A 106,125-nucleotide genomic window follows, 5' to 3' on the forward strand; every position below is an offset into this window, starting at 1 on the left:
TGAAGGAAGTATAGTTCCAAGTCAGAATGGTGTGTGGCTTGGAGGAGACCTTGCAAGTGTTGGTGCTCCCATGCATCTGCTGCCCTTGTCTTTCTAGGTGGTAGAGGTCATTGGTTTGGAGAGCCATGGTGAGTTGCTGCAATGCATTTTGTACAGCATATGGTACACACTTCTGCCACTGTACGTTGGTGGTGGAGGGAGTGAATGTTTAAGGTGGTGGCTGGGGTGCCATTGTCCAATGAGAGCTATAGATTGGTGTAGTAACAATTCCCTTGCACACTTGCCCTTTGATTTATCTCAATCATTTATGTCACTTTTGAACTCTAGCCTTTTAGACCTGTTATTATGCTTGAAAGTCTAGGCTGTTTGGTCTTCACGGTTATTATAGCACAGCGGATGGTAAACGCCAAGCTGCTCAAACCCCAGAGGAAAACTTGAAACAGCTGTCATAACTGTTTTGTAATTTGTATTTTATATTGAGTTGCGTGCCCTCAATTCAGAAGTAATAAGACCACCATGACTTTAGAGGATTTAGAAAACTAAATTCAACATTTATTAACAAAAGAAAAGATTTTAAGCACATGCATAGGTCTACAAATGACTACTATAATAATTCCTAAAACCCTAATTAATCAGGCTCCCAATTACACCTCCATTAAGGCAATAGTAAAAACAAATAGATTTAAACAGACCCAGGCAAAGCAATGCGATACCCTGGTCAATGATATTCAAAGTGAGTTTTCACAGCTTTGGTTCCTTCAGACAGCGACTTGGTGCACAGAGGCTGGAGGCTTTACGCACTTGTATTCGATCTTAGAATACCTTTCCCCCTTACACGTAACCTCATTTCCTTTATACATGTTTCTCCCATTTTATGCAAATTCCATTGTTCCCATATGTTTTTGAAACTACTTTTCTCATTATGAATCTTTTCATAGTGCTAATTTTATCAGTAACTTTTGGGAAAAATAAAGACACCATTTGGCTTAGCTTCTTCTGGCTAGGTGTAACATCTTACCATCTCTTTGAAATTCAAACTACTCTGGTTTAAATAAAAATGCAAATTTTCCTCACACCTCACATTCTAAAGCTTCAGCCATGTTTATGTATTTAGCATTTCAAACTTAACTTTTTGATACATCAAAGCCCCTGGACCAGCTGACTCCAATTCAATTAAATCCCACACACACACACACGCACACTCTATCCAAACCCCATTATTAACCCACTTTTACAATAAATCACAATAATATTATGAAAGTTATATTTTCATGACACCAGCCTTCTTACAGGTAAATAAACTGTCATAATTTTAAAAGACGGCTTCATTTTCTTAACCCAGCTTACATTACCTCCTATACCTATCTATATACTCACAATATTACATTACCAGATGCATGCATTAACATGGCAATATAAATGCAAATCATTCGTATCAACAGAAATCATTCCGATCCAGTGTCCAGGTTTTTAAATGTCCAATCTTCCCTTTGAGCGTCAAACTCTTGACAGTGCACCTGATATTAGGTTTTCTTGTCCACCCACATGTATAATCTATAGATTAAATGGTTGCAGTAATAAACTCCATCTGAATAGCCTTGCACTTCGGTCTCGAAATTTGTCCAGAAACTTTAAAGGATTGTGGTCTGTATAAACAATTTTTTCTGATGAATTGTTTGCAACGTAAATCACAAAATGCTGCAATGCTAACACCAGACCGAGAGTCTCCTTTTTATTCGTTGAATATCTTCTCTGCTGTACATTCAACTTACATGAAAAATACCCAATTGGTTTCTCAGTTCCTTTTCTTCTTCTTGTAACAGTGTGACCCCAATGCCTATATCGTTTGCATCAACGGCCAACTTAAATTGCTTGGCATAATTGGGTCCTGCCAAAACTGGTGTCGTAGTCGATACAGTTTTTAAACTGTCAAATGCCTTCTGACACTCCAGTGTCCATTGAAACTTCTTGTGCTTTTTTAATAGTTCAGTCAATGGAGCAGCCACAATGCTAAAATTTGGTACAAATTTCCAGTAAAACCCGCTCATGCCCAGAAATCTCTCAAATTCTTGTTTTGATGTAGGCATGGAGAAATCCACGATAGCCTTGAATTTCACATCTCTCAGAGCCACCTTACCATGCTCAATGGGATGGCCTAGATATGTAACTTGCACTTTTCTAAATTCAATTTTAGCCAAGCTCATCACTGAATTAACTTCTTGTAGTCGACTAAATAATTCTTCCAGATTTGTAAATGCTCCTTTCATGTTTGACTGAAAACTATCAAGTCCTCAATATATACAGCACGATTGCTCAGCCCTGCAATTACTTTGTCAGCCTTTGAAATGTTGCAGGTGCATTGTCCATACAAAATAGCATGATGTTAAATGGATATGGTCTGTTTGGTGTCACAAAAGCCGATATCTCCTTTGCTCTCTCTGATAACGGTACATGCCAATATCCTCTTAGCAAAGCAATCTTGGCGATAAATTTTTATTGTCCCACTTTCTCAATGCAATCTTCCAACCATGGTATAGGATATGAATCCACTTTTGTCACTGCATTCACCTTTCGATAATCCACACATAGTCTCGGTGTTCCATCCAGTTTTAGTACCATCACAATAGGCGAACTCCAGTTACTGCAACTAGACTCAATGATGTCATTTTGAAACATGAATTAAATTTCTTTCCGTACTTGTGATAACTTTGCCAGATTTAATCTATAAGGATGTTGCCTTATTGAAGATGAAACTGCTACAAACATATCATGTATGGCTAAATTTGTCCTCCCCAGCCTATTCCCACAAATAGCTGTGCGTCACTGCAATAGCTTCCCCAAATCACTTTGACACTCGTCTGGAAGGTAACTCTATTATATTTAATTTTTCAAGCACCCTCTCATTACCCAATTTGATTAGAGGAAAATCAATTTCAGAATCCTTCATTTCTACCTCTTTCTCCTTATCTACCACCACCAATACCTCCTTTTGGTCCTCTTCCCTGTCAAAGTACATTTTAAGTATATTTACATGACACGCCCTCTGCTTCTTTCTTCTATCTGGAGTATTTATTAAATAATTTGCTTCACTCAGTTTCTTTTCAACCCTGTAAGGTCCACTAAACCTTGCCTTTAACAAGTCACCCAGTACTGATAACAGAACTAGTACTATTTCCCAGCAACAAAACTACAAGCTGTAACTTTCATGTCTGCCTTCACTTTCATTGCTTGCTGTAATATCTTTAAATGTTCCCTCGCTCACTCACATGCTCTGTCCAATCATTCTCTGAAGTTTGATACATAATCCAAAAGAGTAGTTTCCGAATTTTGACCCAGCAATTTCTCATGAATCAATTTCAGTGGTCTCCTTACCTCATGACTATAGACTAATTCAAAAGGACTAAATCCAGTCGATGCATTAGGAGCATCCCTAGTAGTAAATAACAAGAATGGAATTCCCCATCCCAATCCTGTGGATAGTCCTGACTATATGCCCTCATCATAGCTTTTAAAGTTTTATGCCATCTTTCCAAAGCCCCTTGTGATTCAGGATGATAAGTTGTTGACTTAAACTGTTTTATCCCCAAACTCTTCATTACTTCTTTAAACAGCTGTGATAAGAAATTTGAACCCTGATCTGATTGTATTTCTTTTGGTAAACCATATCTTGTAAAAAATTTAGTCAACTCTTCCACAATTCTCTTTGTTGTAATATTTCTCAAAGGTATTGCTTCAGGAAACATTGTAGACACATCCATTATTGTCAGTAAGTACTGATTTCCACTTTTAGTCTTAGGGAGGGGTCTGCACAATCAATCAAGACTCTAGTAAAATGTTCTTCAAATGCTGGAATTGGAACTAAAGGTGCTGGATTAATCACTGCTTATGGTTTACCTATCACCTGACATGTGTGACGTGTCCTACAGGATTTGCCTACATCCCTGCAATCCAGGCCAATAAAAGTGTTTTTGTATTTTCACCTGTGCCTTTCTACTTCCTAAATGTCCCCCCATTGGAATTTCATGAGCTACTCTCAGGATCTCATTTATATATCCAAATGGTATAACAATCTGATGTACTTGACTCCAGTTTTCATCTGCTGAAACATGATACGGCCACCACTTTCTCATTAAAACATTACCCTTAAGGTAATAACATCTGGAATACATTCTGCCTCTGTTTCTGTGTAAGATGTTTGATTTGTGTCTTATTTGTGTATCCTTTTTCTGTAACTCTACCAATTGCCTTGAGCTAAACACGTCAGCTGCATTATCCTCCATTCTTTATTCCTAAACAATCTTATCAAAAACAGTGCCAGGTAATTGGACTTCTACACCTTCTCCCTGCCTTTTAATTTCTTGTTCTTCCTGTTTCAACCTGTGAGCCAGTGATCTTGTTATCACACAATCTGGAAACAATCCAGGATGCTCCTCCTGCACACTTCTGTTGGAAACACTTCTATAGGCTGTTCAACGACCATAAGCATCCACCACATCTGTGATCCAGCTACATCATTACCCAAACTAAATTGAACCCCTGCAATGGGCAAGTTTTCCACTACTCCAACAATCACCTCACCTGTTTTCCACTTTTTAAATTTGCCTTCAATGACGGAATAGATTTAGCATCTCCATGAACCCTACTTATTATCACTCGTTCCTGCAATACTCCTTCAACAACATATATCACTATCCTACAACATTAAGGATTGACTAGCCCGTGTCTCTTAAAATTTGAATATCTCAACCCACTCCACCCTGTACACATGGAAAGACCACATACAAAATAATTAAACATTGCTGCAACCTGTCCTCAGAACTCCCTTGGCTAAATTGCAAACACGTTACCACATCTTTACCTATCACTGATTCTTCCTGTTTTACCTGTACACAAACCACTGTTTTTTCCTGTGCCTGAACCTCAGAACCCATAGTACTTTTACTTCCACAACAATCCTAATAATCCAAAAATTTTCCCTGTAATTTCCAACACACTGACTTTGTGTGCCCAACTTTATTACAATGAAAACACCTCAGTTTTCGAGTGTCACTTCTACCCTCATCACCTTCCTTTTTAGTCTGAGAAAAAAACTTTCTGGGAATTTCCATCTACTCCTCCTCTTCCCTGATTCTCCACCTTCCTTTCACCTTTCCACTTTCTATCCTTCTCTAATTTAAAAGGGTGACAAAAGAAAGGTTTAGCTCTATGAACTAACTCAGTCATCAGCTATTTCTGCTGCTTGTCTAACAATTTCAAACCTCTGTTCCTCCACATGACTTCTCACTACGGGAGGAATTGAATTTTTAAATTCTTCCAAAATAAGTACTTCTCTAAGAGCTGCATATATACGTCTCTATCTTTAATGCCCGTATCCTTCGGTCAGAATTACTTCGTTTTACTCTCTCAAACTCGTTATATTGAAAACAGCCCAGGCTGTTTTCTCATATTCCTAAATTTCTGCCTGGAAGCCTCAGGAACCAATTCACATGCACTCAAAATAGCCTTTTTTACGACATCATCATTCACTGACATTTCTCCTGACAATGAAGCATAAACCTCATGCTCTACCCACGAACCCACATTGTGGATATTTCATCTGTTTAGCTGTCTTCTCAAATGAAGTTAAAAGTGTTTCAATATCTCTTTCTTCAAACTTTGGAAGAGCTTGTAAAATTTTAACCATCTCCCCACTGGGTTCTGATCTGGAAATAAGTCCTTCCTCACCTTCTGGTGTCTCTTTTTTAAACTGCCAGCATTTCAAGCTGGAATTCTCTGTCTCTCTCTCTCTTTCTCTTTTCTTCTTTTCTCTCATCACCATTTCTAATTCCCTTTCCTGTTTTCTTTCTCTCTCCTGACCTTCTGCCTGTTCCCTTTGAAATTTTCGTTCCCTTTCCTTTTCCTCCAATTCAATCTTTTTCAGTTGCAACTGAGTTTGAGCCCATTCCAACGACTCACCCCTTGGAGAACTTGGTCTCTCAGGTATTCCTTCCAATTCAAATGCTGTGCTATACCTTCAATTATGTCTGATTTCCTTACCCCTGCAGGAAATCCTAATGGTAACTTGTCTGCCAATTCCATTAACTTAGCTTCAGTTACCTTTTGTAAACCAACCAAAGCTATAACTTCAACTCCCAGGCAAGTCTCAGCAACTGCCAAAGCCATATTGCCGTCTCACCACTTAAAAAAAAAGAGCTCACACCAACTCCTGAATTCAAAGTGTTTCTCATATCCGTAAACTTAAGGTTCACCAACTCCAAACCAATCAAGGAATTTCAAATATATCCCATAAAGAACCCCCAGTTTTGTTATGGCACAGTGGATGGTAAATGGCGAGCTGGAGAAACTTAAAACAGCGGCCACGACTGTTTTGCAATTTGTATTTTATTTTGAATTGCATGCCTTAACTTCAGAAGTAATAAGACTACCATGACTTCAGAGGATTTAGAAAACTAAATTAACTATTTATTAACAAAAGAAAAGCTTTAAAGCACATACATAGATCAACAAATTACTACTATAATAACTCCTAAAGCCCCCAATTAATCTAGCTCCCAGTTACACCTCTATTAAGGCAACAGCAAAAATAAATAGATTTAAATGGACCCAGGCAAAGCAACAAGATGCCCGGGTCAATGATATTCAAAGTGAGTTTTCTCAGCTTTGGTTCCTTTAAACAGCAACTTGATGCACAGAGGCTAGAGGCTTTACACACTTGTGTTCGATCTTAGAATGCCTTTCCCCCTTACACATAACCTCATCTCCTTTATATATCTTTCCCCCATTTAATGCAAATTCCGTTGTTCCCATATGTTTTTACAACTTTACTTTTCTCATAATATAAATCTTTTCATAGTACTAATTTTATCAGTAACCTTTGGTAAAAATAAAGACACTTTTTGCCTTCGCTTCTTAGACCAGAAGAACGTAAGACATAGGAGCAGAAGTTAGGCCATTTTGCCCATCGAGTCTGCTCCGCCATTCAATCATGGCTGATAAGTTTCTCAACCCCATTCTCCCGCCTTCTCCCTGTAACCTTTGATCCCCTTACCAATCAAGAACCTATCTATCTCCATCTTAAATACACTCAATGACCTGGCCTCCACAGCCTTCTGTGGCAATGAATTCCATAGATTCACCACTCTCTGGCTAAAGAAGTTTCTCCTCATCTCTGTTCTAAAAGGTCTTCCCTTTACTCTGAGGCTGTGCCCTTGGGTCCTAGTCTCTCCCACTAATGGAAACATCTTCCCCACGTCCACTCTATCCAGGCCTTTCAGTATTCTGTAAGTTTCAATCAGATCCCCCCTCATCCTTCTAAACTCCATCAAGTATAGACCCAGAGTCCTCAAACGTTCTTCATATGTTAACCTTAAGAGAATCCAGGACTAGGACTCCCAAGTCTCTTTGCACTCCAGATTTCTGAATTCTCTCCCCATTTAGAAAATAGTCTATGCCTCTATTCTTCCTACCAAAGTGCATGACATCACACTTCTTCTAGCTAGGTGTAATATCTTACTATCTCTTTGAAATTCAAACTACTCTGGGTTATCTAAAAATGCAAATTTTCCTCACATTCTAAAACTACAGCCATGTTTACATATTTAGCATTTCAAACTTAACTTCTTTTTGATACATCAAAGCCCCCAGACCAGCTGACTCCAATTCAATTAAATCCCATATACATGCACATACACACAGTCACTATGCAAACCCTACTATTAACCCACTTTTACAATAAATCACAATAATATGAAAATTATTATATTTTCATGACATGGTTTTTACTGTATCTGATCTGCCAATGGTTACAAATTTTAATGCAGACTACTGGGCCTGAGTCTCTCTCTGCAGTTATCATCACGTGACTTCCTGCCTCCAATCCCCCTGTCCCCACACTGCTGCCATTGGCCAATCCTTCAGGCAGCACTGTCTTCCTACAACCAACTAGAAAGGGAACAGGCTCTTACCCAATTGGATTAATCTTGGCTCCCTCGGCTGGGTCCCTGAGGTTGTTAAATGTCTCAAACATTAAGAATTGAAAGGAAGGTTGCAGGAGCCTTTGTTCTAGCAGATGAATAGGCTCTGGTTGGCCAGCCAGGGTTTTGAAATGCAGATAGCCTTTGTATAGCTCTCTTTTTGGACTGCACAGACCAAATTCGATGTGTTGTTAGAGGCTTTGCAGAGATAATGAAGTGCAAGTTTCTCTGATACTGCCAGGTATCAGGGGTCACTCACAGACATAACTTCACCCATTTTAAGGCCTTTGTCCAGTTTTAATTTTTTTAGAGATAGCAATGAGCATATACCTATATATTTTGTAAAAAAAAATATACAGGGTGAAATCTTAGCTCCCCCACATTTAGCACCTTTAACATAGCAAAACATCTCAAGGTGCTTCACAGGAGCAATTATCGAACAAAATTTGACATCAAGCCATACAAGGAAATATTAGGATAAGTGACTAAAAGCTTGATCAAGAGCAAGAAGAAGATTGTAGCATAACCCCAAGAAATGTTTTATTGTGTTGGAATGTGATGTAGGTCAGTAGTACACTAATCCGCTGTCTTTTTTCTCTCCAATTCCCCACTGTGTCCATTGCATCTCCTCCAAAGTGCCTTCAGCTGTTTTGGTGGGTGAAAAGTGCCATATAAAGGCAAGTTGTTATATCATGAAGGCACATTCCTGGTGCTATCACAGAGAGATGTAAACTCTGAGCACTCGCAGAATCATAGATGTTCCAGCACAGAAATGGGCCATTCAGCCTGTCAAGTCTATGCTACGCTTATAACCACTTGAGCCAATAAATTTAATCTAATCCACTCTCTTTCTCACTCCTCAATTGCCTTAAATATTCATGTTTAATCAAAACAACTAATTAGGAACTTGGAACAGGAATTGATCATTTAGCCCTGCTAGTTTGTTCCGCAATTCAGTGTGAAATTGTAAAATTGGCAGACCTGTGACCCTATTCCATATACTCACCTTGCCTCGTATCGCTTAATACCTTGAATAACAGAAACCTATCAATCTCTGATCAAAATTCACAATTGATGTAGCATCAATTACCATTTGTAGAAGAGAATTTCCAACTGCTACTCACCCATTGTGTATCAAAGTGTTTCCTAAACTCATTCCTGAAAGGTCTGGCTCTATTCTTTAGACGATGCTCCCTAGTCCTAGACTCACCAACCAACGGAAATAGTTTCCTCTTTGCCTGGCACAGGATAAGGGCTCTAGAAATATATGGTGACAATTAATTTGAAGTAGCGGGACTTGGTCATTGATACTTGTGAAACCTTGGCTACCTACAGCCAGCAATAGTGTGCTGATGTGAGAGAAGAAGTAAAAGCCTATACCTGAGTGAAGGTAAATTGTGAGAGATGGAAAGATTGGCAGTGCCAGAGGGATCAACAGCAGATACCCCTCCCCCATCCCCTTACATGATTCCATGAAGTTTGTGGTAGACAATATCTATCACATGGTGCCCTGCCATCACCACACGCATCCACCATGAACCTCTGCTCCTTTATTGTTGGCAGAGTCACCTCAAGTATGGGGATACCTTAATAAAAAGGAAAGAGAAAGAGTTGCATTTATAAAGCATCCTTCATGAACTCAGGACATGCCAAAGTGCTTTACAGCAAAATGGAGCATTTTTGAAAAGCAATTACTGTTGTAATGTATGAAATGTATTAAACCAATTTATGCACAACAGGCTCCCACCAACAGCAAAAAAGACCAGATCATCTGTTTCAGGTATTGGTTGAGAAGTAAATGTTGGCCAGGAGACTGGGAGAACATCTCTACTTTTCTTTGAAATAGAGCAATGGGATCTTTCTTGGCCATCTGAGAGGGCAGACAGGACCTCAGTTTAACATCTCTTCCAAATGATGCCAATTCTGACAGTGCAGCACTTTCTCTCAGTACTTCACTGAATTGCCAGTCTGCAATAGTCTCTCAAGATTCTGAACAAGGGCTCCCTTTGGATTCAACCTCAGCTGAGCCAAGCTGACACTTCAAGGGTGTCATTTATGCAGATTCTCTCACATCATGAGAATCACGCAGTGGAATTACACTACATTGCATAGGATATATGGTGCAGCAACAGGCCAGATTGGCTCAACCAGTCCATGGAAATGCTTCATCTCCACTCAAACCTTCTTCCATCCTTTTGCATCTAAATCTATCATAACGCTCAATTTCCTTTTCCCTCAAATGCTTGTCCAGCTTCTCCTTAAATGCATCTATATTATTTGCATGAGTTCCACATTCTCACCACTCTTTGGGTTAAGATGCTTCTACTGAATTTCTTACGGGAATTAGAAACACGGCTTTGATCCAGAGAGAGATCTGTACTTGTATTGCTGGAAATAGTAGTCTGACAGATGCTAATACTGTTTACTGTTTTGCCCTTACTCAGGTGTCCATAATTTTATATGCAGATTCCAAATGTATTGTGTTGACAGGGTAGTGAACCAGTTATCCCAGGGACAGACTAAAGAAAGAAAGGAAACACTTTAGCAGGTTTAGGCACATTTCAGATAGACTTCCAAATATCCAGCCCAGGTCCGTGCATTCCTTTGCCAACTTGATAACTGGACCAGATGTCCAGGCCCTAAAATCTCTCCCTGAGCTACTAGAACGTGCATTTGAAATTCCTTTTTCCATTATTTTAGAAGAGGCATTATAATCTGTAGCTGTATGATGTGGGAGCTGGCAGATCCCATTGCGAGCCGCAGCGACCACATCTGCAGCAAGTGTTGGTTGCTGGAGGAACTCCGGCTCAGAATTGATGAGCTGGAGTCCGAGCTCCGGATGCTGCGGCACATCTGGGAGGGGAAGAGTTACTTGGACGCTTTGTTTCAGGAGGCGGTCACACCCGGTAGATTAAGTACCTCAAGTTCGGTCAGTGGTCAGGGTCAGCAGGGTGTGACTACAAGTGAGGCAGGTAGAGGGATCCTGTGTTCAGGAACAGAGGAGCCTCACCTCTTGACCTTGTCCAACAGGTACGAGGTACTTGCTCCCTGTGTGGATGAGGAACAGGGCTGTAGGGAGGATGAGCCAGCTGACCACGGCACTGTGGCACAGGAGGCCATTCAAGAGGGGGGAGCAAAAAGACAAGTGGTAGTTGTAGGGGATTCTATAATTAGGGGAATTGATAACATCCTTTGTAAGCAGGATCGAGAGTCCCGCATGGTATGTTGCCTGCCCTGGTGTCAGGGTGAGGGACATCTCTGACCGGCTTGAAAGGATATTGGAGAGGGAGGGGGAGGATCCAGTTGTTGTGGTCCACATCGGGACAAATAACACAGGTAAGACTAGGAAAGAGGACCTGTTTGGGGATTATCAGGAACTAGGAACTAAATTAAAGAACAGGTCCTCAAGGGTTATAATCTCCGGATTACTACCCGAGCCACTTGCAAATTGGCATAGGGACGTGAGAATAAGGGAAGTAAACATGTGGCTAAAGGAGTAGTGCGGGAAAGAGGGGTTCCATTTCGTGGGGCACTGGCATCAGTATTGGAACAGGAGGGATCTGTACCGTTGGGACAGTCTCCACCTGAACTGATCTGGGACCAATGTTCTAGCGAAAAGGGTAAATAGGATGGTCAACGGGACTTTAAACTAGAAAGTGGGGGGGAAGGGAAGGGTAAATCTCCAAGAAGTATGACTAATGGGAAACAAAGCAGCAGGTTAGCGTGTGGGGGGGGGGGTGGATTCAACTTCATGGAAAATTATGAAAAAACTGAAAAGAAAGGAGAGCCCAGGAGAAGCTATTAAAGTCTCCAGAACACAAAATAGGACAGAGTGTTTGGAAAGGGCTAGGAATCTAACTTCAAGCACATCAGATAAAGGGACGACAATGAGAAAGGGGACGGGAAATACAGAACTGAAGGTGTATCTGAATGCACGCAGTATACAAAATAAGGTAAATGAGCTTGTGGCTCAGATTGAAATTGGCAGGTATGATGTGGTGGGCATCATGGAGACATGGCTGCAAGGGGATCAGGACTGGGAGCTAAATATCCAAGGATATACATCCTATCGAAAAGATAGGCAGGTTGGCAGAGGGGGTGGGGTTGCTTTGTTAGTAAGAAATGAAATTAGATCGATAGCAAGAAATGACGTAGGGTCAGATGATGTAGAATCTGTGTGGGTAGAGTTGAGGAACCACAAAGGTAAAAAAACCATAATGGGAGTTATGTACAGGCCTCCGAACAGTAGTCAGGATGTGGGGCACAAGATACACCAGGAGATAGAAAAGGCGTGTAAGAAAGGCAAGGTTACAGTGATCATGGGGGATTTCAATATGCAGGTAGACTTGGGAAAATCAGGTTGGTAGTGGATCCCAAGAAAAGGAATTTGTGGAATGTCTACGAGATGGCTTTTTGGAGCAGCTTGTGGTGGAGGCCACTAGGGAACAGGCAATTCTAGATTTAGTGATGTGTAATGAGGCAGATTTGATAAGGGAGCTTAAGGTGAAGGAACCCTTAGGAGGAAGTGACCATAATATGATAGAATTTACCCTGCAATTTGAGAAGAAAAAGCTGGAATCAGATGTAACAGTATTACAGTTGAATAAAGGCAACTACAGAGGCATGAGGGAGGAGCTGACCAGAATTGACTGGGAGATGAGCCTAGCAGGAAAGACAGTGGAACAGCAATGGCAGGAGTTTCTGGGAGTAATTTGGGAGACACAGCAAAAATTCATCCCTAGTAAGAAGAAGCATACTAAAAGGAGGACGAGGCAACCATGGCTGACAAGGGAAGCCAGGGACAACATAAAAGCTAAAGAGAAAGCATACAATGCGGCGAAGAGCAGTGGGAAACCAGGGGATTGGGAACCCTACAAAGACCAACAGAGGACAACTAAAAAAGAAATAAGGAGGGAGAAGATTAAATATGAGGATAAACTAGCCAGTAATATAAAAGAAGATTGCAAGAGTTTTTTTTTAGATATATAAAGGGTAAGAGAGAGGCAAAAGTGGACATTGGGCCGCTGGAAAATGACGCTGGAGAAGTAGTAGTGGGGAACAAAGAAATGGCGGAGGAACTGAATAGGTACATTGCGTCAGTCTTCACGGTGGAAGACACAAGTAACATCCCCAAAGTTCAAGAGAGTCGGGGGGCAGAGGTGAGTATGGTGGCCATTACCAAGGAGGAGGTGCTAGGAAAACTGAAAGGTCTGAAGGTGGATAAATCACCTGGACCAGATGGATTACACCCCAGAGTTCTGAATGAGATAGCTGAAGAGATAGTGGAGGCATTAGTGGTGATCTTTCAGGAATCACTGGAGTCAGGGAGGGTCCCAGAGGACTGGAAAATCGCGAATGTAACCCCCCTGTTTAAGAAGGGAGTGAGGCAAAAGACGGGAAATTACAGGCCGATTAGCCTGACCTCGGTCTTGGTAAGATTTTAGAGTCCGTTATTAAGGATGAGATTTCAGAATACTTGGAAGTGCATGGTAAAATGGGGCAAAGTCAGCATGGTTTCATCAAGGGGAGGTCATGCCTGACAAATCTGTTAGAATTCTTTGAGGAGGTAACGAGTAGGTTAGACAAAGGAGAGCCAATGGATGTTATCTACTTGGACTGCCAGAAGGCCTTTGACAAGGTGCCGCTCAGGAGGCTGCTCAGGAAGATGGTGTTAGAGGCAAGGTACTAGCATGGATAGAAGATTGGCTGTCTGGCAGGAGGCAGAGAGTGGGGATAAGGAGGTCCTTCTCAGAATGGCAGCCGGTGACTAGTGGAGTTCCGCAGGGGTCAGTGTTGGGACCACAACTTTTCACTTTATACATTAATGATCTAGATGAAGGAACTGAGGGCATCCTGGCTAAGTTTGCAGATTATACAAAGATAGGTGGAGGGTCAGGTAGTATTGAGGAGGTGGGGAGGCTGCAGGAGGATTTGGACAGGTTAGGAGAATGGGCAAAGAAGTGGCAGATGGAATACAACGTGGGGAAGTATGAGGTATTGCACTTTGGTAGGAAGAATAGAGGCATGGACTATTTTCTAAATGGGGAGAGAATTCAGAAATCTGGAATGCAAAGGGACTTGGGAGTCCTAGTCCAGGATTCTCTTAAGGTTAACTTGCAGGTTGAGTCGGTAGTTAGGAAAACAAATGTAATGATGGCATTTATTTTGAGAGGACTAGAATATAAAAGCAGGGATGTGCTGCTGAGGCTTATAAGGCTCTGGTCAGACCACATTTAGAATATTGTGAGCAATTTTGGGCCCTGTATCTCAGGAAGGATGTTCTGGCCCTGGAGAGGGTCCAGAGGAGGTTCACGAGAACAATCCCAGGAATGAAAGGCTACACATATGAGGAACGTTTGAGGATCCTGGGTCTATACTTGATGGAGTTTAGAAGGATGAGGGGGGATCTGATTGAAACTTACAGAATACTGAAAGGCCTGGATAGAGTGGATGTGGGGAAGATGTTTCCATTAGTGGGAGAGACTAGGACCCAAGGGCACAGCCTCAGAGTAAAGGGAAGACCTTTTAGAACAGAGATGAGGAGAAACTTCTTTAGCCAGAGAGTGGTGAATCTATGGAATTCATTGCCACTGAAGGCTGTGAAGGCCAAGTCATTGAGTGTATTTAAGACCGAGATAAGATAGGTTCTTGATTGGTAAGGGGATCAAAGGTTACGGGGAGAAGGTGGGAGAATGAGGTTGAGAAACTTATCAGCCATGATTGAATGGCGGAGCAGACTCGATGGGCCAAATGGCCTAATTTCTGCTCCTATGTCTTAACTGATCAATGCTTGCACTGAGGTAGCAGAAGAATGTGTTAAGCATTCACATGCTACTATCCCACCTTGTAATATCAGGAATGTGGAGAATAAACATATTCCCTGAACAAGCTGTTAATAACTAAATATATTTAGCAGGGCAATCAGCATATGAAAGAGAAGATTAGGTCACCGCATTGACGTGACCTTGCAGGACAATGGGTTGGCTTCGGGATTTATTTCTGATGTATTTAGAGGTGCTGTTGAGTTGGAACTGCTCTGCTGACTTCATTCTGAGGATCCGTTTAACTCTTTGCTTATCCAAGGTATCAAGGAATGAACAGGACACAGCTAATGCTGAACTAACACCTACTTATTGCGATAGTTATACTTAAGTCCAGGATGAGACAGTTCTCAATTTAATCCCCATCGAGGATAAATTGGTTGCTAAATTTAAACAGTAATTATGTCCAGTAAGCACTGTTCAGATATTACAGCCTTGGTTGATTGGGTTCAATGTAATATATCAGATTTGGGGGTTATATTGTGTTGTTCTTTTCAGCTTCAACAAAATAACAGGTTGCAATGATGTTCTCCATGCTATAGATTTTATAAATTAATGTTGAAGAAACGACTTTGATAGATAGGAACCTATATGGGAAATTGCTCACAACTTTATCCATACTACCAGTTCTTAAAATAAAGTGACAAATGTATAACAAATAGATAATTCATTTATAGATTGTTGATGAAAAAAATGCTATTTGTACTGAAGGCTTGCACACCTACAATCTTACCTGCCACACTTCAGTAGGTAGATGACGATCAATCTGCCAGGGTTCACCAAGAACATCCTCTGTGCTGGAGCAGTGACAGATGAGGTCGCCCCACTATTGTTCCCTTAACTTCAGTTAACATGGAGATAGCATGGAAGATGTTATGCCTGACTGGATTTGGCAATTTGTTCTCTGATTAGAGAAATTGAAACAACTGTATTTCAAATATTATCCTGAGTGGAACAAGATGGAAGTTGCAAAAGGCCTCTTTAAGGGAAGGGTTTATTGACATCACAACTTAACAGTATACTTGTGAAAATGTTGGAGATAAAATAAGTCATCTAAACACCCATCCCTCTCTTAAAGTTGTGCAATTTATGGATTGTAAACCTAGGTTTTGCTCCCACAATTAGCCTGTGGATAAAGGCCATAATTAGCTGCAAACCGCAGATGAGAATGCTCCAGCTTCAGTTCCCAGGCCTGTTGAGGAGCAACAAAAAGCTGTGAGAGGGATATATGGAAAGGGGCAACAGTTAGGCTTTCTGATCCCGAGTACTATCCAGTGATGAATGCTGAAAACTGAATGTGAGAATGGGTTGGCAGTGGCTTTGATGCCCTCCATCATGGTCAGATGTCTTGACAGCATTCATTTTTTTTTACACTCATAAATACAGCATGATCTATTGGGTGAGAAGTTAGTAGGTACTTTGTACTTTAGAACTGAGCTGTCAATGGGAATTGGCAAGCTCAAGAGGGGGGAAACAAAAGAAAACTAGATTTGAAAATGCATTTCTTTCTAGTAAATGAAGTAAAACACATTATACAATATGTCCATACGTCCTTAAAATAACTTGTACTTTAGTATGGGGAGATGGTGGTGTAGTGGTACTGTCACTGCTCTAGTCATTCAGAGGCCTAGGCTAATACTCTGGGGCTATGGGTTCAAATCCCACCATGGCAGTTGGTGGAAATTAAATTTAAATTCAATTAATAAAGCTAGTATCAGTGATGGTGACCACCATTGTCAATTGTCATAAAAACCCATCTGGTTCATTAATGAAGGAAATCTGCCATCCTTACAAAGAAAAGTACAGCACAGGAACAGGCCCTTCGGCCCTCCAAGCCTGCGTCGATCATATTACCTGTCAAACTAAAACATTTTGCACTTCTGGGGTCCGTATCCCTCTATTCCCATCCTATTCATGTATTTGTCAAGCTGCCTCTTAAACACCACTATCGTACCTGCTTCTACCACCTCCTCTGGCAGCGAATTCCAGACACTCACTACCCTCTGCGTAAAAAACTTGCCCCGCACATCTCCTCCATAGTTTTCACCTCTCACCTAAATCTATGTCCCCTAGTAATTGACTCTTCCACCCAGGAAAAAAGCTTCTATCTACTCTGTCCATGCCACTCAATTTTGTAAACTTCTATCAAGTCGCCCCTCAATCTCCATCGCTCTAGTGAGAACAATCCAAGTTTCTCCAACCTCTCCTCATAGCTAATAACCTCCAGACCAGGCAGCATCCTGGTAAACATCCTCTGCACCCTCTGCAATGCTTCCATATCCTTCTGGTAATATGGCGACCAGAATTGCATGCAATATTCCAAGTGTGGCCTAACCAAGGTTCTATACAGCTGCAGCATGACTTCCCAGCTTTTATACTCAATACCCCTGCCGATGAAGGCAAGCATGCCATATGCCTTCCTGACTACCTTATCCACCTGCGTTGCCACTTTCAGTGACCTGTGGACCTGTATACCCAGATCCCTCTGCCCGTCGATGCACTTAAGGGTTCTGCCATTTACTGTAGAACTCCTACCTGTGTTAGACCTTCCAAAATGCATTACCTCGCATTTGTCTGGATTAAATTCCATCTGCCATTTCTCCGCCCAAGTCTCCAACCGATCTATATCCCGTTGTATCCTTTGACAATCCTCTTCACTATCTGCAACTCCTCCAACCTTAGTGTCGTCTGCAAACTTACTAATTAGCCCAGTTACATTTTCCTCCAAATCATTTACGTAAACTACAAACAGCAACGGTCCCAGCACTGATCCCTGCGGTACACCACTAGTCACAGCTCTCCATTCAGAAAAGCACCCATCCACTGCTACCCTCTGTCTTCTATGACCAAGCCAATTCTGTATCCATCTTGCCAGCTCACCTCTGATCCCGTTCGACTTTACCTTCTGTACCAGTCCGCCATGAGGGACCTTGTCAAAGGCCTTACTGAAATCCATGTAGATAACATCCACATTACCTCATGGGGTCTGGCCGAAATGTGACTCCAGACCCAAAGCAATTTGGTTGACTCTGAAATGGTCTAGAAAGCCACTTAGTTCCAGGGCAATTAGTTCTAGCCTTTCCAGTGACACCCACGCCCCATGAAAGGATTTTTTAAAAGTTTCATATGCATCATGTCTGCAGAGTTTTTAAATTTCATGTTTTAATAAATAGCTACAGAATAAATTATAAATGTTTTGATGCTTGTAGTTATCCAAAATAATCATAAAAGGCATCAGTGTCTGGGTCATCTCTTTTGCTACGGCCAGCATTCCTTAAGAACAATGATGGTGCTTTCTTTCGTTGCTTCCTTAGCTTGGGAATCATTGGTTTTATGCCATACTCTGAAAAGACAAGCAAAGGGTCTTTAATCATTGTTTCATACATTAAGGTGTTGCATCAATTTTCTATGACCGTGTTGAGATAGATTCCTGGGATTATCCACACGGATTGTTGACATTCCCACATCAGGACACCTCATAGGTCAATACATATTCAGCTGGACTGTTCTAAGTCTGCCACCAAATGGTCAGCAAGCAATGGATTTCCTCAAAGTGCTTTCAAAGACATCTTGCATCAAGGCTAGAGAAGAATTCCTGACACAAAATAATAAAGATTTTTCAGCCAGACGATGTTTTGGGAAGGGAATTGTTGAAAACTGTAACATTGTGCAAAATGATCTTGTCTTATTTGGTTAAAGGTGTTAAGGAAGACAGAAGCAAAATTCCCCCACCCCATGGGAATGTCATACTGCATGAAGACACAAGCCACTTCAAGCCATGTCAAAAAAAGGAATTAAACTATACCATCCATATTTCATAAAATAAAAGCATGAGAAAGTGAAAGTCTTCTCATTAAGCTTGCAGTAACTGCAGGAGTGGATGGTTTAAGCACATGAGAAATATATATGGCTTACACATTCCTGTTTTTAAAACTTATTACTAACTCAGATGTACTGTTCAATGATTGATGTACATTCTCCTTCACCTGCAAATTTCTCTGCTCCCCCGGATAAATTCCCTGCTCAGGGCTCTTCTACATCCCAGCTCATGTCCTTCAACCTTCCATCTCAACTCTACTGTGCATCTCCCTTGATCTTTTCTCCAATATCCTGGCACAGGCTTCAGCTTTCTTGGCCCTGCTCTTTGGTACCCATCCTCCTTTTATTTCTTTCCCTATCCTTCCTGATCCTTGTACCTAGGAATGCTAAGCATCCAATCTTCCCTTAATTGAGCCAGGTCTAAGTTATTGCCGCTACACTATAATCATAGCTACTTTTAAAAGACCTTTTCAAAAATCTATCTTTTCATCTATACATTCAGTCAGACCTATAACCTGATTACTGATCCAGGTGTATTTCTCCTCTTATGGTGTGCACTTTATCGAAAGTGCTAGGTGTTGCAAGAATACAGTGCCATAGGTGTGAAATAGTGTTCCGGAGCATGGATCTCTGGCTGATTTGCCCCTCATCTGAGATGATCTAGCTAACTAACTAACTTGCAAACTTCCTGATCTGTTTGAATTACTGCCTTACCTAGCTGAGCTGCTGATGAAGCAATTGCCTCGGTGTTCTGTTAGTGATTAATAAATAGCTACATTTGTTTGGAATCTTTTAGTACTTTAGATGGTACAGCATCATCTGATGATGCAACTGAACCAGTCACAAATACCTGTTCTGATAGGGGAATGCACTATTTCAAAGAGGTGGAGGGGAGTTCCAACCGGTGTCCTGGCCAATATTTATTCCTCAACCAATTTCTCTAAAAACAGATTATTCGAGATTATCTCATTGCTGTTCCTGGGAGCTTGCTATGTGCTAATTGGTGCCACATTTCCTACATTACAAAGGTGACTATACTTCAAAAGTAGTTCATTGGCTGTAAATGCTTTGTGACATCCTGAGGTCATGAAAGGCATTACTAAAATGCAAGGAAGCAAAAGGTGACTTTACCATCTAAATATCCAAAGTGTTCTCTTGGATGACTCAAGTCCATTTCATTCCCAGTGCTTTCTTTCTTCACTCTGATAGTGAAATGGAGAAATAAACAGCACATAAATTAGGCTAGCTGTACACCATTCCATTTAACTTTAATCTTTGGCAAATAGACATTAGATATAAATGACTCTGACGAACACTGATGGCATACCGTTTCAGTGTGAGCATTGCACCCAAATCAAAAAGAATTGCCAGAAGTAAGAGGCAGCTGAGACACAGTCTCATTAAACAATTGTGCCTTTTACTATTGTGAGTGCTCATTATTCCTTTAAAGGGAGAATAGAATCAATACATATATAAGAATTAACTAACAAGGGCATCAAATCACAGCATTTCACGCACAATATATCAGCATAAATAAAATACAGCCCTGCCTAGGAGAGCGACATTCAAACTTCAAATGGAACCATTTGAAAAGATTGTCACCAAAACATAATTGTATCTGCAGTTATGATGTCACTCTTTGTGATGCAAGAACATTTGTTATTTTTACAAAGGATTGATTGTTAAGGGTTTTGTTTTTAATTGTGCCGTGTTAAAATACACACCCATTGATGCATTGGCGTTTAGAAACAAAATGAGATAAATACCATCTTTGTGTTTCTGTGGTCAAGTGAGGACTTGTATTCAAAAGCAACCCTTTAACTCCTATTGTACAGTAGTTATGAATTCCCATTTGTGATGTTGCAGCAATCTTACTTCAGAAAATAATTCCTATCATTTCCAGAAGGAAAATAAGATGAGCTCCAAATAAGTGATTAACCCATTAGAGTATAATGTATTTTATTTTTACCAGCCGAAGACAATATAATTACATTTGCAGAATACTGATAAATAACAGAGGATCTTCACAAAGCCATGGCGTTTTACTATATTACCATTTTCACATGATTTGCACCTTCCTCAGCAATACTGTTCAGCCACGGAGGCAGAGTTCTGGAACCTGCCTGACAATGATTGGATCAAATTATACATTGCAGACGAGCTATTGAACGTGTCTTGTCCACCAAGAGGACCAATCAGAAATCAGATCCAACTCACTTATGTTGCAAATAGGCATAGCCCTAAGGCAAAATGAGATGCTAATGGGACAAGTAAAGAAACAGAAGATGGGTCTAGAGGAGGTGAATGGCAGAATTATCACCAACCGGTTTCATCCAAAAATATGGAAGTAGAAATTATGAATTGAAATTGTTACACTCAATGTTAAGTCTGGAAAGCTGTAAAGTGCCTAATCAAAAGATGAACTGCTGTTCCTCGAGCTTGTGTTGAGCTTCATTGGAGCAGTGTAGGAGGTCAGTGTGTGAGTGAGACAGAGAATTAAAATGACAGGTTACTGGAAGCTTGGGTCACGACTGAACGAAGATGTTCTGCAAAGTGGTCACTCAATCTCCATTTGGTCGCCCCCAGTGTCGAGGAGACCACATTGTGAGCAGCAAATACAGCATATCAAATTGAAAGAAGTGCAAGTAAATCGCTGCTTCACCTGCAAGGCGTGTTTGAGACCTTGAACATTGTGAAAGGCAGAGGTAAAGGGGAAGGCGCCATGGGAAAGGGAATGAGTTGTGGAGTGATTGATGAGTGAAGCAGAATGTTTCAGACGGATCAGTTCAAAGAAAAAAACAAAATGAATGAAATAAAAGTATCAGCTTGGCTCAGTGCTGGCTTCTGAGTCAGAATGGTTTGTCTTCATATACCACTCCAGAGACTTGAGGTCATTCATTAAAATTGTACCAGGAATGAGAGACATAGAGGAAATGCCAAGACTGGAGCTTTTTCACGTGAACAAACTTCAAGTTTTCAAAATTATGAAATGCTCTGAGATGATAGAGAAAAGAAAGACACTTACATAGTGCCTTCCACAGCCGGGACGTCTCAAAGGACTTTGCAGCCAGTGAAGTACTTATGAAGTGTAGCCACTGTTGTAGGAAACACAGCAAACAGTTTATGCAAGCTTGCACAAACAGCAATGAAATAATTACCAACTATTACATTTTTTGAGCTCCGAAGAAGAGTCATATGGACTTGAAACCCTCTCCCCACAGATGTTGTCAGAGCTGCTGAGTTTTTCCAGCATCTTCTGTTTTTATTTCAGATTTCTAGCATCTGCAGTATTTTGCTTTTATCTTAATACATTTTTTGTTATGTTTGTGGAAGGGTAAATAGTGGTCAGGACACTAGTGTTCTTTAAAATAGTGCCTGAGAGATCATTTACATCCACCCAAAAGGAGAGACGGGGGCCTTAGTTTTATGTTATATCCAAAAGATGGCACCTCCGATTGTTGGGCTCTCCCTCGGGGCAACTGAAGATTTTTTTTATTCATTCATGGGATGTGGGCATCGCTGGCTAGGCCAGCATTTATTGCCCATCCATAATTGCCTTTGTTCAGAGGGCATTTAAGAGTCAACCACATTGCTGTGGGTCTGGAGTCACATGTAGGCCAGACCAGGTAAGGATGGCAGTTTTCCTTCCCTAAAGGACATTAGTGAACCAGATGGGTTTTTACAACAATCGACAATGGTTTCATGGTCATTATTAAACTTTTAATTCCAGATTTTTGTTGAATTCAAATTCTACCAACTGCCATGGTGGAATTCGAACCTGTGTCCCCAGCGCATTACCCTGGGTTAAAAGCAAAATACTACGGATGCTGGAAATCTGAAACAAAAACAGAAAATGCTGGAAAAACTCAGCAGGTCTAACAGCATCTGTGGAGAGAAAAAAAACAGAGTTAATGCTTCGAGTCCGTATGGCTCTTCTTCAGAGCTCTGAAGAAGTCATGCAGAGTCGAAACATTAACTCTGGTTTTCTCTCCGCAGATGCTGTTAGATCTGCTGAGTTTTTCCAGCATTTTCTGTTTTTGTTTTGCATTACCCTGGGTCTCTGGATTACTAGTCCAGCAACAATATCACTACTCCATCGCCTCCCCCTACAAAACTGATTTTTATTGGGTGAGGGTATTGGGATATATGGAGCAAAAGGTGAGTTAATGAAGCTGAGGTACCCATATCTGATCGAATGGCAGAATAGGCTAGAGAGGCTGAATAGCCTTCTGTTCTTATGGTCATCATTTTCCAGGAATGAGGCCACATCCCTGTATCACTTTATATCAGTGCAACCCATTCCACCCCTTTCACCACAGGCAGACATTGCTGAATCCCTATCTGGCGTAGGCTTCTAAGTGGCCAATTTTCTATTATAATAATAACTAACTTCCTTTCTTGAGCCTCCCCTCTTCAAACTATTTGTTACCCTGTCTACAATTATTGCTGGCCCACTGACAACTAAATCAGTAAGTTTGTGTGCCTGGCATTTGGCCAGCCCAAAGAATTGTCCTCCTTCCATTAAGGCCTTTCTCATTGATTGAATCAAAGACATGTTAATATCTGCCTGAAATGTCATTGGTCCATTCCATTATCAATCATAGATGATCTCTGAACCCCTGAAATTCTATTGGTGCATTTTACAGTCAATCATTGATTAATGCTACCTAACCTTGAAATACTGTAGGCCCAATCTACTGCCAATCATTGATTAATGCTTGTACCTTTCCTCCATCACAATGTCAGAAGTGGGTATGTGTGCTGATGATTGCACAGTACCATTCACAATTCCTCATGTAATGAAGCAGTTTGTGCCCAGATGCAGCAAGACCTGAACAACATTAAGGCTTGGGCTGATCAGTGGCAATTAACATTTGTGCCATACCAGTGCCAGGCAATGACCATCTCCAACAAGAGAATCCTGAAAATCCCTACCTAACAGCACTGTGGGAATACCTACAGTGCAACCTTCTCAAGGGCAATTAGGGATGACCAATAAATGCTGGCTTTGCCAGCAATGCCCACCCCCCATGAACAAATTAAAGAATAATCCTGAAATGCCATTGGATCAATCTACTGTCAATCATTGACTAACACTTCCACCTTCTGAGATACTATTGGTCTATTCTACTGCCAATCAATAATTAATACTCCCACCTCCAGAAGTACTAATAATCCATTTTACTGCCAATCATAGATCAATGTTAGGCCAGTTAGTCTTAATCTCAGTCATTGGGGAATTGTTGGAATGCATTATTAAGGAGGAAATAGCAGGACATTGAAAAAAACAATACAATCAGGCAGAGTAAACATGGTTTTGTGAACAGGAATTTTGTTTGACAATTTTTTTAGAGCTCTTTGAGAATGTAACATGTTGGGGGATAAATGGGAACCAGCAGATGGAGTGTATTTACATTTCCAGAAGGCAGATGATAAGATTACTACAAAAGGTAAGAACTCATGGGGCAGAATTTTCTGCCTGGCGGGCGGGCCCAACCCAATCTCCTGCGGGCGGTGAGCCGACCCCCGCCAGACTAGCGGGCACTGCCGCCATTTCAAGTGGGCGAGCCAATTAAGGCCCGCCCAGCGTGACGTCCGCTGGAAAGCGCAATGCGCTTCCTGTGCGGGCAGGGGGAGATACCCCGAATGTGAGAGTGCGCTCTTTCGCGTATGCGCACGAAAGAGCGCACATATCCCTGAGACTAACTGCTGCCTCAGGGAGATCGCTGACAGCTGAATAAGCTTTAAAAATAGAAAAATAATAAAATCCTTAATATGTCCCCTCATGTGACAATGTCACACAAGATGGGACATGTTAATAAATTTCACTGAAACTTTAATAAACTTTTTTAAACCCTACATGAAACCTCATCCCGCCAGTGGATGAGGTTTCATGTTTTTTCAGAAGCCCGCTGGGGCTCCTGGCCTGCCCACCAACCTTAAGGTTGGATGGGCAGGGCCGTTGTTTTAATTATCCTGTCAATGGCCTCAATTGGCCATTGACAGCTCGGCGGGCGGACAGCTGATCTCGCTGTGCCCCCGCCTTCCTGAAAATTTAAATGGGGCAATATGATGTTGGCGGTTCCCCCAACATCATCACGCGTCATTTTGCCGTTGGCGATCGGGCCCCACCCCCTGCTCACCGACGGCAAGATCCAGCCCATGATGTTGAGGGTGATATATTAGCATAGATAGAGGTTTGGCTAACTAACAGGAAACAGAAAGTTGGAATAAGTAGGTCATTTTTGAGGTTGGCAAACTGTAACTAGTGTAGTGCACAGGTATCAGTGCTGGAGCCTCAACTATTTACAATCTATGTTAATGACTTGGATGAAGGGGCCGACTATTTTATAGCCAAATTTGCTGATGATACAAAGATAGGTAGGAAAATAAGTTGTGAGGAGGATACAAAGAGTCTACAATGGGATATAGATAGGTTAAGTGACTGAGCAAAAATTTGACAGATGGAGCATAATGTGGGAAAATGTGAGGTTGTCCGTTTTGACAGGAAGAATAGAAATATGGAATATTATTTAAGTGGAGAGAGATTGCAGAATACTGCAACAGTGAGGAATTTCAAATGGAATGTTGGCCTTTATTGGAAGGGGATGGAGCATAAAAGTACACAAGTCTTGCTGCAACTGTAGAGGACATTGGTGAGGCTGCACCTGGAGTACTGTGTACAGCTTTGGTCTCCTTATGTAAGGAGATGTACTTCCATTGGAAGCAGTTCAGAGAAAGTTCACTAGGCTGATTCTAGGACGAAGCAATGGTCTTGTGAGGAACGGTTGACCAGGTTGGGCCTATCTCAGGGGGCTTGACAGAGGATGTCAAGAATGTTTCCTTCATGGGGAAACCTAGAACTAGAGGGTGCACTTTAAAAATAAGGGGTCTCCCATCTAAGATGGGAATGAAGAGGAATTTCTTCTCAGAGTTAGTCTTTGGAATTCTCTTCCAAAGAAAGCAGTGGAGGCTGGGTTATTGATTATATTCAAGGCTCAGTTAGACAGCATTTTGATCAAGAGAGTCCAGGATTATGGGGAACAGGCAGGAAAATGGGGTTAAGGTAACAATCAGATCAGCCATAATCTTATTGAACGGAGGAGCAGATTTGAGGGGCTGAATGACCTACTCCTGCTCCTATTTCATATGATTTTATGATCTTATGTTCACATTCCTCATTTCGTGCACCATGTCTAAGTCCTCGATCATTGGTGATTAAAAGAAAAAGATTTGTATTTCTATAGTACCTGACCTCACAATTTCCCAAAGTACTTTATGGTCAATAAAGTACATTCAACGAACTACATTTTGAAGAGCAGTTACTGTTGTAATGGAGGAAATGGGGCAGCCAATTTTCACATAGAAAGCCCCCAAAAGAGCAATATAATAATGACCTGATAATCTGTTCTTATGATGTTGAGGGATAAATATTGGCCAGGACACCAGAGATAACTGTTCTGATGAAAGGTCATCGGTCTGAAACGTTAACTCTGTCTCTCTCCACAGATGTTGCCTGACCCACTGAGTTTTTCCAGCATTTTTGTTCTTATTTCAGATTTCCAGCGTCTGCAGTATTTTGCATTTGCATAACTTTTCTGCTCTTATTCAAGGTTGTTGCCACAGGATCTTTCACATGCACTCAATAGAATTGTAGAATCGTTATAGCACAGAAGAAGCCCATTCGACCCATCATGTCTGTCCTGGCTCTCCTAAGGAGCCATTCATGTACTGCCGCTCCCTTGCCCTCTCCCCGCACATTTCTCCTTTTCACAAATTTAGAAAATTTGTGGACAGATAGAGCCTCAGTTGAATGCCTCACCCAAGAGACAGCACCTCCTACAGCGCAGCACTCCCTCGGTGCTGCACTAGAGGCTGTTGCGCTCGGGTCACTGAAGTGGGACTTCAGTCCACAACCTTCTGACTCAGAGGAGTGAGCCTTACCCACTGGGCTATGACTGACAGACGAAAGAGCCGGGGCGAGTATTGTCCACAATGTGAAAAGACAAATTAAACTCCAAGAACCTCTCTTTCCTTAATAAAAAGAAAAATAAAAGCTGGAAAAACTCAGAAGGTCTGGCAGCATCTGTGGAGAGAAAAACAGAGTTAACGTTTCGACTCCGTCTTTGCTTGTATTTCAGATTTCCATCATCCACAATATTGCCCTTTCGCCTCTCTTTCCTTACCCAATACCCATGGCTACCCATGGACCAGCCTCCTCCGGCTAAACCCCGCCCACCAACTCACCAATTGGATGAGGCGAAGCCCGATTACCCATCAATCCGAAGCACTATTGGTCCCTTTTACGGTTAATTATTCATTAATAGCGCGCCCGCCCACTTTTACGTCATTTTCACGCGAGCTTCAGTTTTATTGGTTGATCTCACTGTCAATCCATCACGCCCTTTACAACTATTGGTTTTCCCACCTGTCAGTCATTAGTTAATGACACCGCCCTACGAGCTGCGTGCGTGGCGTCTGGGAGTCATCCGCCCACCAGCCCGAAATAATGATTGACAGATAGATTTACCAATCACCGTTTAAGGAGCCCAGCCTTATTGGAAAACTTCTAGTCCTTTGCGCTGTCAATCATGAGATTACGTTCCCACCCACCCCCAGAGGGCAGGGGTTGACCGGTTTTGGTGGGGCCAGTGCGCAGGCGCTGCGGCGCGTGTGTGGCCCAACGGTCGCCGGGTCTGTGGAAAATGCGGAAGCTGAAGGGGGAGATACGGCCGCCGAAGCAGGTGAGCGGGGCGGAGCGGGACTGATGGAGAGCCAGAGGCCGCAATTGGCCGACAATAGCGCCAAGAAACCGGGCGGGGACGCTCACAATAGCGGAAAACAGGGCCGGAGAGCTCCGAAATCGGCAGGCAGAAAGGTGAAGTTTGTTCCGTTCCCACAGGACCCCCATGAAAGCGGGACGGGAGAAGAGGAAAACGCGGGGCCGGTGAGATCGGAATGACCGCAAGGGCTCAGGCCGCTATCAGCAGCGGAAACCAGGAGCACCTCCCGGGGCCAGTCTGACAGCCTCCGCACTGGAGCCAGTCTGACAGCCTCCGCACCGGGGCCAATATGACAGCTCCGCACGGGGGCCACTGTGGACAGCTCCGCACCGGGGCCACTGTGGACAGCTCCGCACGGGGGCCACTGTGGACAGCTCCGCACCGGGGCCACTGTGGACAGCTCCGCACGGGGGCCACTGTGGACAGCTCCACACCGGGGCCACTGTGGACAGCTCCGCACCGGGGCCACTGTGGACAGCTCCGCACGGGGGCCACTGTGGACAGCTCCGCACGGGGGCCACTGTGGACAGCTCCGCACCGGGGCCACTGTGGACAGCTCCGCACCGGGGCCACTGTGGACAGCTCCGCACGGGGGCCACTGTGGACAGCTCCGCACGGGGGCCACTGTGGACAGCTCCGCACGGGGGCCACTGTGGACAGCTCCGCACCGGGGCCACTGTGGACAGCTCCGCACGGGGGCCACTGTGGACAGCTCCGCACCGGGGCCACTGTGGACAGCCTCCCCGCCCGGGACCGCCTCGGCCAGCCCCGGGACCGCCCCGGCCAGCCCCAGGACCGTCCCGGCCAGCCCCGGCACCTGCATCTGCCCCGGCGCCCGGGACCGCCCCAGCCAGCCCACTAACTGTGCCTCCCTCCCTGCCTGCTCCCTCAATGGCACAGTTGGTTTTTAAGAGGTTATTTTTACTCAGTGTTTTTCATTTCCTGTTTTAATGCGCAGTGGTGAACTGCAATGTTATTTGCTACTAGTCCAATTTCCACATTTAATCTTAAAATTGATTATTTTACTGCACTGTAATTACCACTCCTTCCTTGTTGCGATGGTTCAATCACAATGTAACAAGTTGACATGAGAAGTTTCCAGTTTCTGAATTGTAAAACAAACTGATGATTGGCAGTGTCACTTTTCTCATTGCTGTTATCCCGGTAACTATTGACACAGCACTGGACTCCTGCATCACTCTATTCACAGCAAGGACAAGTTGTATTTATATAGCACCTTCAATGTAATAGAACATCCAAAGACACTTCACTGGCACCAGGCCAAAGTAGGGCAGGTAACTAAAAGCTTGGTCAAAGAGGTAGGTCTTCAGATGTGTGCTTAAGAAGAAGAGTGAGCTCGCAGGGAGCTCGTAGGGACGGAATGCCAGAGCTTGGGGCCTTGGTGGCTGAAGGCATATCCTCTAATAGTGGAGTGAAGGAAATGGAAAAGAGGCCAGTTTTGGAGGACAGCAAAATTCTTGGAGCATTGTAGGGCTGAAAAAGGTTACAGAGATGAAGAGGGCTTGGTCATGGAGGTTTTTTTAACACTAGAATGAGAATTCTGAAATCAGTGTTCGTAGACCTTGGGTTGGTCAGTGATGACAAAGCATACGCGTGACCAGGATTATATAAGCTGGGATATTCGGGGATAGATCGTGGGGAAGTGGGGGAACTCCAGAGACAACTCGGGGTTAGAAGAGAAGCCATTATAGGAGAATCTCTGACTATGACTGGATAGGCAAAAGTGGAACCAGGCAAGGCTAATCCCACTCAGCTAGACAACAAGCAGACATTGTTGGAGGCTGGTGTGTTTTGTCAGAGAGGCTGAGAAGGATGAGGAGTGATGGTGTGCCACAGTTAGAGGATGATATTTATTACTTCAATTATGGCCATGTTAGTGCAGTTCTGGGATGGAAACCTAATCAGAGAGGTTCAGATGGGTTGCTGTGGATAAGATGGGCATGAATTTGGGTGGTGCCAGCATATTCAAGGATTTTGGAGAGAAAAAGGTTGTGGAATAGGTTGACAGGAAGTTTGCACAGATGTAAGGATTTTTTCACATGCTCCTACATTTATTTAGGCTTTTAATAAAGTTTTTAAGCCATGCATATCCCTGGTGATGAATGAATCATAAGAACTTTTCTGAATGACTAGGAGGGAAAAAGAAAATGCATTCTTACTGAAGTGAAAGCATGAATGTAAAGAAATAATACATTTTTAATAAAAGCAAAATGCTGCAAATGCTGGAGATCTGAAATAAAAACAAGATGTTGCCAGACCTGCTGAGTTTTTCCAGCACCTCTTTTTATATATTTGTTTTCATTTGACTGCATACTCTAAATGATATGGAAAAATGTTTAGAGTAGTGTTGGTGGACGTTTTAGTGTTGATTACAAAGTTGCACTGACTGTCCCTGTTCTTGGCTGTTTTTAAAAGTTTATGGGAAAATTGAAGCACTGTCCCTGTTTAAATTTCTAAAATTATTTTAACCGGATTTGTCTTAAAACGCTTTTTCTTAACTATTTAAATTATTGCAGTAATCCATTTACTGGTGGCATCGCTTCTAAATCAACCCAAGTATTCAGGAATTGCTGGTAAGTTGAATTTGAAATTGACCTGAAAATTGACAAATGTGACAAGAACTGGGAATAGCATGCTGCATCTTTTTGTGGGTTAACACCCAATCCAACCAAATATTTTGTGCTACCTTTTGGCTATGAAGAATAGCATAACTGAGAATAGAGGCAGTAATTTTGAAGTTCAGGTACTTTCTGGCAATTCACTGTAGCCTTTTGATAGCATTCTGTTTTACGGTCAGTGTTTCTGGAGGCAAGGTCTATGTTTGATCTGTCAGTGTTGTGGCTTTATTAGTCATTAGTTGACGTGTGGTATATTTTTAGGATAGTGGATATCAAAGCCATGGAAAGGGCATGAAAGAGTGAGAAGTTACACAAACTGAGGCCCTAAAATGGGTTAAGAGATGGTCTAATAGTGATCTTCAAAATGATACAAAGTGTCAGACTATCAAAACAACTCTTATCAAAGTCACAGATGACGTCCTGTGTGACTGTGACAAAGGTAAACTTTCCCTCCTCGTCCTTCTCGACCTGTATGCAGCCTTTGACACGTTTAACCAGACCATTCTCCTCCAACACTTCCACTGCCATTCAGCTGGGTGGGACTGCTCTCACCTGATTCCATTACTGTCCATCCAATCGTATCCAGAGAATCACTTGCAATGGCTTCTCTTCCTGGTCCCACACAGTTATGTCTGATATCCTACAAGGATCTATCCTTGGCCCCCGCCTATTTCTTACCTACATACGGGCGGGCCCTCAGCAACATCTTCCGAAAACACAGTGTTAGTTTTCACATGTACACTGACAATACTCAGCTCCACCTCACCACCATCCCTCTCAAACTTTTCCATTGCTAAATTATCAGACTGCTTATCTGACATTGAGTATTGGATAAACAGAAATTTCCTCCGATGAAACAGCAGAAAGACTGAAGCCATTGTTTTGGTTCCTGCTGTAGACTCTGTTCCCTAGCTACCGACACCATCCCTCTCCCTGGTAACAGTCTGCCATTAAACCAGTCTGTTTGCAACCATGGTATCACACTTGACCCTGACCTCTTCACCAACTTCATCCCAATCTCAGCTCATCTGTTGCTGAAACCCTCGCCCATTTCTGGTAAGTTGACCTTGAATTTGAAACTGAGCTGAAAATTGACAAATGTGACAAGAATTGAGAATAGCATGCTGCATCTTTTTGTGGATTAACATACGATCCAACCAAGTGTTATCTCCAGACTTGACTATTCCAACCCACTTCTGCCTGGCATCCTACATTCTACCCTCCATAAACTTGAGGTCATCCAAACTCTGCGGCTCGTGTCTTAACTTGCACCAAGTCCCATTCCCCTTTCACCTCTGTGCTCGCTGACCTACTTTGTCTCCCAGTCAAGCAATGTCTTGATTTTAAAATTCTCATCCTTGTTTTAAAATCCCTCCTATCCCACAGCCCTCCAAGAATCTACACTCCTCTAATTCTGGCCTCTTATGCATTCCCAGTTATATTTGCTCCACTGTTGGTGGCCATAACTTCAGATGACAAGGTCCCAAACTCTAGAATTCCCCCCTACATCTCCCAGTCTCTCTACCTCACTTTCCTCCTTTAAGATGCTTCATAAAACCTACCTCTTTGACCAAGCTTTTGATGATCTGATATATCACCTCCTTAAGCAGCTTGTTTCATTCTCTGTTTTAAAATGCTTATGTGAAGCACCTTGGGATGTTTTATTATGTTAAAGGTGCTGTATAAAAATAAGTTTGCTGTTGTTATGGGATCTGATTAAGTTATTGGGGAGAAACTTTTTGCTGACTAGAGTTGGTAACTAGAGGCCATAAGTTTAAGATTGGCACCAACACAATGAAGGGAAAGTTTAGAAGTGGAGAACAGTTCCGTGCAGAGGGTAGCTAGGAGAGGGAATGCCCTACTAGAAACAGTGGTGGAAGCAGAATCTATAATAGCGTTCAAAAGGGAAGTAAATAAATATTTGAAAGGTAGTAATGCTAATGAGTATGCATGAAGGGCTGGAGAATGGCACTAAGTGGATAATTCTTTGACTGTGAGCTGAATAGTCTCCTTCTGTGCTGCAGAAATCTTTGTGATTATGAGGAAGACACCAGTTGAGGGGTTCGGATATCTTTAAAAGCAAGGCTAGAGCATTCACATCCTAGCAACCCCTGAGATTAGATTCAAACTTTTGTACCTACCATGTGCTGCAATACTGGGAGAGTACAACCACTATGTAGATTTGAGAATTTTTTCTGATTCTAAAATTTTTCGAAAGGAGAAAACTGATGTAATAAAATCCCACATTGTCTGGCCAATGAAATAACCACTTGTCCAATTTAAGATGAAGAATTACCCATGGAAGAGCAGGAGAGCGTGAACTTAAATTTTTAATGCATGTTCTCACTTTGGAGTTAGTTTTGCCTCATGACCTATACTGACATTCAATAATTGATTTTTGTCAATTGTATTTCAAACTGGTGGAGTCAAAGTTACAGCATATGGAATGTGCAAACTTAAGGAAGAAACTAGGATGATGTCAGAGTTTAAGAATATGAATTATGCAAAGAACACCTTTTTCTCAAGCCAGCCTATATATTAAATTTGGGCCCTTTGTACTGGGATAGTGATGAGAACCTGGTTAGCGCTTAATTTCCCAAACTGCTATATACTCCTGATACCAATTATACTGCCTTAACAAAAATAGAGACCAGGCAAATTAAAAAGGCTTGCAAGTTACTGCTAACTGATATCAGGCAACTTTTCAAAGTTGGTTGGCAGAAGTGTAGAAAAGGAGCAGTTATCAGCGCTTAGCTAGGGGAAGTGATGTGTTACAGGCTAGCTGAGATTAGTGAAAGATGAAGAAATAGCTTGACTGGGATCAACCAAAAAGACTGTAGAGAGCTGCTGGATCTTGTGCAAATCGATGGGGTCAGCCAACTCGTTCATTCTGGAACACATTCTGGTTATTTACCATGTCTCAACTCTAGAAAACAAGTACAGATACAAATTGTCATTGTGCAGATAACCTATACCTGTTGGCTTTTTTGAAATTTCCATAGGCACGGACCACAAAAACACTCAGATCCCTACAGTTTGCTAATCCAGGTCGTCAGATAACAGAGTTCACACCAGAAACCAGTCGCAGAGAGAAACGGAAACTACAGACGAAGCCACCAAGTCAATCTAATGCAGACAGGTAACATATTTGTGATTTTTTTTTCACATTGAGAAACAAAGTTGAATGGTTAAGATCACATTGGGTTTGATCTGGACTCAGCGCCTCTTAGCCATTGAGATGGGAATTGATTTTGAAACGTCACTCAGGGAGGTTGATAAATGGTGGGGAATGTAGTGTTTTTAAACCTTCCTTGTAAGAGGTGGGGGAGGGTCTGCAAGCATTGGTACACAGCTCTGAGCCAAAATTCTGAAAGAAAGCATCAACTCCCGATAGGAAAGCTGTACCAGTGGAGGAGAATATGTTACACAGCAACAAGAATTTTAAAAAAGATTGTAAAGACAGCATGTACAGAAGAATACAAGAAATTGAATGTCCTTGGGATCCCCTTCTCAGATTTCTAAGGTCTTGGACTAGAATTTGAAAACCTCAGCATGTCTGCCTGAGTATCCCTGATGCTCAGATCACATCAACTGCACCTCCTTTAAAAAGTATCCTTGGAGCTAACAGCACTGACATTTAAGCACATATCAACTAATTTGGCCACAGTCCTGTAATTTGCTTGCGCCTTCAGTGCATTTTGACTCATTGAATGCAGACCTATTTGGATTATCAGAAAAACAAGCCCGCTAGAGTTCCCTGTTTTGTGCTCTTTATGTAGTTGCAGCAAATTGCAATACTTAAGATAAATAACAAACTGCACTTCATAACTTCCACACTCTGGTTAGTGAATTACCTGGCTAGTTTACTGGTTATGTACCTTTTTTGTTGCACTATTTTTTTTTCTGATGAATCATTCAGATGAGGCGCACAAAATAATAAACTGGGGCTATTTCATGATTATTGAGATCCCAATCAAAGGAGCCGGTTTCTGTATCTGGTTATTCCTGACCCACAATCTCTCCGTTAAGTTATTGTGTACAGCCAAATAAACTGAAAGCCTTATTAGCTACATTGACAAGAAAACCCTTTGGTTTCTCCAAAGCTTATGGCTTCCATATATTAATACTACATATTTAACTGGTTTTCTGATCCTGTTCAACTAATGTCTTCTTTTAATTGCTTTCTTCCTGAACCTGTTTGTCTCCAGACAATTATATATCTGATACGTAGAGGATAAGTTTATTGATCTTTTAATTGCAGCAGCATGTAAGGATTTCCTTACATACCTTTATCTGCTTCAACCCACACTCAAATTCACTTTTGAGATGGAGCAGTCTAACCCTTGCCCTGACGTATTATTTCAGAAATCCAATGGTTTATGGCTATAAGATTGGCCTTACCAACAATCTTTTAAATAGCGCCTTAGCCATTTCCTCACTTAGCAAGCTCGACGCAGAAATAGAGCGTATCAAAGCTACTCTGCGGGACAATGGCTCTCCTGATCACATCATTATTCTCTGTGTATCATTGCAAACTCACAAATGGCGAAAAGTCCCCACTTTCGAACCTGAAAAGTGCCTGGTCTACCTCAAATCTACCCTGAAAAGGCAAAGTATGTCAAAAATTGGAACAACACGTTAAGCAAGTTGTTTCATGATGCTACAATGCAGTGGCGACACAAATGGTATTTTCACTTAACAGGATGTGCAGTCAGTCCAAAAATACCTTCTGGCTACCACAAAATTGAGCAACATTGTGTATGAATTTGAGTGCCGGTGTGATGTCAGGTCCATCCTGACAATTAGCTGATCGAATCAAACATCATGTTCCTCCAGCTGTTCGTAACTGGCAGAGTACAGACTGTACTCAACCAGCCTGCATATGCAAAACCAAAAACAAAACATCTATGAGATGCGATTCCACGATTGGGCAGCACTTGCTGAACAAACTCATGTGCCGATAGCTACACTAACAATCAAGATAAGATAACCAGTCCAGCTCATAACATGGCTCGTTTAATCATTCGCTGCATGCAACTGTTCACTGCAAATAAAAAGGAATATGTCCAATGCCTTGTGCCTTTTTTGAATTACTGGGGAACTCGGGGAGGCTACGGTTCGCCATTGCTTTCTCCACAGCAATGCCTCGGCCAATCAGAGTTGACTTGCCAACCAATCAGCACCCATTACTCCTGTGGCATAAATTGTTGTGAGCATTTTAAATTTGGCATTCTTGCCTTTGACCTGATGAGTGCAAGATGAAAAGCTTTGGCAACATGTCTCTCTTTTCAGCTATATACAATTAGAAATGTCCCACACCTTGTCCTAGCTGGGGGAAGGGAGCAGGGAAGAACTAGAACCAACCTGCTGTAAATATCTAAAAACTGATTTTTTTTCTCTCTCAAACAACACAAGGCTGAGACTTCCCTTCCTTTTCTGTTATTGGATTTTGTTCTCACACTAAAACTGGCTTAATGATAATTAATGGAGGGGTGAAATCCAGGCATGAGATTCAAACTTCACATGTTGCAGGGGGTGGTTAGAAACTGAATTGTTAGTGTCTCACATTAGGAATTGGAAGCTAATTCCATGGAGAGGAAAGATCATTTCTTATTACCCCAAAATATTAAAGTTGGAATAAATAGTTTCAAAAATTAAATATGTCCCCAAAGAGAGAAGAGAAAGTAGCTTGAGAAGAATGAGAGTTGATCTCATTGAAATATATAAACTTCTTACAGGGCTTGACAGGGTAGATGCTGTTTCCCCTTGCTGAAGAGTCTCAAACTAGTGGGTCATAGTCTCAGGATAAGAGGTTGGCCATTTAGGATTGAGATAAGGAGAAACATTTTCACTCAGAGGGTTGTGAGTATTTGAAGTTCTCTACACTAGAGGGCTATGGATATAGACAGTGATAGATTTTTGAACTTTTTAGTGAATCAAGGGTGAGTGTGACGAAGTCATGTAGAAGATCAGTCATGATCATATTGAATGGCAAAGTGGACTCCAGCTTTATGAGCTACTCCTGCTTCAATTCCTTGTGTTTAATAAAATGGCAACAAATATTTTAATAATTAATCTCATTCATGTGACTAAATGGAATATTAACAACTGCATTGTGTAACCAACAATGAGACGTGATCAATAACTTGAAAATTAATTTTATGCAACTCCACAACTGCCATTTGACATGGTAGATGTAGTAGAAGTGGTGTCACAGTTTGAGTATCATGAAGTACAGTCAAGATATGATGAAGACTTGATACAAAAGGATGAAGTGTAATTAAAAAAGTGTCTTATGTCACGGTCTGTTGTTGTACAGAACGATGGAAGCAATATCTGTCAAACAGATCTGCCATGTTTGATTATCTTTTAATGTCTGCTAAATACTGTCCTTTGCAAATAAATCCCCCCTTGTAACAGAATCAGTGTCCTGTGCTTCTCAATTCAACTCCTTTCCGTGCAAAGTCACTGTTATCTGTAATTTCTCGGGAAGCAACTCCTAAATCCACAACCACCTCCACCTAGAAGACTAAAATCAACAAATGGGAACACCACCACTTCCAGATTCCACCGCACACCTTCCCCCACCCCAAGTCTCACACCATTCTGACTAGGACAGGGATCACTGGGTTAAAATCATGGAATTCCCCACCTAGCAGCATTGTGGAAACACCTTCTCTACACAGACTGCAGTGGTTCAAGAAGGTGGCACACCACCCCACTTCAGTGTTGTGGTTGGGCCATAAATTCCATTTTGCCAGTGATGCCCATGTACCAAGAATTTACATCAAAATTAGGAAAACTGCAATTGTTTGCATTACCAAAGTTTTGTACAAAAAAATAATCTGAGAACAAACTAATGAAATTAAAGTGTCATTCAGTAATTCAATTTGAACAACTGGGGAATTTCTGGAGGCTATAGTTCACCATTGCTTTCTCTTTGGCAATGCCTCGGCCAATCAGAGTCGACTTGCCAACCAATCAACACCCTTTACTCCTATGGTATAAATTGTTGTGAGCATTTGAAATTTGGCATTCTTGCGTTTGTCCTCATGAGTGTAAGATGAAAAGCTTCGGCAACATGTCTCTCTTTTCAGCAATATACAATTATAAATATGCCTTTTCTAAAAGTCAGAGGTGGTAAACTGTCACTCACATTGTACACTTTTATTAAAATTGTATCTGTACTTAATTAGAATTATTTTTCATTGATCTGTCATGTTCTGGCCAAACTGCACCTTGAGTATTGTGTACAATTTTATCTCCAAGATATGAAGGAATATTAAAGCACTGTATGTGGCGAGCTGCACAAGATTGGCCTCTGTGAGGATTGAGTCATTGAGGGAAGCCTGATCTCTCTGGGGCTGTTTAGCCTTGGATGCAGAGTGCAGACTTGTTATGGAAGTAAATGTGCTGAGCACTCATAAACAGTGATGGTTGAATGGAGTATTGGTCCACACTGGCTACAGGCTAATCTTGCACCGATGTGCGGCAGAGTTTCTTTGCAGACTTGGAATAGGTTTTTGTGTAAGTTAGTGGTGTTAAAATTCCTGGCCATTCAGGTACTGGTCGAATGCTGTGATGGTGAGGGAAGTTAGCTCTTTCTATATCAGGAGCTTAGATGAACAGAATAGCGTTCTGTGCCTATATTTCTGAGAAATGTTGTGTGTGTCTGTTTTACATTTTTTGATAACTCAGGCTGGAATTTAGCATGTCCCAGATGGAAATTAGAGGGTGGGGTGTATTCGGGACTTTGTTTTCATGTTAATGATCAGGACAAGATGACTTTTGTTTATGTATTGAAGTTACTTTCCATTACAGTGTTGTGAACCTAAATGCTTGGATTCGCTATTTGTTCTTGCAGGCAAACGATGCCCATAAAAAGCAAAGTTTACGACAGTCAAGGTCTCCTCATCTATAGCAGACTGGATCGGTGTGACTGTTTGGATGAGGATTGTTTGGGGTGCTTCTACCCCTGCCCTAGCTGTGGCTCCCAAAAATGTGGAGTAGAATGTCGCTGTGACCGCAAGTGGTTGTACGAGCAAATTGAAATTGAAGGTGGTGAGGTAATTCGCAATAAAAACGTGAACTAGGTTTTCGAAGATTTTTGAAAACTATTTCTATTTATAACTTTAAACTAGAATGTGCCATTTCCCTCTGTGATTAATTGGAAATGTAGTCTTGTCAAAGTATTGGCTTGAGGAACCAAGGTGCATTCCAGAGAGGAGAAACCTATTGCAAATCTTAAAAGATATACTTTACATATTTAATGGTTTTTAATGTTAGAACATTTTAAATGATTATATGATCAACAGTGTTAAATGTTTCATGTATGCTGCAAGTGCTAATATTGGCTGGATAGGTGTATATTAACTACTCTGAATTATCAAATTCAATTTTTTAAGCAATAAATCCTACCTTTGTTAGTTACTTTGTTTACTTTGAATTACTGGATAATTCAGAAAAAATCAGTGCAAGATTGAATTGTCAGGGCTAAGCTGTACCCATGTATTAACTGTAAATAAAGTTTAATTCTTTGTCATAGCATTCTGCTTCTTAATTAATTAAGAGATCACAGGTATGGTGCTTGAAGCTATTTGCTTGTCTGTCTTTTGAAAAGCAATGATTACTCATTCGTGAATTAGTTTATACTATCAGACCTGCAAACTATTAGCAATGAAATTAGTATCTTTATTGCAACATTATTTCCTTAAATCCTCATCTTATCTCAGAATCCTTACAGTGCAGAAGGAGGCCATTTGGCCCATCAAATCTGCACTGGCTCTCTGAAACAGCATTCCACCTTTTCCCATTCATCTGCCTCATCCCTGTAACCTTGCACATTATTTCTTTTTAGGTAGCAATCCAATTCCCTTTTGAATACCTCGATTGAACCTGCCTCCACCACAGGTGGGACAGGTGACCAGAAGCTTGGTGAAAGAAGTTAGTTTTAAGGAGCATCTTAAAGAAGAGAGAGAGAGAGACACAGAGGTTTAGGGAGAGAATTCCAAAGCTTAGAGCCCAGGCAGCTGAAAGGATGACAACCAATGGTGGAGCAATGGAAAGTGTGGCTTTGCAAGATGCCAGAATTGAAGGTGTGCAGTGATCTCACAGAGTTGCAGGTCTGGAGGAAGTTTCAGAGATAGGAAGAGGTGAGGCCATGGAGAAATTTAGAAACGGGGATGAACATTTTAAAATTGAGGTCATTGCCGAACTGGGAGCCAATGTAGGTCAAAGAGCGCAAGGGTTTGATGCAATTTATGATGCGGGCAGCAGAGCTTTGGATGAGGTCAAGTTTATGTTGGTTGGAAGACCAGATTGCTTAAAAAAAATTCATTAGAATGTAATTGAACTCTTTTTCAAAGCTTGAATGTGTTTCACTACTACGTGCTTGACAGCATAGCGACTGTTGTTCTTTGGGACAATAAATTGCGGAGGAGCAAGAACTTTCTCCAACCTAATGTTGGTAAGGCCAAATGAATTCTGTTCAGATCCTGACAAAGATTAATTGTTGTAGCGCTTATTGTCTTCCCCAATAAATCCAATTTTAATAATAAATCCAATAAGAAATTAAGTGTTCAGAGCATAGAACTTACTACCACGTAGGGTATTTGAGGCAAATAGCATAGATGAATTCAAGAGAAAAATAGATAAGTATATGAGGAAGAAAGGAATAGTAGGATATGTTGAGCGGGTTAGCCAAAGTAGGGTGGGAAGAAATTCATGTGGAGCATGAACACCAGTATAGACAAGTTGGGCCTAATAGCCTGTTTCTGTGCTGTAAATCCTATGGCCAGAATCTTCTGCTTGGTGTGTGGGGGTGGACCCCACAAGCCAACGCGTAAAATGACACGCAGTGACGTCGGGTACACGCCCCGACATCACCGTGCGTCATTCCGATCTTCGGTTGGCGGGTGTGCACTGGAGTTGGCTACGCGCCTGCCAAACTGTCAAAGGCCTGTTAAGGCCATTAATGAACTAATTGAAGTAATTGTCAGGGTTGCCTGTCCAACCTTAAGTTTGGCGGGCAGGCGAAGAGAGCAGGCGGCTTTCGCATTTTTCATGAAACCTCATCCACTGGCAGGATGAGGTTTCATGAAGGATTTATCATGAAAATGCATAAAAATGTCCCAGCTCATGGGACATGTCTGAATAATTTTTAAAAAACTTTTCAATTTTTCATAATGAAATTAATCTCCCCGAGGTAGCTCCGTACCTCGGAGATTTCTGTGCTCATGCGCGCGAAAGAGCACAGACCTCGACTTTCCCTCCTCCTCCCGCCCGCACAGGCAGCGCTGAGCTCTTCCGGGTGCGTGTCACGCTGGGCAGGCCTTAATTGGTCCATCTACGTAAAATGGCGGCACCCAGCCGATTGCTGCCCGCGATCGGCTCTGTACCCGGCCCACCTGACGGAGAAAATTCTCCCCTATATAATTGTGATTCCGTTTCAAACCTACCAATTTTCTGACTTGCCCTTTTCCCTGGGTTTCTGAAATCATTGTTCACTCCAGGATATCCTCTCTGACCTTCCCAGATCCAATGCTATACTTAACCGCTTCAAAATTCCACCATCTGTGCCCTGCCTCACTCCTCAGTTACCATTGCCCATTTCAACCTTCATTAGCTCCCCTTTTCCAATGCATCTGATTCAAAATCCTTTCCTTCACCTCTTGCTCTCTGCACAGCATGTGTCCTCCAGCCTTATATGCCAATGTACGACCTTCACCCTCCTGACTCTGGCCTGCTTTTCCTCCTGTCCTCTCACTTTTCAACTGTTCCGGCCCCATAATGTGTGACACTCCTTAAATCATTTGCCTTGTTGCATCCTTCTTCAAAAAGCCTCCTCAAAATCTGCCTCACTGCTCAGGACTTTCACTTACTCTTCTTGTCACCGCTCAGTGTCTGGTTTCACCTGTCGAAAGAGTTTGTGGATATTTTGTGCTCAAGGTGCTATGTGAATGCATGGTGTCTTTATGCAGTTAAAATTATTGTCTTGACCTGAGGAAAATAGCATACTTGTAATGTTAAATTTCATGCAAAAGGTCCAATAATGGGAGCCCACTGTAAATAGGTTCGGCACCTTGGTGATAAGTTTTAATTGCTGCAATAGGGCATTGTCAGGTCACTTGAAGTGATTAATGGTTAACCTATTGTGCCAATATGAGTGCAGGGAACTGCCTGGGAAATGATTAAGTATTTTCCCTGTTGAATGAAAGGGTTACAAATGAGCTCCAGGTACCCTCAAAACACTTCTTAGCTTCCAGCAGATACAGAAAGCCACCTTAGAAGCAAGATAAATGCCACTGAGCCAGGGGCTGCAATAACATGGACAGGAGAAGAGCAATGGAAAGGGGGAGAAAATGAGAATTGGAGGTCAGCAAAAAGGAGAAAGAGTAATTGTGATGTCTGCCAGTTCAAGAACACATCAGCTGTAAGTCTAGTAAATGGGAATTTGGATCCAATGCACACCATCTTATTAAATTAAATATCACTCCAAATTTTAAGAGGGGGACATTGTTTTCTCTACTTGAAATGCAAGGTGAATCTCAAGTGGGGCAAAAGTGAATGGCCAGGCGATTTGCAACATCTTTAAGTAGAAAAGTTGACATGTTGTTCCTGCTTCTGGTACGGACAATAATATCCTCAGGTGCGCTATTTTCCAGACTTAAAACTTTGCACCCAGAGCCTATAGGCCCAACCATCAAGTCGTCCAACGCAGAAGGAGGCCATTGTGCCTGTGTCAGCTCTCTGAAGGAGCTACCCAATTAGTCGAAGTCCCTGCCCTTTCCACAAAGCTCTGCAAATTATCCATTTTCAACTATATATCCTGTTCCATTTTGAAAGCTATGACTGAATCTGCATCCTCCACTCTTTCAGGCAGTGCCTTCCAGATCATAACTCGCTACAAGAAAAAACAAGTATCCACAGCCCGGCCTCTGGTTCTTGTATTGCCAATTTTTTTAGATATTAAATTGAAGAAACTAAGGAATATTCCAAACAATGTTAACAAGGAAATGACTGTCCACCTCAAAGTCACACAGGAGATGCAGCTGGAAATCAACAACATTTTTTTATATTCGTTCATGGGATGTGGGCGTCATTGGCTAGGCCAGCATTTATTGCCCATCCCTAATTGCCCTTGAGAAAGTGGTGGTGAGCTGCCTTCTTGAACTGCTGCAGTCCATGTTGTGTAGGTACACCCACAGTGCCATTAGGAAGGGATGGTTTAAGATTCTGTAAGTAAGGCACTTCATCTATGTAATGACTGACCCCTGCTCAAGAGGCCATGAAATAATGGCTCACTTGTCAAAGTGCTCTTCAGATCAAGTCCCTGTCCAAAGGTGACCACATAGTATAGGCTTTCCTCCCAGTGCAGTAGTGAGGGAGTGCTGCATTGTCGGAGGAGCTGGCTTTTGGATGAGACGTTAAAATGAAGTCCTGTGTTCCCTCCCAGGTGGGTGTAAAACATCTCTCAGCATTATTCAAGTAAAATCATGAATGCAAATGTGTAGCAAACTTGACTCCCAACAATTAGGAACTTGGAGTATAGGATAGCTCGGGGAATGTGCCTGCTCACTAAATCTTTAAATTTAGGTAAAAGTTGTTTTAAGAGCAGTCCAGGAGATCTAATGGATTATCTGAGCACCTTTGTGGTGTCCACCCCATGCGGTGTCGGTATCAGCTGAAATCATGTGAGATTACTGCCTTAATGGGCTCAGTCTTCACTGTGGAAACAGGTTCCACATCGACTCTATTGCATTTACAATGCAAATTAGGATCAAAAATTCCCACCAGCATTGAACTTCTACCCCAAATTGTTTTAGTGCTAGGCCCCACAGCACTGATTTCTGGAGTAGCTGATCAATTTAGTAAAAATGTCTTACAACCACTTTTATGACTAATGTCAACAACGGCTTCCAACTATATGACGTCTGTAATGTAGGAGAAAAAACCCAGGTGGATGCGAATTTTAAAATAGAGATGTTGGTGGTCTGAGAGTCAATGTAGATCAATGAGCGCATGGACAATGAGTGGAGGGGACTTCGTGCATGTTAGAATATGGAGAATCAACTTTTGGATGAGCCCAAGATTATGTAGGGTAGAAGACGGGAGGCCAACCAAGGAGAGCATTAGAATAGTCGAGTTTGGACAAAAGCATGGATGAGGGATTTAGCAACCCGTGTCGAGGCAGGGGCAGAGGCAGGCAATGTTATAGAGGTGAAAATAGATGATGTTTGTGGTGGAGGTGTTTTGGGATCATAAATTCAGCTTGCTCAAATAGGACAGCAAAGTTATGAAAAGTCTGGTTCAGCCTGAGGCAATGGCCAGGAATGGGAATGAAATCAGTGGGGATGGAACAACATTTGTGGTGGGTTCTGAAGACAATGCATTTAGTCGTCTTAAAGTTTAATTAGAGGAAATTCTGGCTCATCCAGAACTGGATGTCAGACAAGTAGTCTTGCTCACAGACAGTGAAGGGGTCAAGAGAGGTGGTGGTGAGGTATACCTAGGTTTCATGTATTTCAAGGATGTCACCGAAGGGCAGTATGTAAATGAGAAATGTGAAGGGCCAAGGTAGCTCCTGGGGAGGACTCCAGTGGTCAGGAGACTTCTTTGGAACGCTCTTCCCCAGAGAATGAAGGTAGGGTAATTGAATATTTTTAAGGCAAAGATAGATAGATTCTAGACAAACAAGATAGTCAAAGCTCATCGGGGGCAAATGGAAAAATGAGTTGAAGCCACAATCAGATCAGCCATGATCTTATTGAATGGTGGAGCAGGCTCGAGGATCCGAATGGTCTACTCCTGCTCCTAATTCGTATGTTCGTATAGTCACGGTGTGTGGACAAGGGGAGAAGCCATTACTTTTCATTGTAAAAATCTCTTTAATGTGTAAACCTCTTACAGTATTGTGGTTACATTATTGCTCACTAGGTGTCAGCAAAAGATTTAATTTAAGCAGGCGCACATACTTAATACCATGGGTTTTTTAATGTCTGATTCTGTAGTTTAAATATTCCATTTTTGTACATTAAAAATTATTTAGAATATTATTTGCCCTGCCAGTGTATTAACCTTCAGAAGCAGGCAAACTAAGAACAGCTGAACAACCTAGATAGATCTATTGTTTGTGGGCTGCATTTGCACAAATTAGCATAATATGGATAATATTTATCCATTTGTCTGACATATATTGTGCCAAAAGTTATGCTTCATATGACTGATATACAACTAACATAAGGCCATTTATTTTTGAGCGTGAGAAAAAATACTAGGATGTGCACTGCCACCCCCACCACCCCGACCCCAACCCACCCTAAACCGGACTGAAAATTGCACTGTAAAATTGTGGGAAGGAGTTCCCCACTCATACCAGCCTTTGTCTGAAGAAGTGTTTCCTAACTTCTCACCTCAATGGACTGGCTCTGATTTTAAGGTTATGTCCACAATGCACATGGTACATTTTCCAGCAAGATGTCAGTGGTCAATGGCCAGGAGCCTAAACTCTGGCTGATTGCTTCCCCTCTCTTGTCCAGTGGGCACTGTGGCCAATTGTCAATCATTCCTGTAGCACAGCCACATTCAAGAGGGAAAATATCAGCTTCAATTACAAGCAGCAGATCCCTTTTAGAATTTAGGAAGAAATATGTACAAAAATATATAGATCCCAAAAAGCTAACTCATTATGTGACAAATTATTCGATCATAATCGCACTGCTGTTTGAGGGTAGAGCTAGAGGAATTGCAGTAGATGGTGCGGCAATTGCAACATTCCACTGTAGTTATTGGTTCCACCTTCAATTTGCTGTGTGCAAATTGGCTACCCTGTTTTCCTACATTTCAACAATGGTTGCACTTCAAAGATATATCATTGGCTGTAAAGCAGTTTGGGATGTCTTGAGGTTGTGAAAGGTGCCATATAATTCATAGTCTTCCTTAGTAGTCTTCAGTGGATTGACATTCCAGTACAGTACTGAGGGAGTGCTACACTGTCAGAGGTGCCAGCTGTTGTGTGAGCTGTTAAGTTGAGCCCCTGTTTGTTCTCTGTAAAAGATCCCATAACACTATTTTGAAGAAGAGCTGGGGAGTTATTCCCAGTGTCCTGACCAATTTTTATCCCTCAAGCAACATCACTGACAAAAAACACATTATCTGATCGTTTTCACATTCCTGTTTGTGGGAGCTTGCTGTTCGAAATTTAGCTGCTGCACTTCTCTACGTTGTAACAGTGACCACCCTTCAAAAGATATTTCATTGGCTGTAAAGTGCTTCAGAACATCCTGAGGTTGTGAAAGGTGCTATAGAAATACAAGCCTTTCTTTCTTGTACAGTAATAACAAACAACTGGCAGAGCCAGGGAAATTCCAGTAGAGGGTGCTGCAATTGCAATATTCCACTGCAGTTAACGGTTTCACCTTGAATTGCCATTAATGCATCTTCTTATATTTTATAAATCAAATCATCTTGATAACTATGGGATCTATATAATTACCAATCACATGCAACCTGCAGAAATAATTGAGTGTATATAGCTTCCAAATAATTGTTGAGGGTATTAACGGGCAAAACTGCTAACATCATTCCTGTGATTCACACCCTGGGTGACGTTAACCCATTACAACATTAACCAACATTACAACAGTGATTACATTTCAAAAGCATTTTGTTGTCTGTAAAGCACTTTGGGACATCCTGAAGTTGTGAAAGATGCTATATAGAAGTGCAAGTCCTTTCTTTACTATTAAAGTATCAGACGGAGGAATATCACAAAGACGTGTTATGACCGTGTCCTTGGACTGGTATTTTGCGTGAGGAAACAAAGAATTGAAAAAGATATTTCGGACTTACTTTACACAGGACATTAAGATCAAGCTTCAGTCCTGCTGATTGTTCTTGCATGAATCCTCCTCCCACCACAAAGAAGGGTGTGAGTTATCAGGAGCTGCAGTTGAACTTGAAAACTTGGGTAATAGGAGCAGTAGATTATTATCTGGTCTCTTGAGCCTGCTCTGCCATTCAATAAGATCATGGCTTCCCTTGCTTCCCTTAGTATCCAAAAAACTATTGATCTTAGCATTGAAAATACTCAACATCTGAGCATCCACAACTCTCTGGGTAGAGAATTCCAAAGATTACCAATCCTCTATGTGAAGAAATTTTTCCACATCTCAGCCCGAAATGGCTGACCCCATATTCTGACCCTTAGTTCTAGATTCCCTAGCCATGGGAAACATCCTCCCAGCACCTATCCTGTCAAGTCCCTTAAGAATTTTACCTGCTTCAATGAGATTACCTCTTATTTTTCAAAACGCTAGGGAATGTATTCAACTCAATCGCTCCTCAGAAGGTAATCCCCTCGACTCAGGAATCAATCTACTTAACTTTTATTGCGCTCCTTCCCAACAAGTATGTCCTTCCTTAGTGGGGTTCAAAATTCATATGAATGGTGGGTGAATTTGCCTTCGAAAGCCTCCAAAAAGCCCACAAAAAAACAATGTACATGGGAGAGCTAGAACAAGGACAGTGCAGGTGTGAAACCCAACTCCCAGTGCATGCAGTGATGTCACGGCGCTGGTGGCCGCCACAAGCCCAAGCCTGAGTTCGAGCCACTGCCGTTCAGTCCTCGAAGAGACATGGTCAGGAAGACCAAGAGCATATGTGAGCAAAACACCCACATCACAGTCCCTGTCAGGGAAGTGTCTCAAAGCTGTCAGCCGCGTCACTTCCAAACTGTTACTCTGGGGCACTCGCAGTTCACATTCTTTAAACCATTTACCTCATTTATCCATTTACTTATACCTCTGTTGTTATTAAGTGTTTTGCCCCGAAATTTATCGCTGGCCTTAGTTGCTGCTAAGAGTGTTTTTGCATTTACATGTGTAATATAGCTGTAACACAGTTTCCAGTTTTCAATGGACTTAAACCTGTGCAGTCCACATTGCCTCCGAAGTGAATTGGGAGCAAGACTCCCTCCTGCAGAATACCTTGTCACACTTTGCTCCGTTTTCAGCTCAGCTTTGAGCTACACCTTGCAGGATAGAATTGCATCATGCTGACTCTAGTCTGCAGTGTGAATGCAGCCTATCTTTGGGGAGAGCACTGAAGAGCAAATGGCTCCCGGGTCCTGATGTGGTAAGGCATTGAAATTAGTGGAAATCAGGACATATGACTTACAGCGATGAAGACAGAAGTGTGCTAAGATGGTTTTACATTTGACACTAGTTTAGTTCACGACGGCGAGCAGTAGCAAAGTGGTCATCTTACTCAGCTAGTAATCCAGAGACCTGAATTAATGATCAGAAGACAGGAATTCTCTATCAGAAGGGAACTTAAACTCAGTTAATTAAATAAACTGGACAGTTGTAAAAGAATAGCATCTGATGCACTAATGTCCTTTGGGGAAATAAATTATCCTTACCTGGTCTGGCCTATATGTGATTCCAAACCCAAATTAACTGCCCTCTGAAGTTGTATTCAAGAAGATGGCTCACCACCAGCTTCTCAAGGGTGTTTTAGGATGGACAATAGAACATGACATTATAGCATTGACATGTGGGCCCAGATTTTTTCCACAACAGTAAGCCTCTCCGTCATGGCAAAAATTGTGGAAGTTGCCAAAAATCATTAGTCTTACCCCCAAACGTGGCATTTAATTTTCGTGGGAGCAGGAATGGGGGTGGGGTGCATTTTGCACAAGTGCAATTTACGGAGGCTGTTGGCCATTTAAAATATCAGCTGTCTCCACTGAAGTGGGATTTTGGTAGGCCAAGAGTGTAAAACCTGAAGTGTGCAGATTAGACCTGGTAAGAGAATGCCTGAACTTTGTAGATTTGTTCGGGTAGCCAGGATACCCCTTTGGAAAGTTAAAGTACCCCTTTGGACCTGGTCCCGGGACACCTTTGTGGGAGGTCAGGTGCCCTTTGGGGTAGGTCAATTGATCTTTGAAATTGTTAAAAATAGGCATAAATGTGAGTTAAAAAGTGCATCAACTCATGACTGTCAAGCTCACTGGAACTGTCAACAGGCCTATCAAAGAGACCTGTCAAAAGGAGCTGTCAACCTGTCAAAGAATTTAAAAGTCCTGCCCTTTAAATAAGACCATAAGACATAGGAGCAGAAGTAGGCCATTTGGCCCATCGAACCTACTCCGCCATTCAATGAGATCATGGCTGATCTGATAATCCTCAACTCCAATTTCCTGCCTTTTCCCCATAACCCTTGATTCCCTTGCTGATTAAAAACCTGTCTATCTCAGCCTTGAATATACTTAACGACCCAGCCTCCACAGCCCTCTGCTGTAAAGAATTCCACAGATTGGATACTCTCTGAGAGAAGAAATTCCTCCTCATCTCTGTTTTAAATGGGTGCCCCCTTACTCTGAGATCATGCCCTCTGGTCCTAGCCTTTCCCACAAGGGGAAACAACCTCTCAGCATCTACCCTGTCAAGCCCCCGAAGAACCTTATTTGTTTCAATAAGGTCGCCTCTCATTCTTCTAAACTTAATTGAGTACAGGCCCAACCAACTCAAATCTTTGCAACAAAATGTCTAGAGTGTTAAAAAAAATGATTGCTTGCTATATCACTCTGTGTGTTTATATAAGCCTGAGGGGTTTCCATTGCATGACTGATTTCACAGCATCCATTATCACAGCAGGGTGCCTGCCTGTTCACGATTTGATTGTTAGCTACAAGTAGTTATAGACTCTTTCATGTGGGACTATGAATTCCAATACTACTTGGCATAAGGGATTGTGCACTTGAATGAAATGTTTGTTGTTATAAGGCTTCATGTAGTTGAAGAAATGTAAATATAATAAATGGGTTTTTATGAAGGAGTGTTTGTTTCAAGATAGTGAAGTCTGCAATAGACACTTAGAACTTTATTTTATCTCCTTTCTGCATGGGTCATGAAGTCTGCCCATGCTAGATATTGGATTAGTTATCATGGTAGGTGTAGTGGGAAATGATTATGGGTAGGGGCCCTAAATTGGCATAGGGCTGTAATGGGCCATGGGAGCTGGGTGGAGGGACATAGATTGACGTAGGGACGACAAAGGACCATTTGGGTCGTGGAGGAGCAAAGTTTGGCATGGAGGGTATGCGGGGTCATGGGGGTGGGTGGGGGGCATGAGGTGGCAAGGATGGGGCATAGGGATTGTGTGGGGTGGGGTGATGGGGGTGAGGGCTGGAGGGATGTTTCATGTTTTAATCTTTATTTTTAAACTTTGTACACAGTACCAGAATCCAGAGATAGGCCTTCTGCCCAGTATACCTCTGCACCGGGCATCCTCCTCAGTTCTTCAGGGGTCGCCAACTTCTAATCCAGCCTGCACCCCCCACCCCCCCCCCACCCCCTCAACCAACTCACTGAAAATCCGATGTCTGGGCAGCCATTTTTAAAGGTGGAGCTCGCAGAACCAGGAATTCGCTGCATACCAAACCCAAGAGAATAAACCTGGGCCATGGTTAGCATTCTATTTTGATCTGATTAATCCTTGGCTTGAGCTGCTATACATTATAGAGTCTTTATGTTTAGTATTCGTGCTCTCTTGTCCGACTATAGATGGAAACCCTGAAAAAAAGTTCAACACAAATAAAGAAAGTAGTTACCATGTGACTGCATCACCTAAGAATGGAGCTCATGAGAATGAAAAAAAGGAGCCCTTGAAAATCAAAAGTAGCCCTTGAGAAAATTTCAAAAACAGCCCTTGAAAAAACTTTGACCCCTGATCCTTAGGTGAGGTGATCAAACCTGTAGACAGTACTCTCATTGCCAAGTATTCAGACCTGTTGTATATAAAAAAGTAAAACCAATTGTATTTTTAAAAAAAAATAAACCAACGTAATAAAACAAAATACTGCAGATGCTGGAAATCTGAAATAAAAATAATAAACCAGTGTTTTGGGTGCTGGATCAGTGCAGCTAGTTTTGGCTCCCACCCCAGTTGCTTTCAGAGAATAAAGCTGCCTAAACAAATTGTTAGATCACAAGAAATCAGATGCACAGTTTCATGTTGAAGAATGGAATAGCATGATTCAATGCATTTCAGAAGAAAATGGTTAATAAACAATGGTGCAAACCTCTTTCTGGTGATTCAGTTCAAAGAATTGGTAATTGGCTTTAAAAACATTCTTCACCCTTTATTTTTAATGTTTACTCTGTCCCTCCCTCTTTTAAGCCCAAGCCGGTTCATAAAAGGCAGTGGGAGAGGGCAGGTGACCTGCTTTTAAGCCTTTGCCAATTGTGTGGTGCAGCCAGCTGCTGAAAGATAGACAAATGTGATCCCACAGTTTTCCCACCCTTCCCTGTGGGAAAATTGCCTTGCATCCTATCAACAACAAGGCTGTGCAGTTTGATTGCAGTGAGATTTGCGACCAAATAGATCAAGAGCGATGGCAAACTCCTTTAAACCCCCTTCTTCTTTAATATGGTAATAGCAAAAATACAAATCAAATATCAAAACCTAGGTCAGATATCCAAGTGCAAGCTTCCAGTGTAACAGTGTAGACATCTTGTAACCTGCCTGTGTATTTCCTCTAAGGGCAAGGTAAACCCATGAAGGCAAAACCTTTAAAGCTGTAGGGGTAAATTGGCTAATTGTAGGACCAATGCTTAAAGAGGCTATGGTCTTTGACACAATTTTGATGCACATAGGTTACATATTACAATCAAAATGGAATAAATAATAGAAGCAGAGGAAGAAACTGAGCCATAGGGAGAGTTCTATTTAGTCTTGGATTGTTCTAGCAAAGAGCAAGCTCAAGTAGGATGATCTGAGTGACCTCCTCCTGTGCCGTGAACTTCTATGGTTTGGCAGGGGAGACTCATAGGAACATGAAATATGGACCAAGAACAGGCCATTCAACCCATCAGGCCCACTGCACCCATTTCTAACACATTTACATTCTTTCTGAGGAATGGTGACCAAAACTGCTCTTCATACTATTCTCACCGTTGATCCATACAACATCAGTGTCGATCTTCTCATTTCAGTCCAATGCCCTTCAAACATGGCTGACCTAACTCATTAAAATTGCATTCCTATAGCACTTTTCACAACCTCAGGATGTCTCAAAAGCAGTTTACAGCTAATGAAGAGCTTTTTAAGTGAAAAGTTACTGTTGTATTGTAGAATACATGGCAGCCAATTTGCACACAACAAGCTCCCACCAGATAATCTGTTTTTAGTGATATTGGGTAAGGGTTAAATATTGACCAGGGCATGGAGAAAATGCCCCTGCTCTTCTTTGAAATAGTTCAATGGGATCTTTTATGTCCAACCGAGAAGACAGATGGGGCCAATTGGCTTAACACCTCAAATAAAAGTTTGCAGGTCTTACAGTGTGGTATTCCTTCAGTGCTGCATTGGGGTGTCAGCCTTGATTATGTGATTAAGCCTCTGAAGTGGGACTTAAACACACAATCTTCTGGCTCCTGAGGCAAGAGAATAGATACTAAAGAGCCAATCAACACAGAAACTCTTTTGAGTTATCAACAGTCACAGATTGCAACTCTTTCAAGTACAATCACAGTTCTTGGTTTTCCTGGGAGTGGGACATGAACCCACAACCCTCTGATTCAAAGGCGAGGGTGCTATGAACTGAGCCACAGCTGACACCTCCATACAACGCAGAAACTCTTTCGAGTTATCAACAGTCACAGATTGCAACTCTTTTGAGTACAATCACAGTTCTTGGTTTCCGGGAGTGGGACATGAACCCACAACCCTCTGGTTCAAAGGCGAGGGTGCTATGAACTGAACCACAGCTGACACCTCCATACAACACAGAAGGAGGCCATACGGCCCAATGTTAATAATCACTTCCAGCTAAACTGATGCTCTCACAGTATAATCAGTGTTAACCCACAAGTTCTTGTTGGTCTATAATCGCAAAGTATGACCCTTCTAGGTTAATGCAACTCAGGAGTGTGCCTGAATTATGCAGTGGGTGTGTAGAACATTGTAGACTTCACTCATGAATAATGAACTGGTGCTCTGAAACGCTTGCTTACAAGTATTGTGTAAAAATTTATATAATGACAAGACCAACTAGTTGATGTTCCATTGACTATTTCCAGTGATTGGATTTCCTTGGATTAGAGGCACCCACTGAAGCCTTGAAATGACTGTTGATTCTTTCAGTGGTCAACCATTCTCATGTAACATTGCTCAATGCACAATTTTAACACAGCCATTTATTTTAAGTGGGTAAACATCTCTGCTAAGATGGCAGAATGAAGAATCCACACCTAGACACTAATCAATCATCTACCATTTTCCAGGCTCCAGTTGGCCAGAGAATATATTTACTTGCTTAGAATTTTTTTAAACAGCACAAAAACATTTTAGTAATAATTTGCAAATATTTTCAGTGAGAATGTCATTTAGTACCTGTAATGTAATCTTACTACCTTGTACTTTGGTGATTAGATAGGAACACCATGTGGTTAATATACAGAGGCTGTGTCAAGCAATTTGAGTAATTGTTTTACAACAAGGCCTCTGCAGCACTAACTTGCTTTTAATTAAGGACTTTCAGTGGGACATGGGCTGGTTGTAACTTAAACTGCAGGCATTTCAAACTTTAAATTACTTTTACTGTGGACGGAAACAAACCAAACTACAAAGGGAGATTTAATAGAGATTGTTCAAACCTATGAAGAGGGTTTTGATAGAATAAATAAGGAGAAACCATTTCCATTGGCTGAAGGGTTAGTAACCAGATGACACAGATTTATGGTAATTGGCACAAGAACCAGAGGGGAAATGAGGAAAAATCTTGTGACACAATAAGTTATAATGTGAGATGTGCTGCCTGAAAGGGTGGTGGGAGCAGAATTCAACAGTAAAAAGAAGTTGATTATTGACCTGAAGTCAAAAATTTTGAAGGGCTATGGAGAAAGAGAAGGAGGGAAACTCTTTCAAGTTACCAACAGTCACAGACTGCAACTTGTTCAAGTACAATCACAGTTCTTGGTTTCCAGGAGTGGGATATGAACCCACAACCCTCTGATTCAAAGGCAAGGGTGCTATGAACTGAGCCACAGCTGACACCTCAAAAATTCTTTCGAGTTATCAACAGTCACAGATTGTAACTCTTTTGGGTACAATCACAGTTCTTGGTTTCCGGGAGTGGGACTAATTGGAAAACTCTTTCAAAGAGCTGGTGCTGGCACAGGTACACTCCTCCACAGAGAGCACTGGAGGCTGGGTCATTGAATGTATTCAAGGCTGAGTTACTTGGAGTTTTGATGAGCAAGAGAGTTTTGGGTTATGTGGGACAGGCTGGAAAGTGGAGCTAAGGCCGCCATCAGATCAGTCATGACCTTACTGAATGGCAGAGAGGGCTCGAGGGGCTGAATGGCCTACTCCTCCTATTTATTATGTCCTTATAAGCTTAGGCATGATGGCCTGTATGATTGTGGAAGTGGTTACATGTGCTGATAACAAATGCAATCTGGTTCTAAAATTCAGCAATATTTGGTCTTCCTAAGGTATCTATTTTTTGTCAAATTTTGCTTCAATATTTTATCCTCCTAGCTTGAGCTAATTCAGGGAGGGAGCAGGGGAGTGCACTTCTCTTGTTAAATCTACTGCAGTTTTATTTATATGACGTTATTTGAATAGATTTTCTTCATGGCAGACTCAGCAATCCAAGGGAGCTTAATGACCCAATCTTTTTTTGACACTGAGAGAAACAAGGGATACGGGGACAGGTCAGGAAAGTGGAGTTGAGGTAGAAGATGAGCCATGATTATATTGAATGGCGGAACAGACTTGAGGGGCCAATTGGCCTACCCCTGCTCCTATTTCTTATGTTTTTGTTCTTCCAGGAAGTGGTCTCTGTGGGTTACTTGGTTTGTCTCCTCAGTCTGAGTATCTTTGGTCTCTTGAAGGCAGGTGCCATCTGATTATCTTCAGTTTATTATTACAAACCTCTGACTACTCTGCCTGTGTATCCAGCGAGTTGACATTCACGCATTCAAGTACAGGCCATATATTCAGCCTTTGGGCTCACTAAATAACACATGTTGCAAAGAAGGACAAATTCAAAGCAAGATACAAGCTAATGTCATTCAAAGAAAGGAACTTGCCTCCTTGGTTTGGTCCAGCTTACAATGTGACTCCATTCCTGCACTCTGTCATTGGCTCCTAGTAACCTAGACGACCAGGAAACGGGCAACAATTGCTGCCTTACCAGTGTTACCCATATCCCAAGAACAAAAATAAAATAAAGCCCATCAGAAGCCATCACAGGATGTTGGACAGTGGGAATGGTAGCATAGTGGTTGTGTTACATCATTAATAACATGGAGATATGAATTCAAATCCCACTGTGGCAATTGGGAAATTTATTAATAAATAAATCTGGAATTAAAAGCTAGTGACATTAATGCTAAAATAAATGACTGGATTGTCATAAAAAAAAAGCAGCTGGTTCACTAACTCCTTTAGGGAAGGAAATCTGCCATCCTTACCTGGTCTGGCCTAAATCTGACTCCAGGTCCATAGCAATGTGGTTGACTCGTAATTGCCCTCTGAAATGGCCTAGCAAGCCATTCAATTGTATTGATGAAGGTGGCTCAACACAGCTGTACAAGGACACTTAGGAATGGGCAATAAATGGTGGCCTTGTCAGTGACGCCTGCGTTCCCTGAATGAATTAAAAAGTCAAGACCATGAGTGAAAGACAGCTCCCAGAAAGAGAAGTCAGTTTTCCCAGATTGGGTAACCTGATGCTCCCACGAAGTGAGCCTGATTGTATAAAAAATATTACTGCTTTATTAGACTGAATATGTTAATTTCAATATGAACAAAGTATCTGTCAGGAGCTCAAACCATTGCGGGAAGGGAAGGGAAGGGAAAGGGCATCTATAACTAATGCACCATCTGGAGCTTGATTGGGAAATGCGCGTTATCTATATTTCAGAGAGTTGATTGAATGAGTACAACTGAAACTTTAAATAAAGAAGTGAATACTCTCAATGGGAACATAAACCAATAGCATAAGCAGATGATTTTCTATCTGCAAACCACAATGCTCCTGTTAGATTCTGCATAGCACCTGAGATGTGAAGTAAGGAGGTTTTCTTTTGTGCAGACACTATCTTTGGAATTTTGCATTGGCTTTTGAGGTCAGTGGAAATTTCACCAGCTACTTGCCTGTGGGGGGTGGGGTTGCAGTTGTCTTGCACAGACCCCATCCCTCTCCGATCCCTGTCCTGGCACTGCTTTGATTGGCCTCAAACTTGAGGCAAATTTAGGAAATGTCGTATTGAAACATTACTTTCTCCCCTTCTGGGATCTTGGTAAGCCTGGCAGATCTCCATTCACTTATTGTACTGGCTATCACTTATTTGTTGGGCTTCTATCCAGGGCCAGGACAGGCCAAGCTCAGCTTAGGATGTCCACACCACTTGCCCATCTAGAGTGGACAGGAGTTCCTCCTCTCATAAGGTAAATCCACGAAACATGAACAGAATCACAAAAATGATCACAGCCATTTGGCCCATCGTGTTTGCACCAGCTCTCCGAAAGAGCTATTCACCTAGTGTCATCCTCCCCGTAACCCTGCACCTTCTTCCTTTTCAGATAACAGTCGAATTCCCTTTTCAATGCTTCGATTGAACCTGCCTCCACCACACTCTCGGGCAGTGCATTCCAGACCTTAACCACGCGTGAAAAAGTTCTTTCTTGTGTTATGACGTAGCAGATGATGTGTGCCAGGTGGATCAAATCCACGAGGGAAACTTGATCACGCGGTCACAACTGTTTTGCAATTTGTATTTTATTTCAAGATGCTTGCCTTGAATTCAGAAATAATAAGACTACCACAACTTCAGAGGTTTTTAGAAAACTAAATTAAACATTTATTAACAAAAGAAAAGGTTTCAAGCACATACATAGGTCTACAAATTACGATTATAATAACTCCTAAAAACCCTAATTAATCTGACTCCCAGTTACACCTCTGTTAAAGTAACAGTAAACACAAATAGATTTAAACAGACTCAGGCAAAGCAACACAATACCCTAGACAGTCACATTCAAGATGAGTTTTCTTAGCTTCCAGTTCCTGTAGACAGCAGCTTGATGGACAGAGGTTGGAGGCTTTTCACACTTGTGTTAGATCTTAAAATGCCTTCTCTTCTTACACATAGCCTCATCTCCTTTATACATGTTTCTCCCTTTTTAATGCAAATTCCATTGTTCCAAAATGTCTTTGGAACTTTACCCTTCTCATAATATAAATATTTTCATAGTGCTAATTTTATCAGTAACCTTTGGGAAAAATAAACACGCTGTTTGGCTTAGCTTCTTCTGGTTAGGTGTAACATCTTGCCATCTCTTTGAAATTCAAACTACTGTAATTTATCTAAAAATGCAAATTTTCCTTACACCTCACGTTGTAAAACTTCAACCATGTTTACGTATTTAGCATTTCAAACCTAGCTTCTTGTTGATAACTCAAAACCTCCAGACCAGCTGTCTCCAATTCAATTAAATCCCACCCCCACCCCCAGCCCACACACATACACACAGGGAAACTAATCCAAATCCCCCTATTAACCCACTTTTACAATAAATCACAATAACATTCTGAAAATTATTATATTTTCATGACATTTGTATTACTTTTGCTTCTTTTGCCAACAGCCAAGGCCCAGGAGAGAGGGATGCAAATTGTGCCAAACACCAGGGCCCAGGGGTTGGGAAGAGCCTGGGATTGGCGTTGTAAATGGCGCTCCCTGAAAGACCGGCTTTAAAAAAAAATCGGAACCATCAGGTTGACCAGTCTTTCAGGTCAGTTTTACTCTCAATAGTTGTGCTGCTGCTTCTGACCTTCAGGCAGCTTTGTGAGTCAATTTTTTTTTTTTGAAAGCCTGCTAGAAAACCATGAAGCTGCCTGAAGGTCTGCAGCAGTGCAGCAACTGTCATGGGAATATTCCTGGTTGAATATCTGTTTGAAAAATGCTGTGACCCTGTAATCATTTTAGAGCTAATTGGATGCTGTGGGGTGGGGGAGGGTGTGAGGCGGTGGGATGGTGAGGCGAGGAGGATACTGTGTGTGGGGGTTTTGGGGGTGTTGGGGGGATGGGTGGTGGTGGGGTAGACACAATTCTGATGACATGCTGTGTTGATGTCCCAGAGGTTTGAGAATCTTGGGCATCATCAAAATACATGTAAGAAACTAAAAACCAGGATTGAAGCAAAATGGGGTATTTACTTATTATCACCCATTTTATTACTCTTGCAAAGTTTGGGAATAGAATCCCTATTTGTCACTAGGAGATTTCTTGAAGAGAGGTTTTACATATCTCTACTCCATCCCAAGTTCACCCCAGATAGGCTGTAAATTCACAGTGTACAACACAATTGTATGACAGCTTCTGGGGGAAGGGGAAACAATCCAGTTGTTGAATTAAGGCTGTACTGAATTTATGTACCATGTATTATTCTTCTCTGAAAAACTCAGATCAGCAATTCAATCAACATTTTTCCAGAGCTGCTGGTAGATGTCTGATTGGTAAATCCTGGGGATAGTGTCATTAGTGTAAAAGAGGCAGATGCCATTTATGGTATATTGTGGATTGATGCCAGAGAATTCAGAATGGTGAGGTTGTATTAGCTAGAAAGTTGAATTGTCTTGTAAATGTATTGGTTTATTTGTAGCCAGTTCCCTAACATCAGTTGATTGATCTGTGATTAATTATCCTTAGAGAATCAGCAATAGGCCTCCAATTTCATTATTGCTGCAGTGACTTTACTGCATGCAGGTGAAATGAAAGAAAGGCAAAACCTATATTTATAAAGCATCTTTCACGATGTTCCAAGCCACTTACAGCCAATCAAGCACTTTTGAGTTGTAGTCAGTGGTATAATGTAGGCAATGTTATCAAATGGCATAGCAGGCTCGAGGGGCTGATTGGCTTACTCCTCCTCCTAATAACATGTGTTTGTATGTTATTTGGATGGATGAGATAAGCTGGGCTAGATAGACTTTGTCATACATAATTATCAGAGGTTGGAATCATGGCTGGAGTTCTGTTTATGTTTTTGTTGCTAATGGAAGTTTACTGAGCAGGCTTTATGGGGTGAAATTGCCAGGAAAGGGGTGCGTAATGGGCTTATTGTGAATCAGTAACCTGTTCTACATTGCAAACTTTTGTCTACTCACCTATTATCCCATCTATCTTCGTACTTTTATGAGTTTTTTGAGGTATTGAAATATCATGATAAAGTTGTGTTGCATTATTAAATATATATTGTAGTGAGAAACAGCTATCAGCAAAATCTTTAGACTTGCTGATCAAGAAGACCCAGATACAATTGTGAATAATTCAGTCTTTGTCCTTTGGCCTCTTAAAAGTTGTGTCGCACAGAGACACCTGAGGACTCCAAATCTTCTCACAGACAGTGAAGACCTATGGTATTCAGTCATTCCACTTTGCTACTCAGGAATCATTTGATCTTTCTAGCCTGTGAGATTACTGATAAAATAGAATCCAATTACATCCCCTGTATGAAGTAATTATATTGAATAATAACATGAACCCAGGTTGGAGAAAGTCTCCTTCTTCTGCAGAATGGCAAAAGATCTTGTGCACTTTATCTGGTTGCAAGTATTGAATATTCCCTCTGAATATGAATTTACTCTTACAGTGTCCATGCGTGGAACATGTTAATAAGGGCTGAGACAGTCACTGAAATCAGTGCTACCATCTGCACAGTATTATAAATAACCAAATGGATATTTTCCTGTCAAATTAATAATGTTGCATGAAGCTGTTAAAGTAAAATTTGTACTCTCTGGGCGGAATTGTCTTTACCTCATTGGGAGGGACTTGTTGGCAGCAGGCAGCATCAAACAAGAGAGGAGAAAATGGGCACCACAGCGCACATCAACAGATGTGCCATTAACCACCCTTCTTCCCGACAACCGACCTTGCTGTAAATTGAGATCCGCAAGACCTCGGTAGGTTTTGCTGTACACTGATCTGCCTTCCCGACCTGAAGGATTAAGCAGCTAAAAACCGGGGCCAGTTATTTAAAAATGACTGGATGATATACGCTACGGCACACAGAATATGTGTCACAATATTGCACAGCACTGTCAGACTCACTTTTACCCCTCACTCAGTTTCCCAATTGCAAAGTGAAAAGTCCATTCATCAAACAATTACAGCCTGTGGTTGGTTTTTGGATTTGAGACACGGCAATGGCAAGCCTGATATGTACCCTTGAGGATCTGGGAGCGAGATTCCTGCCACATTGCACCTCCTCCATGCTAATTACACAGCTTGATTTACGGTGATGTGAGAGCAATGACTGGAAGATAAGGAACCCAGTGCTGGTGCAGACCGCCTGCCAGAAATTGCTATTGACATTTCAATTTTGCATGATTTTTCTTCTTTGATAGCATAATAGGGAAAATTTACATTTGAATAAAGAGCAAATAGTACACGTCTCTGTGAGTTTCAGAGAATGTCAAAGTGTTTTTTTTCCAATTACAGATCTATTTCAGATGGTATAATGCAATTAAAGAGTAATTGGTACAAGAGCGGCAGCAAGGTTATGATCCCAAGCAGTCCCATCTCTTTTTTTCTCTGCAGAAACATTCAACTGTCTCCCTCCACACCCTCCACTACAAAAAGGCTGTGGGGGCTGGGGGTTCAATTGGAATGTTCATGACTAAAATCAACAAATTTTTAATAGTTAAGGCTGTCAAGGGATGTGGAGCTGAGGTGGATAAATGAGCTGAGATACAGTTGAGCCACAATCTGATTGAATGGCGGCAGAACAAGGCTCAAGGGGCTGAATGGTCTCCTCCTCTGTTCTTATGTTAACAGGAACCAGGTTCAAAGTTGGTCATTCTTGAATATTCATATGAAGTTCCAAATAAATTGGACGTCCATCACTGCTCAACATGCCCCTGTTTTTATGTGGGTCAAGAGTTGTACTTAATGCCCTGGATTTGAACCTGGATTGTAGATGAATAATAAATGTCTAACCCAATGGCACATCACACTCCTGACATTTCTTTTAATTATGTGGAAAGAACTGCTTGCTTTTCCTGATTGCTAGGCGCAATTTTCTTGATTTGCACATCAGGTTTTATTTACATGATCAAGACATCTGTCAGCTTTGAGAGATGCAAGCCGCTTAGTTGCTATGCATGACATGGTTCCCAGGAAAGTAAATAGGACCAGGAGGAGGCCACTCAGCCCCTTGAGATTGTTCTGCCATTCTATTAGATCATGGCTGATCTATACCCCAACTCCGTTTATGCACCTTTTCTCCATATCCCTCAGTACCCTTAACACAAAAATCTATCGATCTGAGTTTTGATAATTGCAATTAACCCACATCACCCACAGCCTTTTGAGAAACAAAGAGCTGGATTTTATGGGGTGGGCATCCTGCTCGATCCCCCCCCCCCCCACCCCATTGAAAAGTCGGTCGGAAGCTGACCGGCGAATAAAAATCTTCCCCACAGCAACACGCTACAGACAGCAACAACAAGGAAAGTGTGAGTCTCCTTGTCACTTTTTTTTCATTCATTCATGAGATGTGAGCATCGCTGGCTAGGCCAGCCTTTATTGCCCATTTCTAATTGCCCTGTTAGGGAGTGATGTTAGGGAAGGAGTTCCAGGATTTTGACCCAGTGACAGTGAAGGAACGGCAATATATTTCCACCCTTGGGAGCTGCCGGCTAATCTGATTGGCCGTCAGCTCTTGCAGTCTTGGCAGCATTTAGAGCTCAGTAGTGGGCAAGTGTCAGGACTGTCAGCAGGCCCAGGATGAAGGCCCCAGTAGGTTCGGACTCAGATAAGTCAGGGGTATTGGGTGGGGTGGGATCAAGAAGGAGCGAGTGAGGGGGTGGGGATGTGGGTTTTGCAGTGCAGGTGGGGAGGAAGGAATGGGGGAGTGCTATCCTTGTCCCCGATACGCAAAGGGCACCCTGCCGAAGATAGTAACCCCTCCTTCACGCCTTTTTAAAACCTTTCTTGAAAGAACAGGCTGCGCACTCCCACCTGCCTGTCCATGCCAACCATGTTATGGCGTGGACAGTGTAATATTGGGGTCATTTAGCTTGTAAATAAGCTCAATTGACCCTTAATTAACTGTTTACATATAGCAGGTGGGCTGCCAATTTTGATGTCTGCCCAAACCCCGTAATATGGGGGACAGCTCGAGTGGACGAAAAAGTGGTGAACTAGCCACCCCTCGTATTTTATGTCTGGGGTGTGGGGGGGCAGTTGGGGGGAGGCAATGCCGGGGGCCATAAAATCCAGTCCATATTTCCAGATTTCTACTAAATATTTCCTGATTTCACTCCTAAATGATCTAACTCTAATTTTAAGCTTATGTCCTCATTTATCAGGACTCCCTCCATCAGAGGAAATTATTTCTTTCTATCTATTCTATTGTATCCCTTTATTATCTTAAGTACCTCAACCTTCTAAGTTCAAGGCAATACAAGCCAATTTAATACAACCTGTCCTCCTAATTTAACCCTCTAAGCTCCAATATTATTCTGGTGAATCTGCGCTGCAGCTCTTCCAAGTCCAGATCTTTCCTGAGGTGTCATGTCCAAAGCTCCAAGGCTTACCTGACCAGAGCTCGATACAAGTGAAGCATCGCTTCTCTACTTGTGTAATCCAGACCCCTTGAGATCAAGGCGAACATTCCATTAACCTTTTTGATTGCTTTTTGTCCCTGCGCACTAGCATTTAGTGCTTTGTGTACATGGACGCCTCAATCTCATTGCACCTTCACAACTGCAGTCTCTTCCTATTAAGAAAATAATCTGATTTGTGTTCCTTGGTTCCAAAGTGGATGACCTCACATTTCCCCACACTGAACTCTGCCATAGTTTTGTCCACTAATTTTAAAGATCTCTATCTGTTTACCCCTCAGCCTTCTCTATTCTAGAGAAAAGAGTTTCACTTGTACAATTTTCCCTGATATATTTAACCTCTCAGTTCTGTTATCATTCTTGTGAATTGTTGTTGCACTGTAAGACAGTTGAGCTGCAGATGCTTGCTGGAGCCATGGGGGTTTTTTTTCCTCCTTTTGTCTATCTAATTGATTCAGGGGAGGCCTAACAGGCATCACTTCTGAGCAAGATGTACCCTTATGCTATGGGGGAGTCAGGTGCTTCCCCTCTCCCTAATGTCATCTTCAACTTCAAGAAGAAACAAGCCTTTCCACATTAGGATATTGGGTCCCAGAAGACAGGAAGATACAAAGATGGTTTGAAACTCAAACTAAAGGCAATTGGCATTGACACCAATACATGAGAGGAAATCACAAAAGAGTGTAAAATGTAGAGGCAGGGAGTTACTGAGCTTGAAAAAGCTAACCTTGCCCCTTTGTTCTGATGGAATAGGTAGGGAGAAACTGTTTCCACTAGCAGCCAGCCGGTAACCAGAGGACCTCAGCTTAAGGCAGTTGGCAAAGATACCAGAGTGGATGGGATGAAGAATAATTGTTCTTACCCAGCAAGTTGTTATGACCTGGAATGCACGGCCTGAAAGGGTGGTGGAAGCAGATTCAATCACTCTCTCCCTTTAGGTACCATGTCCTAAGAGGGCATGGCAAACATGGACATCCATGTTAATCTTGCTCGGAAGGTATGAATCATCTTCATTGGTGGTACGTGCATCCAGTTTGTGAGGCTCTTTAGAAAGATCATTCTTTGTCTACCTCAATTTCTTTTACCATCTATCTTTCCCAACAGCATCAGATTTTCTAAATGATTTCTTATTACGTGCCTATGAAATTCCAACTGTCTCTTCTTGATCTTGGTCAGCAGAGTTCTTTTGGTCTCAGGTTTTACTAGCACCTCTTCATTGGTAGTCTGACTTGTCCAAGATATCTTCAGTATTCACCTTAAAAATCACAACTCTGCAGCCTCAATTCTTCTTTGCATTGTTTCATTGATTGTCCAACACTTACTTCCGCAAGTCAAAATTGGGGTGATGTAGCATTCCAGGATTCTCAGCTTTGTTTTCATGGTTAATTTTGGGTTGATCATAAGCTTTTTCATTTTTTGAAATGCATCTTTGGCCATTCCAATCCTTTGTTTTATTAAATGTGTCTACCTGTGTGACCTTTTCATTCTTCACTGTGACTTTATATCCTGGTATGACTTTCGACTTGGTCACTACTAGACATTTTGTTTTCATACACTTTATGCTCGGCTCTTTCTTCTCACTTTCACGCCCTACTCTATCCAAAATCTTTTGCAGTTTCTCTTCAGAGTCGACAATAAGAATGGTGTGATCGGTGTATCTTATATTATTAAAGTTGTAACCTCCAACTAACAACCCAGGAAGGTCTTCAATCTCTCTGAGAATATTCTCACTACAAAAGTTGAATAAATCTGGGGAGAAAACACACCCCTGTCCGACTGCTCTTTTAATCTTCACAAATTCATAGATCGTTCTCAACTTTTATGGCTGCAGTTGTTCCCAATAAAGATTTCTTATCACACTAACATCTTTGCCATCAAGGTCAAGAGACTCTAACATGATTCTCAGATTCAATAGTAACTTTCAAAAAGGGAATTCAATGAATCCTTGAAAGGGAAAGAAATGCACGCTGCAGGGAAAGGGTAGGAGAATGGAACTAATTGGATGGCTCTTTTAAAGGGTCAGCAGGGGGATGATAGGCCAAATGGCCGATGGTTAACTGTGCAGTAAGATATTAAAATGCCAAAAGAGAAACGTAAACAGAAGATAAAAAGTAATTCCGTTGCGATGAGGCCAGCAGTTGAGTTGTCTCTTCTATGTCAGCTTTGTGATAAAATATGTCTCTTTAGGATTGGCTTACAAAACCATCCAACTACTCATCAAAGACACAGTCAACCTGACAATGCAAATCCTCTCGGCTTGATTTTCAAGTGTAAGGTCATAAGATCTTAAGAAATATGAGCAGGAGTGGGCCATTCGACCCATCGAGTCTGCTACATGGCTGATCTGTTTGTGGCCTTAACTCCAGTTTCCTGCCTGCCCCCCATAACTATTGACTCCCTTGTCAATCAAAAATCTGTCTAACATAGCCTTAAATATATTCAATAACCCAGCCTCCACTGCTCTCTGGGGAAGTGAATTCCAAAGATTAATGACTCTCACAGAGTCCTCATTTCTGTCTTAAATGAGAGACCTTTTATTTTTGTACTGTGCTCCCTAGTTCTAAATTCCCCCATAAGGGGAAACATCCTCTCAGCAAGTGCCCTGTAAATTAGTTGCACCAAGTACTGCCAGGAGGTGGGAGCTGTTTGCTGAGCACAATCCTCAAAGGCAGACACTAGCCGTGACTGAGTTTGCTTGTGCCTTGCAGAATACAGGAGGCTGGTGATCAGAGGGACAGCAGCTTTGTGGTGCATAGAAGTGGCCAAACGGCCAATGCAAAGGTACTAGACCTGATCTGCCACAGTAACCATATTTTTTTTTTCCATAGATTTTTTTCCCCAGAATAAACATTGCCCAATGGCTCCCCACATTGCACTCCACAGCTGTGCAACAAACTGTTCGGGTTCAGTGACCTGTGATTGAAAATCATCTTCTGGCCCTCCCCAGTGCATGAATAAACTCGTCAAGGAGCTTAATGGGCCATTAATTTGGGGTCGAGTGGGTTCTAGGCTCCCACCTTCACTTTGAAAATTCCAGCACGTCCCAAAGATGCCAGGACACTGTTATGTCATCGGAGAGCACTGTTTTCAAAGCGTGCCCACTCCTGTTCTCAACCCCATGGATGATGGAAAATTAAGGTCCTTTTTTCTTTTTATGCTAAGAAACAATCCTATTCGATTATTGAGGGACTATCAAAGAAGTAGACAGAGCGCAGCAAGTTAAAATTATCCTCAACACTGGAGGGCTTCACCAGATTATCCAGCCATCTGAAGCAGAACTTGAAAATTCTAAACCAAAAACAGAAGTAGCTGGAAAAACTCAGCAGGTCTGACAGCATCTGCGGAGAGGAATACAGTTAACGTTTCGAGTCCGTATGACTCTTCATCAGAACTCATCAGAACTTGAGAATTCTAAAGCCTACTCTAGTACTCTAGTACTTCCTGTACTGGCATGGACTTCATTATACCTTATGCTCCCCCTCTGTCTGCAGAAGCCTTACTGCAGTGATTAGCTTTGACTGTATGGGGTGTCTTAATCAGCAATCTACCATCAGATGCAGGGCTCCAAGTCACAGGAGCCAGCATGATGGATTTTTTTCATGATGAAAGAGTCATGCTGGTGCCCTCAGTACCTGGGAAAATATAATTGACATTGCACACTAGCTGGACATTCATAGAATGAAAGTCTTTCCTATTCATAAAAGTCAAGGGCTATGAGTCTTTCAGTGTTCTGTCAATTGCTTCTTGTGCTATTGGGTATCTTACCTGCTTATGGGACTCGATAGCTCCCTCTCTTTGCCTGGATCCATCAAGAAGGATATGAATTGCATAGTGTCTGGGAACCAAACATCAGTAACCTCTTTGATGAAATGCTGCCTGACTAATGTAGCAAAGGTCAGCAGCCTGGAAGGACCTTGTGGCAAAGAAATTGAATGGTGCCCTTGATAGGTACAGAAAATTCTGTTCTCCTGTGGGAAGTGGGCTCCAGGTCTTCAGGAGTATTTCCCCAATAGCCTCAGGGGTGTGTGTAGGGGAAACACTATTTGAGAATGACTCTATGAATCTATGACACTGATGTTGAGAAAATCTAGGTAAGAACTTTTGGTTTATGGATGGGTATGGGGAGAAGCGATGTTTCCTGTGATTCCTCACAGTAACCTGCTCCTCAGTCCTCCTCCTTATAATACAATTTGCTACAATACAAAATCGGCTACACTTCAGAAGTTCCTTGTGATCTTTAAAGTCTTGTGGGACATCCTGAGGCATCCTTCCTTTTCCCAATTGGAAAATCCATGACTTATGTCATGTGACACTAGAAGCCAAAGTTTTGGTTGAACCTCTAAGGTACTATGGCGAATAACTTGCAGGCAAAGTAACACCAATTATTAACAGCAGAGCACACAGTGCCCCACCCTGCCTTATCGGGTATCCAACTCTGGGATATCTTCTTGCACATTCTACTCTGATATATACTGGTGGTAATTATTTGGAGATAATTTGGGGCAAAGGTTGGAAGAAATAGGTGCGAGGGATTTGCCAGGTCCTTGGCTTTATTTACATGGCACAGATCAAACTCTGTGCTTGAGTTTTGATGGTCCTTAAAGGAGCCGGTGACATTTTTGGAGGCCAATTGCAGGTGCGCAAAGGTCTTGGAGCATTGTTGGACTGTAGTTAGGCTACCTCAGCTTCGCTTTCTGGCCCTTTCCCCAAATCCCTAGATTTTCTTCAGTACCAAAATCTATTGATCTCAGTCTTGAATATGCTCAATGACTGCACACCCACAGCCCTCTGAGATAGAGAATTCCAAATTCACAACCTTTTGAGTGAGGACATTTCTCCTCATCCCCATTCAAAATGGCCTCTCATCCTGTGACTATGACCCCTAGTAATAGACTCTCCAGCCAGAAGTAATAGCCTCTCAGCCTCTACCCTGAGCACAATATATTCTTTAGCAAGTGTCTAGAATATGTGGAAAATAGGTCTTCACTGAGTCAACATGGCTCAGACAAACACATTTATCTGTCTTTGAATGTTTTCTTTACAATCCAAAAATCAAGCCACCGAGCTGCATTTTCTAGACAGTGAGGGTGACATTCAGTGGAATTTAAAGGCTGGACCATTAAATTGAGGTGTCAGTTTTCTCCCCTTCCCTCTCAAAGGTGATGCTGAATCACACTGAGGCCCAGTTCAATGTGCATAAGACATCTTTCTTTACATCATGTACAAGCTTAGACAGCATGCAGCAACAGGCTATTGGTTCCTGGGGGCACCATCAGGATCTTAAAATTCTCAACCTTGTGTTCAAATTGCTCCATGGCCTTCCCCCTCACTATCGCTGTAATCTCCTCCAGACCCACAACCCTCTGAGATCCCTGTGCTCTTCCACTTCTGGCCTCTTGAACATCCCCGGTTTTGATCGCTCCACCATCGGTAGCCATGCTTTCAACTGCCTGGGCCCTAAGATCCAGAATTCCTTCCCTAAGCCTCTCTACCTCTCTCTCCTCCTTTAAGACACACCTTAAAACTCATCTATTTGGCTAAGCATTTTGTCACCTGTCCTAATATCTCCTTTAGTGCATTGGTGTCAACGTTTGTTTGATAACTCTCCTGTGGAGCCCCTTGGGATGTTTTACTTTGTTACAGATGCTATATAAATGAAGTTATTGTCTTCCTGCTCCTCAACTGTTACTACTGGTGTCCCTCAAGGGATCGATCCTTGGATCCTTCCTATTTCTTATCTACTTGCTGCCCTTCGGTGACATCAACCAAAAATAAACCATATGTTTTCAGTTGTACACTGACAACACCCAGCTCAACCTCACCACTACCTCTCTCAACTTCTCCACAATTGCTACATTGTCAGCCTGCTCATCTGACAACCTGGATGAGCAGAAATTTGCTCCAATTAAATATTGAGACTAAAGCCATTTTCTGCAAGCTCCAAACTCTGGTCCCAAGCTTCCAAATACATCACTGTCCCTGGCAGCTGTCTGAAACTATTTGCAACCTTGGTGTCATATTTGACCCTGAGATGAGCTTCCAACCACACAGCCATGCCATTGTTAAGACCACCTATTTCCATCTCTGTAACATTTCACAACTTGTCCCTTGTCTCAGCTCATCTGGTGCTGAAACCCTCACTCATGCCTTTGTTACCTCTAGTCTTGACTATTCCAATGCACTCCTGGCTGGTCTCCCACATTCTACCCTCCTTATACTTGAGGTCATCCACAAATATGTTACCGTGTCCTTACTTGCCACTAGTCTCATTCACCTATCATTCCTGTGTTAGAACCATAGAACCATAGAACACTACAGCACAGAAAAACAGGCCATTCTAGTCTGTGCCGAAATATTATTCCGTTAGTCCCTTTGACCTGCACCCAGTCCATAACCCTCCAGACCTCTCCCATCCATGTATCTATCCAATTTATTCTTAAAACTTAAGAGTAAGCCCGCATTTACCACATCAGATGGCAGCTCATTCCACACTCCCACCACTCTCTGAGTGAAGAAGTTCCCCCTAATGCTCCCCCTAAACCTTTCCCCTTTCACTCTAAAGCCATGTCCTCTCGTGTTTATCTCTCCTAATCTAAGTGGAAAGAGCCTACTCGCATTTACTCTGTCTATACCCCTCATAATTTTGTAAACTTCTATCAAATCTCCCCTCATTCTTCTACGCTCCAAGGAATAAAGTCCTAACCTGTTTAATTTTTCCCTGTAACTCAACTCCTGAAGACCTACAGTTGGTTGATCTACATTGGCTCCCAGTCAAGCAATGCCTTGATTCTCATCTTTGTTTTCAAATCCCTATCACCGTAACCTCCTCCAGCCCCACAACCCTGCGCTGCTTCAATTCTGGACTCTTGAGCTCCTCTATTGACAGCCATGCCATCAGCTGTCTGGGCCCTAAGATCTGGAACTCCATCCCTAAACCTCTTTTACTCTTTAGCTCTCGTTTTCCCTTTATGACGCTCCATAAAATCTACCTCTTTGACTAAGCTTTTGGCCATCTGCCCTAATATTGCCTTACATGGCTCGGCATCCAATTTGCCCCTGTGAAGTGCCTTGAGACATTTTATTAAGTCAAAGGTGCTATATAAATATAAGTTGTTATTATCAGCCAATGTCTGCATTTTTCCACCAGAGGTCACTAGATAATAATTGGGAGCAATAACCCTGGCTAATAATCTATCTCAGGGACATGATCGCCTCTCCTTCCTCAGACTAAGCTTACAGATAGAGTCGAAAGTGGGGGCTTGCTGCAGCATAAAGTGCGCAGCGATCCATCCAGCATCACCACCACCTCTTCACACTCACCTCAGAGCATGAGGCCCAAAAACTTTGAACTCCCAGGCCTTATTATCACTATCTGATGTTGACTCCAACTCAAAGCTGGTGGGAATGACTAGCAGACCAGCAGATGGGAGTAGAGAAAGGAGTGGTAAGGGGGTGTGGGCAAGAAGTGGGGTCATACTGCTGGCAAAGACCCACAGAAAAGATCCCCAGCGAGGTAAGTGAAGAAAGTGGGTGGGAAAGGGAATCAGAATAACCATAGTGATGGGAGATCCAAACTGTGGCAGGGGAAGGCACAAGGTGTCTTTGTGGGCATGGGAGGATCACTCTTGCTCTTCCTGATCCACAAGGATTCGACATAATGAGTACCTGTAATTCCTTTTCCAGTTTACCTTAGCCTCTTTCAACCATGATTCCCGCCTTGGTTGAGGTGACAGCGATCGCTGACGTGTCAACTTCCTGAATGGGGAAATTAAAATGTTGCTGTGGCACTAATGATGTCATTTGCCCATGACCTATCAATGTAAAATAAACCATTCCCCTCCCCCACTGTTACCAGGCTTTTCCCAGGTTAGGGTGATAACATGGCGAGTGAGCAAGAACGCTTCATGAGCATGGTGTAATCCCCCCTGCCATCTTAACTGCCCCTACCTGCACAGTTCCACCAAGGAGCAGAGGTAGGTTTTCAATCTCTGGGTGGATTTATTCCAGGAGATTTTCTTTCATGACCTCCCACCTCTAACTGCCTTATCAGTTAAACAGCCTTTTTCACCACATCACCAATATCCTTCAAACTAAAAGCCAAAAATGCTCAAAGAAAATGAAGAAAATGCACAGCTTTTAAAAAATGCCCAGACCCCTATGATTTTCTCATGCGAGTTTGCTTGCAGCAGTATCCTGAAAATTGGCCTTTAATTTCTGGAGACTCCAGGACAATCCTAGAGGGTTGACAACCTTAATGGGATGTTAAAATCTACCCACTTACTCTATAAACAGACCTATTCCCTAGCTGCCCGATGCACAAGGGCGGAATCTTTCGGTCTCACCAGCAGCGGGAAGCTCGGCAGACAGCGGAGCTTAATTTGGTGGGAGGCCAAAAATCAGTTTCCCAATAGCAGGATGAACTTTAAGAATTAAGTTCTCAGCACTTTAAAGGCTGGTTGAAGGCGGCTCAAGCTACTTGATGGACAATGTTAGGAAGCCCTTTCGCATACATTAACATGTCATCCAAGCTCATTAAAAAACCACCTTGCCAAATTAAGTTGCCCAATAGCGAGAAATTAGAACGTTGACATTTACGACTGTACGTTTTTAAAAATTAGTTCACGAGGTGTGGGACGTCACTGGCAAGGCTGGCATTTACCACCCATCCCTAATTGTGTATAAGTGGCATGCACCTGGTGAGCTTGATTTTTCTCTGGGCTTTGAAGAGAGTAGATGCAGCTTAGGCCTTCTTGGGGACTGCTCACAAGTCTCAGCCTCGGGATTCTGATTGGGTGCCGGTAGGCCAAGCTGCTCAAAGGCTGGACACAGGAGGCAGGCCAAGGGTAGAGTGGAGGCTGAACATGGGAAGCAGGCTAAGGCTGGAAGAGTGGAGTGGAGGCTGGGCACGGGAGGCGGGCTAAGTGTGGAAGGGTGGAGTGGAGGCTGGATATGGGAGGCAGGCTAAGGGTGGAGTGGAGGCTGGACACAGGAGGCAGGCTAAGGGTGGAAGGCTTGGAGGCTGTCTAGGGAAGGACAACAGACTGTGCCGAGCAAGGAGGGAGGCTGTCCGGAGAAGGACAACATACTGTCCGGGGCAGGGAGGGAGGCAGCAAGCGAATGCCAGGGAGCAAGGACGTGGGATGGAGGGAAAGGCCTTGGTTGTTGTGTCTGGGTGTCCTGTGGTTAGTGGGGGGAGGTGGTTTCCGGGTAGGGATGGTGGTAGAGTTTTGGTCCTAGAAGGGTCAGTGATGTCGAAACTGGAGTCCTGGGGGTTGAACTGAGGGTACTGGACAGCGGAGGGAACAGTCACAGTGAGATGGGGGAATGGTAGGGTGGCAGATTGATGGTGAAAATCGGGTAGCTGAAGTGGCAGGGGGAAGGTCATAGAAACGGGCGAAATAGGTGGCTCAGATAATGGGAATAGGGGGGCAGAGTCCAAGTGGGCATGGGGACGGTAATAGGTGTAGACTCAGAGGGGAGAGAAGGCAAATGGAGGGTGAGGGTTATTGGTGCAAGGGGAACAGGGGCAAGTTCAAGGGTAACAGAGGGGAGAGGAATGGTTATATTGGATGGGTCAAGGGTGATGAGGAAAGTTGGTAGGTAACAAGGGGAGGGTAGAAGCTTGTGGAGTAGGTTTTGAATGTCATGGGCACCATTTTGAGGTTCTCAGCTATGCAATGCTGACACTCTGAAAGTGTGTAGTGGGAGGAGGGTCTTTTCGGGTGGGTGGAGTTCAAGGTGAGCACAATTGGCCAGCTAAAGGGACACCCTAATAATCATGAGGCAACAGGATGAGAACAATGCTTAGTTGTGTTCTCCTCTCTATGGTGAAGCTCACATAGCAGCAGGTTTGCTCCCTGTCTCAGGTGACTCACAAAATCAAGATCCCAGCAAAGTCTGCAGCTGCCGTTCATTCTGTGTGATTTGCCATGTGCTGCTGTCAGAGGCAGGGATGAAGGGAGGGAGGGAGGTGGATGCCTCCAAGGGGCAATGCTGGCGGATGCCAGAAAACTCCCAACTCCAAACCCACATCCTCCCGGGTGAATGGTCTTGGTTGCCAAGGCAATGGTCTCTCTGTAGAGTCTTGAGGGTAATGAAGGCAAGCTGAATAGTGTCTGAAGGAGGGTTCTCGCACATGGCTGACATCATCCCTGGCCAAAAAGCAATGTCTCCATGCACAGTCACATACAAATGGGAGGAATACTCATCTCTGTTCCTCCAGGATGCCCTTTACCTGGAAGGAGTGGGGTTGAGATGCCATGTCTAGATGGAAGCCAAGCATAGGGCTTAGCACTGGCTTTGTGGCTCAGAGATGGAGGCAAACCTGAATGGAATATGTTCAGTATAGATTGATTACAGCAATTCATTCACAGATCCACTGAGGCCAAGATGATGAGGGCTCAATGCAACCCTGCCTTTCTACTGGTTCTCGTTCAGATAAGGAGGACGAGGGACCGGTGCAGGTTGGCACAGGGCCAGGAGGAGCAATGGCCTGAGCAGCAAGAGGCAATGGGGCCTCAAGAAGTTCAGGATGCTGATGACCAAGGGCCAGTGCAGCGAGCATTGGCCCAACCATGGGTATATCTCAGGCGGTGTAGCTATCTACAAATGAGTGAAAGACAATGCCGGAGGCACCTTAGAATATCCCAGAATGTGGTTGCACACATCTTCCAGCTTCTCCACGATGACCTGTGGTCACAAGGACTTGGAGGCAATCACATGCCAGCAGCTTTAAAGGTCAACACTGCTTTAAACTTCTTTGCCAGTGGCTCCTTCCAAGGCTCCACTGGGTACCTATGCAGTATCTCCCAGTCAGCAACACACAAGTGTATACAGGAGATGACAAATGCCCCATTCAGACAGCACACCGATTTGTCCAATTCCACCTGGATCCTGAAAGCCAGACTGCAAGAGCGTTGGGTTTTGCAGCAACCGCAGGTTTCCTGCAAGTGCAAAGAGCTATTGACAGTACACATGTGGCCTTGAGAGCTCCCTGGCAACAGCCAATCACTTTCATCAATAGGAAAGTTTTCCACTCTTTGAACGTGCAGCTGATGTGTGATCACAAAAGACAAATCCTGCATGTTTGTGCTCGGTTCCCAGGGAGCTCTCGCGACACTTACATTTTGATCCACTTCATATGCCACAGGTTTTTGAAGGACCTCAGCGATTGCAGGGATAGCTCCTTGGGGACAAGGGATACTTCCAAAAGATCTGGCTTATGATGCCAGTTTACCATAGGCAGAGTGCCGTTGAGGAGAGCTGTATTGCTGCACATGCCTCCATAAAGTCCATGATTAAGCAGACGATAGGCATCCTAAAGATGAAGTTTAGATGTTTGGATCACTCAAGTGGGGCTCTCCAATACTCACCACAGAATGTGTCCTCGATCATCATTGTCAACTGTGCCCTGCACAACCTCACACTTCAAAGGCGGGGATGTCTTAGCTGAGGAAGACATGGAGGACTGAGTTGTCTCCTCTGACGATGATGACGGTGAAGGGGATGGTGCTGACGAGGACTAGGATATCGTGAAGCCACATGCAGAGGCCAATGCAAGGGTATGATGCAGAAGACAGGTCGTGACAATCTAAAAGCTAACAGATTCCAGGCAGAGTAAGCTGCTGAGACATCTCCTTGATTATTTGGTTTTCTATCCCCTTCTGGCTGGAAGACCCCAGCTCTTTTTTCACTTTTAGACATTATACTTTGCTCTAATGTACCTTGATTTATGATAGATGAATTAAATTGTATTACTTGACATCTGCCCAGCTGTTGTTTTGATCCTTTGCGTGTGCCAAACTGTGCTGATATACAGAGCCCTGGCGCTAACTGTGTGCATTAGAACCTGCAAAGCACTCTGTTCTCCCACGACCTCGGGAACCTATAAGTAGAATTGAGATTTTTCCCATGCCCTCACAAAGCCCATATGCATGGCAATTTGGAAGCAATATCAAGCCTAACAGCAGGGATACATTCATGTCACCCTCATACCTGCGCCCAGTGGGGAGGGCAGACCTTGCAGACAGCTCTTTCAGGTGGAACTAGATATAAGGGTCCGCAGGGAGGAGCAGCATAAGAACACCATTAGGACCCTTGAGATCGCTGTTCCATGCAGGTTGATCAAGGAAGATCTTGTTCCTGCCTCCCGATTGTCAAATGTCCAAAGTAAACCCAAAACCCTTGATATCCTTATCATGTTGAAGAGTTTCAAGGTTACGTTGGAGACTATCCACTGAGAGTGCCTCACTTGCACTATGGGTTATTGAGTAGCAATCATTCCTGACCCTCCAATTGCAGAGACTCTAAAAGTTTCAGTTCTAGGTGACCTTAACATTAGTGTGAAAATGTGATTCATCATTCTGAATACGCCAGCCAAGGTAAACATCTTTCCTGTATGGACCCTGTTAGAGCTGCTGATGCTTCACATGGATAGCCTCACAATCTTCAGCATGGTCCAGCACACAGGCCCTTTCTACTCTCTGTCACTTCATGGACTAAGGCCCCGGTCTTTCAATGATGTCCAATGTACTTTGGTTGCAAACCCTTTATGCGAGGTTTACTGCCATCCTTGATAAGAAGATGAGCAAGCCAAACAAGTTTTCATGTGAGCAAAAACAAAAATACCTGGAAAAACTCAGCAGGTCTGACAGCATCTGCGGAGAGGGACATAGTTGACGTTTCGAGTCCATATGACCCTTCATCAGAACTGAAGGGTCATACGGACTCAAAATGTCAACTGTGTCCCTCTCCGCAGATACTGTCAGACATCTGATGAAGGGTCATACATACTCAAAACGTCAACTGTGTCCCTCTCCGCAGATGCTGTCAGACCTGCTGAGTTTTTCCAGGTATTTTTGTTTTTGTTCTAGATTTCCAGCATCCGCAGTATTTTGCTTAAATCTTCATGTGAGGTCTAACAAAGGCTTCAGTCAACTGCACACACACCACTTTAATCCTACACTCAATCCTCTTGCAGCCAAGGTCTCCTTACTTGCAGCTTTCACCCGCATGTTAGCTCAAAATGGCAAATCAAGAAGGAAGGCCAGTAACAATCGGATGTCCCCACCACAGCTTTCTCCAAACATGTAAGGAAGCTTCTGGTTTTCTATTGTTAAGAAAACAGTATGGACCTTCACTCTTTCAACCCTGAAACTGCATCTACAGTGTTCCTTATCACTCAAATAGCATGTTTACTGAGTACTCCTTGCATTCATCCACATCTCACAGCAGGGCGATAGCAGCAGGAGATGCAAAAAACTCACTGAACACATTTTTAGGCTCAGAACATGGTGAGCTGCAATTTAATGGCTTGCATGATGGCTTATTCAGCCCAGGCTGAACACCCACAAATGATCGCCACTGCTTAATCATGCATATGTGAGATTATTGAGTGATCACTATGTTGATAATGTGAGAAAGCTGAATCTACAGGAGTTAATTCTCAGACTCTGATGGGGGCTCATATTCCACACTCTTAAATGCCCATGACCACTGAAGCAACTAGCAGCAAGATGGAATCCATAATGCTTCCAAACCTGTGCTACCTGTGTGCCTTCAAAGCTTCTTGATCTTACTTTTTCTATTGTTACATCTAGGTGCAACCCCAACATCCACAGCTGACTTGGAGGCAGTTTGCTGACTGCTATGTGCTGTTGACTGTGATGACAAGATGGAGTTGTGACTGGGCTCCATTTTTGGCCTCCCCTTTTTCTTGCTGGCACCTGGATTGAAGAAAAGAAAAATTTAGTGGATGCCTAAGCAGGCTCCTTAATTAAAACTTTGACCACTTATGTCTTTGCCTCTATTTGACTGAAACAACGAATATAATTTTTCAAACCATGCTACACAAGGATTTCCTCACATATCCACCAAACAAGGAAAGCTCCTCAGACTTTAATGGTACAACTCTAAAAAGACTGCAGGAATGTAGAGATCTAAGGGTTCAAATACACAAATCTTTGACAGTGGCAGGTCAAGTTGATAAGACTGTTAAGAAAAACATATGGGATCCTTGGCTTTGTAAATAGAGGTGTACAATACAAAAAACAAGGAGGTTATGCTAAACCTTGAGACTGCCAGTTAGGCCTCAGCTGGAGGATTATGTCAAATTTTGGAGGCTACACTTTAAGAAAGATGTCAAGGCCTTAGAGATGGTGCAAAAGAGATTTATCAGATTGGTACTAAGGATGAGGGACTTTGGCTATTGGGAGAGACTGGAGAAGCTGGATTTGTTCTCCTTAGAGCAGGGAAGGTTAAGGGGAGATTGGAATAGACGTGTTCAAAATTATGAAGGGTTTTTGATAGCGTACGTAAGGACAAACTGTTTACACGGGCAGGTAGGTCGGTAAACAGAGAACACAGATCATTGACAAAAAATTCAGGGTGGAAGTGAGGAGAATTTTTCTTTGTAGTGATTATCTGGAATTTGCTGCCTGGCGCAAGCAGATTCTTTAGTGGCTTTCTAAAGGAATTTGGATAATTACTTGGGTCAAAATCCTGGAACTCCCTCCCCAACAGCACTGTGGATGTACCTACACCACATAGACTGCTGCAGTTCAAGGAGGCAGCTCACTACCACCTTCTCAAGGGCAATTAGGGATGGGCAATAAATGCTGGCCCAGCCAATGATGTCGCATCACTTGAGTGAATTTAAAAAAACTTGGAAAAAAAGGATAAATTTGCAAGACTACGGGGAAAGAACAGAGGGGTAGCTCTTCCAACCAGCTGCCGCAAGCAGAATGGACAAAATGGTCTGGTTCTGTGTTGTATGATTCAAGGATTTCATGGTGTGATGTTTAGATTGGACCTTTGACCACAGAACTATTTAATGTGGTTTGGATTCATCATTCTTCTCAGATTGGTTATGTTTAGTTTCTTTTTGAATGTATGTGCGTTTTTTATTCAATTAAACAGTGTGGTTCAGAAAGTGGAAACAGAAAGACAAAATATTTTTCTTCTTCAGCTAAACCATCCTTCTGCGGCAGGGTTCCTGACCAAAATACAATTTTCAATCTTCTGAATTAGCTAAATCTCCTCAGGCCTTCCCATTTAATTATGGAATTTTACAGGACAAAATTGGGCCCATTGTGCCTGTGCTCGCTTTTTGAAAAGAGCTTTATTCCATGTAATAGTTACTGTTCAAAACAGTAGATTTGCAAAAATAACTCACTTAAAAATGTAAGACCAGGAGGTCTTTGTTGCAGTTTTGTAGTAGGAGTTCCTTACTTCGTGTATCAAGGGAATGAGGGAGGATAGGATGGGAAAGTGGAACTGAAGTTGAAAAACTAGGCATGATCTTAATGAATGGCATAGCAGACTCATAGATCCATATGAGGCAACCCTGCTTTTTTTTAAAGGTTCTTACATCCCAAGATGTACCTTTGACCAGAACCTTCATAGGACCAGCCATGTAAATACTGTGGCGATAAGAGCATGTCAGAGGCTGGGAACTCTGGGGTGAGTAGCTCACCTCCTGACTCTCCAAAGCCTGTACACTGTTTACAAAACACAAAGAATGAGTGTGATGGAATACACTCCACTTGCCTGGATGAGTGCAGCTCCAACAACACTCAAGAAGTTCAACACCATCCTGGACAAAGTAGACTGCTTGATCGGCAGCCTATCCACCACCTTAAACATTCAGTCCCTCCACCACCAATGCACAGCGGCAGCAGTATGCACCATCTATAAGATGCACTGCAACAACTCACCAAGCCTCCTTCGACAGCATCTTCCAAACCTGTGACCTATACTGCCAAAGGGCAGCAGATGCATGGGAACACCACCACCTCTAATTTTCCCTCCAAGTCACACACCAACCTGACTTGGTAATATATTGCCGTTCCCTCATTGTGTGTGTATCTATACCACATGGGTTGAAACAAAATAAGACAGCGGCTCACCACCACCTTCTCAAGGTCAATTTGGTTTTAGGGAGAAAGTGGCATAGCAGTAATATCACTGGATTAGTAATCCAGAGGCCCATGCTAATCCTCTGGAGATGTGTGTTCAAACCCCAACATGGCTCATGGAATTTGAGTTTAGTTAATAGGTCTGTATCAATTAATTAATAAATCTAATCTCGATGATGGTGACCATGATAGCTATCATCAATTGTTTTAAAATCCCATCTAGTTCACTAATGCACTTAGGGAAGGAAATCTGCCATCTTTACCCTGTCTGCCTTACATGTGACTCCAGACCTACAGCAATGTGGTTGACTCTTAACTGCCCTCTGAGTAAACCACTCAATTCAACAAAAGCTGGCCTTGCCACTGACACCCACGTCCCATGAAAAGAGTAAACAAAAATGTCGGAGAGCATCTCTGTATGAGTCAATAACTGTGTTTCTAAACACAGACAGACTGTCGTTGCAGAAATTAAGTTTATTCTTTCTAAATTCTTTCTAAACCAGCAGGCACAGGCAGATATAAGTGAATCACTTAAAGCTATAGCTTCCCCAAACTTCAAAGTAGATGAGATGCAAAACATCTAAGGTCAAGGTGCAACTAGCAGTGCAGAATGTAAATGTGCCCAGCAGCAGAGAATCCATGAGTACCAGTACAGATGTTGGTTGATCACACTGTCATCTCAGAAAGGTAACATCATCCGCCCAGAGGAAAACAAAGCAACCAATTTATCTGCACCTCACAAGGGTGAGATTGTATAAGTTCTGAAAACAAGACTAGTTACAAGTATAGACCCTATTCAATAGACTGGCTCTGTAATGCTTTTAACTTGTCGGTTATCCGAAGAGACTAATCATAAATTAATCCTACCACATTACATCAACCTGCTTCTGTGTTCTTTAGATTGATTCCTGGGATGAGAGGTTTATTCGATGATGAGAGGCTGAGTAAATTGGATATATATTCTCTGGAGCTTAGAAGAATGAGAGGTGATCTCATTGAAACGTACACAATTCTGAAGGGGCTTGACAAGGTGGACATTGAGAGATAGTTTTTGCTGGCTGGAGAATCTAGAACATGAGGGTATAGTCTCAGGATAAGGGGCCAATCATTTGGGACCGTGATGAGGAGAAATTTATTCACTCAAAGCGTTGTGAACCTTTGGAATTCTCTATTGCAGAGGGTTGTGGATGCTCCATTGTTGAATATATTTAAGGCTGAGATAGACAAATTTTTGGCCTCTCAAGAAACCAAGAGATGTGGGGAATGGACAGAAAGTAGAGTTAGCTGATGATCAGCCACGATTTGAATTGAACTGTATTGAACTGGCTTGAGGGGCTGTATGGTCTACTCCTGCTCCTATTTCGTTTGTCCATTTTTATGTTCAAGCGCAGTTTTTTTTAAACTAATGCAAAATTTAGTGGAAAATTAACTTGCACAGTCTTTTGCAGTGGTTACGCCGATTTCAGGTGAACTGCTTGCAAAAACCCACGAGACCGAGTAGAAATTCCACCCCAACCTAGTTAATTGGAATGAAGTCAGTTCATCCCTCCCACACTGAGGAATTCAATGTGTGGTGCAGGCAAAGGAAGCTCAGGTATGTTTGTAACTGCAATGGCTTGATCATCATAAGCTTGTCACAAATGGGGTTAATTACAAGAATAATCACCGAATACAGGCCGTAATTATTATAACAATTCTTCCATGCTTGAGAAATGTAGTGAATAGTTTTTTTTAAAAAGCCACAGATAAAACGATCAGAACTTGGGATTGTCCTGATTTCATGGTGTTTGTATTCCACACCCCTCTCCCTCAGGAAACTGCAGATCATCGTGCTGGCTTGCAAGAGTTGCACTCCTGAAATGCACTGTTATAGTGTAGTGCCTCTGCCATGCGAATGGGATATCATTTCATCAGGGACTCTTGTTAGATTCATGACCTGGCTGCGACCTTGAATTGGCCTTTAGTCGTCACTGATGGGAGATGAAGGAACAGCTGCTGTCTACATGATTGCTGCATGGAGATGGATCTGAACACTAAGGGCGAGAGCACAACACTGAGTTAGCAAGCGCAATAAATTTGCCATGTTTTTTTTCCTTGTCGGGTGGAAGTTTTAGCTTGTATGGATCTGTGTACTTGATTGCGGATTTTTATGGTTCTCTAATTGTTATATAAATATAAACCCTTCAAGGCCCTGACAGTGCGAAATGTTATTTTTTTTTCATTTGAAATAATTCTGTGGATGCAGACTAATTTCACACCCTTGCCCATTTATGCAAATTCACAAAAATAGCACCTGCAGGGTAGAGAATATGCAAGTTTTGAACAATACAGAAGAGATATTGTTCCTCATTAATGGTTAGTTTAAATAATAGGAGAGTTAGTTTAAAAAAAGGGGCAGAATTTCCGCTTTGAGTGCAATCAGGAAATTGCACCTAAATTGCCTTTGAAATTACACTGGTTAAGTAACACTTCAACTATCTGCTAAAATCAATTTGCATAATTAATGTGAAATATTCCCCCAACCGACACAATCAGGCAGTGCTAACACAATCATTACTTTTTATTTCTATGCAAGAGCAGTAACCTGGTCAAGTTTTATTAGTAATGCTGAAAATGGGCTTATCAGTGAAAACAAGCATTTTTAATTAGTGTGTTCTGTAAGTAACCAGATTTAAAATCACTAAAAATGACCTTAAAAAAACTATACCGAACTATTCAATAGTTTCATTGATGTTGTTGTGGACAGGAGGGGTGTTTGATTCAAACACCGCTGATTTCTCCTCTTGCCAACCATCCCGAAACAGAAAGGTGTTTTGATTTCTCCCTTTATAAGTGGTGACATATTTTGCAGCCTCTTAGTTTTTGTGTGATCCTATTTTTTATTCATAACCTCACAGCAAACTCGAGATAGGATGAACTAAAAGGGTTAATTTATTTACATACACTCAAATGCAAGAGGACAGTAGCAACATGGCCTCCGTTTCATTCATACAGTAAAGGCGGGATAGAGAAAAGAAAGAGGTGCAAGGCAAAGACCCTAGACAAAATAAGAATTATTGTTTCACATGAGTCCAGAGTCCAAGACCAACGTCCAATGGTCCAAAACAGAGTTGGCAGGTTGAAGACTGATGCTGGATAATTCACTTTTCCAGTAGAGATGGCTTTCTACAATGGGATAGGCATGTAAAGATGAATTGGTCCTGTAAGCGCTGGTATAGAAGTTCCGAAGGTCCAGTAGAAATGGAGTAGATGAGGCCAGGCATTCACCTAGTCTGAGCCCTTGTTCTGAGCTGCTGCTTGGTTGATGGGAAAAAAGTCTGAGCTGTGCAATCCACAAGGCAATATTACAGGTTCCAGCAGCTTGGGGGAAGGGGGGCGGGGGTGGGAGAAGTGGCGGGGTGTGGTTTCAGGTGACCCCCATCTTACCACTGTGGCTTGGACAAAGGATGTATATTCCTTAGTCTGGATTCTTGAGATTTGTAATGTTTCAACCATTAATAGTTTCAACAGAGGTTTCGGTATTTTTAAAATATTTTATAAATTAACTATATATATATATATATATATAGAGAGAGAGAGAGAGAGAGAGTTCTTAGCCCCCTGACAATGGACACTATAAAACTATAGAGTGAGTTCTTAGCCCCCTGACAATGGACACTAGCTTCTTACTAAGGGGTAGGGCCAGCTCACCGACGTGTAAAATGACGCGCGGTGACATCGGGGGAAACTCCCAATGTCACGGCACCCGATTTAAATTTTCAGGAAGGCGGCAGCACCGCCAAATCAGATGTGCGCCCACCGACCTGTCAATGGCCAATTGAGGCCATTGACAGGGTCAATTAAGTAATTAAAGGACCTGCCCATTCAACCTTAAGGTTGGTGGGCAGGCCAAGAGCCCCGTGGGAACAAGAAAAAACATGAAACATGATGAGGTTTCATGTAGGCTTTAAAATTTTTTAATAAAGATTGTGCAAAAATTATGGACATGTCCCACCTCATGAGGAGACATGTAAGGGCAATTTTATTTTTCTATTTTTGTCTTTTTTTACATTTACAGATGATCTCCCTGAGGCTGCACTTAGCCTCAGGGAGATGAGTGCACTCTTTCGTGCGCATGTGCGAAAGAGCGCACTCTCGATTTTGGGATCCCCCCTCTGCCTGCACTGAGGGCGCATAAGCGCTTCTGTGCGGACATCACGCTGGGCAGGCCTTAACTGGCCCGCCCATGTAAAATGGCGCTGCGCCTCCGATCGGGGGCGCCAATCAGAAGCACACTCACATGTGCCCGCCCATCAACATCCCCCCCCGACGGGGGCAAAGTTCAGCCCGAGAAGCTTTTAAAACGTGCCTAAAAAAATGAGCACAAATTGAAGATCAAAACTGATGGAATCTTGCAATGCCAACCTGGGGGTAGGGTCTGATACAGGTCTCTCAAACTAGTAAAAAAGATCACAGAAAACTCATGTATCCAAAGTTTTCCAATCTTTCATGCAGATATAGTTGATTCAGCCTGCACTTTTTTGCATTCCTAGCACACAAAGCAAATGATAACTCAATTCTCATGTATAATTTCAGCTGGGGAGTTCTCTAATGTGTCCTGGCCAAGACCTTAAACAATTATCTGGTCAGTTATCTCATTGCTGTTTGTGAGAGCTTGCTGTACGCAAGTTGTTTCTACATTACAATACTTCAGTGTTTGTAAAGAACTTTGGACACCTAAGATTGTGAAAGGCTTTATAAAGGCACATTATTTTGCATATGTTCAGATAAAGGCTACAAGGCAAAAACTAGGATTTGGATTATTCTAGCAAAGACAAGGGTTGAAGGACCTCTTTCTGTGCTGCAAATATCTATGGTTCTACATCAACTTATTTCTGTATCTAGATAAAAGTAAAATACTATAGATGCTAGAAATCTGAAACGAAAACAGAAAATGCTGGAAAAACTCAGCAGGTCTTCTGGCATCTGTGGAGAGAGTAACAGAGTTAGCGTTTCGTGTCCGTATGACCCTTTTCAGAGCATCTTGTTAAAACACAGCAGTTGGTGAAGGCTGAGCTATTTAAAATCCCAGTGGGAAACTTTAAACAAATGTCATAACCTATATTTTTAAATAGTATGTTCGAGATGCAGCTCTGAATTCAGAAATGAAACCCACCAAGCCTCAAGAGGTTTTTTATATAAATTAAATTAAACATTTATTAATTTAACAACAATTTTAAACACATACACATGTCTACAAATTACTACCATAACGGCCTTTAAACAAATCCCCAGATTAATCACTCCTAGGTAAACCTTCATCAAGGCAACAATAACCCATAGACTTTAAACAGACACCAGGCAAAGCACATTTTATCTTACAATTTCAAAACGTGGTTCCTTTCAACTTGTTTCTTCACAGCATTGTAGGCTTACAGGCTTAGATCTTACATGCCTTACATATCTTCTGTATCTGTATGTTTCAATGATACATTACCAATCTTAAACGAGTGTGCACTCTCTGTTATTTGTTTTCCTTATAAATTCCTTTGCCCACATTTATAACAGTACCTGCCTGTGTAAACATGTCACACTTGTAATGAACCCTTCCCACCAGTGGGAGCATGCTTCTAGTTTACATTGACAGTTTTAATTATACAGATGGATTGGGTTTTATAACGAGAAAGATTGACAGGAGGTGTGCAGACATGGAAGATTTTTAATACAGTATATTACACATGCATACATTTGCATGTCTTAGCCCTATTATTCCACATACCCCCATCCCTTGCTCCCCATCTACACCCTCCAAACAGGATATAGTTGGCATTGACTTTCTGGGGTAAAAATTGGACCACATTTTGCCTGTTTTATATTTTTATAGAATAAATGTGAGGGCTCATGCCCAACAGATGCCTGAAAGACCATCGACCCAATATTGGATCGCCATCTAAAACAGGCAGTAGTCCCCTTACATGTGTAAACAGGTGGCCTGAGGCTTGTTTTAGACTCACTCATTGAAATTCATAACCGTAGCTTGCTTCCTTTGCGTTTCTTCAGTGGTTGCTATCAGCAACCACCACCAAATGGCAAGGATTTTTTAAGGAAAATACAAAGAAAATAATTGCTGTGGAGCCAGGAGGGGGCAGGAGCGCTCCCTCCCAACTCCACAGTATAGGGATCACAATCTCCACCCTACTCCACTAGTTTACTGCTGCCCACCACCACACCCCCACGCACCCCACCCCCCACCCCGCCCCCCCACCAACCCCCGCATTCTGCCACCTGTTACTGCTGCATAACCTCTATCCAGGATTAATTTCAGGCTGGAGCCAGCGAAGGCTCAAAATTTTTTATTTCAAATGAGTGACCTGCCCCATAACGGCCTAAGGCCCAATTTTGGGCCTTCCAAATCGGGCACCCATTGCAATTTGGCAATTGGAAAGCAGTCGCTTTCGTTTAAATGTAAACTTATCTGTATGTGCAATAACGTAAGAAATCATTTCAAATATATTAAAAGTTTTGTAGTGTTACACGTTCTTCCTGAAACACTTCCCTCTGACCAAGCTTTTGGTCATCTGTCCTAATGTCTCCTTACTTGACTCAATGTCACACCTGTGAAGACCCTTGGGCTATTTTATTATCAATATAATTATATATTGTTGTTGCCACTATTACATTTTCGCCATTGTACTTTGTTGGTAACAATCGATTGTTATGAAGGAACATATTGTAAGAGAAATGACCTAAAGATCACCTCCTGTATGTCCTCAAATTGGACTCAGTTGTCAGATTAAAGGTACTGTGAATGTAAAGGAGAGGGCGAATAATTAAACCAAAAATCTTCAAACAAACAAAACATTTAACAAAAACCCTGACACTACTGTTTGGCAGGGCTTGTAAACTACTCCCAACAGCTGTTTGCCACCCATTGTTGGCTCCACCCAAACTCATTCTAAATCTTGATTCTCTCAGCTGGGATCCTGTCCCTCTACTCCTCCTTTCTCCAATCCCTCATTTTAAAGCCAACTTAGTTTAAAAAGAGTTATTTCTAGCTGTGTTATTACTTCATCTATTTTATTGCAAATACTTTGCACATTTAGATATAATGGCCTGTAGCTTTAATTTTTTTCCTTTTTTTTCCTTGATGTCAGTAATGGTCATTAGCTTTGTTAAACTCACTGTTTCTTTCTGACCTGCTCTGCTTATTTTTATTCAAACTGCTAATGTGTTAGCTCTTGATTTTTCTCATATTGCTTTCAAATTTGCCCTTCCCTGAATCCCCCCATCACCCCCTTCCCCACCTTTATTAACTGAAAGCCATTCCTACTGTCCTAGTTGTATGATTCGCCAGATCACTAGTCCCAGCCTAGTTTAGGTAGAGCTCGTTCCAATGGAACAGCTTCCTCTTTCCCCAAAATGGTGCCAGTGCACCAGGAATCAAAATCCTTGCCTCCCTTACCACTCTTTTAGCCACACATTTAACCTGCTAATCTGTTAATCCTGGTGCCAATTTGGAAATGGCACAGAGATTATTACCTGTGGAAGTTCTGCATTTTAATTTGGTCCCTAGCTCCTCAAACTCTCTCAGCTGAACATCATTCCTAGTTCTACCTCTGTTGTCTATCTACTTTAATAATTGGTCAGAAGGGGTTAATTAATTTACCCAGTGACTTCTTCAGATCCTGATGGGAGCTAGGTAGCGTAAATGGTAATGCAATCCAAACTCACTGATGTAAAACAGCTTAATGAGTCAAATTTACCTTCCAGGCATAAACAGAGTGATAGACCCAAGATAGTTCCTTGACGAGGCGTTAAGGTGAAAGGTTAAGGATTTGTCAGGCACTCTTGATGAATATTTTTGTCAGGATATTAATCTCTGTCTATTAACACTATCGTCACACTCTAGATTTACTTACTATACCACATATAATGCTCTAGAAACCCATGTCAAAGTCTAATATATTGTGAGATGTAAAAATAATTAAAGAAGGAGCAAGACTAGCCACTGACAGACTGCAATTTAAAGCAGTTACACTGCCTAACCTTAAGCAGCTACAGGGTGGTCTTAAAGAGGGCAGGTCAAATCAGCTGCTAAACATCATAATTCACAACCTCTACCACCTAGTAGGACAAGGGCAGCAGGTGCAATGGGAACACCACTATCTGCATGTTCCCCTCCTAAGTAACACAGTATCTTGGACTGGACATATATTGGCAGTTCCTTTGCTGTCGTTGGGTCAAAATCCAAGAACTCCCTTCCTAACAGCACTCTGGGGAGTACCTTCAACACACAGACTGCAGCACTTCTAGAAGAAGGCTCACCACCACCTTCTCAAGGGCGGTTAGGGATGGACAATAAATGCTGGGCCTTGCCAATGACGTCCACATTTCAAGAATGAATAACAATAAAAATAACATGACGCAGTGTATTTAATTGAAAAATAATGTATGCCAAGCAGTAGGGATGGGAAACCATAGCTGAGTAACATCTTGGGCATTATATTAGTGCGGAATTTCCTGTGCCTGCCAGCGTCGGGCGTGTTTGGTGGCGTGAGTGGACAATATGGCATGATTGATTTTTCAGCGGTAAGAAACCAGTTCGTGATTATCCACTCAGCCCGCCATCAAAGGGCCGCATTTCCTGCCATCGGACGTCGGGAACCTCATTGTAATACATCAGCATATCATTATCAGTCCAGCCCGCTGGAATCGATCCCGCCCCCCAGGATTGTCCGTCCATGTCGACAGGAAAGCCGACGTGTTTCACAACAGCACATAAGCGATGTGCACATGGCGGCCTGCACTTTGAGGGGAACTCAGAGGTGAATATACAGTAAAGTTGTGCAGCACTCACCAGAGTCGCTTGTTGGACTTCAAGCTAGAAGGGCGCTGGGGGCACGGGGTTAAGGGCAGCCCTGCCATAGAGGCAGCTTGTGGGGAGGATGCAAGGGCAGCCCTGCCATTGAATATAGCACATGAGTATTCGGGGTGGAGGGTAGGCTGGGTGAAGGAAGTGGCCATGCTTTAGTGGCCACCTGTATAAAGAGACCATTCCTCTGCAACTGAGACGGTTCAGATGCAGCCACGTTGATATGATTGGAGTTGGGCCTCTAGCTTATCTGGCCACGCAAACAATGCAGACGCATCAAAGTGCCACCAAACGCTCCAAGGTTTTTCAACGCCGCCCCCCTCCCCTCCACGCTCCCCCCCCCGCCCCACTCAATCCCGCAGAGCCTGCAAAATCATGAGCATTTTAGTGGAAGGCAGAACAGTTGGACGACTGCGCACGTTGTACAATCTCCTCACTAAAGCTGGCTATGGAGCAGTCACTGCTGGAGGTGCTCACAGCCCCTTGCACTGTCAGCACCCCGATTTGGACCAATTTTCCCGATGGTTCAAGCTGACAGTGCAGTCTTGCAGCGTGTGTTAGGAGAATGCTTGGGCCTGAGCTGAGAGCACAGCATGGAGTCCAATGGGAAAACCTGCCCCTATCGGTTGGGTGGACTGGGGCAGAGGTGGTGGGGTTTCGGGCAGCTATGCAGTGCACTAATCTCTGACCATCCAAGTGGTAGCCAGCACTCTCCAGGAATCATTGTGGCCTTCACACTTAACCAGGACAGGTTCTTAGTACACCCATGCTAACCCATGTGTCTCTCTCTTCCATGCTGCAGGGGGTCTATGTAGGAGGATCATGGAGCCTGGTGAACTAGCTGTAAGCCTGATGGCCTACAAAGAGCGAAGACAATGGAGGAGGGAGCGACTGAGGCTCCTGGCTATGCAGAGATGGAAGCAGCAACCTCAGGAAGAAGTGACGGCTGGGTACCCGCACACATCGCCAAAGAGCCACAGTGAGCCATTACTGGTCGGTGCCTAGCGACACCCAGGGTTTGTAGACGCTGCCTAATCTTACTGCAGGTGACCGAGAATCAGTGTCACTGAAGACTGCGCATGTCTAGGATGCAAGAGCGATTGGATTCACTCAGACCTCGGCTTTCCCACAGGTGCAGGGTGCGATCGACTGCACTCACGTGGTGCTCAGGTCTCCATCACAATACACGGTGGACTACATCAAGCACAAGGGGTTCCATTCGCTGAATGTGCAGCTGGTGTGCGACCACCAGAAACGCATCCTGCAGGTGTGTGTACATGTCCAGGGAATGTGCACGATGACTACATCTTCAGTCGGCCACAAATCCATGAAGTCTTCCAGGGTCCAGAGAGGCTGCAGGGTTGGCTCCTCAGGGATAAGGGCTACCCACAGAGGCCATGGCTGATGACACCTGTGCAGCAGCCTCAGACTGCAGCAGAGCGACAGTATAATGAGGCTCATGCTGCAGCTCGCAACTTGGTGGAGCAGACAATTGAGATGCAGAAGATGAGGTTCCAGTGCCTGGACTGGTCAGGTGGAGCCCTGCAATATAGTCCACAGAGGGTGTCACACATCATCGTCATCTGCTGTGCCCATTACAACCTGGTGCGGCATCGGGGAGATGAGGTGGCTGAGGAGGAGATAGAGGAGCTGCACATCTCCTCTGATGAGGAGGATGCTGATGGGGATGAGGGTGAGGAGATCCTTGGAGGTGACGATGGCAGGATGAGGCCCTCATACTGGCCAGACGAGGCAGGTGCACTCAGGAGGCCCTCATAGCTGCTAGATTTGTGGAGGATGATGACGACATGCAGTGAGGTTATCCCATATATCCTCACACCACATCTGTGAACGTTTGACTCCAATCTGGCTTATCGCAATGCGGATAACCTCTGTGATAATGCTCCTGTCATGGAGATGCAGTGGAGGCCCTAATAGTCGCTTGATCGCAGAAGGATGATGACAACATGCAGTGAGGACACTCCATAGATCTTCACACAGCCTCTGAGAATGTCTGACTCCTGTTAGGCTGAGGGCAAATCGTTTGCGCTCTGTGATCAGGGCCATCTCAGAGATGCAGCCATGAAACTTTAGAAGCATCTGATCCTTTGTCCACCTTCAGCACCTGAGCCCTTCAGGAGCACAGAATCAGTGGTCAAAGATGCTGAAGAGATGGGGACCAGCCCTACCTTAAAAGGTGCTGAGAGTACGGCAAGAGAATGAGAGAACTCTGTGGCACCTTCCCACTACATTCTGGCAGCAATGACCAGCACCGTTGAGGTGCAGGCATCAGTAATGTTTCCAGGGAGTGGGAGGCCAGACCATCACTTTGGCCTGAAGGCTGAACTGAGCACAGAGAAGAGGCCCTGGACTGAGACATTTGCCTTTATCTTGTACAGAAATGTTTCATAACTGAATGACAAGAACACTGCTCAACAGAACAAGGAGCCATAGGCAGGGAGACATTCTTGGGAGTTTATTGTACAAGTGATTAACACCCATGCCCAGGCTGTGCAACCAAATGCCATTAACTTTCCTAACCCTGCCACTAAGCCTTGGTGCCTCTGGACATCCACAGCAGAGGTGGTGGAGGCAGCCTGCTGACTGCGACGCCCTGTCTGTGCTGACCTTGGCGGGTGTCCTTTGGAGGGCCGAAACTTGGAGGGCCCTGGCTTGCTTTCAGGGTCCTGCTGTGTGCTGATGTCCCTTGAACCAGCAGTAAGTGAGGGCCCTGTGGATGTGTGATGGGTTTGTGAGCGTGTGAGTTGAGAGTGATGAGAAGAGTGACTTACCCTGGCGGAACGGAGGAGATCATTCATCCTCCTCCGGCTCTGGGTGGATGTCCTCTTTTGAAGGGCGTTGGCGCTGGCCACCGCTGCTACCGCCTCCCAAGCCGGGTTATTGCTGTTGCTGCCCACCCTGCAGCCAGAGCAGGGGTAGAGGACATCCCGGCGAGCCTCCACGGCATCCAAAACGTGCTTGAAGGACGTGATGCTGATCCTGGGGGCTGCAGTCTTCTGCAATTTCAGGGCCATGTCTTCCATGCAGCAGTGGTGAGCTGGAAGCACTGAGACGTGTGCTTGCGGCTGGACTTTAAACATGGCACCCAGCGTGATGCACCGGTGGGGTGATGGTGGACAGGCGAATGAGAGCCCACCCGCCATAGAAACGGAGCGTTTCCCTGGAGTGCAGAAATAATGTGGCGGGTTTGGGACAATACGGCGTGAAAACCAACCATCACGGCCTGTGGGTAAAACATCATTTTGCCCATCCGCTACCGCACTTAGTGCAAATCTGGGACGATTCTGCCTTTAGTTTCTCATGAAAAATTCTTGAAAAGTGAAAGTGAGATCAAGGGACTTCCTGGCAGTAACTTCACAGAACCAACAATAATTTGCACTTATATAGTATTTTCAATACAATAAAACACCCCAAGGTACTTTAGGAGGGTTATCAAAGAAAGTTTTTCACTGAGCCACGTAAGGAGGTAATAGGGCAGATGACCAAAAGCTTGCCAAAAAGGTAGGTATTAAGGAGCAGCTTAAAGGAACAGACAGAGGTAGTGGGGTGGAGAACTTCAGGAAGAGAATTTCAGAGCTTAGGGCCCACGCAGCTGAAGGCATCGTCACAAATGGTGGAGCGCTGGAAATTAGGAATGCTCAAGAGGCTAGATTTGAAGGAGCACAGATGTTGCGGAAGGTTGTAGGGTTGAAGGAGATTACAGAGATGGGAAGGAGCGAGAGTATGAAGGGATTTGAAAACAAAGATGAGAATTTTAAAATTGAGGTATTGCTTAACTGGAAGCCAATGTATGTCAGCAAGCAAAGGGACAGTGGGTGAACTGAGCATGAGTTAGGACATGGGCAGCAGAGTTTTGGATGGGCTTCAGTTTATGGAGGTTTGAGTGCATTAGAATCGTGAAGCCTACAGGTAACAAAGACATGGATGGTAGTTTCAGCAGCAGATGAGGTGAAGCAGTGCAAATGGTAGTGGATAAACTGCTCGTTGTATAGCCGGCCTGATATGAAAGGGGCATTTGGCTCATCAACCCTTCTCCTTTCAAGAGATCATGAACAATTTGCAGCCCTTTCTGGCTCACTGAGAAATTGCAGAATGCTATTAATCATAACAGAAATGCCAAAGAAAAAAGTTCAGTGAAATTTCTGCCAGACTTCCATTGGGAATTAAGCAAATGGCCAGCACATCAATCTAATGTTACAGCCTGTTATTTAATGGTTGGGTTTCCACTTCCCTTAGGACTGAATCTATAGTATTGCACACACCATTTGATTATCTATCCCAGCCCAATGGCTTGGAAAACCCTGAGGTGAGGTGGCCAATAATGGTGTGAGGTATCATTCGACCATTCCAAGAGTGAGCCTCTAATCTCATGTTGCTCATGTTCCTTGATACAAGACCAGCTTCAGCAGCTGAAGAAAATCTGCTGTATTAATGTCTGGAATTGGAATGGTAGCCATCAGGCATGCTTTCAAACAAGCACTTCTTTCATTTATTTTTGCAGCACAGTTAAGCATTGTGATTAATTATGTTTTAAAGCAGGAGGGAATTTAGGAAAATGGTCTCGGGGCCAACATCATAAATCACTAAAGGTGGGGGTTGCAGAAATTGCATATTTCCTGAAATCTGAGACTATACCTTGTTGACACTTGGCTGCAGTGCACTCAGTGTTAATGGTGGATATTGCTGCGTATCACAGATTCTTACGAGCTTAGATTCCCACCCTACTCTTGTCTTTGATTCACATCTTACAGATGTTTCTTATGCCCATGTGGCAAGACGCTGTCACTGTTAACAGGGAGGTTCAGTGGGTAGCACTCTTGAGCCAAGAAGGTAGTGGGGGTTGAGTTCCACACCTCGAGACATTTATGTCAGGATGAATATCAGACGCCTCTCACTTCCTCCGTTGTAAAGTGGTGTCCAAGGCCTATTCCTGGAGCATTCCTCTAGCCTCTTTGCCAGGTTGCTTTGCTCTGAGTCAGCCAGCGCAAGCTGTGCTCAATGAAATCAAACCATGGCATTGTCCGCTACCAAAAGGTTAGGTTTTTTTCACATTTGCTTCCCTGAAAGTGGAGCCACAAGAAACAGGAGTGCTCACCCCTGAGCCCATATTCGAAGAATGTGGACTGCTGTTTCACTCTGCAAGGAGTGTACCCTCCAACACACATCCCAAAAGCAGGCATGTCTGAATTTCTTCTCCCATGTGAACAAAAGATAGCCCACTTACCTTGGCCTATCTGTGGATGGCTGAAATGCGAGACATGGAAAGACAAATGCACAGCTAGTATTGATAATGATCATCATGGAACCCATCTGGTTCACTAATGTCCTTTAGAGAACGAAATCTGCCTCCCTTACTTGGTCTGGTCTGTATGTAACTCCATGCCCACAGAAATGTGGTTGATTCTTAACTGCACTCTGAAATAGCCTAGCAAGTCACTTGATTGTATTAAACTGCAATGGAAAGGTCAAAGAAGCCACCTTGCCGAGTCGGCCCAATAAAATCCTCCTGACCAACATTTGGTGACTAGTTCCAAAATTGAGAGAGCTATCCCATGGACTACTCAAGCAACAGCTTGATATGAGGCAGAATCATCCCAGAATTGCACTAATTTTGCGATGATGGGCCTGATAAAGGTTTTACCTGCCGGCCACAATGGCTGGTTTTCATGCTGTATCGTCCCTTTCCCACCTCATAAATTCTGCAGTCAGGGAAACACGGCAGATCGTTGGCGGCAGGCCTCCAGTTTTCTCGCCGCGCAGTTACCTCGCCGCATCCTCACGCCGGGCATCATATTTAAAATGCAGCCAAGCACAGGTTTCTCAGTGCTTACAGCCCAGGACTGCTCCGCTGAAGACATGCCCCCAAAAGTCAGGAAGATTGCAGCCTCCTGATTCACTGATGTATCCCTGGGAAACCTCTGTACACGGTGGAGGCCCGCCGTGATGTCCTCTATCCCCGCTCTGGCCGCAGGACCCCATCAGTCTCACCACTCTGACTTGGGAGGCGGTGGCAGAGGTGGTCAGTGCAAATGCTGCACACAAGGAGTCGGCCATCCAGTGCAAAAAATGGATGAATAATCTCATCTGTGCTGCCAGAGTAAGTCAACCATCTCATCAATCTCAACTCACCCACTTATAAGCCCATGACACATTCACTGGCATCTCATTCAGTGCCAGCTCAAGGGACATCACCACTCACACTCTCACACACACCCTCACATCTCCAACTGGCCTCATCTCCTCTGGAGTTAGCCTCTTCATCCCATCTATGGCTCCACTCAACATGCGCATGCCTGGCATCCTTCTCATTTGACTAGGCATTCACCTTGCTCACACTCTCTCCATCTGTCTTTCTGCAGGACAAGATTGTGCACAGTCGCTGGGAGAGGTTCCAGATTGGGGCTGAAGTGCCGGACATCAGGGTCCTCACTCAGTTCAGGAGTTGCGCGTTGGAGCTGGCTGGAGAGGACGTCAACCGTTCCTGTGGCAACGGTGAGGGCGGTTGCAAACACCCATGTGAGGATCCTGCAACACATGATTCCTCTCTAAATGCTACTCTGAGTTCATTGTTCTGTGTTCAACTTGGCTGCCAAGCATGAATAATCTCCACTTTCCTAGGCACATCTGCCATGTCGCCCTCAGGCAACCTGGACCCCAACCCCAGCACCGAGAACACCTCGGATGAGGACCTGAGGGCGGCACCATTGAATACCTGTCATGGTGCTCACCCACACCCTCCACCAATGCAGCGACACATACCTTGGTGGGAATCTAGATGTAGAGTAGCCTCAGGATCACAATCTGGTAAGCACACCATGCAATCTGTTCCACAGCAGGCGGAGGCAGGGACAGCCTTGGTCGCCGGCACTCGGAGCACAGCTGGAGGCAAAGAATCTGCTGAGTCCGAGTCAGATGATGAGCATCTTGACTCAGTCCCCAATCAGCTGGTGGAGCTGCAAAGACAATCACGGGAACATCAGGAAGGGATGTCTGGTGCACTCCTCAGATTGCAAGAGACGATGGAGGAGTCTGTCCGCCTTCAGCCTGGGGTGATAGCGCCAGCATGCCAACTCACCAAGGTCAACACTGGCAGGATGGCGGCCGCCATGGAGACCTTGGTCCAGGACATTGGTCACGGACTGCTGTGCAGGCTGAACCCCATCGCTGACATCATAGTTGGCCTCCAACAGTGTCAACGCAAAAGGGGTGCAGGACTGCTTGACTTCACTCCGGCTTCCCCTTCTCAAGAGGGAGGAGGACTAGCAGCTCGATACCATGGGGCCATCCACCCAGGTGACTCTGGGAATGTCCGGCCAATCCAAATTCCCTCTTCCTGTGACCCCGCAGCTCCAGCTCCACAGGCCGAGGAGGGTGCAGCTGGCCCACAGCAGGGCACCCAAAGCAGGCCAGGGCACTCCAGGTCTTGGCCTTCCAAAGGTCACCTACCAAGGTTATCACAGACAGGGTGTCACAGTCAGCAGGCTGCCTCCACCTCCTCTGTGGATGTCGGGGGAGCACCATGACACAGCAGCAGGGTTAGGAAGGTTAAGAATATGTAGTTCCACCGCGTGGGCATGGGCGTTAATCATTTGTACATAATGTTCATTATTGTAAATAAACTCTCAAGAATGTCTCCTTGCCTATGGCTCATTGCTATGATGAGCAGTGTTTATATCAACTCAGATGTGAAACCTTGGTTCCTGCACAAGATAACCGCAGGTGTCTCAGTCCAGGGCCTCTTCCCTGTGCAGTGTGTAACCTTCAGACCAAAGTGATTGTCCAGCTTCACACTCACTGGACACATTACTGATGCCTGTCCCTCAACAGTGCTTGCCATTGCTGCCAGAATGTCATGGGCAGGCGTTACAGAGTTCCGTCATTCTCTCTGTGTGCTCTCAGCACTTTTGAGGTGGGGTTGGCCCCCCCATCTCTTCAGTATCTGTGTCCGGTGATGCTGTGCTCCTGAAGGGGTCAGATGCATTTAAAGTTTCACAGCTGCATCTCCATGATATGGCCCTGATCACAGAGCGCAAGTGAGTTGCTCTCAGCCAGACATTCACAGAGGCAACATAAAGATCTATGGAGTGTCCTCACTGCATGTTGTCATCATCCTCCTGGAATCTAGTGCCTCCGTTGTGTCTTTTTTTTTTCTTTATTCTTTCACGGAATGCAGGTGTCTTTGGCAAGGCCTTTGTTTGTTGCCCATCCTTAATTGCCCTTGAACTGAGTGTCTTGCAAGGCCATTTCAGGGTCAGTTAAGAGTCAACCACATTGTTGTGGGTCTGGAATCACATGTAGGCCAAACCAGGTAAGGACAGCAGATTTCCTTCCCTAAAGGACATTAGTGAACCAGATGGATTTTTATGACAATCGATGATAGTTTCATGATCACTATTACTGAGAATAGCTTTCACTTCCAGATTTATTAACTGAATTCAAATTCCACCAGCTGCCATGGTGAGATTTGAACCCAAGTCCCCAGAGCATAAGCCTGGGTAACCAGGAGTACTAGTCCAGCAACGTTACCACTACGCCACCATCTCCCCAGTCATAAGCCTGAGCACTGAGTGTACTGACATGAGCCTGAGCACTGAGGGTATGTGTGCTGCCATCAGCCACACAGGAGTCAAACGTTCACAGATGCAAGGTGAGGATGTCAGGATTGTTTTCACTGCATGTCGTCATCATCCTTCAGGAATTTTGTGGCTATGAGAGTCTCCCAAGCGCACCTGCCTCATCTGGCCAGTGTGATGACCTCATCACTGACATCCTCACCTTCGAGGGCCTCATCACCATCATCCTCTTTGATGTCCCCCTCATCGGAGGAGACCTTCATCTTCTCCTCAGCCAGGTCCTCCACCCATTGCAGCACCAGGTTGTGTAGCGTGCAGCAAACTACACTGTTGCGTGACACTATTGGTGGACTGTATTGCAGTGCTCCAACAACACTCAAGAAGCTCGATACCATCCAGGACAAAGCAAAGCTCTTGATCGGCATCTCATCTACTACCTTAAACATTCACTCCTTCCACCACTGGTGCACGGTGGTAACAGTATGTACCATCTACATGATGCACTTCAGAAACTTGCCAGGACTTCTTCGACAACACCTTCCAAACCTGCAACCTCTATCACCTAGAAGAACAAGGCCACCACATGATGGGAAGACCACCATCTGCAAGTTTTGCACCAAGGCACACACCTTCCTTACTTGGAACTATATAGCCATTCCTTCACTGTCACTGGGTCAAAATCCTGGAAAACCCCCCCTTACAGCACTGTCAGTGTACCTATCACATGGTTCAAGAAGATGACTCACTACCATCTTCTTGAGGGCAGTTAAGGATGGGCAACAAATACTGGCCTTGCCAGCAATGCTGACATCCTTGAATGAATAATAAAAAGATGATCAATAGATGAGAGGCATAGAGAGAGATGTACAGATAGACAGATAGTTAAATAAATGACAGTGATTCAGGACAATGGTGCATATCATGGCAGATAAGAACATGAGATACATTCATGCTAAGTATGTGAATGAACTATGTCCTTCATATCTAAGAACCTCCCGCTAATTCAATCATGGGAGTGCTTCCATTTGATCTTTCTTTCAGAAAATGTTCTTAGACTTTGAACAAAAATTTATCAGCAATTCCCCATAACCTGTTGCTGCCCTCGGCTTGTTTCCCAGCTAGAAATTAAGCAAACAGATTTCATCCGTAAGGCTGAAAGCAAAATACTGCTTTGAAGAGTCATACGGACTCGAAACGTTAACTGTGGTAGAGAATTCCAAAGATTTGTAACCCTCTGAGTGAAACTCTGTTCTAAGTGTTCTAGGTTCTAGGTGTTCTAGGTTCCCCAGCCTGGGGAAATAACCTCTGTGTCTACCCTATCAAGCTCCTTTAGAACCTTGTATGTTTCAATGAGATTGCTTATTCCCCTAAAATCTAGTCTCTCAATATCACACAACCCTTTCATCCCGGGAACCAAACTAATGAATCTTTGCTGTACTGCCTCCAATGCAAGTATACCTTTCCTTAGATAAGGGGACCAAAATTGTGCATGGTACTCCAAGTATGTAATGAATCAATACTGACTACTTCCACCAACTCCCTAGGGAGCCTGTTCCATAGATTAACCAGTATCCTGACTGAAATTCAAATATCCTGTGTGGTGTTGAATGGACACAGTGTGAGAGTAGTCCAGATTCTGAGTCTCAGTCTACCCTGGAGTCAGGTTGGTTGTCACTTCTGGATTAAGCTTCAGTGTCAATGCTCAGGTCACATCAGTGATATGGTGGTAGGGTAAACACACCTTTTGAGAACAAAGAAGGCACAATCTAGATCCCAGTAAAGGCAAAATACTGCAGATGCTGGAAATTAACGATAACGTAAAGGGTTATGGGGATAGTGTAGGTAAAAGGCATTGAAGTGTTTGATCAGCCATGATTGTATTGAATGGCGGAGCAGGCTTGACAGGCTGAATGGCCTTCACCTGTTCCTATGTCAAGAGTCATACGGACTCGAAACGTTAACTCTGTCTTTTTCTCCACAGATGCTATCAGATCTGCCGAGTTTTTCCAGCATTTTTTGTTTTTGTTTCGCAATCTAGATCCTGCTATTTTAACCCCAGCACACAATAGAAATGGGACATTCCTGCAAATTGTAAATAACTGAGAGATCTTTGCAATGCATCTTTGCGTTGATGTCCTTTAGTGTCTGTTCAGCTACCATTTAGATCAAATCTTCCAGGCTGGAAAAAAGGATGATACCAGAACTGTGAGATTATATTAACAGGAAAGCATGAACAGGCTGGATCTCTTTTCTCATGAAAAGGGAAGGCTGAGGAGGTGACCTAATACAGGTCTTTAAATTCATGTAAGGTTTTGATCGAAGAGACAGAGAGTTTTCATATAAAAGCCAGACTGACGATTTCCTTCCCTGAAAGACTTAGGGGAAGCAGTTGGGGTTTTAATAACTATCCAACAGCTTCATAGCCACTTGTATAGTTATCAGCTTTTTATTTACCGATTTCTTTTTTAAACTAAATTGAAATTCACAAACTGCTGCAATGGGATTTGAACATGAATGCGAGTCCAGAAATATAACCAATATAGTATAGTACTTATAGCATTGCTCAGTGATAAACTAATGTATATTCTGGTCAGTACTGTTATGAGATGTGTCCTTGGACTCTAGGAGTGGGACTTGGTTTGTAGGCAGACTGTAGACATACTCTGGTATTTGCTTAAAACTTGTTTATTGTAGCACTACATCTAAACAGGTTACAGAGTAGGCACATTGCTCTGAGGTATGATTTCAATCTGTCTCTTGAAAGTCTAACACATGACTGACTGATATCAGTAGTACATCATCTATTTCATACATTAGCATTTACCATCTGTTGACCTTTTATACTACGTGTACATGTAAATGTTGGAAGGAAAATATTTATTTTGTGCAATGAACATTGGTGATAATGGCAAGGAAATATTCTGTCTCATAGGTGCCAATTTCAACAGTGCAAGAAAGTGAGTGGAATCTCCATTGAAGTTTTGGATAGGGTCCAGATGGTCCAATGAAGCGGGCAGGGTTTTGGTGGGTTGGAGATTATATAAGCTATGCACAAATTGGAAATTCTGCCTTTCATCTGTAGCAAGTGGAAGCCTTGAAACCAAAGCAAAAAGTTCAGGAATTTTGAAACCAATGAGGGTCAGAAAAAAAATACTGTTCAGGAAAGAAAAAGGGGTGATTGCTCTCTGCTCTGGGTTCCAGGCCTGTTAAAGAAAATTGCCTCACAAAGGCATAGTAGGAATGTTTTAATACCTTTGATAGAGTGCCAGTGCTGGTCGATCTTTCACATGTGCAGATGAGGTAAAGTTTCCATGAGGGCAAGAGAAAGTGGGGACAGACTAAACAACATCCAGTCTCCGACCAGATCACGAAGGAACAGCTGCAACAGCTTGGCAACGTCACCCAGACAGTCAAATGAGTCTGATTAATCAAAGTGCAAGAGTAAATCCAGCAGCCCTCAGGACATTGAATCAAAGCATTGATTTTTAATGAGCTGGACTTCTGACTCCACATATCCGTGATATTTATGGGCATGTTTATGCTGTCCCCTTCCACTAGTTCATGGGCTTGATACTAAAAGCCTCAGCTGCACTATTAATTCTAATTACGTGGCATCATCTTTGCTGGGCCGACCTACAGGTTGCATTCAAAAGCAGTCCGCCATAAAGCTTGTTATTTCCCCAACGGCACTAATTAACCCAGCTGCAACGATCTTCCAGTCAAAAGGATCAGTAAAATTTCACTGGGGAAGGAGGCTATCTGTCAGTTGGTGCCAATGTCAGTGGAATGCACTAACCCCTTCCTTATTGAAACTATCTACTTGAATTCCCATTTCCCTACTCTCTAGTGCTATCTTTTTACACGTTTTTCTTCACAGGTTAATGTAGTTTGCTCTCAAATGTTGTGTATGATTTGGCTCTTTGTGCTAAAGCATCCAGTGGTGTGGTGAGTTTTGAGTTACTGATGGTATTTTGAAAGAGTAATTATTGCAGTGTGGGCATCGCTGGCAAGGCTGCATTCATTGGCCATCTTCAGTTGTCCTTAGGGACTAATGGTGGTGTGCCTGTTCCTGAACTGCTGCTGAAAGTGTTTCCACAATGGCATTAGGTATGGAATGCCAGGAATGTGACCTGGAAATGATAAAGGAACAGGGATTTATGTCCAAGTCAGGCTGGCATGTGACCTGGAAGGGATCTTGGAGATGGTAATGTTCCCATATCATGTTATTTATGTCCTTCTCAGTGACTGTGGTGTATGGAATGTCGTTGAAGAATCCAAGGCAAGTTGCTCCAGTGCCTCCTATTGGCCCTGCAGCCACAGTGCGCCAGTGGTAGAGATTGGAGGATGTTGTGTCCAGCGGCTCTTGTTAGCTGTTGCTTTCTTGAGTTTTGTTGCAAGTGCAATACACAGACTCCTCGTTAAACTGTACTCACCGGGGACTGATCTTCCTCAGGGATTTATATAGAAATATAGGAAGGGGCCATTCAGACCCTTGAGCCAAAGTTGTCCCTGCTGTAACTTTGCCAACAGATCAGCAGAGATTGTTTAAGCTCATAACCCGGATCTGCTCTAATCTGCTGGTTACATTCAGAAAGTGCTCTCCCCACCCCCCAACCTTAGGAAATTCTTGGTGATTGAAAACATTAGAAAGACCATCACTCTCGAATATGTGCTGGCTTAATTTTCTTTAAGGGTTCCAATTCCATAAATAAAGAGCAAAATCTTTTTCCAATGATTTCCATTTTGTGACAGTCGCCCTGTTTGAGGGCAGCATTTTGTCAAGAACATCATGTTTGCTGGGAAGATAATCTCATTATAAACACTCAAGGACACAAGGTCCTGGGTGTTTATTGAGCAGCATCTGCCTTGGAATCAAACAAAGCTGAGATCAACGTGGCTTTCATGTCAATCGTACAGTTTGAAATGCTTATGTCAAGAATCTTTGCTGCTTTGATATACTGCTGCCATTTTACACCAGTTAAACTGCTGATGTACAAGCACCTTATTTCCTTCCACGATGCAGTTATAATCTATTTACTTGCTTGCCATTTGGCCTTTTAAAAAATCAGCTACTTGGCACTTCAGCGGAAGCACAATTATTTCCACAGAAGGTTTACCATACATCACAACAAAATATAGTACTGGCCATGAGATAGGAACGCTGGGATGCTAAAAGGTCATTTATATTTGATCTTTGACTACTAATATTTGAATAATATTTCAAGGCCTTCAGATAAGACCATATTAATTCCAAAAACCTCACTTGCCTCTTGCAGAAGGGTCTCTCTGTCCTATAGACATTGTTTGCATGACAAGACCGATGACTGCAGATTGCTAATCTGCTGTGATTGACACACACTCATCCAGGGCTCAGGTACTTCCTTAAAGGGGAAGCTGCCTAATAATCACATCTTGCTTGTGGGGGAGATTGCTGTACATAAATTGTCTGCTGCGTTTTCTACATTACAAAAGTGACTACAGTTCAAAAAGAACCTCATTGACTGAAAATTGCTTTGGGATGTCCCAAGGTAGTGAAAATCTTTATAAAATTAATGCAAATTCCCTCTTTCTTTCACAGGAAACATACAGATCTTATACCTTTAATACATGCGGTGTGTTTAAATGCATTCATTTAATGCCTTTAATGTAGTAAAATACCAAAATGTGCTTCACAAAGTGTCATCAAACAAAATTTGACATCGAGCCAAATAAGGAGATATCAGGGAAGATGACCAAAAGCTTGGTCAAAGAGATAGTTTTAAGGAGCATCTTAAAGGAGGAAAGAGTGATTGAGAGGCAAGAAAGTTTAGGGAGGAAATTCTAGAGCTAAGGGAAAAGGCTGCTGAAGGCACAGCCACCAACAGTAGAATGATTTAAGATGGGGGATGTGCAAAGGGGCCAGAATTGGAGGGGAGTGCAGAGATCTCGGAGGGCTGTAGAGTTGGACGAGGCAACAGAGACGGGGATAGGGTGAGGCCATCAAGTGATTTGAAAACAAGGATGAGGATTTTAGAATCAAGAAGTTGCTTGACCGAGATCCAATGTAGGTCAGCGAGCACAGGGGTGATGGGTGAAAGGTACTTGGTGCGAGTTAGTGCATGGGCAGCAGATTTTTTGATGAGTAATAGTTTATGGAGGGTGCAAGATAGGAGGTTTGTCAGCAGAGCATTGGAATAGTCAAGCCCAGAGGTGATGAAAGCATGGATGAAGGTTGCAGCAGCAAATGAGCTGAGGCAGGAGTGAAACTGGGTAATGTTAGGGAGATGGAAATAGGCAGTCCTGGTATTGTAGAGGATGTGTGATTGGAAGCTCATTTCAGAGTCAAATATGACACAAGGTTATGAACAGTCGAGTTTAGCCCCAGAGAGTTCCAGGGAGAGAAATGGAGTTAATAGCTAGGGAACTGAGTTTGTGGCAGGGACAGAATTCTCAATAGATAGAGCATGTAGACCTTGTACTCCAATAGGTGCAGCAAACAAACTGGGCACTCGCTACATAACTATATATTGTCCAGATTGGTACCGTGAGGCATTCCCAGGATTGAGAAGTGGGAAAAAAGCCTTGGAAGATGGGAGGGGCTTCTTGGCTTTAGCCAGATTTGGGAAAGGGTTTTGGGCCACTGCACCTGGTAGAGCCTGTTGATACTGAGGGTTGCTAAGAGTTGGGTATTATATTGGCAGCAGGCTATAGCAGTGTAATGTTGGAGGGTAATGAGGGAAGTGTAGGAGAATTGGACTCAAATTGCCTATGACCTTCATCCTCACCCATCAGTCTCCTCCCTTTTTCCACCTACAGCTGTCTTTGTGCTCTCAAATACTAACTCCTCCTACTCCCCTTTCTCCAATGCCAACTGTTTCCTGCCTTTATGATCATAGAATGATACAGTGCAAAAGGAGGCCATATGTCCCATCTTCCTTGTGCCAGCTCTTTGAAAGCACTATCCAATTAGTTCCACTCTTCTGCCCTTTCCCCACAGATATGCATTTTTTTCCTTTTCAATTATTTATCCAATTCCCTTTACAATTGAATCTGTTTCCATTGCCCTTTCAGGTCACACTTTCCAGGTCACAGCGACTTGCTGCGTAAAAAGAAAACTTTCCTCATCTTCCCCCCTTGACTCTTTTGCCAATTATCTTAAGTCTGTTTCCTCAGGTTACAAGATCTTCTACCAGTGGAAAAAGTTTCTTCCTATCCAGTCGATCTAAACACTTCATAATTTTAAACAGCTCAATTTAATTTCTCATTAACCCATTCCTGGCTCGAATAGGAATAATCACACCTTCTCCAATTTCCCCACATAACTGAAGCCCCTCAATCCTGGTGCATTCTAGTAAATCTCTTCTGCTCCTCCCGTTCCTACTTTAAATTATTTAGAAGTAACTTTCTGCTTCTTAAGGTTATTGGAAAGTCCTGGATTTAGAGTGTGCATTTTCTCAATGCATCAGAAGAGGATAAGTGAAAAATTTACTGTTAGTGGGTTTGTCAGCTGTGGGTCAGTTGTAAGCACATTATTTTCTGAATCGGGTGGTCACGGGTTTGAATCCCACTCCAGACACTTGATCAAAACATTCAACTGACAGGATGGTGCAGTGCTGAGAGAGTCCTACACTCTCAGAGATGTCTTCTTTCAGATGAGATGTTAAAGATCCCCATCTGCTCTATCATTTGGAGGTATTAAAAGCAGAGCAGGGGAGTTCTCCCTAAAATCCTGGCCAACCTTCATTTCACAACATGACTAAAACATATTATCTGCTATTACCACATTTCTGTTTGTGGGAGCTTGCTGTGCCACGTTTCCTACATTACAACAGTGACTCCAATTCAAGAGTATTTCACTAACTGTAAAGCGCTTTGTCTTGAGGTCGTGAAAGGTGAAATAAAAATATTTCTTTCATTTACTAAAGAATAAATTCCCATATACAAATAATAACATGCTCAAAAGTTCAAAGTTTATGCAGTTTGAAAATCAATATATTAAAAAAAGTTTTTTTAAAACCTCAAAAAATTTTAGAAGAGAGTAATTTGCTAAACAAGTTTTCAACCATAATAGCACAAGCAGTGATTGAAAATACAACCCAAACCTGATAATGATATGTGTCCTATAGATAGTACAAAATGCACCGATGGTGCGATGGTGCTGAAAGATCTTGTACAATCATAGAATGATACAGTGCAGAAGGAGGCCACTCTTCCCATCGTGCTTATGTTCGCTCTTTGAAAGAGCTATCCAATTAGTTCCACTTGCCAAATCCCTTGGGACCTATTTGTAATTAATGTTATTTTTACATTTCCATGACTTTACTTCATTTTGAAGATTGGAGTAAAAATTTGACTGCACCGCTTCTGGCAAATTCTGGGAGTTCATATCTCAAAGTTGTTTACTGTCATCTGCCATATAGTGTTCATTAAAATTAATAGATGTAACATCACAGGCTGGGAGGGCACGATTATGTGATACAGCTCTAGTAATTTAGAGACCTGGACTAATAACCTAGTAGAAAATGAGCTCAAACCTCATCATAACAGCTGGAGAATTTGAATTCAGATTATAAAATCTGGAAATAAAATGCTGGCCTCAGTAAATGAGACTTTGAAGCTGTCAGATTGCTGTAAAATACCCCTCCGGTTAACACTGGACAAGCTAGATCCCAGAGTGAAACCTGGTCATAAAAAGCAAACCAAGCACTAAGTTTTATTTCTAGAGGGATAGAATTGAAAAGTAGAGAAGCTACACTAAACCTGTATCAAACCTTGGTTAGACCACATGTAGTTCTGGTCACCATTTTATACAAAGGATATAGAGACACTGGAGAAGGTGCAGAGAAGATTTACAAGGACGATGCCAGAATTGTGTGGGTATACATCTCAGGTCAGGCTGGGCCTCTTTTCTCTTGTAAAAAGAAGGCTGAGGGGTGACCTAAGATAGAGATCTTTAAAATTGTGCAAGGTTTTGATAGAATAGATACAGAGAAAATGTTTCTACTTCTGTTCTTTAAGAAAGGAAACCTGTCATCCTTACCTGGTCTGGGTTTACTTGCGCCCACATCGCATGAACGGATCAGAGAAAAGTCCCACATCAACCTGGCTGACTCTTAACTTCCCTCTGAAGTGATCAAGCTAACTCATCTTCACCAAAGCAACCAAGCTATGCCCACGTCTCAGAATTAATAAAATATTTTACAAAGGACATGAGCTTTCCAAACGCACTTGAGCTGCACTTTGGATTTTGTTCCTTGATGCATGACTATTAATCTTTTACATTATTTAATAAAAAACAGACTTTTGCTGTTTTGTGAAAAGCATTTGGATTGTGGCACAAGCAGGCACTTTCTTCTGAAAGCAAAGATCAAAGCCAAATTATGTCTGAGCGGTTCCGCACTGAGTGCCAATATTATCGGGCCCTAACTATAATGTCTATAATGGTTTTTTGTTCCAAAAGCGCCATTTAAATATTATCAGGAACAATATTTCAAACTGTGGCAAAGCTGAGAGGAGGAGTTATGCAACATATGATGACCTCATTAAACTTTCAGGTGTACTGTTTCAGTGTGACCTTGATAACTATTCCAGGGTCATTCATAAAATTGCAAACACTTTTGCAACGTCCTATCATTGCTGCTAGAAGCTTATAAAAACACCACCATGGTGCACCCCTGTGTTACTTCAAGTCTGAAGAGATTAGTTTAGTTCTATTGAAATGCATGAGGGCAATGCTCTATTGAAGATTATCTCTCCATGCCGTTGGCTCCAGACCTCATCTGATGAAGTCCACTGTGGTTTATAATGCCCAGCAGTGTAAGTAGCATGTTGTCATTATAAGTTTGGCTGGCATCCGTGACCAATTGGTCAATGATGTATCGCAAACCTCCCATTAGCATCCAATGCCGTGAACTACACAACAGCAACAACTTGTGTTCTATCTGCAAAGCTGAGTGAAAATTTGAAATTTGTAAAGAATTGGAATTTATAAAAATTAAGAAGAAAAGCATTGATGGGGAAGTCAGGCATGTAAGTCAACGACAATTTCTAGTCCTCATGATTTCTTTTGGCATCGCCTCTTAAACTCTTGACTTCTATCACCTAGATGGATGAGGGCAGCAGATGCATGGGAATACCACCACCTGCAAGTTCCCCTCCAAGCCACACACCACCCTGACTTGGAACTGTATCATTGTTCCTTCGGCATCACTGGGTCAAAAATCGCCATCACAGCCTTTTGAAAATTTGAAGTCACGTTAAAAAATTTGGAAATAAAAAGCTAGCCTCTGTAACTGTGACTGTGAAGCTGTCAGACTGTCATTACAAGCCCACTGATTCACAGCATTGTGGGTCACATGGAGCGCTGTGGTGGTGCTGTAATGGTATTGTCACTAGGCTACTAATCCAGAGACCCAGGGTAATGCCCTGGGGTACTGGGTTCAAATACCACCACAGCAGACAGTGAAGTTTGAATTCAATAAAATACCTGGATGGGCTGCCTGGGATTGACCTAAGCATTTGTTGACACTGCAAAGTCCTCCTTACTAACATCTGGAGCTTATGCTGAAATTGGGAGAGCTGTCTAACAGACAAGTCAAGTAACAGCCTGATGTAGTTACAGTCACAGAATCATACCTTACAAGTAACACCCCTGGATATATCCTGCTTCACTGGCAGTGGTGGTATACGGTTGGAAGGGAATTACCCTGGGAGTCTTCAACAAGTCTTGTAACATCAGGCCAAACATGGGCAAGGAAACCTCTTTATCTCCTCTCACCCCAACATACATTTTTGATAAGGTTTTACAAACTCTGAAGTTCAAAGGATGGGCTGAGGGGGTTGAGAGTTCAGGGGTTCAAAAGTAAAGTAGAAAAGCTTTGCTGTTGCTTTGCGACAGTTGAGTGACAGAGACAGAGAAAGACAGGAACTGAGAGGCAGTTCAGTCAGTGTGTGTCAGAGGGAAGACAGGGTTTCTCAACTCTGAGAAGAAAAATTACAAGGCTAGTGGTACTGTAGTTAACTGAACAGTCAGTTATAGAACTCAGTAACGTGATCAGTTTAGCAGTGTTGCTACTGAAACAGAGAGTCTAAAGTGTGGTTATTTTTG

The 106,125-nt window shown here is 43.0% G+C and overlaps 1 protein-coding gene across 1 annotated transcript; it reads left to right on the forward strand.

The window, feature by feature from the left end:
- The first annotated feature begins 27,252 nt into the window (after positions 1 to 27,252).
- Positions 27,253 to 98,060, forward strand: LOC144684956 (ARL14 effector protein-like). The gene is made up of 5 exons (XM_078549413.1): positions 27,253 to 27,491; positions 33,038 to 33,174; positions 37,900 to 38,101; positions 92,826 to 92,982; positions 97,972 to 98,060. Exons 1-5 carry the CDS (start codon positions 27,381 to 27,383, stop codon positions 97,998 to 98,000), a joined length of 636 nt encoding a protein of 211 aa, XP_078405539.1. The 5' UTR covers positions 27,253 to 27,380; the 3' UTR covers positions 98,001 to 98,060.
- Positions 98,061 to 106,125: the final 8,065 nt, after the last annotated feature.

The sequence above is a fragment of the Cetorhinus maximus genome, chromosome 9 (genome assembly GCF_964194155.1).
Source record: "Cetorhinus maximus chromosome 9, sCetMax3.hap1.1, whole genome shotgun sequence".
Classification (NCBI taxonomy): domain Eukaryota; kingdom Metazoa; phylum Chordata; class Chondrichthyes; order Lamniformes; family Cetorhinidae; genus Cetorhinus; species Cetorhinus maximus.

Excerpts from the sequence above, each read along its gene's own strand:
- LOC144684956 (XM_078549413.1), top strand. The coding sequence starts at position 27,381 with ATGGAGAGCCAGAGGCCGCAATTGGCCGACAATAGCGCCAAGAAACCG. Across the intron at positions 27,492-33,037 it reads CGAAATCGGCAGGCAGAAAG|GCACGGACCACAAAAACACT; the intron begins GTGAAGTTTGTT and ends AAATTTCCATAG. Across the intron at positions 38,102-92,825 it reads TTGAAATTGAAGGTGGTGAG|GACAAGATTGTGCACAGTCG; the intron begins GTAATTCGCAAT and ends GTCTTTCTGCAG.